This window comes from Peromyscus leucopus, chromosome 15 (genome assembly GCF_004664715.2).
Source record: "Peromyscus leucopus breed LL Stock chromosome 15, UCI_PerLeu_2.1, whole genome shotgun sequence".
Taxonomy (NCBI): Eukaryota; Metazoa; Chordata; class Mammalia; order Rodentia; family Cricetidae; genus Peromyscus; species Peromyscus leucopus.
Genome location: NC_051076.1, coordinates 52,663,924 through 52,804,800, shown reverse-complemented (window position 1 = coordinate 52,804,800; position 140,877 = coordinate 52,663,924). Strand labels below are relative to the sequence as shown.

The 140,877-nt window shown below is 51.8% G+C and overlaps 4 protein-coding genes across 8 annotated transcripts; 1 reads left to right on the top strand and 3 right to left on the bottom strand.

Moving 5' to 3' along the window:
• The first annotated feature begins 3,657 nt into the window (after positions 1–3,657).
• On the top strand, positions 3,658–48,492 carry Kif21b (kinesin family member 21B). Its single transcript, XM_028857526.2, is given in 36 exon segments — positions 3,658–4,024; positions 16,987–17,209; positions 17,522–17,704; positions 19,696–19,845; positions 20,143–20,277; positions 20,612–20,630; positions 20,633–20,781; positions 21,070–21,185; positions 21,701–21,896; positions 23,761–23,950; positions 24,688–24,751; positions 24,855–25,073; positions 25,451–25,532; positions 25,898–26,015; positions 26,808–26,999; positions 28,686–28,885; positions 31,140–31,247; positions 31,757–31,825; positions 33,095–33,327; positions 33,477–33,624; positions 33,835–34,029; positions 34,123–34,224; positions 35,611–35,776; positions 35,953–36,004; positions 36,183–36,240; positions 37,085–37,290; positions 37,370–37,447; positions 38,947–39,060; positions 40,882–40,920; positions 42,957–43,093; positions 44,009–44,189; positions 45,257–45,421; positions 45,691–45,808; positions 46,342–46,512; positions 47,033–47,232; positions 48,339–48,492. Coding segments are annotated over 36 exon segments (4,872 nt in total). The 5' UTR covers positions 3,658–3,983; the 3' UTR covers positions 48,394–48,492.
• Positions 48,493–57,760: 9,268 nt separating this feature from the next.
• Positions 57,761–94,254, bottom strand: LOC114683298 (maestro heat-like repeat-containing protein family member 7). The gene is given in 24 exon segments (XM_028857530.2): positions 57,761–58,043; positions 58,784–58,843; positions 59,539–59,641; positions 60,634–60,735; positions 61,813–61,971; positions 62,306–62,482; positions 63,038–63,178; positions 67,337–67,451; positions 67,554–67,653; positions 67,656–67,690; positions 68,111–68,283; positions 68,696–68,840; positions 74,408–74,562; positions 77,861–78,010; positions 78,646–78,734; positions 79,448–79,583; positions 80,060–80,167; positions 87,984–88,070; positions 88,782–88,911; positions 89,480–89,559; positions 89,673–89,795; positions 90,144–90,208; positions 92,873–93,070; positions 93,992–94,254. Coding segments are annotated over 23 exon segments (2,673 nt in total). The 5' UTR covers positions 92,961–93,070; positions 93,992–94,254; the 3' UTR covers positions 57,761–57,891.
• Positions 94,255–94,868: 614 nt separating this feature from the next.
• Positions 94,869–126,765, bottom strand: Inava (innate immunity activator). 5 transcript variants are annotated; one of them, XM_037211374.1, is made up of 10 exons: positions 126,528–126,765; positions 109,869–110,017; positions 109,108–109,232; positions 108,483–108,599; positions 107,602–107,824; positions 103,627–103,680; positions 102,651–102,861; positions 101,954–102,127; positions 97,978–98,662; positions 94,869–96,671 (listed from the first exon to the last, which is right to left on the bottom strand). In XM_037211374.1, exons 2-10 carry the CDS (start codon positions 109,921–109,923, stop codon positions 96,579–96,581), a joined length of 1,737 nt encoding a protein of 578 aa, XP_037067269.1. In that variant the 5' UTR covers positions 109,924–110,017; positions 126,528–126,765; the 3' UTR covers positions 94,869–96,578. The 5 variants fall into 5 exon arrangements, with proteins under 5 accessions (XP_037067269.1, XP_028713370.1, XP_037067270.1 ...); XM_028857537.2 differs by lacking the exon at positions 126,528–126,765 and adding an exon at positions 116,399–116,769; XM_037211375.1 differs by lacking the exon at positions 126,528–126,765 and adding an exon at positions 112,611–113,120 and having other exon boundaries at positions 101,954–102,124.
• Positions 126,766–135,930: 9,165 nt separating this feature from the next.
• Positions 135,931–139,187, bottom strand: Gpr25 (G protein-coupled receptor 25). The gene is given in 2 exon segments (XM_037211372.1): positions 135,931–137,375; positions 137,378–139,187. Coding segments are annotated over 2 exon segments (1,071 nt in total). The 5' UTR covers positions 137,766–139,187; the 3' UTR covers positions 135,931–136,692.
• Positions 139,188–140,877: the final 1,690 nt, after the last annotated feature.

Genomic DNA, 140,877 nt, shown 5'->3' with positions numbered 1-140,877 from the left:
GGGCGGCGGCGGCGCACGCCTTTAGTCCCAGGACTCTGAGGCAGAGGCAGACAGATCTCTAGGTTCGAAGCCAGCCTGGTCTACAGGACAACCAGGGCTACACAGAGAAATCCCATCTCAAAAACCAGAGAGAGAGAGAAAACCACGTACAATGAGGTATGCCTGGAGTGCTTGGGAGGCTGAGGCTAGCATTGATCACAAGTTTCAATGCTAGCCTGTGCTTCATGGAAAGATTCTGCTTTAAAAAAAAAAAAAGAAAAGAAATAGAAACATGTCTGAGGTTACAGCGAACATTAATTAAATCCTAATTATTATTTGGAGCCAAAAATAGAGTTTGTTTTAAGACTGATGGGTGTTTGAAACCACGGCTCTCTGCCTTCCTTGCTATTTATAACAGACTCTGGTTTCCTCCGTGGCTTCGTCTGTCTCCTCCTAAACACAGGAAGTGAGAGGCACAGTCCATGTCTGCACTCAGATCTCCTGAGTCTGCAGCTCCGCGGACCTTTTCTGGGGTCTCGAGCTTCCTGCCGGTGGGAAGACCGGGCCCTGCCTCTGGCTGGACAGTGGAGGTTATAGCTGGCCATCTGCTGAGGACACTGTTGGAGGACAGGCTAAGGCCTCTGCTCCCCCAGAACCACACACAGCTGCTGGGAAAGGCTTGGGACTAGAACTCCAGGTTCTGAGCTTATCACTTTACACCAGGGCTTATTTAGACTTTGCAATGCTATTGCCTAGTGCTACCCCGGAAGGGGGTGGGGGAGGAAGAAGACTCAAGTTCAGACCCCCTTGGGAACATTCCTGGTACCTATGGGTATCACTTCGGTGTCTTTATTTTTTCCCACAGCATTGCTGTTAAAAAGTGGAATGTGTCTAAGAGAGCTCTAGGCCAGATGGCTGCCCTAAGTCACTGCTGGAGTATTTTAACTACAGTTGCGTGGGAGCTTCCTGACTTGGAGGGGGCTTCCCACACCTCCCCTAGGTTCCCATCTGCCCAGACGCCCACAGCTCCTGTCAGGAGAAATGATGGAGGACCCAAGATGCCTGGGGGAAGGGACGCAGCTCAGAATAGGAGTCAGGGCTTATACTCTAGTCCAGTTAGGGATTGGGGCCAACTCTCTCTCTCTCTCTCTCTCTCTCTCTCTCTCTCTGTGTGTGTGTGTGTGTGTGTGTGTGTGTGTGTGTGTGTGTGTGCGCGCGCGCACACGTGTGAAGCATTGAGAACTGCATACAGTAGCTGATGCTGAGAGACGTCAGCATTTAGGAAGGAGAGAAGGAAAGAAGAGCAGCTGGGAAGAGGTAGGAGGTGGGAACACCGCAAAGCAATGGTTGCTGAGGCTGGATAGAGCTCAAAAAGGGCAGAGATTTGTCTTAGGCTTCCTCTGACCTAATCTAAATCTCTCCAAACTGCAAAGCATAAGCCTCTTTCTCACCTGGGATCCCCACATGACCTCAGCGCAGTTAGTCCCTCCCCTCTGGACAGCAGAGCCTAGGAGTCCAGGGTCTGGACCTCTGCCACCCAGCTGTTCCTGGATGGCCCAGGAAGGAACTGCTGAAGTGGGCGGGGAAACTGGAACCCTGGAACCGGAATGTCTAGGAGGCCTGCATCTGCAGCCCATGCACCGCCTTGCTCACCCTAGCTGGACAGTCTGGACGTCAGAGGATGCAGAGGGGACAGCTCTGGTGGCATTTCCCAGCAGTGGAACTATGAGTCAGAAGGGTCACCTACTGTTGGAAGTCCGAGAAGACTTATGGCAAACAGGAAACCACAACTAAGTACCAAAGGAGTCCAGAGATGGATGGGAGAGAGAGCATTTTGGTGAAAACACACGGTTATCATCCAGGAGGGCTAAGCCTGTAGCTTGTGGTACCCTCAGGGAAAGCTGGGCCAGTCCAGCTCCCTTCCCCACGGGCATTCCCTTAGAGGTGATAGGAAGCCTAGAGCCACATGTGTGAGTTCAAATCCTCTGCTACTTATGAGACTCTATTTCCTCACTTGCAAAATTGAAAAAGAACACTAGACCCTAGCCCATAAGGTTAGGAGGATGAAGAAGAAGATGAACATAAAGCCCGTGTAGATGGTTCATAAGCACCACTCACCTCCCTACATCCTGTTTCAGGTGGAAGACAGGGAGGGTCTCAATCCCTCAACACCCTGCTTGCCTCTTGCTCTAAAAGATGTGATTCACTGGCTTTGGTTTTCAGATGCTAATATTAACATGTAGGGTCTCACCAGGACCCCTCACACACATCACCACCACTACCACCACTCTGGGGCATGGCTCTCTTCCTGTTTGCTATGAGGATACAAACAGTGTTCTGATATATAACTTTGAAATGTCCCCTTAAAATTATTCCAAACAGGGATCTGGGCTCCTGGGCAGATTGTGGGGGGTAGGGAGGTGGCAGAAGGTGGGGGGGGAGATGATGGCACCGATAACTGGATCCTTGAGACCCTAACCCACACACTTGCCAAAATCTCTGACGTGGTTTCATCATCTGAGGCTGATGCAAGAAGCTTGGGAGTTAGGTTCCCCTGCCTCCCCTCCCCCAGAGGTCTCCATCCACATCTTGAGCTGCAGCTGGGTCCTCCTCTTGGGCCTTTTCCAGAGGAGGGAGCTGGGCGAAGCCAGTGAAGGAAGGGCAGCTGGTGAGGGGCCCTGTGAATGGCCCTAATGTTGGGAGTTGGGGGGCAGGGAGGAGTAGGGCTCAGAGGGAGGGGAGGGGAACTGGAAAGGGAACTGTGACTTCACAGCCCTGGTGTCCTCTCTCAAGGCCCTGTGTTGATGTCTCCAGGGCTGCCCCCTGTCCTTTCTATAAAGCTGTGATGGTAAGCTGCTGGCCGGCTTCCTCTCCCGCCCACTCGGGCCGTCCAGCCTCTCCCAGGTATCTGGAGTGAAATGCCCCTTTGTTCCTACCACCTCCCAGGCAGCTCTGGCCTCCCACATTGACCCTCTGCCCCCATCGTCACAAAGCAGAGTGTGAAGCAGGCCCAGTGGGTCATCTGTGGGTCATAAAGGTCAATGGGACCCTCGTCCAGCAGGGAGAGTCTGAGCAGGCCAGCAATCAAAGCAAAAGATGGGCTTTAAGACGTTGCAGGATGGAGGTGGGGAAATTTACTTAGACGTTAACGGAGAATCCCCTTCAATAAAGGTTAGAGAATTTACAGGAATAAAATGCAGAAGGGACGCTTTCCTGGCTCTTTCAAATCGCGAATTGCTAATCGCTGTGGGATGCTCTGAGGTGCTGCACACTGCCCAGAGGCCAGGGTTCTTACCCATGCCTAGCCACAGATTCGCTGTATGACCTTGGGCTGTTCCTCTTTGAGTCCCGTTCCCCATTTAGCAAAGGAAGGTCCCGCTGAAGCCGAGGTACCATGACTTCAAGGGCCGAGGTTCCCGAATGGTCAAGTTCCCAGCGATGAGTCCATCATGCCACTCCGGCTTTCACGCCGCCCCCCCCCCCCCAGTCCTCCAACCCTCCCAGCTCCTCCCAGCAACCCGATGGACGCGAGCCAAGAGGTCCCTTTAAAGGCTCAAGTCCCGCCTCTGCTGCTCGTTGGGGCTTTCTATTGGTGGCTCCGGGGAGGGGCGGAGCCCCGTGCGGCTCTGAGGGGCTGGGGGTGGGTCCCGGGGCGGCTCGGCCCCCGCCCCCTTTGTTCGCGCTGCGGCGGGAGGTGGCGGCCAGGGTGGGAGGTGTGTGCGCGCGTGTGCCGCGCCGTAGGGAGCTGCGGGTCTCACCGCCCGCTGTCAGCTAGCTCAGCGCAGCGGCGCGATGGCTGGAGGAGACGCGCGGGACCAGCCCCGAGGGGCCGGCCGCGGGTGAGCCCCTCGCCGCCTCCTGCGAGCATGTCACCTCCAGCCTGCGAGGTCGCTTTCGCTAGCAGTGTCCGAGCCTCCGCCTCCTGCAGCCGCAGACGCTGCCTGGAGCTGTGGCCCCCGGACCCCCGCCCCTGATCCGCGCCCAGACCCTAGTGCCAGAGGACCATGGCTGGCCAGGGCGACTGCTGCGTCAAAGTGGCCGTCAGGTGAGCGCCGATGGCGGAGAAGGGGCGTGCGAGGAAGGGGCTCGGGCTTTGTCTCGCGTGGACTCGGGGCGGGGGGCGCGGGCACCGCTCGAGCTGGAGCCCGCAGTCCAGGAGGAGGGGCCGACGCGCGCTGGCCCGGCTGCCGCAGGGGAGCGGCGGCCCTGCGGACTGATGGAAGGTGGCTTTGTTTGGGTGGTAATTTCTGGCCCCTCTTGGGAGCCCATAATGATCAGAAAATCGAATAAACAAGGAAATCCGGTATTTCACACCCAGCCCTGGCCCAGGCCGGAGCGTCTGTGTGTTTCCTCTTCGCCTCCCCATGAGGCTGCTGTCTCATTCTGGGGTATAGGAGGGAATCCCCCCTCCCCCCACATCTACCCCAGTTAGCTAGTTCTATGCTCTGGATTCAGCTCACCATCCTGGGAGCGGGTACTACAGACAAAGATCGGTTGTGGGACCCATGAAAGGGTTGGAATGGTGCCTCGGCCTTCCACGGGGTGCCAATGGCGTTTGGAGAGAACCCTGCTGGTCCTGCCCCAAAAGGAGATGGAGCTGGCGGAGGAAGGGAAAGGTGTATCTGAGGGACTAACCCCCGAAGGGGTGAAAAGGGGTGGCACGACCCAAATGCTACATTCACAGGCAAATAGGTGAAACTGAGCAAGGGGGAGATCCCCTAGATTTATCTGGAGTCCCAATATCTGTAGGTATGAAAAGTGATTTGGCAGACATTAGGAGGGAAGAGGACATGGCTGGGTGGGTTCTGTTGCAAGGGGCACACAGGTGCAGGGCCAGGAAATGCTACAAAGTTGAACATCTGTGTTCTTTGTGCTGGGTGGAGATGCTCTTTGCCAGCTCGCTTGCTCGCTTGGTTGGGTTCGGGGTCTTCTCTTTGAGGACATACTGGGAGAGAGTACCAGTGTAGGAGCTGGTCACCAACTCGGGCATGGACAGAAGCGTACGTTCCAGCCCTGTAGAATGGGGGAGGGGAGTAGTCAAAGTCTAGGGTGGGTCTCTGAGACCGATCTCCAGATCCCCTGGGTCAGAGATGACCCAGATTCCAGGGATCCTGGGAAGTTGCTTCTAGGCAAAATCAGAGAAAGTGATGGAATAGGTTCCCTCTTCCTGCCTCAGAGCAGATGCCCACCTCTGCAACCCGAGAGAAGGCACTGTGATAGTATATAGCTTACGTGCTGGGGGGGGGGTCGAGGTTGAGGGCCCCCAGCCCAGCAGCTCCTGCAGCACTTAGAACATCACTTGTACACACTCTCCGTGGCACTGAACAGCCTGAGACAAAGAGGAGCCCTGCAGGTGCCTGGTGGGCTGGTGGGGCGGAGCCGAGCCGGGCTGCCACTGAGGCTGACATTGCAGGGGGAACCCTTGGAGGTCGAGGGAAGCGCATGGTGGGGGTGCGAGTGAGCCGGGTAAATACGGCATCAACAACAGATGGGGAGAGGTGAGCTACCGACCATAAAAAGAAAACGGAGCCCTAACCCCCAACCAGTGTGAACCAGGACTGACAGGGCAGGAGGTGGGGTACCCTCTCCATGGGGGCTTCCCTTTAGACTCCATTTTGCAGGAGAGAGCCAAACAAAGGCCTTCCCCCTTGGTTCAGATGCCCCGGCCTGGGCCTGGCATGGTAAAATATGGGGTTCCCATTTCAAGAGCCTAGGGGCATGGGCACCTATGTAGAGAGTCAGGGAAAAGCTAGGGTTCCCTTCCCAGGACCACCATCAGGAGGGTTCTGGGACCCTGACCACAGAGAAGGAATGGTGCCTGCCCTCTGCACCCAGGTCGTTGGGATACCCTTCCCTGGAGTGACCTGTGTTGATGAAGTTGTGGGGAAACTGAGCATCTGAAGAGCCAGCCTTTCCAGGGGCTCCAGGAAGGTGAGAACTCCGCCCACTCATCCCCTCTGGCTCTTGATCAGCCAGCTCGGCACACGCCAGACCTCAATGGGCAGCAGGCCGTGCAAGGCAGACAATGCCTGGACAGAACCCAGGTTCTAATCAGGGAGCTGAGGGTGGGACTGGGCTGGAAAAGGGAGCAGATGGTGCCAGTGATGTGCTTTCGGGGGAGTTCCCCTTGGTTGAGGATCTCTTTTTACGTCCCACCTCCAGAAATCACTTGTGCCACTGAAGGGCGTGGGGACTACAGTCCAGTGGCACATTTAGGAGGAGGAGCAAGGATTAGGGGTTGCCTAGACCTACCCACCGCCATAAGTTTCCTAGCTGCTGGCAAATCCAGCTGTCTTTCTGACATCCTGGAAGTCTGTTCTCATCTCTGACTGAAGTGCTTTCTGATTTTCCACAAGACTCACTGAGAGTGAACCCTGGGATCTGGCCCTGTGGACAGGGAGAGATCCGGGATACAGGGCTGATCAGGGATGCGTGTGGGAAAAGAGGCCCTGGACTGTTAGAAAGGGAACCCTGGGGATGAAGCTGCCTATGTACAAAGTACTGCTTGGAGATCTGAACTCCTAGAGTCAGAAAGAGGGGAGCTTTCAGGATGTGGGGGAGAGGGCCAGAGGTGAGCAGGCCCCCAGATCCTCACACTGTGGTCTCTCCTGCTGGCTGGAATCAGACCCATGGGGCCCTGAATCCAGGCCAGTCAATCTCACACTAGAGATTCCCAATCAGCCCCTCCGCCTGCCCGCCCGCCTGTGATCCTTTTAGCCATTAATCCCTGTACTGTAAAGGCTTGACTGGCCTTTACCTGGGGTAGGGGAGAAGGGTGAGCAGGAAAGCCAGAGAGGGAAGAGGCAGGGCTGTAAGCACCATGCTGCAGAAACAGAGGCCTGACAGATGGGGGCGGTGGTGGTGGGGGGAGGCGGGCAACCAAGAAATGGGAGTTGGCAAAGTTAAAAATTGGAGGACGCCAAGCCACATGGTGAGTTCATTTAAGACCCTTTCAAGCCCCCAGCTCTGGGCCACACCACGAGGAGAGTCCCTGGTGTTGCTTAGCCCCCCTCCCTTATCTTTGCCTGCCTTGGCTCAACTTCCTTCCTTCAGTGTGCTGGGGAGGGGGAGGTGCCTTGGCTCGCCCCACCACTGGCCCTAGAGACTACCCCGGGAGCCAGGGGACAGTGCTAGGCTCCACCCCTTCCCTCTTCTTCCTGGGCTAGCTCACTGCTGCAGCGACTTCCCAAGAATTCGGTTTCTCTGAAATCTTGGTCAATGGCTGCCTCCATTTTTTTTAAATCAAGACTTGGTCCAAGAGTCAAGGAGAGTCCAAGACAGAAGGAACTGTGGGGTCATTACGTGGGGTGCCAGGGTCCCAAAGCTAAGCAGTGCCTGCCATTCAATGCCAGCTGTGCCCCCATGCTGTCTGATTTATAGATCTGGGGACCTGGGCCCTCTATGGGCTGTGTGGAGACCTGAGGACCTTGGTAGTGGCCTCCTGGTGCAGAAACAGGGCTTCTGTCTTCACCAGGAAGTGGAGTGTAGCAACCCCAGGCCCCGGAAGTCGGCCCCTCCACCACCCAGCCAGCCTGCTTGATTGGATCTTAGCATTTGAAAACATCCGACCAGAGGTTGGGCGTGACTGGGGCCGGGGAACCCACAGAGGTTCCACAAACCTGACACCCTTACCCTTACAGCTCTGGGGACCCAGGGCAGGGCTGAGCCTGCGTCACTGTCCGTGGGGTGGGTCACACAGACCCTTCCCTTCTTGTCTTCCTGGACCTCCTGGGCCTCGTTTTACCCATTGGAGAATGGGAACACTTGGCTGATTCTGGTCTGCTCCTTGTGCAGAAAAGTGCTCAGGGTGAGGAGGGGAGTGTCGTGTCCTTGCAGGGGACAAAATACAGGAAGACTCCTAGGGCACTGAAGATGAGTAATATGTTTAAACAAAAATCCCTAAGTTAAGCGTCCTTAAGAGCTGTCTCTCAAGTTTAAGCAATATTACTTAGTAAAAATGAATTCATTTGCAACTATTCTTTTTTGTTTTTGTTTTTTTTGTTTTTGTTTTTGTTTTTTGTTTTTTTTTTTAGCAGAAGTATGCTGTAGTGGACAGGAGGCTGTGACAAGCCCCATAATTGCTTAAATGTTTGCTGGGTGCTGGGCACCATGCCTGTGCTATCCTTCTCAGCTGACCAAAGAGTCGGGGCTCCTGTTGGGAGCACACACAGGGATGGGAAAGGCTGGATCTGAACTCAGGGCCCTCTCCTTTGGCAAGCGCGTGCTCACCAGACATCCCTCATCTGCCCCACTCACGTCTCAGTCCAGCTGCTAATGGGCTCAGTGTTGTGAGATCTCCGTGTTTCAGTTTCTTCACGGCCCTGCCTTGTTGTGGTGAAAGGGGATGTGGGAAATACACACGGTGTCGAGCAGATGTGCGGCCAGGGTGAAGCTTGCCAAATTTGCCTTCGCGGTTGCTGGGCATAGTTGCCTGTCACCACTATGGCCTGAGCTCCCAAATCCCTGCTGGTTTTTGTTTGTTTGTTTGTTTCCAGAAGCTTCTGTTCTCCTATTCTCAGGTCCCCGAGGTCTCTTGTCTGAGCTCCACCTTGTCACTCTCCGGGGTGTGGAATTTCTAACAGTGGTTCTTGATCTTCCTACGGCTGCGACCCTTTAATACATGTTTTTCATGCTGTGGTGACCCCCCCCCAGCCATAAAATCATTTTCATCACTGTCATTTTGCTACTTTTATGAATCGTAATATAATATATACCTGTGTTTCCTGATGGTCTCGTTTGGGGGCCGTGACCTGCAGGTTGAGAACCACTGTGGGATCGACCCCCCCCCAGTCCCCAGGCATTGAGGAAAGCAGTGTCACCTGCCCCTCCACCTAGGAGCAGCAGAAGCTAACCCTGCCAGTCCGCTGCCTCAGCTGAGAAGATTGGCCAGGGGCACGCTGAGGGACCGTGAAACCACTGGGGCAGGTGGTGGCCTGTGGGCGGCGCTGTCCTGGTCCCTGGCGGGCTCTCCTATGACCTCCAGCTTCTCCAGGGTATGGAGAGGAGGGCATTCCATGATCCCTGTCCCCAGATGCCTGGCTGTTCACCTTGGTAGCGTGGCAGTAGAGCAAGCTGCCCGATTTCAGTGAGGCGCACCCTCTCCGAGAGCCAGCTGCCTACAATGCTTGTCCTAGGGAACGGTAGGTAACAGGGGCCAGCGAGGTGGGGGTGGGGGGAGGCTCGCAGCCCTCTATCCCAGCCAGCCAGCCAGCCAGCTGCCTGTTGCTCGGCATTCCTCAGCTGGGGAGTGTCCCCTGGGCCCAGCCCCTGCCGAGCTGCCCCCCACCAGATGCAGATGCCGGCACACACAGCTCTGGGATCTGGCCTAAGTCCGATGCTGCGGTGCCTCCAGTCTCTTGGGAGGTCATGGAAAACCCCTACCAGATGCCCAAAGAGGGGGGTGGGTGGGACAGAGAAAGCGCAGCTGAGTGGCACTTCCCTGAGCTGGCTGGCCGTTTTTGCACAGGCTCCAAAGGCTGAGGAGTCCGACCCAGACCCGTCTCAGAGAGCGCCTGGTGCTGCTCACAGCCTGGCAGCTTGGCTGGCCAATCACAGGCTGGGGTACCTCCCCCAGACAGGGGCTAGCCTTCTCCCGGCCTCCTGCCCTCTGGCTTCTTGAGCGCCCCGCCTGCTTTCAGTTCTTCTGGGGTGTGCCCCTGAGGCTGAGGTCATGGACAACAAGGCTCTCCCCAGGTGCCTCAGAGCAGGTGCCCAACCCTGTTTGTCCGAGTGTGACTCAGAGCTCAGTGGCCAGGACTCTAGGATAGACTGAAAGGGTAAAGTTGAGATTATCCCCCTCGGAGGGGAGGGGGTTGGAGCCGGAGACACCCCAGGACCTCCTAAGGATTTTGTGGAGTGTCATGCCCCCTCCCCATGATCTCAGAGGCTAAAGTCAGACAGAGAGTGTTGACTGACCCTTTTCTCCAGGTCTGCCAGGGCCTCATAAACCCATGCCCTTTGACCCCACAATACAAAGCCTTCTTGTTTGGGGGTGCAGAGCCAGCCCAGTCTGTTCCCTGAGGGCTGCCACAGGAGGGCTGGGCTCCAGTTGAGAATGAAAAGCCAGGGAAGGTTCCAGTAGGCAAACAGTGATATCTTCTGGGGATCATAGGGTCCTGGTGGCTCCTCTCCTAGCAGAGCTGGGTTTTCTCTCACTCTCCTGAAGAGTCAGCACCCTGAATTAGATCTTGCCACCCTGACGGAGAGAAGACTGGCCCCGGTCGGAAGATGCCCTTGTCTAGGCTAAGTCAGCTAAAAGCCCCTGGGCGCCTGAAAGCCAGACTCCCCTGAGAGAGCAAGGATTTTGCTTCTAGCAAGCAGTCTTCCCCAGAGCTGGCAGGTTGCCAGGCTGCCTAGGAGGGTGTGTGTGTGTGTGTGTGTGTGTGTGTGTGTGTGTGTGTGTGTGTGTGTGTTGGGAGGGGGGGCGTGCTACAGAGGGCAAAGGAGGCCTGCTTTCTACAATTGGCCCGGCTCAGCCTCCTGAGCTATACAGCGTGGTGAAAATGCTTTCCCTGCAGGCAGCTGCTGGTGAGATCAGCAGGGATTCTAAAGGGATCATTTTCCTCCAGCCCGACCCCTCTGGCCCTGTCTAGGGTGACCTGGTGACTGCAGCAGGACTGGGCACAGACAAGGCTGCTTTGAATTCCCTCTGCCATCATTACAAACCGTGGGACTCTGGGCTTGTGAAATGTCACCTTGGGAGCTTCAGTAGAATGGGGCGTGTGTGCCCTGCTTCCCAGTGTGGTCACGACACATTACCCGTGCTGCTGTGCGTAAGTGCACCGGCACCCAGCTTCTTGGTAGGTGTTCGGGACTGTCCTCAGAGGAGGCTCGGGAGAAGGAGAAAGCCGGAAGGACAGCAAGCCTGCTACCCCCAAGGAATGACTTCAGACTCCCTCAGGCTTGCCTTTCCAGGCTTTAACAATCTTTACAGGCAGGAAGTTCTTTTTGCTAGCTTATCTAAATCCCTCGGCTGTAGCTCAGTTCCCCTTTGATCTTGCCCAGTGGCTGGTGAGGAGGAGCTAGCTGGTCCCTGGCAGGTCCGAAGTGACTGCATGAAGGGCAGACTGGAGACCACGAGGCTCCTCTGTCCCTTCCCTCTCCTTTCCCTTGCATCCATGAGCCAAACACACACCATGGAGAGCAGGCAGCTGGGCCACCCCTCTGCCCTGCCACCTGTGGTTGGAGCTGGTGGGCATGAGGAGGGAGCCAGTGGGTCTGAGCTGCCTTTGGTTTCTGTCAAGGCTGCACAGCCAGAGACAGGGTGATAGACTCCTTTATAGTCCCTCTGGAGCTTTCCCACCAGCCCCCAAGGGCTCCTTTATCAAGATTCTAGAAAGGGCTCGTTATAACAAAACAGATGTGCTTTTTTAGCCCCATGAAACCCCTTCAGAAGGATCTATCATGTTGATTATTTTGGCTATCTGAGGGGTAACTCTAGTCTGGGTCTCTGGTTCTGAAAGCCATGGGGGTAGGTCTGAGGAGACAGTGTCTCTCAGTCCCAAAGTTCCTCAGGTACAGATCTTACACACGTGAGTGTTTGTGTGCAAGCTAATTTGCCCAAGCTCTGTGGAAAAGACGACCTGGTTCCTTATTAGCCTTGAGCTAGCGGACAGGCTAGAGACAGAATAGCCCATGGTAAACTGGATGGCATACTGTGATGGCCTACCATGTGCCAAGTGACTGGTGGCATCGAGTTGTCTTGCCCCTAAGTGGTGGTAGTCCTTAACTGAAGTTTAGGACTTGGTAAAATGGGTAATTCCAGCTAATGTCCCAACAAAGAAAGGGCACCATGGATTAGACTCGCCATCTTTATTTAATTTTATTTTATGTGCGTTGGCATGAGGGTGTCAGGTCCCCTGGAACTGGAGTTACAGGCAGGTGTGAGCTGCCGTGTGGGGTGCTGGGAATGGAACCCGGGTCCTCTGGAAAAGCAGCCAGTGCTCTTAACCTCTGAGCCATCTCTCCAGCCCTCAACATCATCTTGAAGAAGCTTCAGAGGACCAGGGAGATGGCTCAGCATATAAAAGTGCTTGCTGCCAAGCCTGATAACATAAGTTCAATCCCCAGGACCCATGTAATGGAATAAAGACTCCAGTGGCCATCCTTTGGCCTTCACATGTGTGCCCTGCCATGCACACATACATACATGCACACACACATACAAACATAAATGCTAATTTTTTTTTTAAATTTAAAGCTTCTGAACCTGGAACAGCTCTTGGTTATTTTAATGTCACTGCCTGTTACTTCTCCTTGGTACAAAGTCTTTTTACGTGCAGAAAGCTGCACCCTTGCATGCCTTGGCTGAATTTTGGGAGAGGTAGGTTAGGAACTCTGAGTGATACCTAGCCAGTAGCTGAGTGGGTGGGACTAATCTCACCCCCAAGAAAGCACAGCCAACCTCTAGGAACCCAAGGTCACCACTGGGCGGAGCTTCTAGGAGGGGTGATTGGCTATTGGCTGGCTTTGTATGATGTCACTAGAGGCTTTACCGTGAGGCTCCTAAACTTTGGGGTTGGGTGGACGTCCCAGGCACGTGCCCGGATGCACCCAGTTATTACCCTTTGCAGAGAGTGTGCTTTGCCCTTGGCAGCCTCTCAGCGTCCCCCAGCCTGCCCCCTCGCTGTGTCCCTCTGCCCTTCGCTTCCGCCCTGTCCTGCTCCCGGAGAGCCAAGGAACCGCTGAGCTCAGCTCTTCCCGCGGCCCTGGGCTCCGGCTCGCCGCCTTTGTCCCCCGCCTTTAAGTCTCTCTGCTGCGGCTCAGCGCTGCGGGGGTGGGGACGGCCGCCCACATCACGCCAGCCACTGCTCGTTTGTGAGCAGAGGAAGCGCAGCGACCTCAGCCACGGTGCCAGATCCTGCCTCTGAAAAGCCTTGGCTGGGCCGCTCGGCCTGCCGTTTGCCAAATGGCGAATAGGCCGGCTCTGTTCTGGGAGATTCGGGGCGGGGGCGCTTTCGAAGAGGGCCTCACGGTCCTCCCTCCCTGCAGGACGAAGAAGAAAATGGATAAAGGGATGGTCTGCAGTGAGATTCACACGTCCCTGGACAGAAATGTCACAGGATCTTTAGGTTGAGAGCCTTTATTGATAATAATAGGCAACTAACTGGCCTGCAGGCCATAGTATGCCAATTTAATTGTTTTAAATGTTGCATTTTCCACTCCCAGATTTTCTGTTTTAGAATATATTCTAATCATACAGTGATGGGTTTCAATATGCCTTTCCCATGCATTCCGTCTCATGTACTTTGATCTTACATCCATCTCCCTCTTATTCCCTAATGTTTCCTCCTGATTTCCACTGGTCTCCTCCCTTTTCTCCTCACGTTTTATTTTTAAATTCAGATACTACATAGGAGAGAAAACGTGATTAAGGTTTCCTGGGCCCACCTTAGCAAGAGGATCCATTCCCTGCAAATAACGTAATTTCATTCTGCATAATGGCCAACTAGTATTTCAGTGTGTGTATGTAGATTTTCTTTGGCCGTTGATCTACTGATGAGCACCTAGGCTGATTCCATAACTTGGTCATTCTGAAAAAAAATCTGTAGTAAACATGGGTGTGTAGGCATGGCGTTCTCCTGCATTCGATTCCTTCTGGAATATACCTAGGTGTGGTATATCCGGATCATCAGATAGTCTGTCTTAATCAATTTCTCTGTTCTGTGCTTAAGATGCATGCCCCACTTGGCTCTGCCTAGTCTTGGCCTGGTGGGTAGCTCCCAGGGAACCATGGTTGGAAGAACCTGGCAACTGACCCCTGACCCCTCCTTCCATGCCACTAGGAAGAATACAGCTTTGAGGGGTTGCCATCTGTACCCCTCCCCCCCCAACCATAAAGAGCAATTTCTCCTTTCTTTAGGTCACGGCCACTTTGAGGGCAACCCCCAGAAGTGACATCATCCAGGGTGGGACCCGTGGACGAGGCTGTTGGAGGGAAGGGTGATGCAATTCTTCAAAAGCTAAAACTGAGAGATCTGTGTGAGCCAAGGGCAGGCCAAGGCTTAGGCCATGAGAGGAAGGAGGCAGGACAAAGTCTCCATCCGGTCTCTGGCGGGTTGGACTGAGGGTTCAAAATCTCCGCCAGGCACCAGAGATGAGCTCAGCTGTCACATGTACCCTAGAGGGCGGGACAGCCCAGTTCCCTGGTTGGCGCTGCCTGAATGGACATGTGGTGCTCAATCCAGCTCTAACAGTGGCAGGAGGGAGGAAGTTAGCAATGTGGGGGTGGAGTATTTGGGGAGAGGAAGCCTCAAGGGGCAGGAGGACGCCTGTGGTCTCAGCCCGAGCAGAGGCTGAACGCTAGCCTTCTTCTTGTTTTACTACCTGAGTGGCTGAGCCGTGGTTCCTGCCAGGAAGTGGGGATTGAACCATGGACGTAGAGTGATAGTGGGTACTGGCTGGCCCACGACCCGCACCTGGGGAGGCATCTGTGAGAGCTTCGTTCTTTGCTCCCACAGCGGCTCATTATGCACGAGACTGTCACACTCTCCCTCTTCCAGACCATTTGTCCTGAAAATTAGTGACTCGCCCAAGGTCTATGTCCAGTCTCCCATTTTTCCCCCTGGGTGAACCGCCTCACCAATGGCATCCTGGTGTTTTGAATAGTAGCAAGAGGCTAGACGGCTCTCTGATGCAGAACTCCTCATATCAGGATGTTTGGACTGAAAAGAGAATCCCAGGAGGACCCCACAACTCTTGGCACCTAAAGCCCAGGCTGACCTATGTGTGCTCTCCCAGACGGCTCTCCTTCACTCTCTTCTTTACCCCCCCCCATGCTCAGGGGGCCAGCTACTGAAGACCTTGGGAGGCCTCTGACGGCAGACCCGCTCCCTCTGTCTCCAGGGATGTTGATTCAATCTTCTCCAATCGCCGGCATTGCCATCTGCCTGCAGTAATTAAATGGTATTTGAACTGGATCCAGAAATCCCATCACAGACTGCCACGTGGTAGGGAGGGCGTCTTCAGGAGCTCATACTTGTCTACACAGTCGGAGGGTCCTCCCCAGGCCGCTGCAGTATATCGTCAGTTCACCAAAGAGCACCCACGTGCTCGGGAGGAAGCGCCCAGTCTTCGGGCAGAGCCAAAGCTCCGATTTCTGTGCTATGCCATGCCTCACCCTCTGCAGCTGCCCGTGCTCTCCCGGGGTGTCTGAGGCTTCCCTCCACTCTCCGAACCCCCACAGCAGGGCTGTGGAAGGGCTAGTCCATCCAGCCTGCCTCCTCCTCACTGGCTCCTCACTGTCTGTGACTCTGAATGACACCATCCGGGGTTCCTTATCTGTCGGTAGGGCGCTAGTGATGACCTCCTGGGGTGGTTGTGAGGTTCAGATGTCTCAGTTCCCAGGCAGTGCCTGGGCTGCAGTGAGCTCTGTGTGTGTCAGCTCCAGGGGGTAGGGCAGAGGTTGAAGTCATGGTAGGAGTCTGCTGGCCCTGATGTCTGGGGGTGTGGGGGTGGTTGTGGGGAGAGAGGTTTCTGGTCTGGAGGTCCGGAGTGAACATATGAGAATCAATTTTGCCCTTTCCTGTCAGGAACTGGTTCAGGGGAGCAGGTGAGGGTCTGAGGAGCTCCCATCTTGCTGTGGCTCTTAACAGCGATGGAAGGGTCGGGACTTGTTCGGGCTTCCATTGCTTTCTGGAGAGAGCCGCTCAGGGAAGTGACTTTATACCTCAAAGAAAAGAAGGTTTTCCGAAGAAAGCCAGACTCCCACATACGGGGAGAGACTTGCCTGAGTCCCCCCACCCCACACACCTATGACCCCCACGCCCTCCATCCCCCCACACACACACACACCTGCCCCGCCCCGGTCCACTCATCCACAGCAGAGGGCAGCGGCCTTGGGAGCTCCTCACCCATTTGATAGCTCTGGGTGGGTCTCTGGAGGTCGAGGTAACTGGGACAGGGACAAGATACCGGGCTCTGCAGCGAGGCGCCTCTGGGCCTTGAGTGGGTGCTGTCCCGGCCCAGCCGGCCCCTTTCGTTCCTTTCTCCTCTTGGTAAATGTTGGCTTAGGGAGGTGGGGGCCTGACAAGCAGTTCATTGTAAGTGCACAGTGGATGGACCCGCTGGTGCGAGCCCATGGCAGCAGAGCCGACCCCCACCCTTGCATCAGGACATCTGAAGGATGCTTTCTGCCCATCCTCACAGGCGCATGCTTACTGACTCAGGCTTAGTTACCATGGGGACCTCATCATGGTGATGCAGCTTAGAAGCTCCCTACTCAGTACTGATGCCACCTCTCCCTCTAATGGGGATCCCTCCTCCGAGTCAGGATCTGGGATGTGGGCCCACCCGGCAGCTGGCTCAGGGTCTCTTCTCATTGCCTTGACAGGGTACCTTTCACTTGACCTAGGCTGCCTCTGGTTGTGTTTGGTTTGGCCCCTCAACTCCTGGAAAGAACCAGAACTTGTGCCTGGGAGCGCCGCCCCTAGGCCCTGGCACCTCGGGAGGTGGCTGCTGCCCTGAAGACCCTTGTAGTCTCCACAGGTCTCATCAGAGATGATGCTGACCTTCTCCCAAACTGACTCTGTCACAGAGGAATGTGGTCCAGAATTATGCAGAGCCACCTGGCCTGTCCCTAAGCTTTGTCTGTCCAGAATGAGCTAGCTGTCATCTCCTTACAAGAGGGATCCTGACTTCCAGGCCTCTGGGGGGTGGGGGGAGTGCCTTTACCCAGGTTTGGTCCCTTCACAACCTTGGGTCAGCACTGAGACAGTCTCAGCCTCATCTGTACAACCAAGCAAACAGATCCCTTGCAGGTTCACAGGGAAGGACACGTGAATTCGCTTATATAGAACATACTTAACAGAGATTCCGGGTACCAAGTGTTCAATCAATGTTAGCAGCCACTGGTTTGGGTGATGCTCGTGTGCATTACTGAAGTTTTTTCCTTAGGGCTTTCTGCCTGACTTCCTTTCCTGGCTAGTGGGGTAAACAGAACCATGGCTGGTAATGGGAGAGGAGGACCTGTCGTCACCTACACCCAGTTACTCTTTCCACCCTGCACAGGATCAGGCCTCAGCTGTCGAAGGAGAAGATTGAAGGCTGTCACATCTGTACCTCCGTCACCCCTGGGGAGCCCCAGGTCCTGCTGGGGAAGGACAAGGCCTTCACCTATGACTTTGTCTTTGACCTGGACACCTGGCAGGAGCAGATCTATTCGACCTGTGTGAGCAAGCTCATCGAAGGCTGCTTTGAGGGCTACAATGCCACAGTGCTGGCCTATGGACAGGTAAGCCACCCCTGCCGCACACAGTGGCTCTTCCAGGCTCAGTCTCCCCCACCCAAGGGGGGAGATAGGCCCACCAGACAGCAGTCAGCCGAGGCCCAGCTGTGCAGTTTTGTCTGGCATCTGAGTTATGACTGCATGGCTGGCTAGCTGAGGCAGGCTTTGATCAGAGAATTTTGTAGGGTATGGCTCTGGGTTCGAAAAGGGGCCACTTGGCTGGAGGTAATGGGTAAGAGGATTTGGCCCAAGCCAAGGCTTGCTGGTTCCCCACGGGGCCCGGCATTCACCATCTGCATCCTCTCTTTGCCATTGCAGACAGGGGCTGGGAAGACTTACACTATGGGCACCGGCTTTGACACAGTGACATCGGAAGAGGAGCAGGGCATCATCCCAAGGGCCATTGCACACCTCTTCAGGGGCATCGATGAACGCAAGCGGCGGGCACAGGAGAAGGGCGTGACCGGGCCTGAGTTCAAAGTCAGCGCCCAATTCCTGGAGGTACTATGGCCTTGGAGGGTGGTGGGGAAGGAGATACGTCGGAACCTAAGGCTGTGGAAGCTGGAGCCTCCAACTGCAGAGAAATGAACCTAGGGAGCCCTGAGCTGCCATGGATGAGTTCCCTGCTGCTGGGAGTGTCTACCTAAGGCCTAGAGAAACACTTGGGGGTAGCTGAAGTGTTTCCTGCTTCAGAAGGGGCCTAAGATCTCCTCAGACCCTGGCTGATTCTGACCCTGCCCTAGGGCAGGTCATGTTACCACTCTGAACTACTTCTGCAAAGTGGGTTTGACCTCTTTCCTTGGGGTTAATGCTTCCTGCAGGGAAGCCTGTACCTGGCACATGGTGGGAACCCTGGCTCTGGCACTGTGTTCTGGCCCCACCAGGCCCTCCCTCTGCCTCCAAGCACCTACCTGTATCTTTTGGACTGAGATGCATCCTGGCCTCTCAGTACAGAAGCATCTCCAGCAGGGGCTTTGCTTCGTTCTGGTCCTCCAGCTTTGGAGCCTGAACTGTGCAGCCACAAGCTTTGGGGAATATGTGAGGGGATCTCTGGGCTCGTTCACATTTGGGTTGTCCCATAACTAGGTGCTATATCTTGGAGATGGCCTTCTTGGAGGGAAAAAGGTCCAGGAAGGTGATCCACCTTGGTATTTCTCACAGGAACCTGACCAGGCTCCTCTGAAATGTGTGGTTGGGTGGTTCTGATTCTCAGCATCTAGTTTCCGATACCAACGAGCCCTGCTCTGGCGCGTTTAGTGGGTTCGGAACCACCCTGGTCCCTAACCTCCCAACCCTGAGGCTTTAACCGAACCTTGTTTGCCCGCAGCAGGATGGACAGGGCTGAGGCTTGTCCCTGTATACTGCCCCAGTGTCCCTTTCCTGTGCACCCATGGTTGCTGCTTTCCCCGTAAGGGACCTGTATTTTAGTCCTCTGGGTTACATCTGTGTATATATGCACATATGTGTGTCCGTGTGTGGCTGCCCGAGTGTTTGTGAGTATGCGTGTGTGTACACGAGTGTTTGTATACCTGTGTGTGAATGTGTGCGTGCATGTTTGTTTACACGAGTGTGTGTCTCTCGCTGTCTATCACTGGGCTTTTCTCCATTTCCTTCCCTTTGCCGCTCTGTGGCTGTGGAGAACTTCAAAGAGCATGCTAGTCAATTCAGGCCACAGGGCTGATCATTAAGGGGTTAACTGAGTCAGTGTGTCTACTACCCCAGTGTGCAGACACCATGGCACTCCACCATCTCTTCCTTCTGTTTCCTCTTCCCCTTCCTGTGGGGTATTTTTACCCTTTAAAGCCATCAAAGCCTCGGATGTCCCCTCTCTGGCTCCACTGGACTCTACTGGGTAATGCCCTTCTCCCCCTGCGCCCCCCACCCCCGCCCGCCCGGCCTTTGCCATCACAGCTCCAATCCCAGGAACCCCCTCAGCAGACATCTCAAATGGGCTGGCCGCAGTGCCCATTATTTCTCCCTCTGCTCCTGAGCACTGGGCAAGGCGCACAGTCATTCTTCCTCTATGCAGAGATGTCCTAGCTCCCTCGGGGACCACAGTGCTCAGGGCACCGGCTCCCTGGACTCTCGGAGCTCTGCCTTCCTTCATCTGGAGTCACAGCCTCGTGCCGTCTCTGCCAGGCTGGCGATGTGATGAGATGCTCCCAGTTCAGGCTGATGTCTTCCCCATCACTTACCCTAGGACCTGCATCCCTTTGTCCTTGTCCCCAGCCCGCCTCGGGGAGCTGAGAGCTGCTGGATTCTGTTCCTCAGGGAGTAGAGCAGCATGCAGAGCCTCGGGATGGCACTGTCTAGGAAGACCAGGGTTCAGCAAGTTCAAGGATAGCACTGTCTAGGAAGACCAGGGTTCAGCAAGTTCAACTCCAGAGCTTGTTTCCACTTTAGCAAATCGAAATGGACTATAAATACAAGAAAGGCCTTGGCTCTGGGCCATGTACCATAGGAACCTGGCCATAGTTTCCTTTCCATCACAGCTCTACAACGAAGAGATCCTTGACCTGTTCGATAGCACCCGAGACCCGGATGCCCGCCACCGCAGGTCCAACATCAAGATCCATGAGGATGCCAACGGTGGCATCTACACCACAGGTGTCACTTCTCGTCTCATCAACTCCCAGGAGGAGGTGAGCACCCTTACACATGGGCATCTTTAAAGCCCAGAGCCCTCTGGATGGTGGTGGTGCACGCCTTTAATCCCAGCACTCGGAAGGCAGAGTCGGGTGGATCTCTGTGAGTTTGAGGCCAGCCTGGTCTACAGAGCAAGATCCAGGACAGGCACCAAAGCTACACAGAGAAACCCTATCTCAAAAAACAAAAAACAAAACAAAACAAAACAAACAAACAAACAAAAAACCAGAACATAAAGACGAGAGCCCTGCAGCACGTGGGTCCTGATTCCCTCTCTTTGCGTCTGTCCCCAGCTGATCCAGTGCCTGAAGCAGGGCGCCCTGTCACGCACCACAGCCAGCACCCAGATGAATGTTCAGAGCTCCCGATCCCACGCCATCTTCACCATCCACCTGTGCCAGATGCGCGTGTGTGCCCAGCCTGACCTGGTGAGATGCTCTTGGGGGCCCAGGAGCTACATGCCCTAGGGGTATCCCAGGGCCTGGATGAACAAACTTGGGACGTAGCTAGAACTCCAGAGATGGGACTTGCCTGTACCACTCCATTTTTTCAGCCTCTTCCTCTCCGCATGTCTAGGCAATGGGATAATGCTCATTGATAGTGCGCAAATACAGTGTTTGCTTCCAGATGCTCTGTACACGTGAGAGGCTGGCACCGTGCCGTCCGCCCTCGCTCCTATGGATGGTGGTGCTGTGGGGTGGAGGGCTAGCCGAGGAACAGGAGGTAGGGCCTGGGTGAGCCGGATGTCACATTCTGCTGCAGGTGAATGAGACGGTGACGGGCTTCCGGACGGAGCAGCCCCCACCGGCACTGAGTATGAGACACTCACTGCTAAGTTCCACTTTGTGGACTTGGCCGGCTCTGAGCGGCTCAAGAGGACAGGAGCCACAGGCGAACGGGCCAAGGAGGGCATCTCCATCAACTGTGGTCTGGTGGGTACCCGGAGAGTCACCGGCCCCAGCAGCCAGATGGGACAGGCTCGAGCAGGCCTGTACTTCGGTGGCTGCTCTTTGAGCTTCTTCTAGCTGCTGGCTGGGGCACCTGTAGTCACTCCTGTTGGGTGGGTCTTCCTTTCTTCACCCTCAGGCCTGTTTATCACATCAGTCTCTAAACCCACCCGGGAGCCTGAGTGCTGCTGGGGCCAGAGGGTACAGACGGCGTTGGATTGTGTTCCCTGCCCTCTTTGCGTGACTTTTGACCTCAGGCACTTTCTCCCACAGCTGGCCTTGGGCAATGTGATCAGCGCCTTAGGCGACCAGAGCAAGAAGGTAGTACACGTGCCCTACAGGGACTCCAAGCTTACTCGGCTGCTCCAAGACTCTCTGGGGGGCAACAGGTATCTGACGACCAATGTCCAGGAAGGGCAGGGAAGTTCCTGGATAGAGATGACTGATGTGGGTTCAGGGCCTGACTCTCAGGACCTAGGGGGTCTTCTCAGCCCAGGCTGCAGACTCGGAGGCTGCAGGAACCTTGAGGGGATCAGTGACTTGTGGCTAGGTAGACTCGTCTTCATTACTTCTCAGCAGTGAGAGACAGTCCTCAAGGAAGCCATATAGCCCAATGAGACAAGCAATGGGAACTGCCAGGCGTGCAGAGAGGCCATGCCATATTTACTTCACCAAGCAGATGATTCTACAAGTAGGCATCCATCACCCCTTGATAACTGCTTTCAAGGATTGTCCTCTCTTGCTGTGGAAGATCTTGGACAAGTGGTCCAGGGTCCCACATCCCAGGTTCCAGGCCCTTTAAATTGGGGGGGAGGATCAGGGTGAAACGGAACCTCTGCTCTGGAGCAGTGCTCCTGGGTCTGGCTTTGTCCTTTGTCCTCACCCAGCCTGGTTGCACTCTTAGCCAGACCATCATGATCGCCTGCGTGAGCCCCTCAGATCGGGACTTCATGGAGACGCTGAACACTCTCAAATATGCCAACCGGGCTCGCAACATCAAGAACAAGGTGGTGGTGAACCAGGACAAGACCAGCCAGCAGATTAGCGCGCTGCGAGCCGAGATTGCGCGCCTGCAGATGGAATTGATGGAGTACAAAGCGGTAAGCACTCCCAGGCTCCCCCACATCCTCTCCTAGAAGGAGCTGGTGCTTGCTCTACACCCTGCCCTGTAGCATCCCCAAACCAGGTCCTGAGTGGGCCTCCCACCTTCCCATCACCCATCCATCCTCATGTCTGCTAGATATCACTGTGCATCAGATGTGGTTCCCAGTACTGGGTTTTATGGCGTATCCATTTCAGACTGAGCCATCTAAGCTTAGAATACAAAGTCTAAGAATTTGAGCACCCTGGTTTTGTAGCATGGGTGTTTGGCTCAGGGAAGGTGTTTCCCAGGTGCTTGTATGCCCGCTGAGTGTATCGTGTTGGAATAGACGAGACCATTCCACTATAGTGCAGTTATTGACAGTGGGGGGCACAGGAGTGTGCTGAGGGGCAGAGGAGTCAGCCTGCTTGCTCGGGTGGTCAGGAAGGGCTTTATGGAAGGGGCCTTTCATGTAGATTTTGAAAAACGAATGAAGTATCAGCAGGAGGCCAGCAGGCTTTCTGGGCAGAGAGTAAGCCATATAAAATACAACAGGAAAGAGAAAAACAGGTGCTCTGAGCGGCATGTCTAATTCTATAGATCCAAGGCTGACGTCACCCGCTGGTGGCCCGTAGCCTGAATCTGGCACACAGATGGGTGGGCTTAGACTCGGTTTCAGAAGAATGCAACTTGTTTGACAACTTTTCTGGAAGTCAAGCAGGGAGTCTCAACTTGTGTGGAAGAATTTGTCTCTACCAACAACTGGCGCTGAGTTGGCCGGAGTGAGTGGCGGTGTTTATTATATGAAGAAATTTCTTAATTCAAACACAAACAAGCTGCACATGGACAATCATAGCCTGTCTGTAAGCTGTTAGTCACTGGCCTCCTTTGCAACTCGGGACACGGACAGAATCAAGGCAATGAAGTGATTTCAAGTTCTGCACTGCTAAAATTTTACCCTTATAGTAGTCCCTTGACTAAGCAAGGACTGTAGTAACATTCCTGGGCAAAAAATAGAGGGGGCTTTGGAAGGGTGAAATTCATTAGTTTACAACATTAACTTTTTATTTACACAACAGACAGCTCTGTGAGCCCAGTGTCCTGGTGACCGTGTGCTGATTTTAGCTTTAAGGTAGACAGTTAAACAAGAGAGAGCAGAGAGCGGCTGCCTCTCCGCTCCAGTCCCCACTGCTCCCTATTGTCTTCCACCCAGACTGACTCCCCCCTGTATGCCAGTTGCCTGGCCCAGGTAGGGTTTTGTCACTCGGATTAGCATTCATCGTGGAGAATGAAAGTGAGTGATAGGAAGGTAAGTCAAGAATTTGGACTTTTTTTTTTTTTTTTTTTGCTGTCAGGGAGCAAACTGTGTTTTAGTTTCTTTGAGACAGGATCTCTCTGTGTAGCCCTGGCTGTTCTGGAACTTGCTCTGTAGAACAGGCTGGCATTGAACTCATAGATCCACGCTTGCCTCTGCCTCCCGAGTACTGGGATCAAAGGTGTGTACCATCACATCCAGGCTTTTTGACTTTTTTTTTTGGGGGGGGGGATCTAATTATGTAGTCCAGGTTGGGACTCACATTGCCCAGTCTGGTCTTGAGTTTGTGACACTCATGCCTCAGACTTCTAGGCAGTGAGATTAGAAGCAGTGAGCTCCATATCCAGTGCTGTATAAGCAAGTACTGTAAGCTGTTGAGCCTTGAGAGACAGGAGCTAGGTCAGGAAACCTGGAGAAAAGGAGAAACCAGAAGTACCACCCTGCCCTGGAGAAGGCTAAAGGCAGGTGGAAGGGATTGCCACTGTACCCCTCCCATGAGAGAGGACTGCCACTGTACCCCTCCCATGAGATGTAGCACCTGATGGCTCCCTGCCTGTCTCTGTCCCAGGGCAAGCGGGTGATTGGGGAGGACGGCACAGAGGGCTACAGTGACCTGTTCCGGGAGAATGCCATGCTGCAGAAAGAGAACGGTGCTCTGCGGCTTCGGGTGAAGGCCATGCAGGAGGCCATTGATGCCATCAACAACCGCGTCACACAGCTCATGAGCCAGGAGGCCAACCTGCTTCTGGCCAAGGCTGGTAAGTCGGGGTCCGGCAGTCTATCCGGAACAACACATGCCTCCTTCCACTCCTACTCCTTGGTGTCAAGCAGGCTGTGATGGCCAGCCAATGCACAGATTAGTTCATTTATGCATTCCCCAACAGTTTAGCATGACACACACATGGCTTTCTTGTTAAACATGTAAGAGCCACATAGTATACTAAGCAAAAGATAAGAATTCCCACAGCAGACTCTCCACCCACATCTTCTCTGCCTTCGGAAGGATCCTTCCTGAGCAGCCAAGTGCGTGTTTTCCCACATTTTCTCGGTACATTTGTTTTGAGTATAAATGCGTTTGAATATATCATTTGTACGTGTGTGAATAATATGCATGGCATTTTCTGTATATGAGGTCATCCTTTCTATTTTATGACTTCCTTTTTTTTCCATTTAGCATCATGTCTTATAAAGCTCCATATTCAAAGGCACTTAATTTTTAAATGACTGCACGATGTTCCATATGTGATGTTGAATAATTTATTGAACAGCCACTGTTGATGGATGTTTAGATTGTTTTCGATTTCATGCCATTATCCAACAGTGCTTTGATAACAACTATGATCATGTTCGAGTGTTTCCTTCACGTAGATTCCCTTATGGGAAAGCCCGTGTGAGCTACCATGTTGGAAGCACAAGTAAGGCTTAGAGCCATGGCCCCAGTCCTTGCTGTTGTCAACTATTTTCATTATTGTGCCTGTTTGTCCGCTCCGTTCAGGCGATGGCAACGAAGCCATTGGTACTCTGATCCAGAACTACATCCGGGAGATTGAGGAGCTGCGGTGAGTACGCCCCGTCCAGTGTGAGCAGGGCTGCATGGATGGCTTTGGCCAGGCCAGTTTTATGTGGCTCATCTGGTCCCACCCGCACACTCTGCCCACACAGAACCAAGCTCCTGGAGAGTGAGGCCATGAATGAGTCCCTCCGCCGAAGCCTCTCGCGGGCTTCCACTCGAAATCCCTACTCCCTGGGAGCATCTCCAGCAGGCCCAGCCTTCGGGGGCAGCCCGGCCAGCTCCATGGAAGATGCTTCTGAAGTGATCCGAAGGGCCAAGCAAGACCTGGAGCGGCTGAAGAAGAAAGAGGTCAGGCAGCGGAGGAAGAGGTAAGTGGAATGTCACTACCTCCCCTGCAGCCAGTACATCGGAAGGTGGGCAACCCCCCACACCGTCCAGGAGGACTGCTCCCCACCCCACATATAGGGAGGACCACCCCTCCGCAGGCTCACCCCATTCCTAGGGGCATCACCAGTAATGTTGGGAATTTCTCAAGCACTAACTCAGTTGGAGCAAAGCTACCTCTCCAGCCTTCTCTTGGGTGTTTTTTCCACAGGGTTAAATTGCACGAGATAGAGCAGGGTTGGGGGCGGGGGGGGGGGAGACTGGAAAAATAGATCTGGTTCTCTACAAAGCAGGAACTCAGTCCTACCGCCATCCTGTGGTGTCAGTCTCTAATCTGGCTTCATTTTCATTCTGTAAGCAGCCCAGAAAAAGAAGCCTTCAAGAAGAGGGCAAAACTCCATCAGGAGAACAGTGAGGAGACGGATGAGAATGAGGCTGAGGAGGTGAGGACTCCCCCGGCCTTCCTCATCATGTCCCTGTTGGGGTAGAGATTCCATCACTGTCGTGTGGGGCGGGGGGCAGAGATTTGCCTTTAGTTGATCCTTGAGTTTCTTGATAACGCTGACTTGTTGCCATGGTGATCTCCATCCCCGGGGCTTTTGCTTCATCCAAAATGGATGAAGCTAGACTGAGCATCCTCCACAAAGGCCTTGCCCAGGCTACTAGGAGGGGATGGTCTTCTCAGAGGAGGGCGTGGCTGGCCCCCACCCCTGCTGATACCCCCTGGAGTCTTGTGTGTGGCCCCGGCTCTGCCTCGGGGCTCCCATCTCCCGAGGCAGGTGCAGCCCTAATGGTACCTTGTGCCTAGGAGGAGGAAGAGAGAGACGAGAGTGCCTGTGAGGAGGAGGAAGGACGTGAGGATGAGGATGAAGACTCGGGCAGCGAAGAGAGCCTGGTAGACTCAGACTCGGACCCTGAAGAAAAGGGTACGTGGACCGGGGCTGAGGAGATGAGTTGCTTGTGGCCGGTCCCCACGGTGGGACTACTGTCGATCAGAACTTGGCTCCCAGGAGAAAATTCAGATGGATCCGGGTGGGGTCGGGCCTGCTGGCGCGCTCAGAGACAGCTTGTCTAGACAGGGCTGGGACTCCTGCCTGTGAAGCCCACTAAAACAATAGTAATGGCAAGGGATGGGAAGTGCTCGGCTCTCCTCACATGCCCATCACTGTGCTTTGTTTGACTCCTCCCAAGGCTTGATGGATCCAGTGCTCACCACTACTGCCTTGTGCAAAAGTATTAGGCTTCGCTGAGTTTCCACTGAGCATGCTCAGAGAGGTCCCTGACCCACTTCGGTGGATTCAGAAAGGGGCTACCTTTCTGAATGAGTGACTTTGGCTGATGCCAAGACCCTCTCCTTCATGTGGAGACTTCTGTCCTTCAGGTCAGGTCTGTCCTGTTGTCATCTCTCACCTACAGCCCTACAAGGTGCTCTGGGTCATTTTACCCTCCTCCACCCAAGCAGGGTCCCATGTCATCGGTCAGGGTGGCATAGGCCTAGGGGTCCATCAGGGTAGGAATGGTGTTAGACTCCGGTCCAAGCTCCTGAGACCGGCTGTGCATTCCGGAAGCTGCTCGTTGAATGTATTGCAATGAGTACAAGGTGGCAGCAGGCTGCTTACCTTTCTGGTCCCTGATTGGCCACTGCTGACAAAGGATGTCCCCTGGCCCCGGGGGCCCCTGGCATGGGGCTGAGTCTCGCTCTGTCCGGGCCCCTGCAGAAGTCAACTTCCAGGCCGACCTGGCGGACCTGACTTGCGAGATTGAGATCAAGCAGAAGCTGATCGACGAGCTGGAGAACAGCCAGCGGCGGCTGCAGACCCTCAAGCACCAGTACGAGGAGAAGCTGATCCTGCTGCAGAACAAGATCCGAGACACGCAGCTGGAGCGCGACCGCGTGCTGCAGAACCTCAGTGAGGACAGCGCCGTGTTCCTCTTTCCCGATCCCCTGCTCTGTCAAAAGACACCCAGCATCGATCTGCTAACACCTGGCCTTCTGCACAAGGGACCCCTGACCAACGTGCTGTGACCTCTGCCCATAGTTAAAGTGCTCTAACCCAGTTTCTCTGCTACTTTTGTTTTGCTTTCAAATTACATTTGTGTGTGTGTGTGTGTGTGTGTGTGTGTGTGTGTGTGTTTATGTGTGTGCGTGTGAGCATGCACACGCATGTGATGTGGCACACATGTAGAAGTCAGAGGACAACTTGCCCTGTCCTTCCACCATCTGGGTCCCAGGGATTGAACTCTGGCCATCGGGTTTGGCAAGCAAGTGCCTTTCTCTCCTGAGCCATTTTGAGACCGAGTCTTGCCATGTCGCCCAGGCTGACCTCAAACTTATGGCAATCTTTCTGCCTCAGCCTCCCTAGTAGTAGAACCATAGAGAGGTGCCATCATGCCTAGCTCTTTTTTTTCTCCCATCTTATATATTAGAAATCATAATCCTCTATCTCCCTAGGCATGCGACTAAGATACCTCCCAACCTCCCCCCACCCCGCTGTGTCCAGTTTATAAGACTTCTCAAATCACGCCCCCCTTGTACTGCCTTGAAACCTCCTCATCCGGTCATTCACTTCCTTGTCCACGTACTCAGCAAATGTTAGGTGAATGTGTTTCATGGAGCAGGCGTTAGTCCAGGGGCTAGAGTTGTTGTAGTGTGTAAAATCCCCCTCACGGAGTGTACACTCGAGCAGCTTTGCTAGCAGGCTGGCCTAATGAAGTCGGCTTTTTGTTTGTTTGTTAATATGGAAGGGGGGGGGTGAGGCGCTTAAGGATGGGGCAGGCTGGGCCGTGGAAGACTACATGGAGAAGGTAACCTTGGAGTCAGGCCGCACAGAGCAGAACTAGCACTGGGAAGAACATTCCAGACCGGGGGAACAGAAGCTCTTAAGACCCCCAAGGCAGCCATGCGCCTGGTGGAATGGCGGTCTAGACTAGTCGGAGAATAGGTCGTGTCTGTTGTTAAGATGTTTCCTTAGAGACTTAGAGAATGGAGAGGGTAGGGAGTTTTGAGGGAGAGGTGATACGAGACTCCAAAGCATTTCCAAACCATCGTTTTTTTTGCTGTTGTACGGGAGGAGGAAAGTGGAAGCGAGACCACTTAGGAGGCAGACTGGACAGGTGGTAAGATGTGGTCAGGTTCAAGTATTTCAAAGGTTGAGCTGAAGACTTGGCTGTGTGGACAGGAGGCGTGGTGGATGCGGGGGCCGTGACTCAGGATCCGAGCCTCTGGGCAGGAGGCAGCGAGGTTTTCTGAGATGGGATGAAGTCGGGTTGGGGACGTCTCTTGGCCGTGGTGGGAGCGTCTGGTGAGGAGGTAGCTTTTCCTTCCCCTGCAGTTCCATTAGACCAGCTCTTCTTGCTAACCTTCCGCTTCCTGCTGGCACCGCCTCTCCAGGGACCGAGATCTCAGTCACTACTGGACACTAGAATGTCAGCGTAGGAAAGGGCCCCGGGGCAGCTGCTGAACCCACATTGTTCAAATGAAGGAGTCGCTCAGGGAGAGGCCAGCTGTAGAACCCAGGGCCTCTCTCCCCGTTGAGGCCACACTTAGTGGGAGCGGGGGAGCCTGTCGCTCTGACACTGCTTTTCGCTGCTCTCAGGCACCATGGAGTGCTACACGGAGGAGAAGGCCAACAAGATAAAGGCGGATTACGAGAAGAGGCTGCGCGAGATGAACCGGGACCTGCAGAAGCTACAGGCCGCTCAGAAAGAGCATGCCAGGCTCCTCAAGAACCAGTCCCGCTACGAAAGGGAGCTGAAGAAGCTGCAAGCGGAGGTCGCCGAGATGAAGAAGGCCAAGGTAGGCAGAGGACAGGAGGAGTCAGGCCTAGGGGGCCTGTGCGGTGCCTTAGGATCCGCATCCCACGTTAAATATGATCACTGCTGTCAAGGGTGGATCTTCCACCGAACACGGCATCGCCCGATTCGATCCTGCTCCGATCAGGCGCACTTCCACCTGTAACCTCATCCAGTACTGGGCTCATTGCAGGTGCCTTGCTCAGTGCTGTCGCTGTGTTGGGAAGCTGGACTAACGGTTGCACTATTAGTATATTAGTATATATATATATATTAGTATATTAGCACTATAGCTGTATTAATAGTTCCTGCCTGCACAAGGAAGCCTTAAGGCCTCATTTGGAATAAGCCTCTCATCATAGTAATAATCGGCACCATGGCCAGCTCTTGCTGCTTAGGCATCTTGCATGCTCAGTCACATTCCATCCTTAGGAAAGGAGGACAGCATTTCCATTTGTGTTCACGGAAGTGGATTCCCGCCACCAGGATGTGGTGCTGGCATGCAAATTCTGCCCTGGGTGTTCCAAACTGGTGTTGTGTTCTTGGTGGCTCTGGGCTCCCCTCTCTACCTGGCCGTAAACCCACACGGCACAGTCTGTAGGGTCTGCTCTTTTGATGTCACTGGCTCAGGTCTTGAACTTCTGGTATCTGGGGCTCGCAGATCCTTGCTCTGTGTATATCCTCCATCGCCCTTGGACCTTCCCGCCCTGGCCTTTAGCTTCTGGTGTCTCCCAGCTCTCCACAGCTAAGCTCTGGGGCTAGATCCCTACCAAAGCTTGGCAAAGGTGGTAGCCCCAGTAAACTGAGTCCTTTGGGGACTCATGGACAGGAGCCATTATGTCTTGACGGCTGGCTGACTGATGCTGACCAGTGCATACAGGAAGGACAAAGTTCATCGATTTTAGAGGAAATGGATCTGTACCTGGGCGGGCTCTGTCCCCCAGGCAGGTCTAGGGCCTCCATCCACTGATGAAGAAATCCCTCCATGCCTTGCTGTGATCAAACCCTCATGGCCCCAAAGAGCCCATTCTCACTCCCAGCACCTCCACCCTGTAGGCCGGATGCCATTGATGATAGAAGGACGTGGGATTCAAACACCCAGGGTCCTCTGAGCCCCTGGGCCCTTTGGTAATGCAGAGAGGGCCCAGTGAGCTTTATCCCCAGGCTGTCTGTAGTCCACTGTGGCCTGGGTCTTCTGCAGGTACTGCTGAGGCAACTTTAACATGCCTTTGACAGGCTTGTATTTGTTTGTGCCCCCTCCAGCGCCTCCCCCCCCCCCCGATTTCTTACTGGTGCCTCTTCAGGGTAGTCCCAACCTCTCCTAGCCAGCTCCCATCTTGAGTGGAAATGACCCTAGAAAACCTCACAAGGGAACACTCTCCTAGGGTCCTGAAACTTGGAAAAAACGGCCAAATGCCAAGACGTGGTACAAAGACAGAGGCATCAGCACATGCGTGTTCTTCATTTTCAGACCTCTGAGGCCCTTCATCCAGGACCTAGCCCTGCCCACCTGACTACGCTCTTGTGATTAGGCTCTTGTTACATGTGGAGAAGAAGAGCCTGGGGGTTATCTCAGGGGTGCCCCAGCAGGGCCCTGGTTCTTCCCTCGAGGGGTAGGAAAGAGGAGCAGCCGAGGACTGCAAGCCGAGCCTGTGCCTGCAGATCTTGGCTGAGAGAGGGCCCACAGCTTCAGGGTCTCCTGCAGGAGACCTGCAGAGCAATGCTGTCTCAGCATGGAGGCCCATGTCTGCACTGCCCTGCGCCAAGCATGCGCTCACCTCCCTGCGGTGAGGAATGCAGACACACCTGCAGGTTACCTGGAGGAGCCTGGATCTGGGAAGCGAGATGACCCAGGCTCCAGGTCTAGCCAGCTCTTCCTGGCTCTGTGACTGTTAGTCACTTTGTCTCGAAGGCTCATCTCTTTCCTTTCTCACCCGAGAGCCGTAAGGATGGGGCCTGCCATGGAGCAAGCTCTCCTATGTGGCTGTCACTATGAGACTGGCCCTGAGGATGGTGGCTTTTAGTGGGGCCTGGGATAGACTTTAAATGGTAAGGCCACTTCTTCAACAGCTTGTCAAGGTATCTGAGCCCCTCAGGATGAGTGGGAAGGAAATCTTCTGTGTCAGACCCCCCAAGTCAGTGATGCCTAGAGGGCTCCCTCCCTGACCCGTGTCCTCCCAACCAGCTATGACTGAAACCCCACGGGTCACTCTTGCCTGGCCCTGCCTCACCTCCACCGTCTGTCTCTGCCATCCCAGGTGGCCCTCATGAAACAGATGCGCGAGGAGCAGCAGCGGCGACGACTGGTGGAGACCAAGAGGAACCGGGAGATTGCTCAGCTCAAGAAAGAGCAGCGGAGGCAAGAGGTAAGAGCTCCCCGGAGCTTTCAGCCTCCTTCCCTTCCAAGGACCCCCCCCCAACCCAGTTCCCACTGTTCCAAGTGACAACAGCGCAATACAGCCCATCAGAAAGGCAGAGCCACTGCTGGCTTCTGCCCCAACCCCTGCCTGCCCAAGAACATAACCTGAGTCCAGAGAAGGGCGTGAATTTCCCAAGGTCACCAGCAAAATCAGACACGTGGAGCTTCAGGTCCAGAAGAGGTAGCCCAGGCAGACTGGGCCTCTAGTCCAGGTTCATGTTCATGGTAGGCGATAAAGCCTAGAGAATTGTCCCTATGGGCAGAAATTCCTCATGGCCACCCCAGACAGAAGGGTGCAACTCTGAGTATCATTCTATCTACATTTTGCCAGTGAGGGAATCCCCACACAAGAAAGTCTTGAGCTTTTGGCTCCAGAGCGCCCAGCCTGTCTCCAGCCCCGTCTGGACAGCAAGAGGGCTCTTGGTGGCTGAGTGTGGCCCAACCCTTTTCTTCCAGTTTCAGATACGGGCCCTGGAGTCTCAGAAGCGTCAGCAGGAAATAGTCCTGAGGAGGAAAACCCAGGAGGTGAGTGCTCTCGTCAGCCCAGCAGGATGTACAGGGTTGGCTCTGGCTCCCAAGTGTTGCTCTCCTCTGAAGCCATACGGGGCCGTGTGTGTGTGTGTGTGTGTGTGTGTGTGTGTGTGTGTGTGTGTGTGTGTGTGTGCGCGCGCATGTGTGTGTGTGTGTGTGTGTGCATGTGTGTGTGTGTGTGTGCGCGCATGTGTGTGTGTGTGTGTGCGCATGTGTGTGTGTGTGTGTGTATGTGTGTGTGTGTATGTGTGTGTGTGTGTGTATGTGTGTGTGGTGTGAGTGTGTGTGTGTGTGTGCGCATGTGTGTGTGTGTGTGTGTGCGCATGTGTGTGTGTGTGTGTGCATGTGCGTGTGGTGTGTGTGTGTGGTGTGTGTGGTGGGGGAGACACAGGACAGACACACCCTTGCTACTTGTGGCCTGGATCTCCTTTCATTCCGTGAGCACAGCCTTGCCAAACTGTAGTAGCCTGTGAGAAACGACTTCTCAACCAGCGAGCCGAGCCTAGAAGGCGGAATACACACATCCCATCCCCAGTGCCTGGCTGGTCATTTTAAAAAGAGGAAAAAAGCTGGGTGGAGGTGGCACATGCTTTTAATCCCAGTGCTCAGAAGGCAGAGACAGGCAGATCTCTGTGTGGGTTCGAGGCCAGCCCGGATGCAACGTGAGTTCCAGAACAGCCAGAGCTGCTACATAGAGAAACCCTATCTCAAAAGCAAAAAACAAAACAACAATAAAAAAAAGAGAGAGAAAAAAGGGGCTAGAGAGATGGCCCAGTCAGTAAATTACCCACCACATAAGCATGAGGACCTGTGTTTTAATCCCCAGCACCCACATTAAAAACTGGGCATGGTGGAGACAGATGGATCTCAGAGCTTGCTGGCCAGCCACTATAGCTAATTGGAGAGCTCTGGGTTCATTGACAGACAGTGTTCATCTCAAAACACAAGGGGGAGAGTAATAGAGCAAGACACCCAGTGTCCACCTCTGGCCTCCACATGCTTGGGAACACATGTACATGCACACCCGGATATGCACACGCACACACACCTTTGAGAGCGTGAGAGTGAGAAAATCAGACAGACAGACAGACAAGCATGTCTTGTGTTTTATTTTACATCACAGACTTCTTATCCTTTACAGTCCCAAGCACTCAGGCGTGCACAAAGCTGTCTTTGTTCTCCCCAGCACCTCAAGCCAGGCTTTCCTGAAGCTCCAGTCTTCTTGCTCACTGGGTCCCCTCTTCTTGTCCTCACTGTGCCCAGGTTTCTGCACTGAGGCGCTTGGCGAAGCCCATGTCTGAGCGAGTGGCCGGACGTGTAGGATCGAAGCCCCCCAATTTGGATTCTGGGGCTGAGGTGTCTGCCAGTACGACCTCGTCTGAGGCTGAATCGGGAGCCCGCTCTGTCTCCAGCATAGTGCGACAGTGGAACCGAAAGATCAACCACTTCCTGGGGGACCACCCTGCAGCCACTGTCAATGGCACCCGCCCAGCCAGGTGAGGGGTGTGAGCGGTGCCTGTCGGCAGGAGATCCAGCAAGTGCTCTGGTGCCTGGGCCGTCGGCTTCGGCCTCTGTGGGGGAAGCTCAGGAGAGCCTCCAAGGTCCAGAGCAGTCAGCCAAGGCCCCTTTGCCTCTGCTCTCCCAGGAGAAAGTTCCAGAAGAAGGGGGCCAGCCAAAGCTTCAGTAAGGCCGCTAGACTCAAGTGGCAGTCCCTGGAGCGGAGGATCATCGACATTGTCATGCAGAGGATGACCATTGTCAACCTGGAGGCTGACATGGAGCGCCTCATAAAGGTGGGACCTCCCTCCTCATCTCTCCCACCCCACTTTCCTACTTCCCTGGCTCTTTGCTCTTTCCCCTGTCTCCCACTCTGCTCCTCATGCCTGTTCTGACCTCCGGATGATCCCAGGCAGGTGGGTGGCTTGGTGTAGGGCTGTGGCAGGGCTTGCCTAGGTGTGAGATGCTTTCTCCATCACTGTCCTCCCCCAAATCCGCCCCCCCAGAAAAGGGAGGAGCTCTTCCTCCTGCAGGAGGCGCTTCGGCGGAAGCGGGAGCGTCTGCAGGCTGAGAGCCCCGAGGAGGAGAAGGGACTCCAGGAACTGGCTGAGGAGATCGAAGTGTTGGCCGCCAATATTGACTACATCAATGACAGCATCACTGACTGCCAGGCCACCATCGTGCAGCTGGAGGAGACCAAGGTACCCACGGGACCCAGCTGGGTGGGGCGGTCGCCGTGAGTGGGCTTGGCAGCCCTGTGTGACGGGGTGTCTGCTTTTTTTGGTCTCCCAAAGGAGGAGCTGGACTCGACAGATACGTCAGTGGTCATTAGCTCCTGCTCTCTAGCTGAAGCCCGCCTACTGCTAGACAACTTCCTCAAGGCGTCCATTGACAAGGTGAGCTGGCAGCTCCCCTGCAGCTGGGCGGGCATCACATGCCCTGGTGGTGAAGCCCACGGGTTTGGCTCCTTCCCACCTGCGTCATTCACAGGCTGGGACAAGCTACCGAACCTGCAAGCTCGGGTTCTGCGGCTATAAAACCGGGGCCTTGACAATACAGAGCTTGTAGCTGGTTGTACAGAGCCCTGCTCCGAGGGGCCTTGGCACACTACACGGCTTCAGTTAAAGGTGGCCAGGCCCATCCACAGCAGGACTGGGCTCGGGTCTGTTGGAGGCAGAGGGAGAAGTGTGTGTACCTTAGGGATTGGGGAGCAGGGAACAAAAATTACATTTCACCCCCCACCCCCGTCACCCCTGCCTACCAGGGCGCCAGGAGTCATTGGGCTCCTCTCCTTCATCCTTGGCCAGAGAATGTGTTTCTTCCTCTGTCCTAGGGACGAGTCTTGGGGACAGACACCAGCTAGTGTGCATAGAGTTAACTGGAAAGAGGTTGGGAGGCCATCTTGCCCAACTCTCAGGCAGACCCCCAGCGGCTCCTCGGTGATGCTTTGCATCTTAGGGGACTGTGTTCGTGTGCTGGGGCTGCCGTGACGAAATGTCGCAGCCTGGGGCTGGTGCAGCAGGGAAATCCTAAGTCCAGGATCCCAGTGTCAGCTGGGTGGTTTTTCCGAAGCCTCACTCCATCCATGGCCATATTCTTTCTTCCCATGTCTTCACGTGATCTTTCCTCTGTGTGGCTTGTCATGATCTATTATTGTAAGGACACCAGTCATACGGTATTAGGGGCCACCCCTATGGCCTCATATTATCCCGTTTCCCACTCCCTAGGACCTGTCTCTAAGTACAGTCACATTTTAAGGTAGCAGGGGTTGGGACTTCTATGTTGAAAGTCCACCCATGACAGAGTATATGCTAGAGTGAACTTCACTACTCTGTGTGTGTGTGTGTGTGTGTGTATGTGTGTCTATGTGTGTGTGTGTCTATGTCTCTGTGTGTGTGTCTATGTCTGTGTCTGTGTTGTGAGTCTGTGTGTGTGTCTGTGTGTCTATGTCTCTGTGTGTGTCTGTGTGTCTGTGTGTGTCTATGTCTGTGTCTGTGTTGTGAGTCTGTGTGTATGTCTGTGTGTCTACATCTGTATATGTCTGTGTGTGTGTGTCTATGTCTCTGTGTGTGTCTGTGTGTGTTGTGTGTGTGTGTGTCTATGTCTGTGTCTGTGTTGTGAGTCTGTGTGTCTATGTCTCTGTGTGTGTCTGTGTGTGTCTATGTCTCTGTGTGTCTGTGTGTCTGTGTGTCTGTGTGTCTGTCTGTGTGTAGGTGCCTAGCAGCTACAGCATCAAGCACAGGCCAGGAAGAGTGAGCCCAGGCCTTGTTCTTTGCCCCCAGGGACTCCAGGTAGCCCAGAAGGAAGCCCAGATCCGGCTGCTGGAAGGACGGCTGAGACAAGCAGACATGACAGGCACTTCCCAGAACCACCTTCTCCTAGATGCTTTGCGTGAGAAGGCCGAGGCACACCCTGAGCTGCAGGCCCTCCTCTATAATGTGCAGCAGGGTATGCTTTGGTGTGGGGAAGGCTTTCCGGCTCCCCAAACTCCCCCTGCCTCAGAATTCCCTCAGAAGCCTTGTGATCCTAGTGGGTGAGATGCTGGAGGAGGGTTGTGTCCCTTTCCCACATACTCCGACAGGGTCTCTCAGCCACCTTCTCCCTTCCTTCCCCCACTCCCTCAGAGAACGGCTATGTGAGCACAGACGAGGAAGTCTCCGAGTTCTCTGAGGGAAGGTGAGTTTTCAAGCAGGAAGTCAGTATGCACCTGGGGATGGAGGAGGGGTTGCCGCAGGGCCCCAGGACTAAGCTGGGTTTTCAGGCTCTTGGGGACCCATATTTCTAAGTCCTAGAAAGACTTAGAGAGTTACTGTATAACTATCACAGTCCTAAACTTTCCTGCTTTCTCCGTCAGCTTTTCCCAGTCATTCACCATGAAAGGCTCCACCAGCCATGATGACTTCAAGTTCAAGGTAAGCCCTGCTGGGAATCAGGCTGTAGGTTTAGTAGGGCCAGCCTCTCCCAGCCTGATCCCTATGAGTAGGTCCATGTCTCCAGCCCCAATTCAGTTTTGTCTACAGAAGAAATGGAGATGCCAAGAAGGATCTCCTGGCACTGGGGGTGGGGGTGGGTGGGAGACTAACCTAGAATTTGCTATGTAAACCAGGCAGCCCATTCTCTTCAAGACGGGAGAAATGCCCAGAGTCCCTAAGAGCCTATTTCTACTCTACCTAGTGACATCACTGTATCCAGAGACCCTGCGTTACAGAACACCTCCCCCCTCGCCCAAGACTCTAGGTCAAAGCTGACTCTAAGAGCCCTAGTTCTTTTTCCTGGGATGATTTGTTCAACCGCATTGAAGTCCACAGTAGGAAAGTTTTCTCAACAGTGAGGGATTAGTGACGAACCAGCCCTGAAGACTTATTAAGTCAGATGTGGGAAGACTGTGAGCCATGAGTTCTGCCTAGTCCTGGAGCGATCTGATTAGATCAGTCTGGATGGACGCTCTGTGGTCTGCATGGTAAAGGGCTTCTTTCATCGGCAACTCCCTCAGGCCAGGCAGATCATTTCCCTCAGGATTTACCCATGTCTTCCATACTGGAGCTTGGACCCACACTGAGCTAGCTGCTCTGCGCTCGCTCTCTCTCTCTCTCTCTCTCTCTCTCTCTCTCTCTCTCTCTCTCTCTCTCTCTGAGTTAGAATCTCAGCCTCCCATGTACCTGGGATAGCAGGTTCGTGCCATCAGGCTCAGTTCTTTCTTTACCTCTGTGGTCCATCAGTTGGACAAGTTGCTCCCGCTCATCCTTCCTTTCCTAGGGTGAGCCTAAGCTATCTGCCCAAATGAAGGCTGTGTCTGCGGAATGCCTGGGACCCCCATTGGACAGCTCCACCAAGAACATCACCAAGTCCCTGGCCTCCCTCGTTGAGATCAAAGAGGATGGAGTGGGCTTCTCCATCCGGGACCCCTATTACCGGGACAAGGTCTCCCGGACCGTCAGCCTGCCCACCCGGGGCAGCACTTTGTAAGGAGGGGGATCCGGGTACGTGGGTCAAGGTGGGCAGAAAGTTAGCTCTCAGAGTCACTGGACCCTTCTTCTCTAGCCCTCGGCAGTCTCGTGGTGGCACAGACACATCCCCTCTGACCCGAAGAAAGTCTTATGACCGGGGGCAGCCAATCAGGTGAGAGCATGTTCTAGAATCTTTCGTCACTGTAGTCCTTGGGTGCATGCCTGGCTCTGAGATTCTTCTCTGGATTATCATACACACTTGCTAACACAGCCCTTTATGGCCTCATGGTCTTATACTTACTCTGAAGAGGTGGGGTGGGCTTCACAGCTAAATAGTGAGGTGTCTGTGCTCAGAGTGATCATTGCAGCCTGTGAGAGGCAGGAGAAAAACTTGCTCCAGACTCCAGCCTTCCCTCTTCACCAAAGCAGATGTCCACAGCGCCGGCTTGCAGGTGGTCTTGGTGGAGCGGAGTTGGAAGGACGTCTGTGTACTTGTAGCCTAACAGACTTCATCTGTGGACTCAGAGAACACCCTGAATTGTGGTCTGTGGATCAAGCTGAACTCAAGATGCCGATCCAAAGGGAGGGGAATGTCAAGACAACCTTCCTAAGAGGGGAATGAGCAGGCCATCAAAGTCATAGACTTTCCCTTGAAGACACTGTCAGATCTCATGGTTCACAGTTCAGCTCCTTGAAGTTGTTCTGAACACCGAATCAGAGACTCAGAGCTGGAACTGCTCTTAGGGTAGATGGAGGGCGAGGCTCCTACGAGGAGCTGATCACGTTTTCAATGATATCTGCATCACCTTGTTTAAATAAAGACACTGTATACCATTGACTGACAGTATTGAGCTCAACCAGGGCACTGTAACTCAGGCCCCAATGAAGCTTGTCTAATCTTTCTCAGCTTTCTAATGCTTGGCTATATCAGAGAGGACTGTTGCTGTACGCTCTTGGACTGTTTCAGAAATGGGCATGGTAGCCGACACTTGTAATCTTAGCACCCAGAAAGTAGAGGCAGAGGCCAGTTAAAGCCTCTGAGATTCTTCTCTGGATTATCATACATACTTGCAAAGGCAAGACCACCCTGGTCTATATAGTTTGTTCCAGGCCAGACAGGGCTACATAGTGAGATCATGTGTCAAAACAAACAAATAAAAACCCTCACTAAGAAACACAAAAATGAAATAATAAATAAAGGCAGTAACTAGAGCATCAACAGGACACTTGCTTCCAGGATCAGAGTGGAGACAGCCTCAGCTAGAAGCACACACACATTTGAGTTTGATGTAAGTCTGAGAATCACACAGAAAATGACCAGGAGCACTGATTGTGTTATTACAAACAAATTTCAAAGAGTAGGCGAAACTCATGAGAACAGCATCTAGGGGCTGGAGAGATGATGGCGCAGTGGTTAAGAGCACTGGCTGTTCTTCCAGAGGACCTGGGTTCAACTCCAAGCTCCCACAGGGGCTCACAACCACCAGTCACTCCGGGTCTAGAGTGTTTGATGCCTTCTTCTGGCCTTGCCCTGTACACTGATATAAATGCAGGTGGAGCACCCACGCACATGAAATAAATATTTAAAAACCTCATCATTGGAAGCCTCACACTGGGTGGACTTGTGGATAGGGTGTGGTCACGGATGATGACTCTGTTCTCATTTCCCAGATCCACAGACATGGGATTCACGCCTCCATCATCACCTCCCACTCGGCCCCGCAATGACCGCAACGTCTTCTCTCGTCTCACCAGCAATCAGAGCCAGGGGTCAGCACTGGACAAGTAAGAGCAGGCCTGAGGAGAGCCAGGAGGGCGTCGAGGCTGGGAGGGAGCCTGTGGGGGCGGGTCAACTGGGTAGACTCCAGCCGGTCTGTTCCAGTTCCTCTGAGCCCTGAGGCTCTTGATACTCTTCATCTTTTCTGTACTGACTGAGGAAAGGTCTCTCCTTTCCCCCAAGCATGCTGGGGTGCCAGGAAAGGAAAAGGTGGACGTCACCTCACTAGAATGGGACAGTCAGGAGTGGTGGCCGCGGGGGCAAGCACACCAGAGGGTATTCTAGAGCACCCCTTTCATCCGCGTCTGCTGTCTTTACTGCTCTTAAGCTCCAACTACTGTTCTGCCTGATTGCAAAAGCTTTACCCAAGGCCCCAGGAATCCTTGAGCATTGCCGAGTGGACAGAGACCTCTGAGTCATCTCCACGTGGCAGGCTCAGCTCCCTGTGTTCACAGCTCCTGATGTGATGCTGTAGTTGCTATGGGGTCAGTCTCTTCACAGTCGTCCCTGTATTCAGAAGGTGCTCAGCCTTGCTTCCCAGCCTGCTGTATGTGCATGATTCCATGCGAACTGTCAATCAGCCCAAGAATTGTCTGTCTTCCCTGATTTGCATAAGAATGGTCCAAAGCAGAGCCCAGGGGCTTTTGCCTGGAAAGCGGTCCAGAATCTGGGACCGCTGTCTCTAGCTAACCGTGACAATGGGACTTTGCTTGGGGAGGACCTCATCGTTCCTGGCTTCATTTTGGTGTTCCCCAAGCCCACTGTGACCATCTTCAGTTCTATAGTTACCCAAAGGGCTCCTTTCTTTCCCCCTGAAAGCTTTCCTGCCATGAGGAGCAAGGATGCTATGACCTTCAAGGGAGCCCTAGGTTATAGACCACTTGTCCTTTGTTCATGATATATGCTCTGCCCACCTTCTCATAGAAACATCCCTTTCTGGCTCAAAACGCTGCTCCCTAGATGCTAAAACCGTGAGGGGCAGACCCAGCAGGTCAGCATCCTGGGTACTGTTCTTCCCGAAGCTTAGGTCATCTCAGTTCCTACTAAAGAAGCTGTAGAAGGTCTGCCCCCCCCATCCTGATACACCTCTCCCCAGTGTCTACAATTGACTTGTTATTATTTATTTACTTATTTCGTTTTAGAAACGGGGTCTTGACATGTATCTAGACTAGTCTCAAACCCTTAGCCTTCTGCTTTATTCTCCTAAGTGCCAGGATTACAGGCATGCGCCCATACATCCATCTTAAACTTGTCCTCCCCCCACCTCCCACCAATTGGGGTCGGACTCTGCCCATCCTGGCCTGGTCTACAGGCTCGGGTCCTACCCAGTGGTCCATTCTTGGGATCCCCATGCAGCACAGCGTTAACTTTCTAGACATGGTCTCAGGAAAGGAAAGAGCAGTGAGGCCTTCCTGTGTCCTTGGACAGGCTCGCGCATTGCCGGGCTGGTACAGCCGGCCCCAGCTTACGCAGTGGGTCAACCAGAGAGCTTGGAACTAGCAAAGAGAGCCCGGGAACCATCTCCCCAAGAGTGGGCTGGCCTCCCACACCTCCTGTGGCCCTCTCCTCACCCCCACCCTGCTAGCTGAGAGACCCCCTGGTGGCCCCGCTGCTGGGGGACTCTCCCAGCTCCCAGGCCGGTCTGTCCCCACCCCAACCCCACCGCTCTCCTCGAAGGCCCTCTTCCGCTGCCTCTCTCTGCCTTCCCTGAAGAGAATAACCGCCCTCTGACCCCCCCCCCCCCCCCGTGCTGCTGCTGTTGCCGCCTCCACTGTCCCGTGTGTGTTTTCCTCTCTCCCCTAATCCAGCTAATTTTCTGCCCTTCCCAGGTCTGATGACAGCGACTCCTCTTTGTCCGAGGTCCTGAGGTACACACCGAATGTCTCTCGTGTTTGGTTCCCCTTCTCGCTCGCTCGCTCTCTCTCTTCTTTTTCTCTTGGCCTCACGCTACACCAGTCCCTCCTGCCTGGTACCCCTGTCCTCCGCATGCAGCCTCTCCTCTCCTAGCCCCTGCCCCTCCACATCCATGGCCCTCCTGAGACTTCTTCTCGCCCCGTGGTTCCCTCCTCTCATGGTGACCCCATGGCCTGAGACTATGCCATGCCTGGCTCGAGCTAAGGGCTTGTGATGGGGGAGGGGGCAGTCGCTTCTGGCTAGCCTTGTTCTCTTCTCCCCTCCTGCCCTGGGCAAGGTGGGGAGGGACGTGCAAGCCTGGGTTGGACTGGAGTTGGAACAGGGCTTCGCTGAGCAAGAGGTACCCTGGGGGACCTTGTCAGCCCGCTAGTCTTTCCTCGAGTGCCGTTGGCTAGGGGGGCTGTTTGCGGTTCTTGTAACTTAGCTCGTGTTGGTGGGGTGAGTCTTGCAACGTTCCGCTCCGAGGGGTACCAAGGGAGGCAGAGCACCGCTTGTGTCTCTTAGCACACGGCTGTCTGTTCCCCTTCACAAGCCCACAGGACAGCCAGAGGCTGCTCCCTCCAGCCTACTGAGCACAGATCCCCGCAGCAAGGGGGAAGAGCTCCCTCTAGCTCTCCAGGCATGCTCTCTGCTTACCATAGTCTGCCATACCGTGGTTAGTTAGCACCACTGGTTTATCCTCGGCAGTGAGGCCTTGCCAATAGATGTTACCAGTAATACGCCAGTCTCTTTAGAGCCCCGACCCCTTTTGATACATTGTCATGGCGATCCTAACTCAGCCCGAAGCCGCATCACAAGCTGGGAGCAAAAGCAGGGAGCTATTTATGCATGGGCTTATCTGGCATGTGGGCATGAATGACTTGGGTCCTGGTGTTGCTCCTGGCCAAGGCAACTCTGCAGGACCATGCACGAGTGCTACAAGAGGATGTCAATCATCTCAGTAAACCCCGCCCACCCCCACCCCCCCAGCCATTGTGCCACTGTGTGGGACAGCATTCTCTTTGGAAGAGCTAGAATGTGGTTTTTGATGTAGCCTAGCTGGGTCTCATCCCTGAAGACCTTCCCGAGAAAGGAAAAAAACCATCCTCAGAACCCCAAGAGGTAGACATAGCAAAACCCTTACGCTACTTGGCTCGGCCTTATTCCTGCTCCCGGAACATTGTGCGGAACAAGTAGGTGCCGTTCCAGGTCCAGGCAGGTCCAGGCAGGCTCGCTCCAGAGAGGCCCATGAATCCCAGCCCCCGGCTGGCCTGCAGTCCCCTGCCTGATCCGTGCCTGTGGAGTTTTTTTGTTGGCTGGTTTGCTTGTGTTTGACAGGTTTTTCTATGTGTGCCAGGCTGGCCTTGAGCTCCTTGTATAGACCAGTCTGGCCTCAAATTTACAGCAATCCTCCTGCTTGAGCCTCCCAAATGCTGGGATGACAGGTCTGTGCCCAGCCCTGATTTATCCCTTTGCAAATGACAGACACAGGCCTGACCATGCTGGTCCAACTCAAGGCGCTGTGTAGGTGTCTGTCTGCCCCCCTGCTGGAAGGTGCCAGCCCTAGAACACTGACTGGCAAATGACGTGTGGGGAGGGTGACAGCCTGGACACCCTTCCTCTCTCCTGCCTTCTCCCCATTTTTTTTTTCCGAAGAAGCATGGAGACTGCTGGGAGCCGCAGAGGCCAGTGCTAGCACTTAGGCCTCTGCCCTGCCCCACCAGGGCCGGCTGCATGCCTGTCTCTGTCTCCAGGTTAGGCAGCCTCCCCATCCCGTTCCCTCCAGCATGCCTGGCATGGGCTTCTCCGGCAGGGCTGAGGATGGGAAGCGCAGCTCTTTCTGGCTCCCAGACACCGTGGTGGAGTTTTGCTAGCAGTCCGGGAATCTCTGGTTATTCATCATCGTCCCCTCTCAGCCCAGACCCCCTCTCTCCCGTGTGCCTCAGTCAGCCTGGCCATGGTCGGTCTCCTTGGCTGACTGGCACATCCTCTCTCCCTCTCTCCCGGGAAGGGGCATCATCACCCCCATTGGCGGCGCCAAGGGAGCGCGGACGGCCCCTCTGCAGTGTGTCTCCATGGCCGAGGGCCACACCAAGCCTATCCTCTGTCTGGATGCCACCGATGAGTTGCTCTTCACGGGGTCCAAAGGTGCGTGGAGACTTGAGGGGCCAGTGGGGTTAGGTTCTCCCACCCACTCCACGTTGCTTTTCCAGAGTGGGCTGTGAAGGCAACAGCATACAGAACCCCCCTCCCCCACCCCGAACCCCGCCCCCCCAATAGTTGAGGCTATGTGGAGAACTTGCTTACCACTCCTGCCTTTAGCCTCCACTCAAGGCTCTCAGTCAACACACTCCTGGCTGAGCCTTCCCTCCCCCATGATCCTGCGGGCTCTGCCACGACCTGCCTCCTCCAGACCACCTTTAGACATTTTGGGAAGCTTCTCTGAAGCCCTACAGCTCTGCTCTTTAATACCAACACTTCCTCCCCACGTCATCTCTGCTCCTGCGTCCGTCAGTTCCTCTGTGAGGTCTCAGCAGCAGGAGTTCACAGTCCGACTACTAATCACCACAAAAAAGTGGAAGACCTGACTAGAAGAAAGAACGAATCTGTAGCATGCATGCATAATAGGGACCTGTGTGTGCACATATGAACACATGTATGCATATATATGACACATATATGACACACACGCGTTTATACATACAGGAGAGGGGACGGATGTCAACTGAGGTGTGACGGACTGGTTCCAAGTTTTCCCATGTTTGCTTGCTACTTGATCATTTAATAAGCAGTGGATCTGTAGGAATTTTCTTTCAGCCAAGGACACCTCAGCAATGATCAGAGAACTCATTATTTAAAGTTCTCAGCCCCTTCTCCGTCTCCTGAGGTTTTTTGTTTGTTTTTTGTTTTTTAATGAGACTGCACATGCATGCATGCTTCTCCCTCAGACTGGAGGTTCTGAAATGTCTCTCTCCACTAAGTGTGACCTCCCCTCTCCCCTGGGGGAGCTCCCTGGCTCCTGACATCAGCTCCTCTTCATAGCCTTTTCCCTGTCTCTGGCAGACCGTAGCTGCAAGATGTGGAACCTGGTAACAGGGCAGGAGATCGCAGCTCTCAAGGGCCACCCCAACAACGTGGTTTCTATCAAATACTGCAGCCACTCCGGGCTGGTGTTCTCTGTGTCCAGCTCCTACATCAAAGTGTGGGACATCCGGGACTCGGCCAAGTGCATCAGGACCCTCACGTAAGTGTTGTGCTCCCGGCCTGCTTTATCAGACTGCATTTGAGAAAAGTGCTTCCCCACTTAGGTGCCCACACACAGTACAGCCCGATTAGGTGAGCAACGGAGGTCCTTACTGGCCCATAGGGTTGCTTTGACTCCAGGGGGACAAAGTGTGGTTTGGGGGAGATGATCTCTGAACAGCAGGTTGGTGAGCCTTTGGCTTGCCTAGCTTTGTCTCAATCCTCCAAGATCTACCATTGGAGATGGACTACATACATATAGCCCTAGGAATCCAAAACACCAGCAGCCTCCAAAACCAGGCCAGCCACCTGCCTCACAGATGAGCCACCCACCATGGTCCTGAGCAAGGGACGCAAACTCTCCAGAAGTCAAGTTCTGTTCTTATGTGTGCATTATAAGCCACAAATTGTTTAGTTTGATACTGGAAAAGCAAACACAGGATATTTAGGGCCATGAACTTACTAATCTGCATGATGCAGTAGTCCACAGTCACACATTTGAACCTATAGGATGCAGACCACCTAAAATGAGCCCCACTGTATGCGATGAGCTTGAGTGATGTGTCTGTTACAGGTTCGCCTGTTGTAGCAAAGGCTGTGGGGTGGGGTGTTGGCAATGGGGGAAGCTATGCGTGTTGGGAAGGAAAGAGGTATATGGGGAAATTGCCTTCTGCTTGGTTTTGCTGTGAACCTAAAGCTATTTTTTTATGAAGTCTGGGGGAGGGGTAGTACACGTAATGAATATTATCACCTCTTTCAACGGATGGGGAAACTAAGGCTCAGAGAAGTCAAACGATTTCTACATGGACCAGGTTCAGAGCCTGCCCCTTGCCTCTTACTCGGTCTATTCAAACCTGCCCGTGCACCCCAGCAGGTCATAGAGACATGCTGGGTAGAGTGTAGCTCTCCCTTCGGTCCGGCTTCTAGGGGAAGCTGTCCTGCCCGCATAGGGAAGGCATCCTGGAAGAGGTGGCTTTTCCAAGCCGGTCTGAGTGAAGTTTACTCATTTCCGAGCCTGGGTGGATAGACTTTTCTGACCTCTGGCTTTGCTCTTTTCTCTCTGAGTAGATCCTCGGGCCAGGTGATCTCAGGAGACGCTTGTATAGCCACATCCACGCGTGCCATCACCAGTGCCCAGGGCGAGCATCAGATTAACCAGATGGCCCTCAGCCCCTCAGGCACCATGCTGTACGTGGCCTCAGGCAATGCTGTCCGCATCTGGGAGCTTAACAGGTCAGTGAGACGTCAGGAGAAGAGGCCCCGGGAAGGTCCGCAGGCCTCAGCATGGTGTGCCCACCCCAGGGTGGGCAGGACCTCTGCTCTGCCTCCAGTCCCCCACACTGTGAGCTTTCCCGTGCCTCTGAAAACCTTGGTCCTTGATCTTGCTTTGAAGGGGAGAAAGGCTGCCCTGTCTACTCCAGGTCAGATTCCCTCCAACCCCCTGCTCTGTCCTTGGCTCCCCTCTCGCCAACTGTCCCGGGTTGGGTCTCTCCCCACGGTAGGTTCCAGCCCATCGGCAAACTGACCGGCCACATCGGCCCAGTGATGTGCCTGACAGTCACTCAGACTTCGAACCAGCATGACCTCGTGGTGACCGGCTCCAAGGACCACTATGTGAAGGTACGTGTGACTCCCTTGACGCTCACTGGGGTCTGACCGGAACCAGCTCTGCTCCGAGGCCTGAAAGATACCGTTCTCGCTATTTCCTCCTACCCCACCTTTACCCTCTGTTACCCGGGGAACACATACAAATAAAACAAGGAGACTTCTGGGAATTGCTGCTGGAGAGGGCACCTCAGAGAAGACGGGAAGATGTGTGTCGACAGGGAAGGGCCTTTTAATTTAATTAATTTAATTCCGTAAATGAAAAGTTAACAGCCTAAATGGGTGAGGATTTCAGGTAGAGCCTCCGAATGGGGTGTGATGCAACAGTTAAAATGATAAACAGGGGGGAGACCCGAAATACACGAACCCCACTCACTTGGTTTGCTCTCTGTGGATATCGTTGGACACTTTGCGTGGCCAGAAAGTGGGAAGAAGTGCTCAAAGGGAGATGGAAGTGGGAGGGACTATGGCAGTGTTCTCCCACCAGTGCTCAAGGCCTGCCCCCCCAAAACGCCCCCTCTCTGGGCTCTGCCCCTCTTCCTCTGCAGATGTTCCAGCTGGGCGACTGTGTGATGGGCACCATTGGCCCAACCCACAACTTTGAGCCCCCTCACTACGATGGTATCGAATGCCTGGCCATCCAAGGAGACATACTGTTCAGTGGTTCCAGGGACAATGGCATTAAGAAGTGGGACCTGGAACAGCAGGAACTCATTCAGGTTCGGGGAGGGGAGAGGAGGGGCGGAATGGTCCAGGGTGAGGCCCCAGGCAGACCTTAGCAGGCAGACCTTAGCAGAGCCCCTCTGAGACCTCCTGCTGTCTCCGAGACCGTCTCCCGGGCTGTCCTCACCCTCCTCTCCCTGCAGCCTGGGGTGATTCCACTGGGGCCCTCTGTACGCTGCTCTCCATGAAGCCCTCGCTGCCCTTTTGAGTGTGAAGTACCCCTTGTGGAGTACTTGACTTTAGCCTAGCTCTTCTGGAGGCTGAAGACTTCAGGAGTTTGAATGTGGGAACTGGGCGGAAGGACCCATCTGGGCTTTTGAGCCCCCTGGCACAGCATGGCACAGTGTAGCTCAGCCTGGCGCCTGGGAATGACGGGGTCTGCCTGCGTGGTAGCTGTGGGCACCAGGAGCCAGGTAGCATCCCTTCCACCACTAGCCGGAGGGATGTGTGTGCTCCTGGGGCCTTGGGGCAGGCCTCTCCCTTCTCTACACCTCATCAGCCCCGACCCTCCCGCAGCAAATCCCCAATGCTCACAAGGACTGGGTGTGTGCCCTGGCCTTCGTTCCTGGCCGACCCATGCTGCTGAGCGCCTGCCGGGCAGGCTTCATCAAGGTCTGGAATGTGGACAACTTCACCCCCATTGGTGAGATCAAGGGCCATGACAGCCCCATCAATGCCATCTGTACCAACAGCAAGCACATCTTCACGGCCTCCAGGTGGGTGCTGGGCGGCAGGAGAGCCTCTCTGCTCCCCTCCCTCTTCCTAGAGTCAGGAGGTTGGCCGCTGGCCCGGGGCTGGGCCGCTGTCCACACAGATCCGATTCACAGAGCAGAACCCGGCAGAGGCCTCCTCTCTGTACCCCCGTTCGTCTTCACTGAGCACTGAGCACCCAAATGTCCTGGGTGCTGCACTAGGCAGGGGAGCAGGGAGCCCCTGGGCCCCGGGCCAAGACTTGTCCTCCCAGCGACCCCAGTCACCCTCTGACCCGTGCAGGAGCTAAGGCCTGCCCCTCCGGAACCTCCGCTCCTCCAGCTGCGGCTCCAGCCCCCTGTGCAGGCAGTGCCAGGCCTTCAGTCCCAGGGGGCACTACTCAGCTGGGTTTCTTCTTTTCTCTCCTTGTTCCCACCACCACGTCCCCTCTCTCCCCTCCCATCTCTTCCTACCTCTCCTCTCTGCCTCTCTACCTACCCCCCTCCCCTCCATAGTGACTGCCGGGTAAAGCTGTGGAATTACGTCCCTGGACTCACCCCCTGCCTTCCTCGCCGAGTCCTGGCCATAAAGGGCCGCGCCACCACCATGCCCTGACCCCTCCTCCCCGGCCCTCCCCTTTCCTCTCTCATTCTTCCCCCTCTTGCCTTTTCCTGTCTTTCTCCACCTCGATCTGAGCTGCTTCTTCACGGTATGAGATTGTTTTTCTCTTGACCTTCTTATTCTCCCGTCGTGCCCTGCCTGGCCCAACAGTTCGCCCCACCAACCTGTCTTGCAAGCATGAGCAATGAATGGTACAGAACCCTAGGTAGCGAGAGCCGGGGGGTGGGGGGCACTGAGGCCTGGACAAGACAAAACACTGAGAAAGCCCAGGACACCAGCCCTGCAGGGTCCCGGAGACCATGGCCTGGGCCCTCCCTTTGCTCGGTAGCTCGGTAGCGCTTCCTGGTAGTTCAGTCCCCGCCGCTCCCGAGTCGTGTGTGCCTTAGCCCAGCCGTAGGTGGGTGACTTAGGTGGGTGACTGGGTGGGACTCTGCCCAGCCTTTATGTCTGGGGCCAGCCATCTGGGCTCCCATCGACAGCTGAGCATCCATCCTCCCTCTGTCCTCCCCAGCGACCTGACGGTGAAGTTCTGGAGCATGCGGCGGCTACCAGCAGCCCACCCTTGACGTTAGGACTGAGGGTGGCCAGGTCCTCAGACCCAGCGGCCTGCACAGCGTGGAAAGGAAGCTGTGGCCTGCCCTGCCCAGCCCAGCCAGGTGCACCGAGGACAGAGGGTGTGGCCCCTCTCTTGCTCTGCTTCCCCTCACCATCCCCTCTGTCCCTCCCCTGCCTCCTGAGAAAGGAGAGGCCGGGGAGGGAATAAGCTGTGAAGCCAAAGGGTAGGACCCACCACACACACACACACACACACTTCCTTGCCCTCCCCCCAACTGGCCACATCCTGCTGAGAAAGTCCTCCGGCCCTTCCTGTGAGCCCTCAGCCCAGGGTGACACTGTGAGGGAGGAGCAGTCCTAGCCCCCCCCCCAATCCCCGTCCCCCCATCCATCCTCCAGTGAGCTAGCCTCTTCCATGTCTCCTAGCCCCACCTCTGGAGCCACTGCACCTGCCTCTGAGCCCACCAAGGTAGTTCTCAGGTAACCATGGAAACCAGACGTAAGCAGCCGAGTCCTGCAGCTGACCCCTAAGCCCTCTGGCCGCCAATAACCAACCCCCGTGGGGCCCAATCATTCCTTGGGGTCCCCTTCTGCTGAGACCTCAGTGGAGCTGCTTAAACAATTCTTCTGGAGGGTGGGGGGAAGGTCAGCAATACTACAGTTATTTAATTTATTGTTTTTTTATTTTTATTTTTTATGTTTTGCTGTTGCCTCCTGGAAACTGACTTGAAGTTTCTTCTCATCTTCTTCCCTCTGTTTTTGAGGGGGGGGGGTCTTCTCTTTGGCGCTCCAGCCCCCTTTCCGTCCACCCCCCTGCCTCCGCTTGGTGTGCAGAGGAGGGAAAGGCTCCCCTTTGCAGCTCTGGCCCTGCCCCAGCTCTGCCCCACACCCCGGCTCCGCCCCACACCCCGGCTCCGCCCCCACTGCCCCGGCTCCGCCCCCACACCCCGGCTCACCCTCTAGTATAGTTCAAGTCTCTAGGCCGCCTGATGCCATAGTGCCTTCCTCCATCCTGAGGCCTGGCATCATGCTGGGCAGCCTTATGCCAGCCATGCCCACAGCCCACATGTGTCTTCTTCTTATGGACCTCGTGCCCACAGACCCTGAGGGTCAGAGAGTCCACCCAAGACCAACAGGCCAAGACCAGGGAACCCATGCTCCCTAGAGTCCTGTGTGGTCCAACGGGGTCCTGTCCACTAGGTAGCGGGTTGGGTAAGAAAGACCAACCTAACCCCTCCCCAGCTAATTATGTTTCCGTCCCAAGGGGACAGGGAGCCTCCTCAGCTTCTTTTCTTTAGTTGTTCTAGAAACAGATTTCCAAGCCTTAAAACCAGCTTGGGCCAAAGGCCCTCCTTTTTGATTGGCAAGAGGAGGTTCACACTCTTTCCCTTGCTTCTCCCACGGGGCTGTGGACTCAGCTGCAGGGATGAGTTGGAATCAGTGTCTGGCGCCCCCTATCGGAACAACTCTGAATTTGTAAGATTAGACCTCGAGAGGGGTCAACTCCATCCCTCAGCCCTGGCTTCCCCTGCCCTTCAGCTGCTCCACACTCACTTCACTGGTCATGTGCTTCCCAGTCTCATTCCGGAAGCCGTGAACCCCAGCTCCATTCAGAGGACACGGTGACTTTGTGGACTTTGGAGAGGTAGCGTAGCGCCTCTGCACTCAGCTCTTCTCCCTCGGTGGCCCGGGACACTGGTGCCTGTCCATGTGGCCCTGGGATGGGAGGGTCCCCTCCCTGCTGAGGACAGACCCTCTCTGAGTCATCCCAGAGCTGTGTCTGAGGCTGAAACCAAGACGATCGTCCCGCTTATCGGTGGCCCCTGCCGGACACGGTGTTCAGCCTGGGTAAGTGGATATTCACAATGATGCATCTGACAGCTAGAACCTGGACAGTCTCTCTGCCATGACCAGAAATCCTCCTTCCTCTGCTCATCCCGGGAGCGCTAAGACACGGCCTTAGCGCTCAGAAGTGACCACGTCTTCTCCTCCACCCCTCTCCACCTGAATGGAAAGCCTGGACCTTCCATCCTGTAAGAAAACCCAGAACCTATCTGCATGACTGTTTACAAACTACAGAAACACATGAGACTTATCCTGACCCCATGGTCTGGGCTGCCCCAGCCTGGGTGCCTGTACTGTAGATCTGCAAGGCCAGTTCCTGTACAAAGCGTGTGGTCTTACAGCCCCGTGAGAGGTGCTCATCGTCACTGCCCCTTCAGCCACTGCTGATGGGTCACTACCTCATGGCGGGGATGCTATGCTGTCCCAGCGAGTGTCATTGACTAAACTTGAAATCCTCTGGAGCTCTGAGCACACCATCGTCCCCAAGGCATTCTGCGCGGTGTCCTGGGAATGGTGGAGTCCCTGCCCACTCTTCCAGGGGTGTCCAAGGTACAGGGTCAGGGGCAGACCCCTAGCTCCCCTCACTGCACAAGCGTCCTACGCGTTGGAAGCACAGACTGGTTGTGACTGAGCACAATGGCAGGTCTCTGGGGAGACGGAATGGGCAAGCTTGGGCCCAGGAGGCTTTTCCCAAATGGGCCGAGTCTTAAGTCAGACTAGGGATGTCCATGCGTGTGGCCGACTCACCCGTGTACGTCTGGGACTTGTCATATCCTTGTGCCCCATCCTAAGACTTGAGGCCCAGGCCACATCTGTATGCTAGGGGGCCCTCCCTAGACCCCCAGACCCCAGGCCTTTAAAAACCTGCACATAGCTGTACCCCACCATACTGAGCCTGAAGAGCCTGGACCCAGGCTCCCAATGCCCGAACTAACAACCTCCACATCCATGCTTCCGAAGCTCATCAGCTTCCACCTGGATGGAACTTGTCTACCGTCCTCACTCTCTTAGGCCTTCTCGGCACAATCCCGGGCCAGGACCCGTTCCAGTATTAACCGGTTCAGTGTTTGCTCTTGTTGAAGAGACCTGAGTCTGCAGCAGCCAGATCCTGGAAGGCTGTGCCTGGAGCAGCCTTTAGAGACTGCCAAGGAGAGCGAGAAGGCAAAGAACAAGGGGCCGACCCAGCCCAGCCCTTGATGTGGTCGGAGCACCCCCACCGGCTACTTGGAAAGGGACAGCCATGAATCTGGGAGTAGCCGCCCACCCTTGCGCCAGCTGCAGACTTGGAACTGTCTGAGGCTGTGTGGCCTGGGCAGAGGGTAGTTTAAAGCACAAACCCATGTGGGAGGCCACCGCCTCGCTGGGGCGTTCTCCCGCTACCCCTGGGGGTAGTAGCATGAGCAGGAAGCTGCTGTGAAATCGGGGCATCACCCTCTCTCTATCCAGCCCTCTCCCAGTTCCTGGAGGCTTCCCCTGGAGTCTGGGCTGGGTGCAGCCACACACCCTTGGCGGATCCTGCTTTGTTTGTGTGGGCAGGACCTGCCCTGCAGGAGCAGTGAAGTCCTTCCCAAACCTGGGGCATCTGTCCCTTTGTCCTTTCCAACAAGAAACTGCTGTCTGTCGGCTTCCTTGGCCAAGTGAGCGCAGTGGCCGGTGACCCCGCTGAGCCTCCCTGAGCCCAGCCAGCCCCTCCTGCCTCCCAAGTCTTCACTGCTCCTTATGTGCAAGAACTGAGTGTGCCGGGGAACTTGTCTCTGGCATCTTTGTTCTGTCTCCTGTGCCCGCCCCCTTCATCTCCAGCTCCCAGTTGACCTTGGCTTCCTCCCCTCCACCTTCAATCCCAAGGCTTTGTCAGAAAGTGGGAAGTTGGTGCTGCTGAAAATCAGAGAAGACCACTGATGTCTTGCCGCCCTGCCCTGTCCTGCCCTGCCCCCAGCTCTTAAAGCCGTTGTCCCTGCCCAGGCTGGGGGTGGGGGGGTCCCTTTTGGCCCCTGCGCTCTCCCGTCACATGGTAGCACAAGGTGTGTATATGTTTTGTACCTCTGCGGATGACTGTACATAGTGTATGAAAGTTATTTAAGCCTCATGCTGTACATTTCTGTTCTGGGATTGGATGTGTGTGCTCTAAGGATTTGTCATAAATAAAACCCGAATGATCATTGTCTGCAGAGGTGTGGCTAGAGGGCTGTGGACCTGTGGCTGGCGGTGCTTTCTTGGGGGTGGGAAGCTGTTTAGGGGCGGGCCTATGAGACTGGCCTTGGTGACTGGGCTCCACGAGAGAACAATGCTCCATGGTGAGTTTACGGTTCCGTGGTGTGCGGTACCTTCTCCTCCCCACTCTCCACGTAGCCTACAGGTACAGTCGTTCCAGAGCAGGCACTAGCATTGACTAAGCACACAGTACCGTCAGGGCTAGATCGTACCTATCCCCTGGTAACAGGTGATGGCCTCATTGTGAAATGAGGACAGTCACGACATGGGAGTGAGTGGCTGTCGTCAGGACAGGGCTGGGATTCGATCAGCCTGCGCTGTCAAAGCGCCCACCTCGCTTCACTCACATGATGCGTGCCTTCTCTAGGATTTGGGGCTCCCTGTGTGTGCTGCATACAGAGAGAAGGCAGAAATGTCGATGTATCGAGAAACTCGTACACCAAACCAGCTCTGCCGTGGTTGTGATGTTATTACTAGGTCAGTGCTTTTCAGTCTCTGGCAAGCTGTGTTCTCCACCACCCTTTTTCATGTTTTAGGGCTGGGAATGGAACCCAAAGCCCCATGCATGCCGAGCACATGGCCTACCACTGATTTACCCTTCCAGCCCAACTGCATTCTATTTTGCTATCTCTGTCTCTGCGCACTCTGTCTATTAAGGAGTCTGGACCACACCTTAACGCCATCTGAGGTTAGAAGGCTCTAGGCCTTCTTCTATACAGCCAGGAAGCCAGGAGCATCTTTTGTTGCTTTGGTTCCCAAATGGAAAACCAAGTGGCTTCTGAACCCACACAAGTCCCTGCTGCTTATACCGACCCGACCCAACGAGCCAGAGTTCAGGGTGTGTGGGGAGGAATATTCCCAAAGTGGCCTCGGCTCCACCAGCAGGAGAGTGAATGGGAGGGACCCTTAGTCACAAAGGGAGGCACAGTGGGCGGTCCTGCCCTATGCCCCCAGCCTCTTAGGCAGGCACAGAGGATCCTCCTCTGCCTTGGAGGGTGGGGTGCCTTCCTGAAGATCATTGATTTTGGCCGGCCAACTGAGCCCCACCCCATGCCGGTCTCCTGCCCCACCCCTGCCCCCCAAAGCTCATGTTTTACCTGAGACCTTCCTCTTCTGCTACTCCACAGACAGATGCAGCCCACTGTGAACTGTGGGAAGGGACAACTGAGTGTGGCCGACTGCCACTGGCTGAGCATGTAGATGAACCCTGGAGGGAGGGAGGGAGGGAGGGAGGGAGGGAGGGAGGAAGAGAGCAAGCGAGGGGGCCTTGGCAGCTTCCTCCTTGGGCTGACTTCCCTCTTCATCCCCCAGGGGGTTGACAGCAACAGTTTTTCCAAATTCAGGTCAGCCTGTGGGGACATCAGTACCCTTGGCCATGCACCCAGAATGAAGAGATTCTTAAATATGGGGGACTAGAAAGGTGGCTCAGTTGTAGCATGAATCTTAAAGGTTCTTACTAATAAAATCAAACCTGAGCCAGGTATTGGGGTGAACACTGGAAGATCAGAGAGAACAGAACAAGTCACAGCTACCTCACCTTGCCAATTCCTCAGCTGGTCCTGTTTCCTCAGACTGGAAGCTTCTGTGTCCTCATCCCAACTGCTGCTAGAAGCCTGAAAGCTTAACCAGCCAAATGCTTCTAGTTCCTGGTCCTCACGCCTTAGATATCTTTCTGCCTTCTACCGTCACTCCCTAGGATTAAAGGCTTGCTTCCTGGGATTAAAGGCGTGAGTCACCATGCCTGACTGTTTCCAATGTGGCCTTGAACTCACAGAGATCCCAGATGGATTTCTGCCTCTGGAATGCTAGGATTAAAGGTGTGTGCTATCACTGACTAACTAGTGGCTTTTCTGTTCTCTGACCCCAGATAAGTTTATTAAGGTACACGATATTTTGGGGAACACAATACCACCACACTCAGTGGTCCAGAACACTGGCTGTTCTTTCTAAAAGTTTACTTAAAGCTGAGTGGTGGTGGCAGCTCAGGCCTTTACTCCCAGCACTTGGGAGGCAGAGGCAGGTGGATCCCTGAGTTTGAGGCCAGCCAGGCCTACAGAGTGAGTTCTAGGACCACCAGGGCTACATAGAGAAACCCTGTCTCAAAGAAAAAAGATGTTTTTAATTTTAAGTGTGTGTGTGTGTGTGTGTGTGTGTGTGTGTGTGTACATGTACATGTCTGTCTTACACATGTGTATGCAGGTACCCATGCCTAGGTGCATGCACACAGAGGTCAGAAGTTGATACCGAATATCTTCTTCAATCTCAGTCCGCTTTGCTTAGTTATTTATCTGTATTTTATTTGTTTTTTTTTTTTCTTGAGATGGGGCTCTCACTGTGTAGTCCTGGCTGACCCAGAACTCACTATTTAGACCAGGCTGGGCTCGAACTCACAGAGCTGTGCCTGCCTCTGCCTCCAGAGTGCCACCACGCCTGGCCTCCACCTTATTTTTGAGATAGGTGAATCTATCTTACTGAATCGAGAGCCTTCTGATTCGGTCTGGCCAGCCAGCCTCGGGGATCCTCCGGTCTCTGCCTCTGTAGAGCTTGGGTTCCAGGTGTGCACCCCCACACTCTGCTCTCTTCTGTGGGTTCTGGGATGAAGGACTCAGATCACTAGCTTGTGCTGCAGACATTAGTGACTAAGTCCCTCAGGAGAATTTGATGCCATTCATTGTCTAAGCCGGGTGGTGCCCCAGAAGACGTCTTTTTCCCCAAACTCCTCATTTTATATACAAAGGGAACTGAGGCCCGGAAAGGCCAATAGAATCAGCTGAGGCCATAGTGGGACAGAAAAGGCCCCAGAACCCACTCTTTTATACCTGTATCTTGGTTTGACCAAAGTGAGTGTAGCAATGTGGGGGACACCCAGTCTTGGAGGAGGTTTTATCCCCCAACCCTGTAACTGGTTGTTTTGTTTGATTTTATTTTTAATATAAGATTTATTTATCCTTGCTTATAGAGGCACATTTGTCCTTTGGGGGCAAGGAAAGCACTGTAAGGTGTTAGGGAGTCTTGGATATTTCCATTTATTCCCATGTATAAAGTGGTTAGCCCAGAAAGCTTCCTAGTGGTAACAGGTGGCGGCTGATGATGAGCCAGAAAATGTGAGAAAAGCCTCCTGGCTGCTGCAGAAATTAGCAGGACCTTTAAGGCCGTCTTTGGCCTTGTTGGCAAGCAGGTGAACTTACAAGAAAATGCAAGAAGGATGTGGGCCGAGGGAGGACCAGCAAGGAGGAGCCACGGCAGGTTCCTGAGGGCTTGTGTGCAGGAGACAGCTGGGAACCTCAAGGCATGGGCCCGAGAAGCCAGGTCCTGCTTCATAGTGGACAGGGCTCCAGCCTAGTTCAAGCGAGCTTGCCCATTGAAGGAGCTTGCATTTGTCCTAGGAAACTAGATTGTTGTCCTGTAAGCTTTTCCCAGTGACTGAAGGTCAAGGTAATAGGAAACAGGATGGTGAGAAGACTGGGGCTCTAAGAGCCACTGATGACCCTGTATAGACCCAGAACACCCCAAGAACTCACTGTCAGGCAGGCGTCTGTAAGACTGAATCCAACAGGGCCATGAGAAAGAGCAAGCACTGATCTAATCCCTTTAGCATGTCAGGGGAAGGATACTTCTGGGCTGTGGTTTGGGTGGTGCCCAGGGGCAGTCATAATACTGCTTTTATAGAGTGGTTCTACCTACAGAGTTAACCACACTCTCTGGGAGCTCACACACGCACACACAGAAAAAAAAAAAAAAATCAACCACTTTCCTGCTTCAACTAGCCAGGGAGAACACTGTTATTTATCAGCAAGAACGCTGCCCAGCCACCAGGAGAGTTCAAAAGCAGCCTGGACTATGTAGCAAGGCAGTATCTCAAATAAAATAAAGACTGACTACGGCAACACACACCCATAATCCCAGCATTCAGGAGGCAGAGGCAGGAGAATATGAGCTTGAGGCCAGCCAGCCTGGGCACATGGCAAGACCCTGTATAAAACCAAACCCAACAACTGCTGGGACAAATGAATTCTAGATACTTCACATGTCTAACACCCAGGCTGTAATTCAAGTTAGTTCAAAGAAAACTGCTTACTGTGACTAACAGGGACTATGGGGGTCCAGCCCCTTGACAGTCCTCTCCCAGGGGCCGGGAAGAATCTACACTTAGCTGATAATCTAATCTTTGATGATATGAAATGAATCTACGTACATGAAACTCTTAGTCCATACACTTTATTCTTCTGAGTCAGTTCTCTCTCTACACAACTTCTATTCTGCTCTCGTGCCTAGCTCCTTTCTACCCCGATTCCTCTCTACATTTATCTGCGGTCCCCTCTAAGTTCTATCTTAATTCTCTCATCTTAGTTCTGCCCCATATAGGTCCTCATTCATCTAGTTCTTTCCCATCTTAGCTCCATCTCCTTCTTCCTCATCTTGTTCTTCCCCATCTGGCTCTTCCTCATCTTCCATCTCGTTCCTCTTGTCCTCTCTTCTAGTCCTTCAATCTAGTTCTTCCCCATCTCAGTTCCTTTCTCTCCAGTTCTTACCCATCTAGTTTTTCCATTCTCTTTTCTCTTCTCTGTCTAGCCCCTCTCTGAAAATAAAACTGACCTTTTATCCCTTTGACCCTTATTTCTCCAAGCTATCTCTGCTCCTGCCGTTTCTGGCAAGTGTGCTCGGTCGCTAGGCAACTTGGCTAGGCAACTTCCATCACAGCTAGATGTACCTGTAAGTTGGAACCCTTCAGTTCTGAGTTAATTGTTAAGGATGGATATAAAACTAGAGATAAGACGTGGAAAGGGAGAAAGTTAAGCTTAATTAGCACATCTACCAGGCCTTCTCAAACAGATAGTCTGAATGCTTAAGTCTGTTCTTAGAGAATCTGTGAGATATCTCAAGCAAGAAACTTTCATCCATCCAGGGATGGTCCTGGCTGGATGCTGCCAATGACAATAATTGTAGGGAGGCTTGAAATCAGGGATCCTGGCTGCATTACTGCACAGAAGGTTATCTAAATATTCCTTAGTAGAGGGGAAATGGTGCCCAAAGAATGATGGAAAAGCTACAATAGCACATGAGAAGTTCATAGCAGGAAACGGCTAATGATCAAAAGCCAAATATCACCAAGACTCCCTGAGCCCTTCTTCCAGGTATAGCTTTGTCATAGTCAGCTGAAATCCTACTTCAGATTATTGCAGCTTGCAGCGTGTGACCTTAGATCATGTGGCTGAACGGGAGTGGGCACGCGGCAGCAGAGCCAGAGAAGCCAGCCTGACCCAGATGATTTCTGCATACACGGCAGCTCATGACCACAAATGGACATCCAGCTCCACAAAATTGCATTCTTTCCCCTTTTATTAGCAGAGTTCTACAGGGAGACGCCACTTCTAGTGCAGGACTCGGGAGGTAGCCTGCTGCCACAAGTGGGGTTGGGGGCAAGCCTTCATCTCAGACCCTCGCACGCCGACTCAGCCGTCCTTCCTTCGGAACCTCCTCATGCAGAGGCAGGAGGAAGGGGTCTTAGCCGGCGTCGCCGTCTCCTTGGCTTCTAGGATGTGGAAAGTCTGTAGAGTGAGGCAGCTGACTATGGGGTCAGGGTCTTTCTGCATGCACCTGAAGGCTGTAACAGGTAACACAGGAGATGGTACGGTGAACAGAAGGAAGGGGCCAGGAAGGCAGCAGGACCCCGTCATTGCTTGGAGGAAGAAGGAAAACTGGCAACTTTTACAACAGAAGCAAAGATTTCTTCTACAAGTCCACACTGCTCGTTACCACCAAGACCCCGAAATTGCTCCTGGCTCAGGGAGATGCAAGACAGGCTGCTCTTTTGGTCCTCCTACTTGCCCCCGCTACCTCTGCCCTCCTCCTCTGGTCTATAGGAAGTGCTCTGCCCCCCCCCCCCAGGAGAACTGCAGCCCAGGACAGAGCCACACCCAGGGCTCACTGTGTCATGAATGCAGCGTGGAAGGACCGGAGAGAGAAGGGCACCGTGTGCGGGGACATGTCTCAGGGACAGTGAGGACACAAAGGTGCCCACACTACCACATAAGCAGTGATGAAGCTCCTGAGGGGAGCGGCTGGGGACACTGGGGTACTCCAGGGAGGAAGGTCGCTCTTTCCTAGGGAGAGTTGAAGGGACCAGCCTGGCAGACAGGCAGCCTCAACAGCAGTGAGGGTGACTGGGTGTGGGGATCAGAGGAGCTCTGACCAGTACCCCAGACCCTCGTGACTTGGAGATGGAGCTTTTGTCCTCGTGGATGATGATCTTTAGGAACCCTCCTGCCTTCATTTCCAAGCCACCCCTCTGAGGCCAATACCCGTAAAAAGGTGCGAGCCGTGGGCGGTGGGGTGGCCACTCACCTATATATTCCTCCTCGGTTTCCTCTCTCTCGGCCCTGTTGAGGATGCGGATGATCTGACCTACAGGGGCACACAGGCACTCAGTGGCCTCACAAGGGTCCAGTGGGCCCTAACTGTGAGTTCCCCCGGTAAAACCCATCATCCCGTCTCTTTGTCTGTCTCCCCACCCTTGGTGACCAGCTTAGAGCTGGACTTGCTCCATGAAACCAAACCGCTTCTCCAATTCTGCGAAGGAAGGACTCTAAGGAACCTGGCCAGGTGGAAATGCAGATAAACTCGGCTGCTGCAAAGATGCTGGCTGGTCCGTGGGGTGAGAGGAGGTGGTGTCTACCTAGCTAGGGACCACACACAGGTCTGATGCTCCACCCTTTGGGGGCTAGGCTGCCCTGGTTTCTTAGGAGTTGGCCGTTCTACTATAGACAGGTCATCCTTACCCCTCCGGGGACTCCCTGTAGTAGAAGGGAGCAGAGAGGGGTCCTTACCGGGGACTATCATGACCATGGGTCCTTTAATTAGAGCCTCGCATGCCCACGCCTCAATCTGAAGAACCCAACTTCAAGGAGACGATGGCTCCAAGAAGATAGAGGGTCGAGGGGGGCGCACACCCCTTTAATCCCAGCCCTTGGGAGGCAGAGGCAGGCGGATCTCTGTGAGTTCGAGGCCAGCCTGGTCTACAGAGCGAGATCCAGGACAGGCTCACAAAGCTACACAAGAAACCCTGTCTGGGAAAAAAAGAAGACAGAGGGTTAACATACCTGCAAACCACACAGCCACCTGGCGGATGGGGCCCTGCGGACTCTTGAAGAGAGCCACACTCTGCTTCAAAAACCAGACTGCCCTGCTCCTTTCCTGCTGCAACTGGAAGAAGCAGCATTAGATGGTACAACTAAAGTGACTCACGGCCAAGTGTCTTGCCTCTCAGACAGTCTAAATAGGAGGGCCAATGGAAATTGTCCCAACTGGAAAAAACACAAAACAACAACAACAACAACAACAAAAACCTTCAGAACCTCCCGGAAAGTCACCTCTTGCATCCCAGCTTCTGGAACCTCACTTCTTCCACAGAAGCCTTCCCAGACTGACCAAGCCACGGGAATGACAATGTATACAAAGCCCTTGACCTAGTGAGTCTTCAGTGCTACTGGTGTCTGGGTTTCCTTGTCCCCCATAGTCTCAGGCATTTGAATATGGGGTCCGCAATGGGGGGGGGCACTGTTGGGAGGAGGTTTAGGAGGTGTGGTCTTGTGGGAAGTGTGTCACTGGAGGCGGGCTTTGAGAGTTTAAAGACTTGTGCCATTTTGACTTTGCCCTCCCTGCTTGCCGTTCATGATGTGAGCCCTGGGATTCCTGCTCCTACTCCCATCCCGTCTCTTCACCGTCACGGACTCTTAACTCTCTGGAACTGAAAGCCCAAATAAACTCTTCGTGGTGTTTAATCACAGCAGTAGAAAAGGAACTAATACGCTAAGCATTAACCCTCTTCCATTCCTCCCCATGAAGATGACCAGGAAGCCCTTCTTCAAGCCGGAGCTGGGCTGAGTGCCCTGCCTTTGTATTAGAAAGCTCATTCCTCTTCCTTACCCTTCCCCCAAAGACTCCTAAATTACCAGTTCATGTGCCTAGCTCTCCAGGGTGGACAGGAAGCCTTGAGAAGGCAGGAAGCACCACTAGGTAGCCAACACAAGGAAGACAGACTGTTGAATGAGATATATATATATATTGTTGCTGAAAACCCCAGCTGCAGGGAGGAAACTGACTGAGATGGCTTGTGTGGGGTTTTTTTTTGGGGTGGGGGGTGGGGGGCTGACTCCCTTGCACAGGGAAGAATGATGAGTCAGCTGCTGGCTTACCAGGGTGCCGAGGATGGTGAATACATCTTTCTTGGCAAAGACCACTTTGAGTTTGAACCAGCCCATGATGGTAGCTAATTTGTAGAGGGTTCGCCTACAGACCTGAGGAGATAGGAGGCTCATCATGATGGATCATGGGAATGAGGTTGGACAATGATACAGAGGGATCCAGGGGGAGAGAGGCCACAGCCCATTTGGCCTTGGTAGATTGAATTGCGGGATCCAAGCTTGGGAGAAATGTAGAGCCTGTCCAGACATCCGGCTCTACTGATGCCCTCTTTTTCCCGTGATGAAGTGCGAGGGACAGTTCTAAGGGTTTTTCCAGTTGCTGTGGTAGTAACGCTGAGTCCCACCACAGTGTGACTCTCTACAGCACAGCCTTCGGCATCATGGATTTCCAACCCCAAAGCAGTCCCTCTGAAAACAAATGTCGGGCTTTTGCTATGTAGCCCAGGCTAGCTTCAAACTGGCATGTTAGACTCTTGAGTACTGAGTTCACAGAAGTATACCACCTCATCCAGGTTCCTCAGTCTTGGTACCCTACCTGGGTGCTCCCTGCTTGGTCACATCACTGACATTGTGACCAAGGTTGGCTTGGTCATATCACTGAGTTCATCCAGGGACCCATCCCTTTCTGTCATGTGCTCAGCAGCATCCTTGGATGTATCTAAGATGTCTCCTGTTACAAACCAAGTCAACAGTTTCCAAGTGTCTAGCTGCAGTACGAGCTTCAGGTTTACATGCTCAGAGCTTGGCCTCTCAGTCCAGGCCTCTCTGTTGTGTCCACCATACAACCCACAACTGGAACTCTTCCGTCCTAGGAGCCCCACCTCCCCTCGTTGGTAAGGTAAGGGCAGAAAACAGTCTGGAGAAGCCCACAAGGGCCAAAGCAAGGCAGCAGAGTGAGGAACCGGTACCACCCCGAGACTTCCTGCATCCGAGTTCGCATGCCCACCAACTTCTACTGGAGTTGGTAGCTAGCTAGATCAAACCGGAGCTGGAGGAGAGTCAGCCCAACAGCCAGTCACCTCTACTCATGGAACCTCTCCAACGCCCAGAGTCCGGTGGGCCCCCTCAGGGTTACACAATCCTGCCACAGCCCTGTCCGAGGGCTTACCATGCTCTGCCATCAACTTCCAGTGATAACTGAATGCCAGGCTTCAGGGTCCGGCTTCTCACCTCCACCACTCCGGCGTTTACATCCTTCAGGTGTGACACGAGGAGGACTATGAAGTTGAGAATCTGGTGCCTCATGGGGAAGACAAGGTTCATCCTCGAGATCTTAGTTAGGATGCTTCCGTAGATCTCAAAGACTATCAGGCGCAGCTGCTCTGACTCCTGGGAAAGAAGATACACCCACTCTCAGGAAGACGGTGCACTTGCGCTGGTCACCCAGGTCAGAAAGACTCTCAGCTCTGCTCCCACCAACCACGTTCTTGTGCACACCCCCCATCTACTTTGTTCAGAACACAGCTCTCCTGCACTGTGCTCAGATGCCCTCCCTGGACCATCACAAAACAAGAGCGCAGATGCAGTCGGTCTCCTAAGAACTTTAGGGAGTCAAGGAAACTGGGGTCAAGGAAAGGGCTTTTGAAGATTGCTCTGTCCTTCTCCACTGTGTCACAGCTACCTAGGGTAAGAGAGCAAGCTCTCTATCCCTTGGGGGCTTTACCTCCTCAAAGAAGTGTGCCAAAGTGAAGGTCAGCTCGACGATGAAGGAGGAGGAGTGATACCAGGTGAGGTCCTTGAGGATGCGCTGTAGCGTCAGGAAGGTCTCCATCACCACCTCACTGCTGGAGGAGTAGCAGCAGCTCAGCACGTAGGGCTGCAGGATGTGGAAGTGCTTCATCTACAGAGTGATAGCCACTCAAAACCAGAGCCAAGAAACTGTCCCCCGCCCCCAGCATTGCCCGCCAATCCCACCCCTCACATAGACCAGTGGGCACAAGCTCTCACAATTTGCACTCTGGAAGGAGGAGTGGTCCCAACATTGGATGGTGGTCAAACTGGGTTATCAAAAGGGTACCTGGCCAGGAACCTTCTGCCCTCCGTGGGCAGAGGTGAGAAGACAGAGATTTTCCATCTCCTGCACCATACATTCCCCTCCTCCTTGTTTCCCTCACTCCTGATGATCCTGATCTCCAGAGACCTGGATGGTACATCTGGGATCCTGGGGTTGGCTGGGATACAGGATAACTTCCTGCAGGACCTTTCCTGGACAAGAGGAAGCCTGAATGGTTCAATAACTTCCTTCAGGACCTCTCCTGGATTCTGTGCTTGGACAACCAGTCTCAAGAGGACCCCTACTCTAATTCCAAGAGTGTGTCACAACTGGACACACTAGCTCTCCAGGTCCACCTATTCCTTCTCTGAGTGACATGTCCTTGGCCCCACCCATTTTCACCGTGTTTTTGTGCTTTGTGAAGGTTTCTGAGATCTGCAGGAATAGATGCTCCGTGGCTGGCTCCTCACACTTGAAACAATCTGCCAGAACCTTGGTGGAGGCTTCATCCACAGCACCTGCCACATCTGGACAGTGGAACAGCTGACAAGAGGAAACCAAGAAGGACAGGAAGGTAGGCAAGGGATCTAGATTCTGTCTTGTTAGTAAAATAACGTTCTCAGAGCCTTGGTCGAAGCTTAAAGGACAAATTCACACCCTATCACCCATCCATGGTGCAAGTCTTCCCAGGCATCTTTGAGATGGGATGACGGGAGATAGCAATGAGAAACTTGTTCAGCCATCACAGATCCTAGGGTGGGAGCCTTTAAAGACACGATCATGGGGTAAGGAGAGTGGGAGAAGGGATGAGAGGGGGAATCTGTGGTTGCATGAAAAATTAATTAAAAATATTTTAAAAGACCGGGCGTGGTGGCACAGGCCTTTAATCCCAGCACTTGGGAGGCAGAGGCAGGCGGGTCTCTGTGAGTTTGAGGCCAGCCTGGGCTATACAGAGTGAGTTCCAGGATAGGCGCCAATGCTACACAGAGAAACTCTGTCTCAAAAAAACAAAAATATAAATAAATAAATAAATGAATGAATAAATAAATAAATACATGACCATGAACTGCCTGGAGAATATTCCAGGGAAAGAACAACATGCCGCAAGTTGAAAGTAGCTACAAAGCATCATGAATGCAAGTTTACAAAGAAGGCAGAACTTGACTGAGCTAGACTTGAAGATAAAGAGAGCTTCATGAATCCTAAGTCTTTAGATTAGAAGTCAAACAATTCAATAGGATAATGGGCAAAATAGATGGAAAGGATTCCCAGAGGACAGAGGAGTGTGTGTGCTGTGTGTGTATATGTCTCTGTGTGTGCATGTGTGTCTCTGTGTATTCCTGTGTCTATGTGTGCATGTGTGTGTGCATATGTCTGTTTGTGTGTATCTGTCTGTCTGTCCTCAAGGCAAAGATGTCTTCCTGTTCTTGTCAGGCCATCAAGGCAGATCTATCATTATTTACTCACTAGCTGAGCAAATATCTTAAATTCTCTGAGCCCAAGTTTTATCCTCTACGAATTAAAGTGCCTGGGCTCAGTTTCTTAAATACTCTGATTTAAATTGCACAGCCCTGTCTGTTTTAAATCCCTCTGCCTGTGACTGCCTGTGGATGGAGGGAACAGTGAGCCAGGAGGCTTTGTTTTATTTCATGTGCATTAGTGTTTTGCCTGCATGTGAGTCTATGTGAGGGTATCAGACCCCCTGGAACTGGAGTTACAGACCATTGTGGTTGCTGGGAATTGAACCCAGGTCCTCTGGAAGAGCAGCCCATGCTCTTAACCTCTGAGCCACCTCTCCAGCCCTGAACAAGGAGTTTTAAGGGACTGCAAAATGTTCCTGAGTATTCACAGCCATGGTCTCTCACCTACAGATCTGGCCCACTTTCTAGCTGGTACCTGAACCCCGTTGGTTCCCCACGTTCAGACTGTCGGAGTTCCCCTCCAGTTGCTGAAAATGGGCTTCACCCATCTCGGTACCCAAATGCCCTACGCCACACATGCTAACTCCACAGCAGCCTGAAGCTCCGGTGAGGGTGGTGACTGATCAAGTGCTTATGTGGGTGTCTACTCTGTTCAGCGGGCCATCAGCATTTGAGAAAACTTCTAGAATGTTCCTCAATACCAGCTGTGCCTAGATCACAGCCATAATGGGAGCTTAGAGCAAACTAATTCCTGCATCCCATCCCAGGGTGGTTCTGAAGAAGTAGGCACCCAGCAGCAGAAAAATGTGGTGTGAGGCTTAGCATCTCCCAGACCAGTGGCTCTCAGCCTTCCTGATGCTGCAATCCTTAAATATAGTTCCTCATGTTGTGGTGACCCCCCCCCCAACCATAAAATTATTTATGTCGCTACTTCATAACTGTAATTTGCTACTGTTATAAATCATAAAGTAAATATCTGATATTTGACCCCTTTGGGGGTTTGCGACCCACAGGTTGAGAACTGCTGCCCTAGAGGCTTCTAGTATGCAGCAGGGGTTCAAAACTGCTGCTATAGAAAAGTGGCCCTCTGGCTTGTAGGCTAGTCTCCTGTGCTGTTCCTCAAAGCCCAAAGACTACCTGCCCCACAACAGCCAGCAAAGGGCTTTTAGAAAATGAAGGCTCCTGGGCTTAGCCTAGGTCAACTGACCCCAAGCCTCTGGGGTAAGGACCCAGGACTCTGTCTTTGGAACAGCATCCTCAGTGTGGTGATTACACCAAGGCCTGAGAGCCACTGCATAAACACACCCCCAGCTAGTCAGGCCTCGGCATCCTCCAAGAGAATCCTTAGCATGCTTAGCAAGTGCCTACTAGCTTCTCAGAATGAAGATCACTGTGTATGTCCCAGTGTTATTGCTATTGTACTATCTTCTGTTGGCATTCAAAAGTAACCCACTTCTTTCTTTCTTTTTTTTTTTTTCTAATTAGGTAGGTTTGGATTAGTGAGATGGATGAATGGATAAAGGCGTTTGCTGTCAAGCCTGAGACCTGAGCCCAATCCCCACGTTGTGGGATGTCTTCCTGTATACTGTGAATATGTGCCGCTCCTGTTGGATAATAAATGAAGCTGTTTTGGCCTATGGCAATAAAGCTTACAGCCAGGTGGGAAATCCAAGCAGAGAGACAGAGAGAAGGGCGGAAGAGGAGAGGATGCCGGCCCACTGCCGAAGGAGCAAGACGCCTGCAGACCGGTAACGCCATGGCCACATGGCAACATATAGATTAATAGAAATGAGTTAAGTTATAAGAGCTAGCTAGCAAGACGCCTGAGCCATAGACCATATAGTTTGTAAGTAATGTAAGCCTCTGTGTATTTACTTAGGACCAAGAGGCTGTGGGGTGTGGGTGGGAGAGATTTGTCCTGACCACAGGGCTGGGCAGGACCAGAGAAACTTCCAGCTACATCCCTGGGACCCACCTGGGGGAAGGACAGAACTGACTCATGCACACTGTTTTCTGATCTCCACATGTGTGTGGTTGCATACACACACACACACACACACACACACACACACATGCACACGTGCGCGCGCGCGTGCGCACATGCACACACACACACGCACACACACACGCACACACAAATGTAATAGCTTTCAAAATCAGGTAGCTTGCATTTTCAAAGAAGCTAATTTAAGACTATGGTAAGGCAGACCTCAAAAACCTACCCGAACCCTGCTGGTGGAAGCATAAAATGACACAACTTTACTGGAAAACACTTGGGCATCAGTATCAAAACTCACAGAAGCCACTTACACGTCTGGAATTCATATTTCCACTTTTTATGGTCCATATTTAAGGCAATAATCTATAGTGTTATTTTGCACAGCGGTGTTTGTTGGCAGGGTTGTTTACACTTGTGTCAAATTAGAAACGGAATACTCTCTCCATCATGGAACACATTTGTGTGAAACACGCGTCATCATTAGAGTTTTATGAAAAACGTACAATGAAGGCAGAGGAGACAAGCGACGGGGGAAGAGGCTGGGCATGGTGGAGCACACCTTTAATCCTAGCGCAGAAGCAAATGCATCTCTGTGAGTTCGAGGCTAGCCTGATCTACACGGAAAGTTCCAGGCCGGCCCGGGGCTACATAGTGAGACTCTGTCTCCAAAAGGGGGTGGGGTGGGAGAATCCAGAGATAGTGGAGGAGATGAATAAGAACAAAATCACAATGTTGCATAGGCATGAAAATGTCACAGTGAAACTCATTTCCTGTATACTGACTAAAAAGTTAACTTAAAAAAATGCAATGAAAAGAACAGCACATAGAATATCAGAGAATAAGTTAACCTTACACACACACACACACACACACACACACACACACTTCTTCATACAGACAAAGGCATGAAAGTAGTCCTCTTTAGCACTGTAAAAATTAATGGTTTTATAAATTTATATATATTTATTAATTTTCGACACATTTTCCCCTGTCTGATGACTGAATTATGGAGGTGTCTAATCAAAGCTGAAGTAACTGTAGGACAGAAAAGTAGTGCTCCACAAGGTCAGAGCAGAGTCAAAGCCTTGAGATTGGAGGATAAAGGCTTATGACTCATGGAAACCTAACGAGGAATTCTTACCCATGTTCCCCAGCCTGTTCCGTGGACAGGGGTAAACCAGGCCACTTCTCTTCCCCAGGAGCCTTCTAGAGGAGTCCCCTGGCTACACTTGCTTCCCAGGAAGCTGTCCCCATTGCCCTCTGGCCCCCTACCCTACTCACCTCCGTCAGGAACACCAGGGCTGTGAAGTGATTGACACAGGCTGGGTCCTCGAGGGTCCTGATGAGGAAGCGGAAGACAGGGCGATTGTGCCAACAGTTCTTGATAACCAGGGACCTGCGATAACAATAGGGTGCTCGAAATAAGAACCTATTCTGAGCCATAGGAGAGGACCAAAGACGTAGGAGGTCCCCCACCCGGGGACTGGAGGCAGCTTACCTGGCCAGCATAGTGACTCCATAATAGTGCCTTTCAGGATTGACAAGCAGTTCCCAGCCCCTAAGTGTCTGAATATAAGACATGTGATCTAGGTACCCGAGCTTCGCAGTAAGGTCTTCAAGGCCTTCACAGAAGAACTGAAGACAGAGCCAGAGGCAGGGAGTCAATTCCAGCCACGCCCCTGACCTCCTACCCCCACGTGGGAGTCCCACCCATCCTATGAGTTATGAACCTGGCCAGGGAATGGCTACAGACCAAGTGCATCTCGCAACTGAAGCAAACAAGGGCTTGTGGGGGTCTCCCAGGTGGCACGGGAAGCCTGCAGAGGCTGGGGAAATGGAATCTGGGTCCGTGGTCCGGCAGTCTTGTTTTGATTTTATTCTAGTGCAGAAACCGCATCCACCTGGGCAACCACCTAAAAGAGTCTTTTCAAGAACGTCTAGGGAGATTTCTTGAGTCTACGCGCAGAGGATACGGAAGGGCCAAGTTATCGAGGGTGCCGAGCTGCTGGTATGCAGATCATAGTCCCTAGCACACTGGCCCAGGGCCCAAGGTACCTCACAAGGTTCACACATTCGGTTTCATGCGGCTTGTCCTGGCCCACAGTGCTCCGGTTAGTCACCAGGAAAGAGATTTGGAAAAGCAGGGCCACGAACAGGGAGGCGAAGACGGTTTGCACCTCCGAGCGCTGGCTTGGCACCAGCAGCAGCTCATGGATGGCCCTGGTGACCTGGAGTGAGGAGAGCAGGAGGTCATCATCTTTACTGCCACCCATAGTTCCTATCACCCAGGGAGGCCTGACCAGTGCCGTCCCTGATGTGGCCGGCGAGTGAAGATGGAATGTAATTACACCAGGCTGCTTCTAGAATGCCTTTATGTGCTCTTGTAACTGTGGGTCCTGCTTTAGCCTCTCAGCATCCTTGAGCAGGCCTGGGGGGGGGGGCGGTGTCTCACCTGCCTGCACCCCCATACTCAAAACTAGAATCTGATTTTTCTGTTCAAGGCAAGTCAATTGGTTGGAAACCCTCCTTCTAACCCATCCTGGAGACTCTGCTACTGGTCCCTAGAGCCCAAGCTAGCCCAGCAGAAACCCCAGTGTGGTTCCTTCCCAGCTCCCAGCCCCTCCACCTGCCCCTCCATACAATCGATGTTGAGAGCTCTGTTTCATGGCCGGTCTCCTGGTCCTTGGGTGTCTGGGGGGAAATCAGCCTCTGCAGTAGATACTCCATGATTACTTGGTAGCTTTTTGGAAAGGAAGCCAGGATTTCCCAGGATCTGTGTGTCCCCCTGTAGAGACAGAAACCACCAGCAGTTCCAGGCAACCCATTTCCAGCTGTTCTCCAGTGCTTTCCAGAAGGGCTCTCAGCTCCTTAGCCCAGGCCTAGCTCTCTGCTTTCATCCTATCCAGGCACTTCTCTCTTCATTGTTTTTACTATTTCATCACCTCCAGACTCCCCTGCTCTATGTTTCATTGTATATAGACAAATAGGAAAATGTTCACTTAGCCTATGGGCCTGAAAACATCTAAGACCAAAGCTTGTGGAGTGCCCTTGAGAGCATCATGTCGAGTCCTCACTGTGTGGCCTTATCTAAGTTCTCCTTTCTGTCGCCAACACTGAAGCTCAGTGTCTTCACTGGGTTGCAGCTCAGTTGATTTCATGCTTGCTTAGTACACGTGATCCTAGGTTCAGTCAGTCCCAATCACTACTAATTCGGTGTGGTTGTTCATGTACCACTTGGGAAGTGGAGGCGGGAAGATCAGGAGTTTATAGTCATCCTTAACCAAATAGGTAGTTTGAGGCCAAGACCCCCCATCATCACCAAAGAAGAAGGAGGAGAAGGAGGAGGAGGAAGAAGAAAGGAGGGAAGGAAGGAAGGAGAGAAGGAAGGAAGGAAGGAAGGAAGGAAGGAAGGAAGGAAGGAAGGAAGGAAGGAAGGAAGGAAGGAAGGAAGGAAAAGAAATCTTCCAGACCCCTCCTGGAATGCCCAATACAATCATGTCACTTTGAGGCCAGGGCTGATGGCTTCCCTTCACAGCACCTATTCAGCCTCACACTGTCCTCTGTAGAGATGCACAGATGTGTTTTTCTTTTTTTAACATAGCATATCTTTCCACATCTGGATCTAACAAAACCACATGTAAAACAAAAGTAAATGTGTGAAAAATATTTTCTACAAATAATAAAGTGGGTTTTTTTTTTGTTTTTTTTTTGTTTTTTTTGCTTTGCTATTGTTGTTGTTTGGTTTTTTGAGACTGGGTTTCTCTGTGTAACAGCCCTGGGCTGCCCTAGAACTCACTCTGTAGACCAGGCTGGCCTCAAACTCACAAAGCTCCAGCTGCCTCTGCCTCCCAAGTGCTGGGATTAAAGGCGTGCACCACCACTGCCTGACAATAAAGTTTTAATCAACTCTTATTTAATATCCTCCAGAAGTCATCTGGGACGTTTTGAAAACGTCAGAAAATCCAGGAGTCATAGCACATGCCTTGAAACCCAGCACTCAAGAGGCAGAGTCAGGTGGATCTCTGTGAGTTCAAGACCAACCTGGACTACATACTAAGTTCTGGGACAGCCAGAGTAGACCCTGTCTCAAACAAACAAAAAAAAAAATGGAAAGAAACAAAGAAACAAAGAGCAACAAGTAAATGAAAGAAAGTCGATAAGAGGCAAAGAAAGACTTTGGGGCTGGTGGGATTGCTCAGCTGGTAAAGGTGCTTGCCCCCAAACCTGACAAGCTGATTTCTATCCCCAGGACCCACAATGTGAAAGGAGAAAACCAACCCTGCAATCCGACAAGTTGTCCTCTGGACTACACACACACACACACACACACACACACACACACACCACACATACACTCACGTACTCACTTACACCATACACACTACATAGCACACACATGCACATATACACTCACCCCCACACACATACACACACCAAACAATAATAATAATAATAGATGTTTCAAGAAGAGAAGTCCACTGCTGGCAACATGGCACAAGATGCGCTCTAGGGACAAAGGCAAAGTGACGAATGGCCAGTCACCGAGGATGGCAGTTAGACTGACCGCTACTTCCTACCGGCACCAGTGGGTAGCGGAAGACGAGAGGTCAGGCCTTCCAAGGTTGGACAGCAAGAAACCGTCAGCCTACAGGTTTCACAGAAAGTCTCTTGTCTTTAAGGAAGACTTCCTGAATGAACACAAGGGTGGGTGATGGACAGATTCTTACTAGAGGGTAACTAAAGGACAGACTTCCAGGGAGAAGAAAACCTGTCTCACAAGGAAAGCATGGGGTGCAGAGAAGAGAAGGCACCTCTCCCGCCCAAACCCAATACATCTAAACAGTGTCAGCGTAAGAATGTTGCAAGGGCACCAGAGTCACAGCAAACACTGATGACAAATGGCTATCAGCAAAAGAATGGATAGTGTGGGACAATCGCATAATGAAATTCCACAAACAACCTGAGCAGCCCGATACCCAGCTCCAACAAACTGCATGAAACCTAGCAACACAATATTAAGAATTTAACCGATTAAATAAATATAAATATATTCACATGTAGAGGATTTACTAACACATTTGTAACCAGTCTTGTATAATAATTTTGCATGTAGTAGAAAACAAATTTTAATTTTAAATATCCATCCAACATACAACAAAATTGATTCAACCATATCTTATTAATCCATAGGCATTAAAAATCTAAATCTAAAAAGGAGATTTTTAAGATCATGTTCCCTAATCATTATTTAAAGAGAAGTAATTGATCAAAATATCTAACACTTGGAGACTAAATTGTTAAAAGATCTGTACTGGTATGTCATTGGATATTTGGTGAAATTTAAAGTTGATTCTTGTCTTGGGTTTTTTTTTGTAATTAGCATTATAAAGTAGAAACTTCCTCACCATGATAAGAACATTTATTAGAAATTAATAATAAGCAATTTCAGTTTCTGTTGTCCACCACGAGTGAGCAGGCCCACATTAGCCTTGCTCTCCCACTGGTTAGAGCTACAAACACTGGAAAACACTTGTTCACCCCTTTACAGTGACTGACAGATACACAGACGGAGATCAGTGAGGAAACAGAAGCCTTGAACAATGCTATCAACTATCTCGATCTAATTTACAAAACCTGAACTGGATTAGCCCCTGAAAGATGAATAAGAACAGGCAGATTGGAAACTGAAGCCAAGATTCAGAAAACTAATCCATTGAGTAAGCAGTCCAGATTTTGTTTTTTCTCTTTTATCTCCCAACTTTGACCTACACACGACCCCAGAGCAAAACTGTGCACTGGACACAGGCAACAGAACCGATGGGTGAAATCCCGTCTCCCCGGAGCAGTGGGAAAACGGGACCCTGTGAGACAGACAGTGTGAGTGGGTTCTTCTTTGTTCTCTCCACACCCTGTCTGGTGACTCTGGCAGAGCTGCAGAGCGGAAGCCGTCCAGCCGGAACACGAAGATATGGGACTTGGTGGGTCGGGTAAGGAAGACATCTCTGCTGCTGTCGAGAGCTTGTCTTGTTATTTTAGCTTGTGTCTGCAGTGCTGGGATCAACCGCCAGGGCCTTGTACAAACCTTGTAAGGCCACCGCCGCCGGACCACAGCCTGGTACCTCCCTGTGGTTGTTTTCTGGCTTTTTTTTTTGTCCGCTTTATCACCCTGACAACTGTGTTATGTATCAACGCAGACAGCTTAAAGGACCTTCGAAGGGATCCTTCAGAGGCAACAAGCGAAGGACTCCCCCAGCTCTGTGTGCGAGCCAACACAAACCCCACCATCTCCCTAAGGGAGACTCATGTGCACAAACTCACATACAGACATGTACATATACATATAACTAAAATTAAAAATACAGTGTGGGAGGGAGGTTAAAAGACAACTTGCGGTGCTAAAGAGATGACTCAGCAGTTAAAAACACTGGTTGCTCTTCCAGAATACCTGGATTCGATCCCCAGTACCCACATGGCAGCTCACAACCATCTGAATTCCAGTTCCAGGGAATCCAACACCTTCTTCTGGCCTTTGCTGGTACCGAGCATGTACATGGTGCCCAGACACGCATACAGACAAAACATCCATACTCCCAAAATTTAATTAAATTAAAAAAAAAAAAAAAAAAAGACAACTTGTGGGAATCTGTTTTTCCTTATACCATGTGGGTCCCAGGGTTTGAACATGGGTCATCAGCCTTAGTGGCAGTAACTAGACCTGCTAAGTCATCCACATATTATGTGGTTGTAGAGACAGGACACTCTAGAAAAGGAAAAATGATGGGGATAGAACACAGACCAGCGGCTGCCAGCAGCTGAGGGTACAGGAAGGGGCTGACCCTAGAAAGGCAGCCCAGGGAATTGGGGGTGGGGGATGGTCATGGACATGCCTTCATGGTTGTGGTGATTATTATTGTGACCAAACCTTTATATAGAATTCATATAACTATATGTTAAAAAGGTGAATTTGCTACATGTATATTAACTTTGCTTGCTTGTTTGTTTTTTGAGACAGGGTTTCTCTGTATAGCCCTGGCTGTCCTAGATCTCGCTCTGTAGACCAGACTGGCCTCAAACTCACAGAGATCCACCTTCCTCTGCCTCCCAAGTGCTGGGATTAAAGGCTTGTGCCACCTGCTTTAACTTTTTATTTAAAAAAGAAAATTATAGCATAGTATAGCCTTACAATGTAAGATCAAGAAGCCATTAAAATTTTACTTATTAAAGGGATATAACTTAGGAAATTCTGTAACAAAACATTAAATGAAAAAAACACAAATTGGTAAATATAGTATGGACATAATTATACATATATTGTCTATAATAAATACATATATATAACATATATTCTATACCATATAATACACATATGTTATATAACATAGCATACATATATTAATATAATGTTTTTTAAGGCCGGGCGGTGGTGGCGCACGCCTTTAATCCCAGCACTTGGGAGGCAGAGCCAGGCGGATCTCGGTGAGTTCGAGGCCAGCCTGGGCTACCAAGTGAGTCCCAGGAAAGGCGCAAAGCTACACAGAGAAACCCTGTCTCGAAAAACCAAAAAATATATATATATATATAATATATAATAATATATATATATATATATAATGTTTTTTAAAAACTGCTTTCAGAAGGTAGACAAATCATAAATTATACCCAAGTGATAATAGAAGGTGCTATTGGCTGAAACTTAACACATTTTTTTTTTTTGCTTTGCCTTTTCTTTTTGTTTTTTGTTTTGTTTTTCAAGACAGAGTTTCTCTGTGTGTAGTTTTGGTGCCTGTCCTGGATCTCACCCTGTAGTCCAGGCTGGCCTTGAACTCACAGAGATCTGCCTGCCTCTGCCTCCCGAGTGCTGGGATTAAAGGTGTGCACCACCATCACCACCACCCGACTGCTTTGCCTTTTCTAAATCTTACAAGCTTCCAAGATTTTCTGCAGTAAGGCAGACAGCTCTTAGAGTCACTTTGCTCCAAATAAATGAGAAAATATGCAATATTAAATACATTTTAAGAACAAGCTGGGGGCTGGGGAGATGCATTTGGAGCTCCAGCATCCATGTAAGTGGCGTGTAGCAGCATATGTCCATAACCCCAGCACTGGGGAGGCAGAGAGCCAGGTCCCTGGAGCTGAACTGGTGCACTCCAAGTTCAGGGAGAAACTTCGTCTCCAGAAAACAAGATGAAATATGGCTAAGGAAGACACCTGACATCATCTCTAGCCTCCACACACGTGTGCATAAATCTGCACACATGTGTAAACACGCTTGAACATGAACATGCACACACTAATATGCTAATAAAAGGACAACTAGTGGCTTGTAAATTGGTAGCTGATGGAATGGGCAACCTTAGTGACCGGTCCTCTATCTTGAACAGTGTCAGGATAACCTCATCTGTGTGAGACTGGACCAGCAATTGGAAGACCTTCTTTATGACATCCTGGGCGACTTCCTCGGTCACGCTGTCTACGTAGTAGTAAATTAACTGGATGATTTCTGGCACCTGAAAGAACAGGGAGGGAAGGTTGGTTTTTTTGTTTTTGTTTTTTTTTTTTTACAGCAACACCAGCTGAGCTGGAGTCACAGGTCATCATTTAAAGTGTGGGGGCTACAGACACATCCCTGTCCGGCTGCACTCTGCCCGGACCAGCAGCTCCCAGAGGACTGTGGACCTGTGGCCTCCAGACCTTCAGAGGGGCAGAGAGAAAGCAGCTATGGAGGTCTGGAGCACACGGCATGAAGAATGAAGGAAGGATGACTCTGGAAATGGAAGGCAGGGGCACGTGACTGTTGCCTCAAAAGACCACCGTGGAAGGAAGGAGCGGCTAGTTCTTCGGTGTGTATGGAGCCGAGGCTGCTGCATGGTGAATAGTATGAGAGTCACCATACCACTTGGATTTGAATGTCACTTTCAAAGTTACCTTTGTGACTTAGAGGATGACTTTCATCTTTCTCTGAGTTCTGTGTCCTCACTTAGAAAACAAGAGGGATCATTTTATCTCCCTCGGCATCTGAGTTAGCACATCTGCCTTGGCTAGAACAGTGCTTCTCAACCTGTGGGTTGAGACCCCTTTGGCAGCTGAGTGACCCTTTCACGGCGGTCACATAGCCGATATCCTGCATAATGGGGTATTTACATCACTATATGCAACAGGAGCAAAATTACAGTTAGAAAGTAGCAACAAAAATAATTTCATGGTCAGGTAGCGGTGGCGCACGCCTTTAATCCCAGCACTCGGGAGGTAGAGGCAGGCGGATGGATCTCTGTGAGTTCAAGGCCAGCCTGGTCTACAGAGCAAGATCCAGGACAGGCACCAAAACTACAGGAAGAAACCCTGTCTCAGAAAAAAATAGATAATTTCATGGTTGTGGATCCACACAACTGTATTAAAGGGCCGCAGCATTAGGAAGGTTGAGAACCACTGGGCTATCTGTCAAGCGAGAAGTCCAGAAACTTCCCTCTCCATGGCTTATGGCTTCTTTGAGCCTTTCCTCGTTACTTTATGTTAACTGAGTGTGTGTGTGTGTGTGTGTGTGTGTGTGTGTGTGTGTGTGTGTGGTGTAGTGACTGTGAAGTCTAAAAGCAAAGAACCCCCTGGAGCTGGGATTACATGTATGAGCTGCCCCACACAGATACTGGGAACTGAACTTGGGTCCTCTGGAAAAGCAAGCAGCACATGTCCTTAACCACTGAGCCGTCTGTCCAGTCTGATCTTAATTCTTTTTAAGCAAGCAGGTAAACAGTGTACAAATAAAAAGCTATGTTTAAAGAAAAAACAAAAACCTGTCTAGGTTGAAGTTTGGGTATAACATGGCGTAGTCTCATCACTGGCTCATGCCATGAACCACAGATGCCATACCTGGGTATAATGGGAGAAAAAAGGCAAGAGATAGAGAGCTGTTTCTTTGCAGGATGCGGAGAATTGAACACAAGCCAGGGGCGAATTACATTTTAAGGACAGTTTATACTACGGGGTGACAAGTGTCTTTCCTCTCTCTCTCCCTTGCATCGCCCTAAGGTACAGCATTCACATTTGATTATACAAAGACCATGCTGCTTACAGTGGAGTCCGGCTGCCCCAAGGTTCACTAGAGTAGACTCTGAACACCAGGCTGAGCGGTTGGCCCCAGAGGCGTGCTTGGAGGCATGTGATGTGATGGCCCTGCAGGCCAGAGAGCCACAAAGGGTTTGGACCCAGGAAAGCTGACAGGAGATGTGTCAAGCAAGAGAGAGGGTGGATCAAACCGGTCCTTTAAAATGATTTGATAACCAGAACAGCTAAAGCCAGACTGTCCTGTCCTAGTTATATTAAGAACAGAGGACCAGGCGCTCGGGAGGCAGAGCCAGGTGGATCTCTGTGAGTTCAAGGCCAGCCTGGTCTACAGAGTGAGATCCAGGATAGGCACCAAAACTACACGGAGAAACCCTATCTCAAAAAACAAACAAACAAAAAAAGTAAAAAGCTGAATGGCCAATAGTTAGAATAGCTAGGCAGGAGAGGGATGGGCGGGGCTGGTGGGCAGAGAGAATAAGTAGGAGGAGGAATCAAGGCTTGAGGAAGGAGAAGAAGAGGGGAGAGAACGCTGGAGAAGATGAGGGAGACACGCAGGGCCAGCCAGGCAGTCAGCAGGCAGCAGATACAGAGTAGGACATGCGGAAAGAAAGGTAAGACGTCCCAAGGCAAAACACAGACGAAGAGAAATGTAGATGAGGTTCAAGTTGTAAGAGCGAGTGGGACAAGCCTAAGCTAAGGCCGAGCTTTCATAAGGAATCAGAAGTCTCCGCCATGTCATGATTTGGGGGCTGGTTGATGGCCCCAAAGACAAAGCTCGTTACAATGCATATTCCTTAAAAATAATTCTTCCAAGTTCCGTCTTCCTGGGGAGAGTGATCTGTGGGACACCATTCGGTGCTGACTGGTGCCAGTGAGCTACAGTTTTGTTAGCCTCCAGATGGCAAGAGGAGACAGCCAGGCTGTTCGGTGGGCTAGGTGTGTTCTCAGCTTCCAGAATTTTCATTTTTATTAGTATACGGCACAGTCAGTAAAGGAATACCTGCCTACATCGACGTCGTTAGTGTATGAGTCGGAAATGCCCTCACAGGTTCATGCTTTGAACACTTGCTTCTCAGCTGAGAGCACTATTTTGGGAGGCTGGGGAACCTTTAAGGTGACCTAGCTAGTGAAAACATGTCACTAGGGGCAGGCCTCTGAAGGCAGCAGCCCGGCCCCTGCCTCCAGCACCTTGCCCTGCTTCCTGGTCCACTGCCATGGGGACAGCCTTCTCCACACCCCCCTGCTGCCATGCACAGAGATCCTCTGTCATCTCCTCCTTGTCATGGTAGACTGCGCGCCATCTGGAACTGTGAACCAAAGCAAACCTTCCCTTCCTAAAGTTGTTTCTGTCCGGCATTGGGTTGGTTTCTAATATCTATACCTGTGTCACCTTTGATCTTGACCATGCATCTTTCTACCTACGTGAAGGAGAAGCTATACACATAACCATATATGATGTCTGGACGTGGGAGGAGTGACCACAGTCTATGAGCCCATAGTACACTTCCACCCTACCCAATTCTTTCCTTCTAATAGATACGGGAGCCTGGTCATCACTACTTCATACTTTCCCACAAAAATACCTTTTGCACTGTTGCAAACACAGCTCACCAGATAGGTTTTTCTCTTCAGGGTTAAGGGACTTGGGATTCCTTAAGCTCAAGTTGATTAGGAAATAGAGCAAGACCCCCACCCCCCCCAAACAGAACAGAAAGACACTGAAGCAGTGTGTCCTCCAATGCCTACCTTGGCAACTTCTGTAAGAGGGTACTTCAGAATCATATTTAACATCTCAGAGGCTGCAATGACATTATTCATGTCGCCGCTGTTCATGGCCTCCATGGCCACCATGATCACATCGGCTCTCTCTACAGGGGTCAGGTATTTCCTGAAGAACTGAAAGAAGAGTGGGGCTCTCCATTCCGGCATCCTATTTGAAGGCTGCCCCCTCCCCAAGCACCTGGCATCTGCAGAGACCCATCAGACAGGGTCCCTCCCGTTAGGAGGCAGCCTGGGAAGCATCTCTGTGACTTGAGGGGACTCCAAAGTTTTTAAATGTTTTTCTGGCTGCACATAGAAAATGTATGGCAGAAAGATGGCTGAAATGGAGCCTTTAGTAAGATGTTGGATTGACCAGGCAAGAGGTGATGGGGGACTCAGAACAATGATGTGGGGCTGCGGGGGGTGGGCAGGTTGAAGAACTAGGTACTCAGGAGGTAGAGCAGTCAGGTGTGCTGTGGCAGCGGATGTGGCCAGGGAGAGAAAGGGAGGAATAAATCCTGGCTCTCTTGCTGGGTTGACTGAGCTTGAAGACATCAGCACTTCTTTCGAAAACCCCCTTGGTGACCTCACACTTCACACAGCTCAAGTGTGTAGCTTACACCTTCAGTCAACCGTCCCTGAGAACTTGGACTTTGTAAACACTCCTGTTTGTTGGGATTGTTATTTCTAGAATCTACTACCCAGCTTCTTCTCTCCCCCAGCCCCCCTCCCACTCCGAGCATCCCATGCGCAGGGGGCATCTGGGTTACCAGTGTGAGATTCTGCATGTTGGCCATCCAGTTTCCGCGGAAATGCTTCTGTAAATCCTTCAGGATGGTCGCTGTCTTCGGTCTGACACCTTCAATCCAAACACAGCAAGTGAGGGGCTAGGCCTTATCAGGGGAAAAGGAGCCCAGGTTCCCACCCCTCCTCCAGGCCTCTGAGAGCAACAGAGACAAATGGACTAAACAGCCAAAGAATAGGGGGCGCTCCCTAGCATTCAAGTGAGAGGTGAAGGGAGGATGTGGCTCGGAACTCAAGCTGGCCCCTGTTCCTGTACCAGGATAAGATGTGGACTCGAGACGTTCCTGCGTGCTAAGTAGAGGTGCACCCCACTGAATCACAAGAAGCCAGGACCTCTGAAACTGCCTTTGGGGGAGTTTACAAATGCCCTTGGTACCTCTGTGATCATGATTGTCTGAAACAGAAGGGCTTGGTCAAAAGCCCCACATTGGTTCCCCAAGAAAAGATGTTTACTTCCCTAGTGCTATGAATATGGTTGGGGTGGGACATCTAGAAAATATTGAGGACCCAAGTGGACCCCCATAAGTGGCTGTAAGCTTAGCTGCCCCCTCACAAGGACGTCATTGAAAAGGACATAGCGATCAGAGATGGCATTGGCATTTATCCAAGTCGAGTGTCTAGATCACCTGGTCTCCCTGCATCATGGCATGGCATGCCCATTCTCAGATGCCCCTGCCAGAGGGGAGTATGTCTGAAGCAAGGCAGGTATATCCACCGACTCAGTGGGTCCCGCCGTGAGTGGCCACCCAAGGGCAGCAGTTCACTTACTTCTCTGAAGCACAAGGATGGTGAACAAGTAATACAATGCCTCCAATGCTCCCACGCTGATCTCCTGGCTGGGATTCATGCAGAAGATGCTGAAGGTTCCAATCAGCCTTCCGATTATGGAGAATGATACCATGTGCTGACAGGAAGCAGAAATGGTTACCTCTCCTCATCCCTAGGGAGCTTCTCCCCCCAAGACCCCCCACCCCAAAATTTTTCCTTCCTTCCACATTCCTCTATCATTGCCTCTATGTGTCAAATCCTCTCCTACCCCACACTGTCCTGGCCAAGGGAAGCATCCCTAGCCAACAGCAAGGAAAGGAACAGCTAAAGCCCCAAAACATGTTACCCAGTGGGCACTGGGTCTCCATCAGCTGTCTAGGCCAAGGACCCCAACCAGGCTTGTTGGGGCTTATTAGGTCCAGGACGAACCAAAGAGGAAATCAAGCTGCCTCTTGATCCTCAGGGACAGAAATAAATACTGATGCCGAAAAGTGGGATGTACTCTGACTACCTGCCCTCTAATTGCCCCTGCAGAACCCAGGCTCAACCAGTGCCCCTGCACAGAGAAGTCAAGCCTGCTGGGTCTGCCTTGCGGCAGCCACAGATACTCACCGACAGTTCCGAGAAATTGCAGATAAACCTCAGCAATCGGGAAATCGTGCTCAAGGCTCGGATCTGCTCTTGCACTTTGTCTGACAGCATTAACCAAGGTAAGATGATCTGTAGATGGGACAGACAGACACATCAGTGTGGCTGTGGGGCAGCGCGGCTCTGGGACGGTGCACCCCTTTTCTGGCTTGTCCTGTGTCTACAGTTGACTGACAAAAAACTACCGACAAATAGGAGGAAGCGAGAGCCATCACCAGAGGAGCCCTGCGACTCGTGAACTTGGTAAGGCAAGTTCCCATTCACTCCCTCGGATCTGTCTGAGTGTCTTTGCATGGGAGATGGTTCCAGAGAGAGCAAGGCACACCTTCAAGGGCAAGGAGGAGCAGGAGGAAATGGAAGACACATTACCCCCACCTGCTAGGCCAGGCTCAGGGGTGAAGTGTTCTCTGAAGGGTGAATTCAGAGCCCATGGTTGCTCGGTAATAGTGTGCTTCCAGTAAGGAGTCTGTGGATGAAAACTCACTTCCTCCTCCCGCAGTCCTGTGAGACGGTGTGTTTATAGCTATTTTAGGTCAAGGTCCCAGCAGTGGGAAGAGCCTTTGTCCTGCTTGGTACTTACTCACTTTTGGAAAGCGGGTCTGGGGGTCAGAGTTGAGGAACAGAACCTTTCTCCCTATCATGGACATTTGTGTTTTAAAGGAGGGGGGAGGCAGGTGGCCTGGGTGGTGGTGGTGCATGCCTTTAACCCCAGCACACACTTCCTATGTGTAATCTGGAGGCAGAGGCAGGTGGATCTCTGAGTTGGAGGCCAGCCTGGTCTACAGAGTGATTTCAGAACAGCCAGGGCTACACAGAGAAACCCTGTCTCAAAAAGACAAAAATAGGTAAGTTAGTTAAATTAAAAAATAAAAATAAATAAAAGGGAAAAATCAAGGGGTGTAAAGAAAAGAAACAAACAACAAAAAAAAGATGAGCTGGGACTGTGGCTCAGTGATATAGCATTTGCCTGAGGACCTGGGTTCAATCCCTAGCATTAGGGAGAATGGGGGAGGGGCAGAGGGGAGAGAGAGAGAACCACCCATACCTGGCATCCAATACAAACTCAGACTTGTCATAGATGTATACTTAAGATCTATAATTAGGCTGGACTGGGTAGCTCACAGCCATGACCCTGGCCTTAAGGAGACAGAGGTACAAGGACTGCTGTGAATATAAGGCAAGCCTGAGCTACGAAATCTAGCCAACAGGAAGGAAGCATCCAGGGCAGTGCCAGCTTTATTTCCTCGTGTCCAATGACTCAAGTATGTAGTGTTTTTAACAATAGGGTCTTACCATCAACTTCTGCTGGGTAACCCGGGCAACAAAAGTAGCCTGTATTGTTTGAAGGGTCTGTGGAAGTACCCTTGACCAACATCTTGAAGGAAGGTAGCTCACACCTGGCACTGGGTTTTTGTTTGATAGCCTATGGTGTCTGGTAGAGGTACTATCCCTTTGTATAGGGGAACTCCATTTAAACACACACACATACTCTCTCTCTCTACACACACACACACACACACACATATATATGGTTTTTATGTAGCTTTCCCCCCAAAAGATCTTTAGTGTTAGTCTACTGTTCAAAGTCAAATTAAAATAAACAATGACACATTATGCTACCATAATTTTATATAATTTTTTTCTAAATGAAGTGACAAATATAATCCAAATTTTATTGCATATAAAATAATCCATTTTCTGGCCATCCTAACAAAAGCAACCTACAGATTCAATGAAATTCCCATTAAAATTCCAACACAACTCTTTTTTTGTTGTTGTTTCTTTGTTTATTATGTATACAGTATTCTGTCTGCATGTATTCCTGCCCGCCAGAAGAGGGCACCAGATCTCATTACAGATGGTTGTGAGCCACCATGTGGTTGCTGGGAATTGAACTCAGGACCTGTGGAAGAGCAGCCAGTGCTCTTAACCTTTGAGCCATCTCTTCAGCCCCTCCAACACACTTCTTTACAGACTTTGAAAAGTCAGTTCACGACTTTATACAGAAAAACAAAAAAGAACAGGCTAAAACAATCCTGAACAATAAAGGAACTGCTGGAGGTATTCATCCCTAAGTTCAAGTTGTACTACACAGAGCTATGGTAATAAAGACTGCATGGTATTGGCATGAGAAGAGGCATGTTGATCAATGAAATCATATTGATCAAATAAAATCCAGACATAAATCCATACACCTATGGACATATAATTTTTGATAAAGAACCCAGAAATACACACTGGCAAAAAAGACGGCATCTTCAACAAAAGGTACTGGTCAAACTTGATGTCTGATGTAGAAGAATGCGAACAGGTCCTTATTTATCATCCTGCACAAAACTCAAGTCCAAGTGACTCAAAGACCTCAGCATAAAACCAGATACACTGAACCTGATAGAATAGAAAGTGGCAATAGCCTTGAACGCATTAGCATAGGAGGCAACTTCCTGACTAGAATATCAATATTGCAGACACTAAGATCAACAATTAATAAATGGGACCTCATGAGACTGAAAATTTTAGTAAGGCAAAGGGCATGGTCCATCAGACAAAGCAGCAGCCTACAGAATGGGAAAAGATTTTTTCCAACTGCACATCTAACAGAGGACTAATATCCAAAATATGTAAAGAACTCAAGAAACTATATATCAAAAAAACTAAATAATCCAATTAAAAATGGGGTACAGATCTAGCCGGGTGGTGGTGACGCACACCTTTAATCCCAGCACTCGGGAAGCAGAGGCAGGCAGATCTCTTTGGAGGCCAGCCTGGTCTCCAAAGCGAGTTCCAGGAAAGGCACAAATCTACACAGAGAAATCCTGTCTCAAAAAACAAAAAAAAGGGGGGGGGGGGTAACAGATCTAAACAAAGAATTCACAGTAGAGGAATTTCAAGTGGCTGAGAAACATTTAAAGAAATGTTCAACATCCTTAGCCATCAGGGAAATGCAAATCAAAACTACTTTGAGATTCCATCTTACACCTATCAGAATGGCTAAGATCAGTAACATAAATGACAGCTCATGCTGGTAAGGATGTGGAGCAAGGGGAACACTCCTCTCCTGCTGGTGGGAGTGCAAACTTATATAACTACTATGGAAATCAATATGGTGGCTCCTCAGAAAATTGGGAATCGATCTACCTAAGACCCTGGGAGCTATACTACTTTTGGGCATATACCCAAAGGATGCTCCATCCTACCACAAGGACACTTGCTCAGCCATGTTCATTGCAGCTCTATTTATAATAGCCAGAAACTGGGAACAACCTAAGTGTCTCTCAACATAAGAATGGATAAAGAAAATGTGGTATATTTACACAATGGAGTATTATTACTCAGTTGACATTAAGAAATTTGAAGGCAAATGGATGGACATAGAAAAAATCATCCTGAGTGAGGTAACCCAAACCCAGAAAGACAAATATTGTATGTATTCACTTATAAGTGCATATTAGCCATTAAGTAAATGATAATCAAGCTACAATCCATAGATCCAAAGAGGTTAGATAAACAGGAGGAGTTGTGGGGGTCAATCTCATGGATCTCCCTGGGAAAGAAGAAATAGGTTTTATGGGTGGACTGGGGGTGGGTGAGGACAGGAGTGGGAGGAATCAGGTGGGAGGGATATGGGGTGGAGGGAGAGAGTGCAGGGAGAAGCAGCTGGAATTGGGAGCATTGGGGATGGTGGTGTGGAAACGTACTGTAATCTGTGAGGCAATAAAACCCTGACAAAGACAGAAGTTGGTACCAGGAAGTTGGGTATTGCTGTGATAGGTCTGACCATGGTTTTATTCGGAGGACTGTGGACTTTGGGACTTTGAATTAGAGAAGCAGTTGACCTCTTTAAGTGGGGCTTAAAGGGCCACAGTAGTAGGAGCTTGGAAGACAGTGGTGCTGATGGTGATTTGAACTGTGGGGGCCTGGCTCAAGAGGCTTCAGAGGAGAAGAATGTTAGTGTGTGAACTAGAGACCAGTCTTGTGGTGTTTTGGTGAAGAAAGAAGCTGCTTTCTGCCTTTGTCCAAAGAATCTGACCAAGGCTTAATTGAAGAGTTTTGGACTAATTGGGTTTGCAGAGGAGATTTCAAAACAGTTTAGTGTGGACTGTGTTGTATGGTTATTAGTGGCCACACTTAATGCAGATCTATAATGACAAGGAGCAGGCTAAGCAAGGAAAGTTACAAAATGTACCATTTCAGGAAAGGAAGGGGCACCAGGAAGTGGAATGGAGCTAAATCCTGTGTTCAAGGAGATAAAGGGATTAAAGAAAAGGTTGATATTAAACAGAATCAAGGGAGTGGTGACCTCAGGGCAAGCCCCTGCCCAGCTAAGCTTCCAATTTGTGAGAAGGCATTAAAGGAAAGCTTAGGTCCAAGCATGGTGGTACACCCTTTAATCCTAGCATTCAAGAGACTGAGCCAGGAAGATTTTAGAGTCCAAGGCCATCCTGGTCTACAAAGCAAGCTGCAGGACAGCCAAGCTTAGGCAGTCAAGGAAACCATCACAACCAGAAAGCTGGTGAAAATGTAACTGAATAAGGGGGGCATGTTCCAGCCCCAGCAAGGAACAGACCTTGACAGCTTAGGCTAGGTGGTTCTGGCTTTAGAGTCAAGGATAGAAGAAAGGGGTTGTGGAATCTCCCTCTGGGACTAAGGAAAGTTGCTGAGGCCAGGCATGTGTTAGGGGTGTCCCTGCATAGAGGCCTAGAGAGGCCATTGTGTGGAGCTGTGAATGTGAGGCCTGGATTGGCTTGGAGACTCCAAGATGTTGGAGATGCCAGAGCCATGGGATACCTGCCTAGGAGGGCTGCTAACAGGGAGTAGAACCAGCCCAAGAGATGGAAGTGTGTTGCAGTCAACACAACTGGAAGGAGTTGGAGATCTGAAGGACACTCTGACATTAGACATGGAGATGCAGAGTTTGGAGTTTGCCCATGTGGTTTTTGGTCTTGCTGTGGTCTGGTATTTCTTCACTATGCTCCTTTCCCTGCATTTTGGAATGGATAATGTATATCCTGTGCCATTATATGTTGGAAGTATGTGATCTGCTTTTTCATTTTGATTTTATGAGAGATTATAGTTAAGAGATTGCATGAGTCCCAAAAGAGATTTTGAACTTTTAAACAAGTTCAAGACTGTTATAGACTATGGGTACTTTGGAATTTGCTTTGTTACAACTACAAGTCTATGGGGTCCAGGGAGTGGAAAGTGATGGTTTGAATAGGTATGGCCCCCATAGACTCATGTGTTTGAATGCTTGGTCCACAGGGAGTGGCACTATTAGGAGGTGTGGCCTTGTTGGAAGAAGCGTGTCACTGTGGGGAATGGGCTTTGAGGTCTCAGAAGCTCAAGCCTATCTGGTGGCTTACACTCTCCTTCTATTGCCTACGGATCAAGATGTAGAACTCTCGGCTCCTTCTCTAGGACCATGTCTGCTTGCATGCTGCCATGTTCCCACCATGATGATAATGGACTCACCCAATGAAACTGTAAGCCAGCCCCAATGAAATGTGTTCCTTTTTAAGAGCTGTCATGGTCACGTGTCTCTTCGCAGCAATAGAAACCCTAACTAAGACAGTGAGTCCTACCAGGACTCTTAGTAATAGTTTCAACTGGCCGTCTCTTGTAGTCAGGCAAGGCTTCCAGTGGTGGGTCTGGGTTGCATTCAATGAGTTGCTGGCCAAGGGGGTCCCATGGAGATCCCCCAAACAACCCAGGCTGATGCTAAGACAAAGGGTTGCTCTCCACAAACTGATGGTGGGGTTCCATGGCTAAGGACAACATCTACACAACTAATTGAACATAAAGAAGGCAAGCTGGTGCCTACATGGAGCCTTCACCCTACATTCTAGTCTCTTTGGTGTGAGAAGGTACTCTGCAGCCTACTGAAAGGGAAACATGGACACTAACGCAGCCACAAAACCTTTGACCTACAATCCATCCTGCTATAAAATATGCTAGGACAGTGGTAGCACAGAACTTATGGGAGTAGCTGACCTACGTCTGATTTGACCTAAGGTCCACTCCATGAGAAGGAACCCATATAGACACTGCTAGAGTAACCAAGAACCAGAGACTGAATAACCCAGAGACCTGATAAAACCAAACATTACTGGTCAAAAAAAGATACTAATAAAATGACTCCCAATGATATTCTGCTATACTCATAGACCAGTGCCTTATTCAGTCATCATCAGAGAGGCTTCCCCGGGCAGCTGATGGGAACAGATACAGAGACCCACAGCCAGACGTTATACAGAGAAAGAGTCTAAATTGGGGGTCTCCATCAAATCCTTCCTCTCAGAGCTCAGGGGAATCCCAAGGAAGAGGAGGTGGAAACATTCTAAGAGTCAGAGGGGCTGGAGGACCCCAGGAGAACATGGCCATTTGAGTCAACTAAGCAGGGCTCATATGAGCTCCCAGAGACTGGAGCAGCAAGCACAGGGCCTGCACAGGTCTGCACCAGGCCCCCTATGTATATATTATAGCTATTAGCTTAGTGCTTTTATGGGCCTCCTGACGACGAGAAAGTAGGTCTCTGACTCTTTTCCTACTCTTTTCTTCCTGCTGGGCTGCCATGTCCAACTTAGATATGAAAGTTTTTACTTCACCTTATTATATTTTATTTTGTCATGTTTAGTTATTGTCTCTTAGAAACCTGTTCTTCTCTAACGAGAGACAGAAAGGGAGTGGATCTGGAGGGGAGGGCAGGTGGGGAAGAGTTGAGAGGGGTGGAGGAGGGGAAACTATAATCAGGGTGTATTATATGAGAAAAGAATCTATTTTTAATTATGAGAAATAGAGAAAAATGCAGACAGTTATTTTGAAAAAAAACCATAAAAATAAAACAACCCATTTTATAATGAAAGGTTGAAAACGTTTGCATGGTGCTGTTTTATTTTCTTGTGCTACATTCAGTTAAGACAAAGTCTCCCTATTTAGCCCAGGCTGGCCTCCAACTCACTGCAAGCTTCCTGCCTCTGCATTTCATTGCTGAACGTGTATAGACATATACACTATGCCTGGCACCATTTTTCTTTGGAGAACAAGAAGCCTAGTAATGAAAGCTGAGGGCTTCACCAAGACAGGGACTAGAGCTCAGTGCACCCCTCCCCCCAGGAGCCCCAAGAATAACAGGGGTTTGCCATTGTTCTCACAAGGAGGGGTCTATAAAGCACAAATGCCTCTCCACAAACACACCAGCAACAGTGCATTCCAAAGCACTGCGTCACTCTCCCAAATACAAATAAGGGCCTCCTCTGGATGGAGCCCTCATCAGGACCATCTTATGAGATACTCGGACACTCTTATCTCCTTATTTGTAATCCTATAGAATTTTAGGCAAAAGAGCCTAGCCCAGTCAGTAAACATTATCTTCAAGGGACTCCTGGCTGTTTTCCTAATTCAAACTCGCTCCCTGGAAGTGAAAATTTGTCAAAACTAAGACTATTTTAAGTCAACTAAAGAAAGACAAAAGTGCTTAGCAATGCTTTGAGTCTCCTAGAGGTACTACTCATCAAAGAGGAGAAGGGCAGCCTGAGGCGGGACACTCGTCTCTGCCACAGAGCAATGCCATCAAGGCGAAGTACACTAAGAAGATTCAAGTGTAACCTGGACATACGTGCCATAAATATGATCACTGCTAATGCCCCAGCATGCCCAAGTTCCAGACAGCAAAGGCTCCTCCGCCTGATGACTGTGGTCCACAAATGTCATCCTCAGAGTGTCTTGGGGGAGACTCAGGTCTGCATCCTCCAGTGAAGCTTATGCATGCTGGGGCTTGAGGACCTTTGAACTAGAGGAGCACCTGGACTGTGGTCATCATCCGTCCTGCCTTACCCAGCACAGACTACAAGAAAAAGAGTGCAGGGTCCTGGTTTCCACAGCCACCTACCTCCACAAATTTCTGCAGTATAATCATGTTGGGGCTCCTTTCCTCCATCACAAGAGCTTGCAGCATGTCATCCAAGGCCTGGTTTGTCTGAGAATCGAGGAGACATGGGGTGTACAATCGGGTAACTGCCACATGGGCTCGCTTAGCTTCCTGACAACACTCCCTCCCTCTCTTCTGTGGGACGAAGGGGCAGAGAGCCAGCGTGGTTCCTGCATCTGCTCACACAGCAGCTACACTCTGGTTTTCCTTTGTGTCGAACTTTCTCAGCCTTACTAAAAGTGGGAGCAGGCCCATCTCCAATTGTAGCCAATAGTGAAATACAGGCTGTAGGCATTTCTTGCCAACTAAGACAGCCCGTTGGGATTCTGGGCCTCGGAGAGTCATTCTACCAGCTTATGGAGACCTCTGTGTTTCGTTTTTTACAATTCTGGGAACCAAACCCAAGACCTAAGCAAATGCTTTACCTCTGAGCTATATCCCAAGTCCAAATTTTAAAAACCAAATATCATTGGGAAAATTTGGCAGTCCCTTTGCCAATAATTCTATATAATCTATGGGGTTTTTTGCTAGACTAAGACTAAGGGTGGCGTGTGGACTTCAGAGAGAAGGGATGTGGGCAATGACCATCCCTTGGGAAGCCCAGAATGATAGCAAACAGAATGGAGGCCATGGGGCCGTGGTCTCCGAGGGAGGGGTCGGAGCAGGAGGAAGGCTGAGAAGCTGGGCAAACAGGAGGTGGTCGCCAAGACAAAGTCATCCCCATAGAGATCTTCAGCAGGAGGTAATAAGGGCGGTTACCTGGAGGTAAAGACTAGCACTCTCCCTCCGGTCGAGACTGGGCATGATGAGGGGCAGAGAGAAGATGCTGGTGATGCTAACGTTGACCAGGTCCAGTTTCTGGCATAGGTGGAAAGGTGGCCTCACCTGGCTTGGAGGAGAAGGGAAGGACAAGGGACTTAGGGGGTCCCGTGTGAGGCTGGGGCGTGTTTTCAGAACACTCTGGGGGGACACTGCTCTGCTGTTCTCTGAGGTACAGAAAATTCTACCACTTTACAATGATTCTTTGTCAGGGCAAGGGAACATTTAAGGAGGCTTCTTTGGGGCTGGAGAGATGGCTCAGTGGTTAAGAACACTGACTGCTCTTCCAAAGGACCCGGGTTCAATTCCCAGCACCCACATGGCAGCTCACAACTGCCTCTAACTCCAGTTCCAGGGAACCCGACACTTATGGCAAAACATCCATGCACATAATATAAAAAATAAATAAATTTTTAAGAAAAAGGAAGCTTCTTACACTAGATGTCCTAATAGATTTCCAAAAGGTCCCCCTGGTCCCAGGATGCAGGTAAATGAAGTAGCAACCATAGACTTTGCCACTTTTAGCCTCCAGTCAAGTTCCCAAACTTTGCCTGTCTTCCCAACCCAAGTGTTCTCAGGACCAGAATCCGCCCCCACCCCGGGGGGCGGGTCTGGGATAGGGTCCATGGGGAAGGAACCTCAGGGCCACGATGCAGAGCATGGCTTGCTGACGCACATTACTATCCAAGATCTCTGTGGGTTCTTCCATGATGAATGTCTAGAAGGACCAGAAAAAAATGAGAATTTACCTCGGAGAGGGATACCAGCCTCGGGTTTAGGACTGTCCCCTTTAACCCAGAGCAACCAACTAAGAGTTACATTCTTTCTCACCTGAATTTTCTTGGCCAGAAGGGTTTTAGGGTAGTAGTTATTCATGTTGCCATTTGCCTGATCACGCACAACATTGCTTAAAATTTCCACAGCATTCAGGAAGTTCAGCTTGTCTAACTGGGACTAGGGCAGAAAATAAAACCAGTCTCGGGGCAGAACCTGAGACCTGCACCCCACATTCTGCCCAGTCTCAATGAGACCCAAGTATAAATTACGTCCCAGTGCTAGACATCACTGGTCCTTCCAGCCTTTGGAGCCTTCTTGGACAGTAGGGCGGAGTCTACAAGGAGGTCCTTTAGAGAGGAAGAGTACTGTCACCCTGCCTAGTGGCCTGGCCTCCAAATTTTCCCCAGATTAAGAGCCACTAATGAACTGACATTGGGTTGGCTTCAGGAGTAGGGTTAGGGAAAGATGGACCTTCAGATTTTCCCACTCTGCTCCTTAGTCCTCAGTCCCAAAGGATTTCCTTACCATCTCGCCTGGCTCCATAAAATTCACAATTAGCTGATAGGCCTCTCTTTCTGATTGGCACAATTCTGAAAGGGGGTGTCATGGAAGGATGTTAGCTGATTTTGTTGGGTGGGCTGGGAAGGGACAACCATTCTTCCCCTCCCCCTCCCCTGAGAAGACTAGAAAACCACCATAAACAGCATAGCGCCTCTCATGTGAACTTCCAAAGTCAACATGGAAAGCATTCGGGTGTGGACCTGAGAGACTTTCTGCATCAGATGTGGCCACTGATTCGAGAATAACTGGGAAGGGAGATGCCTAAATTTAAGTCACTCTCAGTGTCTCACAGATTTCTGGGACTGTTCCACGCTGCCTTTGAAATTTCTGATTGTGAATGGACGTTGAGTCTCAAGTCAGCCTTGGGAGCCTTGCTTGTCAACTAGAGGGAGATGTGTATAGCCTTAAGGGCCTGGGGCAATGAGTGAAGGCAGAGTTCAGGAGGGAGGCTGGGGAAAGAGTCCAGAAGGGATGAGGCGAAAGAATTAAGGCTATGGCAGTGTGTGGCCCCAAAGCAGCATAGATAATGAGCCTGAGTTCAGGCCTCTGCTGTCCTTACACACCACCCTACAGACACCAGATCCCAGGCAGGCAGGGCTTGAAGCCAGACAGCCTTTCCATGCACTAGCCCTGTGGCCTTCAGCAAACGGAGCTCTCAATTCAGTTTCCTCAGCTGCGCAATGGGTAAGATGCACCTTCATGCTGTGGGGGTTCAATGAACTAATAAAGGCAGAAGGGTCTGCGGTAAATTACCCCCACCCCACCCCACCCAGCCCAATGCAGTAGTGCACACCAGTGATCCTAGCATTTGGAAGGTAGAGACGGGAGGACCAGGAGTCCAAGGCCAGCCTGGACTGCGTAAGAAGATTCTGTCTTAAAAAACAAACAACTTCAGAAGGACCAGTTGAGAGACTGAAACAATGGCCCAGAGAGATAGATGGTAGCATCCAATGAGGTGGTAGTGGTAAGTTGTCACATCTGGAATCTGTTTTGATCATCAGTAGAAACAGATGTATGAGACAGCTAGAAAGAAGTGGAAGTTGTTTAGTTAGGAGTGTGACTCAGTGGTAGAGCACTTGCTCAGCATGCTGAAGGCCCTGGGTTTGATCCCCAGTACAACTAGTAAACCTAAATTCATCAGGTGGGCTGGACAGGTGGCTCAGTGGTTAAGAGCCCTGGCTGCTCTTCCAGAGGTCCTGAGTTCAATTCCCAGCAACCACATGGTGGCTCACAGGGGTATGTGCAGATAGAACAGTACATAATAAATAAATATTTTAAAAATTAATTAGGCATAGTGGCATACTCCTGTGATCCAAGCACTTGGAGACAGAGGTAGGAGGATCTTGGATCTGAGGGCACCCTGGGCTACATAAGTTGAGTTCTGACCCTGCCTGGGCTGCGGAGTGAAATCATGTCTTAAAAAGTGAAAGGAGATACAAAAGCCAACAAAACCAAAACAAATAGGTGTGGCGGCACACACTTGCACTTCTAACACTCCAGAGGCCGAGGCAGAAGATCCAGTGCAATTGTGATGCCAGCTTGACCTACAAAATCAAGTCAAACGGTGCCATGGAGCCACATCGCAAGACTCTGCCTTCAGGAAAAACAACAACAAAACCTAAAAACAAGCAACAGATTACATTGTTGGCCTGAGGAACTGGAAGGATTGAGTTGCCATTTGTTGACCTGAGGAAATCTGAAGGTGGAAGTAAAGACAGGGCTCCATTGGAGCATGGAACATATTGGCTTTGAGATGTCTACCGGGCATCAAAGTGCAGATATCAATAGGCTTTTGGAGAGGGCACTGGGATGCATCCCTGCAATCCCAGCTAATCAGGAGGTTGAGGCAGGTGAATCACAAGCTTGAGTAATGCAGCAAGACTCTGTCTAGAAGAGAAGGAGAAGGGGGAAAGGGAAAAGGGAAGGGGAAAAAAGACACCCCCACCACCACCCACCAGAATAACAGCAGGTGAAGGTGCTTGTCACCAAGGCTGACAGCCTGAACTGGGTCTTCTAGACCCACATGGTGGAGAGAACCTACGAACCTACTTCCTGTCCTTTGACCTCTACACATATGCCATAGCATTCATGCACACTGTACATGTACATGCACATACACACTAAAGAAATAAAGGACACTTAGATTTAAAAAGACTGGGGGTGTAAGAACTTGGAATTCGCCGGGCAGTGGTGGCACACGTCTTTAATCCCAGCACTCGGGAGGTAGAGCCAGGCGAATCTCTGTGAGTTCAAGGCCAGCCTGGTCTACAGAGCGAGATCCAGGACAGGCACCAAAGCTACACAGAGAAACCCTGTCTCAAGAAAAAAAAAAAAAAGAACTTGGAATTTGGATACTGCTGGTCTGAACATCAGGTGTCTGTTAGGAGGTTGTTGGCCTGTAAGTGGTAAGGAAAGACCATCTCTGGCTCCCCTGAACATCTTAGTTGTCTCTAGGTGAGCTATGGCCAAGATCTGAGACAATGTCAGTGTTCAGCTGAACTCCAGGCCTCTTAGGAAGGCAAGCCTGCAAAAAGGACAGGCCGGTAGAGACTAGAGCTACAGAAGGGATAGCCAGAAGGAAGCAGACATGTGCCCTTTGAGTGGCATCTCCAACAAGGGCCAGGCACTTATCCTCACTTCCGAACTGCGGCAGTAAGAGGAGAGAGACCCCGGGCCTGGAGAAAAGTGCTCACCTGATAGGCTTGGTTTCAAGAAGAGATCGTAAATTGATGGTTGAAATGTTAATCTGCTCAGACTTTTCTTCCCAAGTTGTGGATCCATCTGCACACCCAGGACAGGATCCTTGTGGTGAGGCTAGCGGTCAGGCCTGCTAAGAGTTGGGTCTTCCTAGGGATTCAGGGTTAGTATAGGGGGAGGCTGCAGGAGACAGCCTGACCATTCAAGAAAAAAAAGGGATGGGGTTGGAGATGTAGTTCAAAAGCAGAGCACCTCAGCCTTAGCAAACAGTGAGCCTCTAAATTTATCCACAACGTGGGGGCGGGGTGCAAAAACAGAACGATGCAGGAGAACTGGCCCCACGGTGCCCTTTGTCAGTATCCCATTTTATCTGCTCCCTCAAGGGGAGGGGACCAACCCCCTGAAAGACCCTATGTCCTCATGGCTCACGCAGGCATCCTCCATCTAAAGATCTCCCCTGCAGTGATCTCAGACTCCAGCTGGCTCCCAGGGATGTTTCCATCCACGGCGCTGGGTGTCTTAAGGTCAAATCCTGAAGCTGCCCTGAGCAGGGGTTTCATTCTCATTCCCTGGGGGTCTGTCCTCTGGTAGGGGAGGTAAGCGCTCCACACGCCTGCCCTCCCAGACACGGCCCAGCAGAACTAGCCTGTGAGCAGAAAGGGACGGCTGCCCAACCGGCTCCTCACCCTGGTACACTTCATGGCTGGCTGCTTGAAACTTCTCTATTCCTGCCCCCCCTTTTTCTTTTGCCCCTCCCCACTTCAATCTGCCTGGCCTCCTGGACAGATGATCACGGCAGAATCCTCTGACATTGGGTCAAGTTTTTTCCTGGAGTTGATGGTGGGGGTGGGGGGGCTGGAGAGATGGCCCAACAGTTAAGAGTGTTGCCTGCTCTTCTGGAGAACCCAGGTTCCATTACCAGGGCCTTCCTGGTAGCTCAGAGTAACTCCAGTTCTGGGGAATCAGATGCCCTCTTCCCGCTGACGTGGGTACTGCACACACAAAGTTCACATACAGACAAAACACCCATACATATTTAAAAAAAAAAAATCTAAAAATATATTTCCTTGGCCTAACAGATAACGAGTGGCTAAGATAGAAAATCAAATACTTACCTGACACGTATGAAAGAAACTCTGGGCCCCATCCCCAACACAGCAAAATAAAGTTCAAACTCACCACAAAATAAGTTAAATCCAAAATCAAGTCCCTATTGCCCACAGCTAATAATTAAATTGATGTTCAGGTCTCAGGTAAGGATGCCCCCAACTTCTCTCTCGAGGCTCTGGAACTACCTTCCCTCCCTGCCCGACCCCTAGCATGGAGTGACCCCCCAGGCCTAATGAAACCAGGTCCTTGAAGGTCAGATCCCCACAGTCCCTTGGGCTGAGCACCCAGGGCAGGGCCGCTGCATAGCCATCTGCCTGACCCTTTGTGACCTACCTCTTCCTTAACTGTGGAGAGGGGCAGGCAAAACAGAGACCCCTTTACCTGACACATGCTACCTCAGACTCAGGCCACAAGCTTCTCCAGTCCTAGGGGCCACTGGGCTCCCAGATCCTGAGCACCCCCTACTGGGCAGCAGTGAAAGCTGCAGCCTCCCATCCCCCCACCCACACCCACACCATGGTAGAGGGAGGCGCTGTGGACAGCCCCTCCTTACCCAAGGAAAGCCTGTTTTTCCAGTCGCAAGGAACATCTTCTCACCAGCCTCTAACGACTGCTTGGCTCGGGCCATTTGAAATCAGAGGTGAGGCTGTCCCCAAAGTCCGATCGCTCTGGAGGAAGTGACTTCCAAAGCGCAGCTCTCGGACCCCGGAGACCTCAAGGAGCAGGGGAGGATTCCCTTTGGTCAGAGAAGCAGCTTGGGGCCCCCTCGGCCACCCCACCTGCTCCCTAGGGACATGGCCAGAGTTGGAATGGTCAGGCAAACCCCTCAGGGAGCCGGGCACAGCCTTTGTTCAGAAAAACTCAACACAAACACACAAAATCCTTCATCCTCAGTTGGGCCGATCAGACTTTATTGAAGTATGTGGCACAGTGTTGCACAGTTTCCGCCCGTCAGCTGCGGGCGCCGCCAAGGTGCAAACACACGAAACAGCTGTTAGGTGAGACCAATAAGTTAATGTGAAGGATGCTCAGGTGTGGGAAGGGACCAGCGCTCAAAGGTCCCCAGCTCTGTGACTAGGATCTAAGGCACTTAGGGATCCAGAGCACACACTGGGAGGGGGGGTGGGGTGGGAGGGTACAGGGGTGGGGCATCTCTATACTAGGGAAGGGGCTCAGAAGCCAGACAAACCAAAGCAGGGCATTCAAACACAATGTGGAGAGTGGAGCTGGGACACCAGAGGATGTAGTAAGAACACAGTGACAGAAACGCCCTGTGCATCCCCCTCAAGCCCCCTCTAGCCTCCTGATTCCTAACACTGGCCCTCCCCCAACCCCAGTGCAATGGGGCCACGCTGTTTTCTCTCCAGCAGGAGAAACAGACCACTGGAGTGGGGATCAGTGTTTTTCCAGTCCAGGGAAGAACTGGAGGCGTGCTCCAGGGAAGACGGCCACACACAATCACATCGCTAACCTTCCTAGTTGCTCCTAGGCAAGATGCCGACCTGGGCATCTGACCAGGCAGCAAAGGAGGCCTAAGGATCAGAAAGTTAAGCGTGCGGGCGGTCTAAGCGCAGGCAGCTTCCTGGCTTGCCTGGTCTCAGAACCTGGGACAATTCGTTCATGTCATCTAAGACAATCCAACACCCCATCAGGAGTCATCAGTGGGCTTCTCCAGGTGTGAACAAACAGGGATTTTTCTCAGAGCAGAAGCTGGCTGGGGAGAAAAATGGAAGGGGCAATAACTGCCTCCTTACACCTCTAACACCACAGAAGTGACATATATATATATAATTTTCCAAGGTGCTGGTGTCTAAGACTAGGAAGATTTTAGAGGGCATAGTTGGCCGCCAGCCCAGTCTCACAATGTCCAGAAGTGGCTGTGAAGGATGAGGTGTTTCCCACCAACCAGCCCCCTAGCCCAGGCCCCTGACTGGAGAGTCTCGTGTTAGCCCCAAACTCCAGGTTCAGTGGTCTGGGAGCTTGAGGGTATGGAGACAGAACCGGGGTGAGGGCTGCTAACCGAGACCCGCGGAGTCAGGAAAATGGCAGGAAGACAAGGCTCCACCAGGACATACTGCCCTTTCCTGCCTTTGAGCGGTGTGCATCATAGAGCACATAAAGGGGAGAGGAGAGTCCTGCCCAGCGTATGGTACCCAGAGATCTCGGAAACAAGGGAGGAAGAGTCCTTGTTGCGTGTGTACCACCTTCTGCCTCCAGCAGGTAAGAACCAGCAGCTACCTCAGAAAGAAGGCACAGAGCATCTGGGGAATCCCACGGGGCCCTCTACGACACTTTTCCCGCATAAGAAGACAAATGCTGTCAACTAGCCCAGCGAGACCTCAAGTCCAAAAGGCCAGACTCTGGGGAATGAAGTATAATCATATTATCGGAACCTTGAAGACAAATCACAGATATAAATCCTCACGTCAGGGCTTCTGGAAAACACTCGTGTAAAAAAAGAAAGGTCTCAGCTCTGAGTCATCGGCCCGCGATGAGGGTAGGAGAGCCGAAAGAAGCCTTTAAGGGTGAGGGTCCCAACCCCAGCTCCAATATAAAAGTCTTTCCCGGTCGTGGCCAAGGCTTGCCGAGTAGTTACACTTGGCTGATGATCTCTCCGTTCTCGGGCACGAAGACTTGCATGGGAGCCCCGTCTGGCGACCTCCGGAGGACACACACTGGGGGCACCTGTCACAGGCAGGAGGAAAGGAGAGGCGGATGAGCAAACCGGGTGGGAATGTCAGCTCTGTGAGCTCACTCATACCACTGCTTTTGCTTAAAAGGCATAGGCCGTCCATTGTGAAGCCCCGGGGGTCGGCTCCCGCCCTCCCCAGGAACGACGCTCCCAGGTACCCCCCACCCCCACCCCCTCATCTGTTTACCACTCCAGGTTCTCTGGGGTGTGACGGGCACCCTGACCTTCTCCCCCACCTTTCCTGGACTCATGTCTCATCACCGTCCCTGTCTGACAGGTTGGGATGGGCTAAGCCTAGACCAAAGACAGGTCCAAGCTCGCAGGAAGGGAAAAGCATGTCAGCTGGAAGGGTGTGCAGCCTGGGACCGGGCCAGGGTGCTGCCCAGCCAGGGACTGCAGCTGCAAACCGCCCAAAGGACCTGGGGGGAGGGGGGGGTGATGCAGCTGGGCTGCTCGGAATCTGGGGTCTCAAAGAAGCAGCCTGTTGGTAACTTCCAGAGCGTGTCCCCTGCATAGCCTCTGAATCACGGGAGGAGAATAAAGGAATGATTCATGCCTGCTCTGCTCGCTCCCAGGACGAAGAAACAGGGCTTCCAGAAACCAAGGCTGCACCCCTACCCGAAGTCAGAGTGATCTTAATCCTGCATACTACCACCACAACCTACCCTCTGGGAGCCTGGGTGACAACATTATCACTTAATCATTTTGGCCTCTCACCCACCCTGAGAGGGGTTACTTACTATGCCTACCCTTTAGAGGGGGGGTAGGACCGGAAACCTACGAGTTCAGCACCCCACGGGAGCAGAGAACTTACAAGAAGCCGGCCTGGGCTTAGATCCCGGTCGTCCAGCTGTTAACTATGAGACCATCTGTTTCTCAGCCTGGCTGCACTGAGTTGCTTTCTGCAAACCCATTTTCCAGATTCTCCCTTTGCCCTGGATTCTCCCTTTGCCCTGGGCCCTCGAGTCAGGAAATTCCAGGGGTTAATTAGGGCTGCATGTTTGGTTATGAGGAAGTGTATCTGTTTTGTGGATCATCTGTGAAGCCGTTAGGGGAAAAAAAAAAAATCTCCCCAGCTATCTATGAGGATGATCTCTACCAGGGCACACTGGGAATGTGCTCCTTCACTAGTAGACACTAGACAGAGCAGCCACAAGAGCGAGCCATGCATGCCCAGGGAAGTCAGCCGTGCCTTCTAAAGCCAAGAGGAAATACTTTTGGGGGGCCTAATTTTCCTAACTGGGGATCACTCGGCCGGAAGTCTGCTGCTCCACTGTCTTCCCCCAGGGGAAGCTGTACCTGTGTCCGGGGTCCCGAGGCCCGCCCGAAGCTCTCCCTCCCGGGAGGCAGGCTCCTGACGCGGAAAGCCCCTTGGCGGTCGAGCGAGTGGGGGCGGCTGCTCCGGAGACGTGCCCGCTCGTGCCACCACCTGAGCTCCTCGGAGACGGCGGCCTTGCTGAGTCCCCTGCCCGCAGGGCTGTCCTTCAGCGAGGGCGTGCGCACGATGCGGCTGTGCGAGGGCACCAGGCGCTGGTAGCGCAGGGGAGCACCCTCCTCGTCGTAGGCGGCACTCAGCGCGGCGCGACACAGCTCCCACTCGCCCGGTGGCAGGTGGCCCTCGGCCACCATCACATAGCGCCCCGTGGGGAAGTATCCCGCGGGCAGCAGCAGTTTCGGGTAGTGAGTGGCCAGCTCTCGGCCGCAGGCCGGGCCCCAGGCCCCACGATGGCGAGGTGGCTCAGGGGGACAGAGGGGCCGCAGAAAGGAGATGTCTGGGCTGCTGCTGCCGGGTGAGGTGGGGTGGGAGATGCTGGAGACGTCAGAGCCGCTGTCTTCGGAGCAAGAGTGGCAGGCAGGGTGTGGCAGCGGGGGTTTGCTGGGCGGGAAGCACGAGTCTGGCACGGTCACCGTGTAGTGAGTGGGGCGGCGGCGGGGAAAGGCACTCCGACCTCGGCCTTCCACACCCGTTCGGAAGGAGTCCACCCTGAAGAGGAAAGCAGGAAAGCGTTGAGCTGGAGAGGAGCCACGTTGGAGTGATGAGTAATGACCTTGGAGGCCAGGGCAATGAGCATGTGCTAGGTCTTACTCTGGTCAGACCTCCTCAGTCTTGTCCTAATGTGCAGAGGATAATACATTCCCTCCCTACATGCTGTATTGCTATACTGTGCCTGCTTCATTCACACATAAGTAATTCCTTCTAGCATTTTCCACATCGGGATAAACTGATTCCACAAGCGCTGGCAAAATCCAGGTCACAAGTCCCTTGTACAAAATAGGTAAGTATTACACACAATACATCCTGTGGCCTTTAAATTATCTCTGGAGTGCTTACAATTCCCAATACAGTGTAAATGCTGTGTAACTAGTTCACATATTGTACTATTTAGGAATAGTGACAAGAATCTGATGGACAGCCAGGTGGCGGTGGTGGTGGTGGTGGCGGCATCGGCACATGCCTTTAATCCCAGCACTCAGGAGGCAGAGTCAGGCGGATCTCTGTGAGTTCGAGGCCAGTCTGGTCTGCAAAGCGAGTTCCAGGACAGGGTCCAAAGCTACACAGAGAAACCCTGTCTCAAAAAACAAAAAAATAAAACAAAACAAAACAACAAAACAACAAAATAAAAAACAAAAATAAATAAATAAAAAAAAAAGAATTTGATGGACAGGTAACGTGGCTCAGAGGTAAGGACACTTGCTTAGCATGCATGACATCCTACGTTCAATTCCCCAACCCTGCAAAATGAATTTGTACATGTTCGGTACATATGTGATTTTTATAGTATTTTGCTTTCTCAGTTGACTCAGTCCACAGTTAGGAAGGGCCAACATTCTGCGACATCCATGTCACACTGCTCAGCCAGCTAGGGCAGGCTATGTTCAGTAGCATTTCATTCCAACTCTGGTTAGACATTGTCATGCACCTAATGTAAATGTGAAAAGCTTTCATGTGTTCCAAAGGGCGGGTGCATGCAGTGCAGGATCCCTCGGGGGCTAAAAATCGAGCCCCTGCCCTGCTTACATACCAGGCATGGGGCTGGGTTGCCTTTTAAAACTTTTGCACAAAGACATTGTTTATAAAATGACCTTGGTGGTAGGTACAATATAAAATAAGTTTTACTTCACAGCTGTTGCGTCCGTCCAGTGCTACCTGATACGCAAACTGAGGAGGCTTTGGTGGCACCAAGTAGGCATGGCTAACGCCACCTTTCATTCCTCACTGACTGAAACTATTACCGGGTAGCGGGAGCTGGGAAGAAACACACAGTTGATTTTCATTATCCATGGGTTTCAGATTTGCCAGACAGATCACCTAATTGCTAAAATTGATCTGCTAATTCCAAAGCCAATATACACAGCATTTTCGCAATGGCCAAGCTTGTCAACTTGACAGGATCTAGAATCATCTACAGGACAAACCTCAATATGTCTGCGAGGGAGTGTCCACACTGGGTTAGTTGAAGTGAGAAGATCCACCCTAAACATGGGTGGGACCCCTCCTTGAGCTGGAGTCCTGGGCTGAAGTAAAGGACTGAGAGTTGTTGAGCGGTGGTGGCGCACGCCTTTAATCCCAGCACTCGGGAGGCAGAGGCAGGCAGATCTCTGAGTTCGAAGCCAGCCTGGTCTACAGAGTGAGTTCCAGGAAAACAAACAAAAGGACCGGGAGTGAGCTGGGCATCAGCATTCCTCTCTCTCTGCTTCCTGACCGAAGATGCAGGGGGACAGCCACCTCACCCTCCTGCCACCACGCCTTCCCTACACAGTGGACAGCATCTCAAAAGGAAGCTTCCTTCACTGAGTTGTTTTTGCCGAGTGTTTTGTCCCAGCATCGAAGGAGAAAAGGAACTCGCGCATACTCATGGTCACTTGATACACCAAAGAATTTAGATTGCTTTACGTGCACATCTCCAGCAGAGGCCGAACAAAAATCAAGTGCTGAGTGTGCTGTGGTGGGACAGAGGTACAGCACCAAGGAGGCTGAGGCAGGGGGATGGTGAATTCCAGGCCAGTCTAGACTACATAGGGAAACCTTATCTACAAACAAACAAACAACAACAATAACAAAACACAGCTGAGGGCATGTAGAAAGCGTCTCCATCACTCACGCGGCCCTCAGTTCCTCCCCCAGCTCTGCCCCACAAAGAAATAGAACTAAATAGGAGTCCGCGTGCCGCCGCCATCATATTTCATCCTTTAGACGTCCTGAGGTATCACTTAGTGTACCTGGGAGGGGGTGACTTGATCATTTTTTTTTTTTGTTTGTTTGCTTGCTTGCTTGTTTTGAGAAAGGGTCTCTCAATGTAGCCCTGGCTGTCCTGGATCTCGCTCTGTAGACCAGGCTGGCCTCGAACTCACAGAGATGCACCTGCCTCTGCCTCTGCCTCCCAAGGGCTGGGAGGCACCACACCTGGCTACTTGATATTTAAAGTGGCCCCCACAAGTGATGCTGAAGTGACCCCTGCAGTTTCTAAGCGCAAGAGTGCTGTGAAGTGTCTTGTAGAGAAAGTAAGACTGCCAGACCAGCTTCATTCAGACTAAGTTACATGCGTTAGTTAATGAAGTTCTGTGAGTTCAGTGTTAATGAAGCCACAGATATATTAAGTGTCCTTAAACAGAAACTCATGTTTAATAAGGATATATACACTACTCAGTTAATAAGCAACACTGTCACCAAAGCTTGTATTTCCCTATAGGACTGTGGTTCTCAACCTCCCTAATGCTGTGACGGTTAATACGGTTCCTCGTGTTTTGGCGGGGCCCCCCCAACCACAAAATTACCTTTGCTGCTACTTTGTAACTGTAATTTTGCTCCTGTTACGAACTGTAATGTAAATAGTCGGGGTTTTCGGTGGTCTTAGGCGACCCCTGTGAAAGGGTCATCTGACCCCCCAAAGGGGTTGAGACCCACTGCTATAGGAAATTGTGTGTTTACAGCAATGTTGTAGAACACAACTACCATGAATAACGAGAACCAACTGTACATCAGCTGGAAGAGGGAACTGCACATTGTCCACGACCAACAATAAACCAACGATCTTCAGTGCAAGTCAAACAGGGCAAGGTTGGACGCCCCAGGTCAAGGAATGCTTCCTTCGTGAGCGAAATGCTTTGAGCTCTGTGGAAGAGCAGCCTCTACCTCTTCGGAGAGGCACCCGGGGAGGGATGTAAAGGAACAGCCCAGGCTCTGGCCATGTGTCACCCAGGGGGTCTCAGCGGTACCTGTGTAGCTTGGGAGAGGAATGGGCTATCCTCTGCACCTCTAGGGCAGCCTTCTCACCTCAGAGACTGCGACTGGCCCCTCCGGCCCTGCATCTCAGGGGTAGCTGGGGCACTGGTGCGGCCCTGCCGCTGGCCAGGAACACTTCGGACGGGGACCACATGGCAGGAGGCAGGATCCAGCAGCCACAGGCTGGAGGTGCTAGGCTGCTCCTGAGGGGTGGTGGCCGGGCTGCTGCGAAGGGATTGGTGGTAGGTCAGCGACAGCAATGTCTTTGTTTAGAGGTGCGGTTCTCAGCCTTCCCAATGCTGGGACCCTTTAATACAGTTCCTCATGTGGTGGGGATCCCCCAGCCAAAAATTACTTCGTTACTACTTTATAACTATAATTTTGCTACTGTTGCGAATTGTAACATAAATAACTGTGTTTTCTGATGGTCTCGGGTGACCCCTGCGAAAGGGTTGGTTCTCCACCCAAGGGGGTCGGGACCCACAGGTTGAGAATGACTAATTTAAAGGCTCACGAGGCAGAGGGCCCCAAAGGGAGTGGTACAAGGTGTCAGCACTCCCAAGAGCTACCAGTTCTCACACCTCTGGCATCACACAGCTAAGGAGAGTGACCACCTGCACACGTACCGATGTCCCGTGTCCGTCCCACACCCACACACCACCCCCCCCGATCTACCTTCCCAGTCTGGGCCACCCTGGCACTTTCCACCTGTTCAGGATCTCCCCGACCCCCTTCCTCCCCAGCTGACCTGGACTCGCTACTGAGCTCTGAAGACTTCCTGGGCTTCTCATAGGGGTGGTCCAGGCTGGTCTCCTTCCACGGACTGTTTTGGATCGGGGCCCGTTCCAGGCCGCCCGACTCGGGTCCTGTTGGCTCCAGGCCCTCAAGGCTCTGGGGTGGGAGCGGCCTCGAAGGTGGTGCCGGGGACTCTGGGGCAGGTTTCGGCGCTTTGGACTCTTCTGCAGGGGTAGGAAAGGCAGAGGCTGGGGAAAACCGGCTCAGCCAGAACCTCCACAGCCTGTGCCTTGCTCTGGCTCCTCAGTGCCCTGACCTACTGCTCCAGGCCATAGCCCCAATCCCAGATAAGAAGAGCTGTTTTATTTTTCTTTAGGACTCCCTCCCTTCCGCCAGGCCCCGCTTTAATTTTACACCTGCCTCTTTCCTGATTCTCTCTACTCCACTTCCTAACATTTCTAGACAGCCCTCACGGTGCCTGTCTGCAGCGAGCTAGTTTTCTGGTTTCTGCTGCACCTAGGTGCCCCATTTCCTTATTGGCCTGGGCACACCCTGGGCACACCCACATTGCCTTCTCAGTCCACTCTGACCCTCAATACTCTTTGTCTTTTTAAACAAGGTCCTTACTCCACAGACGTGTACTTCCTCTCCAGCTCTACCTTCTTCTCAACCACGGCAATGATTTTGAGTAGACCACTAACTGGCTCTAACTGGCTCCGAAATACAGCCTCTGAGTGAAGCAGAGACACCCGGGGTTAACGGGCCATCTTTCCCTTCCTCATCAAAAGAATCCATTGACAGAGGTGCTCAGCACATCCCCCACCCTCAAACGGGGCACGTGGCCACCGGACACACAGAAACTGACATCAGTCTGAGACAGACCCTTAGCTGGTACCCCAGCCTTCATCAGCACCCTAAACTCTGCAATCCTCGCTAGCGAACTGCAGATCCCCACGGTCTGGACTGCGTCCCCAGACTTCCCAGCTCACCTTCCTCCAGGAGGAGCCCATCCGACAGGGAGCTATCATCAGAGGCGCTGAGCTCTGCAACAGAGAGGGAAGAGAAGTGAGAGATAAGCCCGGAGTCCAGCAGCCCAATGCCTCTGCCAGGAGAGCCGCTGAACTGCCCCAGGAAATACCCGCCATGCACGAAAGCACGTGTTCAGAACTTGTTATTTAGAGGTAAAAAGGATTCACAAACTAGGGTCCGGGAGGCAGGAAAGGTGAGGTTAATCCTGCTCTATCCTGAACCACGCCACCCTGAGTAAGCCATTTCAAGGCTCTGGACCACAGACTTCCCATCAGCCAACAAGAGCAGGACTTCCTGGGGATAAAGGGAAAGATGGAAAGCCCTTTGAGAAGGCTCTTAGGATGAAGAGCGTTCTGCCAGGGTGTCTGTAATCTTCAGACATCACCAGGGCAGCTCATCTCCAGGGTCTGACACAGAAGAATTCCTGTAGTACCCACAAGAGCAGCGGGGGTGGGAGGGGATGTGGGGACCATGAGGCCAACTGAGGGCAGGGTCTGGCCAGCCGGCCCTCAGGAGAGGCGTCTGCTGGTGCTGGTGCAAGTCGCCTGAGGGAGATGGAGCATGGCAGTTCCGTGTGAAACAACAGCAGTTGACACTCAGGAAATTGGGAGGAGCCTTATTTTTCTGATGTAATGCTCTGGGGTTTAAGGCTAACTCCGAGTGGCCCAGACGGAAGCCAGAAAGCATTTTCAACTATTTGAAAATGAAGATGAGAAAACATTAATCATGGCTAATGTTGCTACTGTACCAATACTTCCTGAACATGTTGCACACACTCATTCATGTAAAACCCACACATAACAAACAGCTAAGGTAGATACTATCATCCCCATGTAACAGAGGAAACTGAGTCTTAGCCCAGCAAGGAGTTTGGGTCAATCCACCAAAAAGGTGGCTGCTGCTGAAAAATTCACACCCGGCCAGTCTGGCTAGAGCCTCGTTCCCCCGATTAGCTCTCCCGTCAGCCAGCACAGGTTATTACCAGAAAGTTCGAAGAAGAGCAAACTGTCTCAACCATCTTGAAATCTCTCTCTCTTTTTTTTTTAAGAACAAACAGTGTTAAATTTTATATTTCAATAATGTTGTTGTCCGTTTATCTAATTGACATTAATAAATATCAACTTCATCTGACATTTTGAGGGTTTTGCCTTTGGATAACATGAAATAGGCATTGTTCATCAAAGTTACCTAGTTATATTATCATCGTACACCTCACTAAAGCATAATGTCCACATTCTGTCAGATGATTTTTTCCTAAAGTTCTATTTCATAACGTGAACGTGATAATAGCCTTAACTTCGGAATCCAATCCCACGATTTAATTATGAACAACCAAAATCTTTCATTAAGAAAGGCTGGTCAACTTCGGCCCACAGACCAAATCCAGTCCACGGGCCGACTTCACCAGTGAAGTCGTATTGAGACACAACTACCAATCCGTGATGTCATCCCCCTGCTTCAGCATTGACATGGCAGAGTTGGCTGTGGTAAGGGACTGTATAACCTACAGAGTCTAAAATATTTGCTCTCTCAGATCTTTATGGAGAGAATTGCCAATCTATGATCTGTAACTAAAACCAAACATCAGCTTTACCTATAGCAATTCTTACTGTCTGTGGCTTTGCGGCTAGGCTGCTGAGAAGCCAGCCGAAGCTCTGCATAGCCAACAGCTAACCTTTGCATTGGGTCCAGGGAAAAGAAGCCCTCTTACTGAATGCTGGTTCTCTGTTTCGGGTCTTCGACAAAAATTTTAAGAACAAAGTATTTTATTTTTTTGAGAAATGTCAAGTTGAAGAAGTTACCCAAGAGTTACTCTCGCAGCCCACCAGGTCTATGTGGGTTCACCTTGTAGGCGTTGGTTAGGATGCAAAGGTCTGGGAAGACACCGGGTCCCCATCGCCTCTAATCCTCACATAAACAACACTATCAGTTTGGTGCGTCAGAAGGTGAAATGCTATGAGGAAAGTCTCCAGACATGCTGGCTTTGCAGGGTGGAGGCTGGGAGGACCGGCTGCCACACACCAGTGGCTCCTGAGATGCTCCTGTCTGTCTCCACCCTGTCCTGGTTCACCCTTGTCCTGCTCTCTGTCTACCACAATTCTCCCCCGGCAGTCCTGGCAGAATACCCCAGGCAGAGATGTCAATATGAGACCATACTTACAAAGTTACACTGCCCGACAAACCAAACCACACAACATGAGGCTACATTAATTTTTTTTTTTTTTTTCGAGACAGGGTTTCTCCATTTAGTTTTGGTGCCTGTCCTGGATCTCATTCTGTAGACCAGGCTGGCCTTGAATTCACAGAGATCCACCTGCCTCTGCCTCCCGAGTGCTGGGATTAAAGGTGTGTGTCACCACTAATTCAAATTAAAAATTCAGTTCCTCCGTCACCCAGGGCACAGATCAAATGCTCAGTAGCTACATGCAGTAGATGGACAGCACAGCATTTCCATCATCATTGAGTTCCTATTAGGCAGTGTTGCTCAAGACTGACACCGTCAATCAACAAACACATACTGAGCACCCCATTGCGTTAGGAGTTCAGGGGGTGATTCTCAGACTCACTCATTCTCAAAATTAGCTCAACACCTGACCGCTCCTTGCCACCTGCAGAGAACTGACTAATTACCCTCACCTGGCTAATTACTTTCTCAAATTGAATAACCCTTGTGTGCAAAGAGGGTGGGTGGGTGGGGTTTCGTTTTGATTTTTTTTTTTTTTTTTTGGAGTTTGTTTGCTTATTTTTCCTTTTTGAATTGAAAACACCCTCTAGCCACAAACTAATTATTAATCTCTCTCTACTTCCTCCTTTCCAGGCGAGGACAGTGACAGAGGAGCCACAGAACAGGAATGACCAGTCCAGAACGACCTCCTCTTGCGCTCCCAAACCAGGGCACCAGAACCCAGAACCTCAGGCCCGTGTGGAGGGCAGGGTCCGTGCTGGAGCCGAACAAATCGCTTGCCATGCCAGCCGGTTCCTACACACACCTCCATCTTCTCTGGGCCAAAGGCCCTGAGAACCTCGACTTCTCCCTCCTACACAGGGGTAAGCCAGAGCCACAGGCAGGTCCTGGCCTGCTTCCCCACTTCCAACAAGGAGTGTCACCAGTCTCGATGGCAGCAGTCACGACAGTCCCTCCGCCCCAAACCCCACTCTGAGCAGAGGCTCCTGGCAATAGCAGTGCCTATGGGCAAAAGAGCTTCCGAACAGTACATGCCGGAGAGGGACCAGAGGGGTTGAGACCAATTGGGACAGGACACATCTCATCATTGATGGCTCAGTACAGAGGTGGCCCTTGGGGATCACTATGCCTCAGTCAGCAGCTATCACCTCCATACCCAGGGCCTGCGGGAAATGGGGAGCAGAAAGAGAATGCCTTTTTTCTTAGAGCCTTGGGGAGTGAGAATGATATTGGGGCCAGAGCAACTGGAAGCAGAGTAGGGTCTGGCCACTAGGCCCTGGGTCAGTCTAATGCTCTTCCGGCTTTCTTGATCAGCCATGGCATGGAAGAACACATCATTCTTTGCCCTCTACTCCAGGTTCCCAAGGATGACCTAGGCATGGAGCATGGGGACCAGGAAGGACATGGTCCATGGGGACCAGCTACAGGGAAGTGCATCACTGCAAAACCTTTGGTTTACTGCACTTTAACCTGAAGATAATATTCCAGAATGTATAAACCCTTGGGTTATGATCAAGCAGAGAAATGCCTTCTGCCTAGAAAGTCCTGTAAAACTGGGTTCCGATGCAGGAGATGCAGAAGAGAGTGGGATGGAGAAGGTCTCCCAAGGTAAAGATGCCTTGATGGAGTCTGTGTGGACCCAGGAAGGAGTACCCGGATGGCGCTAATGCGAAACATTAACACAGGCAATAGCCAGAAGCATAACGCAAGACGGAGCACAGGGCTGCTGCACTGTGTGAAGCGGGCTCACCTCTGCCCAGGGAGGGCACAGTGGTGGGCGGGGGCTCGCTGTTCCGCCGCCGATCACCCAGGCAGCGCTCAAGCTCCCTCAGCTTCTTCTCCTCTTGGAGCGCAGCGTGCTTCCGCTGCCTGCGAGCCTGCCGGCTGAGGTTCTCCTCTGCGCACAACCTGCGAGCCGCCTCGGTGATCTGAAGCTGCAGAGCCAACTGGCGCTCCAGGCTGCTCAGGGGGTCCTGAGGAAGAGGGGTTGGGAGTAAGGGCCGAGAAGCCCTTGGCGCGTTTGGGGAAAAGAACACTCCGTGCAGCCCTGACCCGGTGCCGAGCAGACAGCGGTGTCCAGGGACATAGAGCAAAGGGGGCGGCGCGGGGGCGGCGCGGCGGCGGGAGGGGCTCAAAGCCAACTCGTCGTTATGAAAAGTTAGCGCAAGAGTCCCACCCCAGCTACCTGCTATGCAGGGCTGGGCGAGGATTGAAGTGAGACACTTTCCTTCCTGACCCCAAAGAACCAAGCACGTCAACCCTTGGGAATCTCGCCAAGGGGCAGGTCACCTAGAGCCAGAGCCACCCCACCTCCTTCCAGCTAGGATGAGAAAGGACAGCCCTTGTGCTACCCCAACCTCCCCGGCCGCTGCTTCTTTGTGGTGGTTATTGGTATTCTTAATCCTCTGCCCGCTAGGGCCAAGCCCAGCGTCTCCCCTTGAGCTCCCAGCTCTCCAGCTGCTGAGGTGGCATGCTTACTCAGAGCCAGCTGGCCTAGCCATGAGGAGAAGTCCCGGATGACCACGGCCAGCACCCACACCGGATGAGAGAGGTGGCCGGGGCACTGGGCGGCTTCAGGAGTCAGCCTTTGGGGAGGAGGCACAGCGGCCGTCACCTCTGACACAGCCTCACCTCTCTGTGCAGAGCTCGCTCATCCAGCTTGTACGCTGCTCCAATCCTGCGCCGGACCTTGGGGGCCTTCTCGCCTGGCTTAAGGGGATACTCTGCGGGCAAAGTGCCCGTCAGCTCCTGCGGGGGAAACAGAGTCAAGTCAGGCCCCTCTCCGCTTGCTCAACCCTTGTTCAACCATTTAAACTTGCCGTCCAGTTCCACATGGCACGGACCTGGCATTCCAGAGACCTTTGAAATCTCTTGCCTACCTCACCTGCAGCATGCCACAGCCGTCTTCTCATTCCCATTCTGGAAGCGCACTCTGCTCGCTCCCTCTGGCCACTCCCTCCTGAGGGCTACCCTGACCCAAGGCACAGTTACCAAATGTGCTTCCATCTCCTTGGCCCCTCGGCAGCACCTCATCTCTTCCTTTCCTGTACTGGAAACCTCTGCCAGTTCTAATTCCCCTCTACCCAGTGTCCAGGTCGAACCCACATGAGGGAGAGTCCAGGCCCAGACCTCAGTCTGATTTCCAATCCCCTCAAAAATGTGGCCTTCCCCTTGGCCTCAATACCCTAAAACATAGCTCCCGGGCTCCTCAGATGAACCCTAAGTCTGTGGCGGGAGGGGCCCCCAGGGGCCTTACCGCCTCCCTCAGGCAGAGTCTGCGCAGTTCCTCCAAGCAGGCCTCCAGCCTCGCTTCCAGGGCCCTCTGCTGCTTGCGTACCGCGTTGGTCAACTCCTTCATTGGGGAAACAGGGCTGTCGGGGCCTGCAGGAAGACGAGGGACACTTGCTCAGGAACCCCGAAGCAAGGCGGAATCCCTAGGGCACTGTTGACCACCTCTGGGAGTGCACACACCCCTGCCGTCTCATGCTTGCCCACAAATTACAGGCTAGCTGCTGTGGTCTGTGTCCCAACCACAGAACATCATGTCTCCTGGCTGCCCAGAGGTTGGTTAGCCTTACAGGGAGAGCCGTCCCACCAGGTGACCTGTATCGAGGAGGGGCTCATGGTCAGAACGGTGTCTTCCCCGCTCCTTTCCTGCCCTCTATCAAAGCCAGGCCAGACTAGACCCACGGGCTCAGGCTTAGCAGAGAGACAGGGACATTAACACCAGCTAGACAAGAGTTTTCAATTTCTTGGTAATCGCCGGAGCTAAAGTTGGACACGGCGGATCCCTGCTCCAGACAGGACAGAAACTCCTGGCTAGTGCCTTCCAGCAAGGAAAACTGCAGTTCCTAGAGGTGCCAGACCTTCCTGTCCCCCCAGTTCCCCAGCAGAAGCCTCTCTCCCCACCCTCTCCTCCCACGGCCCTTTGGGAGTTTTTAGCGTGTAACTAGCCCAGGGCCTAGGGACTCAGGCTGGAGTCAGGGACCGGGCACGGGAATTTCCGAGATCACTCACCAGACTGCAGGATGATGCCGCTGTCGGTGTCACTGACCTCATCCTTACTCTCCATGATGAATTTCTGGGGGGAGGGGGCACAGAGGAAGAAGGGGCTCGGCCGGTTCCAGCCTGGGCCAGGATGTGGAGGGTACCTGGAGTTTCCCCAGCTTTTAAGAGAAAATAACAACAAAAACACTCTGTGAAGCCTCCTGTGGTTCAATGCTTGGGGGGGGGGGGGGAGTGGAAGTGAGGATCATGTTTCTGGAATGATCTGGGGTGAGAGGTTTCCTAGGGTGGGGGCATTCTGAGGGTACAGCCTAGCTCCCCCCGACTAGGTCTCCTCCGAAGAAAGTCCTCTAGGTCCAAAGGGGTTAACTGAACTGGTGTCTGTACAGGAACCAGAAAAAGAACAGAGAGGAGACGAAAAGCGGGAAGATGGGACAGGGTGGCAAAGGACGGAGATGACAAGGTGTCTTCATGAGGTATAGCCATCCTCACCTAGAGAGCATGGGAGGTAGGAGGTATGGCCAACTGTCCCACCGGCTAAAGGCACTGCAAGACATGGCTGGACAGTGAGCACAAAGCCAAGGCCGGTCTGGGACCCAAGGACCAGGGCACCATGCTGTCTGGACCTGGTCATTCACCTGTAGGTCGAGGAAGCAACTCCATGCCAGAGAGTTGTCCCCAAATCCCAAGCCATCAGAATACCCAGAAGCCTTCCCAGGGAGGAGCTGCTAACCTGCAGACTCTATACCCCACAGCTAGGAGGGAAGGGTCTATTGGATTGCTGGGAGCCGACTACAGGTTACCAAGGATGGAAAGAAAACCACCGGCTTCTCTGCCTCCCTATGACCGGATGGCACTTGGGTGGTGTAGGTACAGCCCAGCACACCACTCACCTGTGACCACCTCTTATCGCTTTCCCAAGCCCACACCCTCGGTGGGATCCCAGCTGGCCAAGGCTGGCAGCTGTTGGCTAGAGCAGGGGGGAAGGAGGGACGGGTGGAGCCCAGGCGGAGGTCTGGAAGGAGAGGCCAGCCACCACCTCCTCACTGAGTCAGCCCCATTGAGCAAGAGTCCAAAAGTCCTTCAGAGTTCCTGTCTGGAACGTATCCTTCTGCCTCCACAGAGCACAAGGGCTGCAGGGGGGGGGGGGGGGGGGGGGGGGCTTCGTCCCGGCGGGACAGACAACAGAGTAGAATGGTGGTCCCGGGAAGAACCGACTGCTAAGCAAAGCGGAGAGGAGCGGGTTACGGTCAGCCCTGCTCCCGGTGTCTGTTGACAGCCCGAAAGAGCAGGTGAGGAAGGAGAGCTTTAACAGACTGTGTAAACAGCACACAGCTTATCAATGCACCATGGGCAGCAACGGGTAAAACCAAGGCCCTGAAACCGACATGGACTTTGCACTCTGGAATTTCAATCTTCTGAGCAAGTCTGAAGAATGGAGGCAAGAATACAAGAAGTAAAAGTTGGCGTGGTACCTTCCAAACACACTAAAGGACTGGCCATGCAACCCCTGGTACTTCCAGGAAGCTAGGGGTGATTGTTAATTCATGCTGTGCTGTTTGTCTCAGATCCTTACTCTTTCTAGCCCAGAGAAGCAGGCAGCTGGGCCTTCCTCCCACCTCGGGCCAAGCTCCTACCCTCCCCAGAAGAGGGCAAGCTCATCTTCAACTAGGAAGCAGGACCAAGACTCTAGCAGGGATGGCAGCTGCCACCTGGAGTCCTTTTGCTTTGGACGGGGTGGGGGGGGTGGTAAATGGGAAGGGAAGCCATCAATTAGTCACACTTGCTAATTAATTATTAACCACTAAGACGTTGCCTTGAAAGGCTGAAATAACTCCAGCCCTGCCTCTCAGGGGGACTTGGGCTGTTGCAGACAGGGGGGTTCGTCTGGAGACTAAGGGATGGCTTAGCATGTCTTCTCCCCCAGCTTCTCTCTCAAGGCTCTGGTATTCTCTGTGCACCCAAGAGGATGCAGGGTCAGCTCTGGGCTCACTTGCTGCTCCGGGGGCAAAGTGCACCCGCCCAGAGACTTGGGTTCAGCGCTCAGTTGTGCAGCTTCCTGGGACAGTGAGGAGGGTCTCCGGCCTCCTAAACCCTGCTTTTCCTCACAAAGATCACAAAAATCAGACAGGCCTAAGGCCCTTCCCAGCCCCTAGGTCTGAATTAAGACCTTCTGGGCAATACCAGGCTGAGAATAACACCCATGCAGACACATAGCACAGCTCCCCAATGTGAGGAAACTTCCCCAGAATTCACAGGGGCAGCCCAGGCCCCACCCAGGAGAGCTCCGGCCTAGGGTGGAAGGTCTTGCTTTAGATAAAGGTAGTTCAGGTCACAGCCCCAACCCCAACTCAGGAGTCTCTGCCTCACTGACCCTCCCAGCCAGCCCAGAAGCAGCCCACCGCCTCAAAGCCACCACCAGACAGAGCCAGAGGGAGAGAGGCAGGCTTAGAAGGAGGGAGAGAAACTCCAGCATATTTTCTCTGGGGGGGGGGTCACTGGGGATCCTCCCCATCACAAGTATGCCCCTAAAGCCAGGTCCTCTCTATCCCAGTTCATCTCTATTGAAAATTTAGACCTGCTCACAGGGTCCCCATTTCCAAATCCACTAGCACCCCCTATTACTCCTGAGCCCAGATATAGCCTTAGGTGTGGGGAATGATAGCCATGTCTGTCCAGGGCTCCCTCCATTTCCTGGTCTGCCTACAGCTCAAATCCACAGACTGGCCTCCCCGCCGCCCCTGCCCCTCTCACCTGCTCCAGAGCTCAGTCCAGATCAGGGAAGACTCCTGTTCTCAGATCAGGGGTTTGAGGTGCCTCTCATACCACCCCGGGGTCTCTCAGGTCACAAGCAGGCCCTGGTGCTCTTGCTTCCAGCAAGTTCTCCACACGCCAGCCACCGCCGATGGCCTGGCTCTCGCTCTCATCGGTCCCGCCTGCCTGCTGTCTCTCCCAGGCTGCCAGGCCAGGGGAACCAGGTTACTTGTTACAACTTGAGTCAGAGGGGAGGAGCAGGTGAGCAAGTCCTTCCCTGAACTAATCCGGCTGCTGGCAGTCGCCGGCAGGCAGCTCCTAGGCCTCTGCACTTCCGGGCCGAGGGGAGCAGGGAAAAGGGGGCTCCCCATGAAAGAGAACCAGCAGGCAGCAGAGTCAGATTTCCATAGTCACATGGAACCCTAATACAGCGTGCTGAGCTGTGAAGTACTTCCGTGCCCTTCTGTCCTGAATGGTTCTTCCAGCCTCCCTTGTACCCCACTTTCTCTTTCTAGAAATTAAGGAATGTTAAGCCCCACCCCACCCCCACCCCCCAAAAAAAAACAGAGTAAAAAATCCACTGTCCGCAGGGAGCATCATCAGAAAATCTACAGACACACAGGGTCACTGCTTTCCCTACACACAGGTGGAGGTCACGGCCTCAGTTTTCCCAGATTAGGATTTAAAAGCCTCAGGCAGCCTTGAGGGTTGTGGCAGACACCTGTAGCAACCTGCTGTCCCAACTACTAGTGATCCGAGACAGGAGGATTGTATGAACCCATAGACTGAAGACCAGCCTGGGCAACAGAGCAAGATGCTATATTTAAAAAAAAAAAAAAAAAAAAAAAAAAAAAAAAAAAAAAAAAAAAAAAAAGGAGGAGGAAGAGGAGGAGGAGGAGGAGGAAAAGACAGCTGTGAGTATATGTAACTCATTGGTAGAGCACAAGCCAGAGGTCCTAGGTTTAAAACCCAGCACCTAAAAAAGAAACAAAACCAAATGGACAACAAAAACAGGCCAGGATTGCTTTTGCAGAGACCCTGGGGTGCTAGGGGCGAGGACCAAGCTGTCTTCTTCTTATCCCAGCAACATCAAGAGCATTCCACCCCATTTGGAACTGACACCCATCCGCAGCAATGCTCTGTGGGGCACTGGCCCGTACAGTCTGGTCACCCCTTATTTCATAGGAGAGCCACAGTAACCTCCACTCTCCAAACGCAGGGAAACAGTCACGAACATGAAACTTGTTCCCTGCAAAAAAAAAATCGGCTTCCAGGCCTCTCGGTCCACTGGCCCTCAAGCAAACTTGCTTAGAGCTGAGGCTGACGGTAGCCTCTTCCCGGAGGCCAGAGATACACGGCAGACTGGCCTGCGTCTCTCAAGCCTTTGTCCCATCACCTCCATCCTCCATCTCTGGGACCTAGGATCCAGTACTCGGTACACACCTGAGTTGCTTCCTTCTCCCAGTCCCTAAGACACCCTGTCCTCACTCTCCCTAAATGCCAGAGAAGCATCTCCGGAGCAGAGCCGTGTCACAGTCTGCCTTCACCACAACCCCGTTCCTTCTATACACAACCCCCCTCCCATACCTCCACATTCCTGGACACACCCTCTCTCCAAACAATGTTAGCCCCGGAGTCCTACAGGCTGACCACCTCCTCTCTCCCCAAGCGGAGGCCAAGGGGCCCTCACAGGGGACAGACCCTCCCCACTGTGGGAGCATGCTCCCTGAACCTCCCAAAGAACCCACAACCCTTCCCCACCCCACCCCCCCAGTCCTCCACAATACTGCAGTCCCTTCCCATCCCCCCACAGGTTTACACACTCTTCCAGGGACTGTGAGGGGTTGACTCTGGGCTTGGGCTGCCTTGGCCCATCCCCCAGCTCCAACTGGGGACGCGGTGGTGGAGTCTCTAGATTTAACTCAGCTCAGTTTTTTTTTTTTTAATGTATAAAATAGACCGATTATGAAGCCCAATTATGCTGAAGTACAGTTCTGAAACCACAAAAACGTCACAGCATGCATACTTCATTATTAACATTAAAGAAGACCCAGCAACGGGTCATTTCAAACAACGGATGAATGAAACTCTTTACATATCAACTTCAGTGCGGTAGGAAACCGACTTCACGGGAAAGCCACGGATACTGATGCCGCCTCCGCAGCCTGAGGTGTACGGTTTGGACCCAATTAAGAACTATGGCCTCAGGTAACGCCACCTGAATTCAAGGACAGAAATCGAAATCGGGTTAAGGCCTGTACACACCAGGACATAAATTCCTTAAGCTGTCTTCCAGGAAAAGCCTCCAGGCCCTCACTAACGATTCTTGCTGCTAGAAACCAGCTTTTCAAGAATGGACTTGAGCAGAAGAAGCCAGGGCAGTGATATCACAAACTCAAACGCTCTCAAGCAGAACATAAGTCTCCCCCTTCCGCCCCCCCCCCAAAAAAAAGAAATATGCAACTTGCAAAGAGGCAAGCTGGGTAGCTTCCTCACTCTTCAGTACCCACTGATGCGAGAGAGAGGAAGAGCGTCACTTATCACTCCCAGCCTCCTTGCAGGTCAGCTGTGCAACAGAGCTTGTTCGAAGCTTTTGCTTTTTCTGCAGAAACCCGGTGCTCTAGTAGACTTCGATTGAAGATGAGTAGCAGGCCCCTGACCAGTCATGGACCTGCAGACCAACCTGCTTGCATTGATCCTTCATTTTTAAATACTCCAATTCCCCAACCCAACAAAAAAAGCTAAGGTTTGGAATGCAGCTGACACACCGACTGTCCTCCTGCCAAGGAGGGGGTCGGGAGGGGGCCACACCAAGAGATAGGTGGGCACTTCGGAGGTAGCTTGGAACTTGGAACTCAGTGCCCAACTCTAGGAACCAGGAAGCTGACACTTCTGATCCCCAGTCCCAGAGCACTGGCGACAAGAAAGACCATCATCGACAGGCGAGGGAGTGGGGTTTCCTAGCGTGGCACTGGAATCCTATCTCGGTGGAAGACAGCCCTTCCCGGGGAAAACCTCCTCGTCAAAATCTTTCGTGTCCAAACTCTTCCACAGACCTGTAACCAACCATACGCCACTCCCCGCCGCTGGCCCGAAGTTCCTTCTTTAGATTTCTGTGATAGGCTAGGAGTCCAAAGTTTTTTAAAACCACGTCCTTCATCCTTACCATCACCACATCCCCAACAGCCCCCCCAGCAAAGTACAGGCACCAGCATTCCCACAACTTTACTCAATGAATTAACAAATCAATGGCCAGCCGCGGGAGCTCGCAGCCGGGAAAGGACGGGAAATTGTCAGGGACTCTGGGCAAGAGGGATGGAAGACCATCCCCCGTTACTGTTTTTCTTTCTCCATTCTTCTCTCTGGCTACTGGGAAAGGTGTTCACCCAAGCTAAACCAGGTAGGGGAACTCGGGCTAGCCGGGGATGCACCCTGCAATCAAACCTCTAGGCTCTCAGTAAAAAGCCCCTTTGTCCTGCCCCCCCCCGCCCCTCCCCCACCGCGCCCTCCCCTTCCAGGCAGGCCTGGGACTTGGGCTCCTTTTGTTTGCCTGCTTTCTGGCTTCCCGGAACCTGGCCAGGAGAGCCACCGGCCTGGGGAGAGGGTCGAGGGAGAAAGGTTGAGCCGTTGGAAACGGCTTTCGTGTAGGAATTCGGGAATTCTCGACCTCTTGGTAAAATGACCCCCGTGCCCCTGAAAGACCCCCTCTGCTGAGGATGAAGACCGAGGTTCAGGGGCTCGATCTCCCCCAGTTCTCCCGCGTCCCGCTCACTAAGTTTCCGCCTTACCTGTCCCACCGAGCTCGGGCGCCCCGCGCCTGCCCCCGCGCCCCCCGCGCCCTCCGCGCAGCTTCAGGACCTGTTGGTCCCGCCCATCTTCCCTCTCCCCAAGGCTCCCCCGGGCCTCCCCTCCCCGGAGGTATTTCATTTAACTTCGGCATTTGCAGCATCCCAAATGTTAAAGATCCCAAGACATCTGTCCCCTGGGGCATACCAAAGGCCCAGCGGAGAGAGGGGAAGATGCTAGAAGGGATTTGAGATTCTGATCCAAGAGACGGGGCGGGGCGTCACGTTGGGATGGGACAGTGCCAGCCCGGCTGTGCGTCCTGCGGGAGCAACCGCGCGAGGGGCGACGCTGCCCCCTATCTCCCGCAGTCGGGCGGCCGCGCGGCGGGACACCCCCGGCTAGGCCGGTTTCCGAAATCCGGGCGGGACGAGGCTCGACTAGAGGTCTTAGGGCCGCCTTTCATCCCCTCGCTCTGGCCCGGCTGGGGGCAGCTTTCATTCCGGAGACCCTGGCGTGGAAGAATGAAAGAAGACAGCATGCCCCTCCCCCTCCTCGCCGATTCCTTCTCGCGGTCCGGACGGCCGCGCGATCGAACTGGGGTGTCGCCTCCCCTCTTGCGGCCCCAGCCGAGTCCCTTTAGGAGTGGCGGGCAGAGCGCGCCGGCTGCGGGGAGAGGCAAGGCACACACTACTGGGCAGCGCCTCCTGCTGCTAGCTGCGAGCCCGCGAAACCATTCATTCATTCACTGAGACTTGCGCTTTCCTCTTTTCTTTGGTTCTGTTTACATTTGTGCAGCCCTTTGCCAGCGCCAAGCCTGGTGGTTCTAAGTTCAGACCCCATCACTAGAGGGTAGCTCAGTCTCGATCAAGCAAGTATAATTTTGAAGGCCAAGGAGAGTGGAGGCCGACCCAGGCCGAGGGTCCCCAAAGCCTGGTCAGAGGAGTGTGCTGTCGAAGGGGACCTTGACAGGCAGGATGTACAAGATATATTGGGCAAAGGAACACAGCAGGTCCTAGGAACTGTAGGGCATTTAGGATAGGGGATGGGGAAGAGGGATGAGGATGTGACCCGTCCTGGGGCAGAGCAGTTCCATGTGGTTGTCTAGAAAGCTCACCCAAACTCTAGTAGACTATCTGTAGTCAAATCTATGTTCTCTTGGAACCGGTGCTTTTTCCTAATGAGCATATGAGCTAAGTTGACTGAAGAAACTAAAGAGTAACTTCAAGTCCGGATACTCCAGAGACAGAACTAGGAAGGGATGGGGGTGGGGAAGTCATGAGAATGTGAACTCTAACAAGTGCAGAACCCACAGGGCATGACTTATGGAAGCCCACACAAACCCATTGAATGAGTCCCACCTACCCATGGGGGAAATCTGCTTTACTCACAGTCCACCGATTAAAATATCAATCTCATCAAAGGAGAAAAAAAAACCCACCTCATCACAACATTGACAATAATGCTTAACCACTTATCTAGTGTTCTACAGACTAGCTAAGATGATAAAAATTAATCTTCACTTTCCTTAAGGCCACTGATCTAGGCAATAATGTGAACAAGGCAACATCATAATCAGTTGACTTTGGGGAAGCTTGTGGAGAGAGAGCCTGGCGATAAGGAAATCTGGGAAGGCAGTGACATTTCTCTGAAACATTCAGTTCTGCAGGGAAGTAGGAAGGTAAACAAGTCAAAATAGCTTCAGGAAGTCCCTGAAACTGACTAGATTCACTAGCCCCCTCCCTGCCAGAGTAAGCAATAAACGCTGAGAGTTCCTCTCAGATTGAAGGAAGCTGAGCTGCAAGGAGAATTCTCAGACAAGCAAAGCTGCAAAGAAGACTCTGAGACCCACCCAGTAGCCTGAAAGATTCAGAAACCAGCCAAGCTGGAAGAGGTTTAGACCAACTGAGGCACCTGGAAAGGATACTCTCCACTCTGTTGACCTGCCTGCAGGCTGTTCAGAGTGTGCCAGGTTTCCTGCTTTTGTGAGCTGTCACCCAGGCTGGGGTGGGCTTTGGGGGATGCAGATGCCTTTGAGACATTTCTGTCTCTGTAAGTAATCCCTCGTCCATATTCCTGCGAGTGACTTCAGCAAAGCTCACTGGTTCACCAAGTTGATGGATGTTGGTGGTACCCTTACTTTGGTCTGTCATGGGTTCCCTATCTGGGATAAGTAGGGATGTGTTTCATCGTCCCAGGAAAAGTTCGTCACACAGCTCCTCTGTGAGGGGCTAGGGTCTAAGCTCAGGTTGTGGCCATGAGGATGGGGGTGGGTAAGTGAAGAGCTATGCAAGGGTGGACCCAGCCTGAGTTGGTAACTGATTTCAGAGAGCATTGAGGAGGAGGGAGAACTAGGAATTCCCAGCTTCCTGTCTTGAGAGCTTTAGAATATTAATGATACCATCCTGTCTATCGAGCCGTCTGACCGGAGCTTGAAAGTCCAGAAAAGTTGGAGGAAAAGGTTTGGGAACCCTTAGAAAGATGGTCTGAGAAAAATGTATAAGACAGGAAAAGACCCAAGAGCAACATTGGAAACTAGTAGAGCTGGACAGAGGATGCCTTGGAGGTACCATTCTTTGTGATTGTTAATATTGATTGCCCGCTTGACAAGCTCTAGACTCACCTAAGAGACAAACTTCTGGGCATGGCTGCCAGGGGTTTCTAGACTGGGTTAACTGAGGTGGAAAGCTATGTATGCCCTACACCTAGATGGGTCCCAATAAAAAAAGAGAGAGCTAGCTGAGCACCAGCATTCCATGCTTTCTGCTTCCTGGGTGTGGATGTGATGTGACCAACCCCTCACATTCCTGCTGCCCTAGGATAAGAGACTGTTACCTTCACACACTCAGCCGAAATAAATGCCTCCTTCTTGCTTTCTTTTGTCAGGTTTGTTGTCCCAAGAGCTAGAAAAATAACAAATACAGAAAATTGGGACCAAGAAGTGGCGGCCATTGCTGCAACCAGCCTGACCATGTGACTTGTAGGCTTTTGGAACCGGTTTTGGGGAGGAATATGGAAGAGCTTGCAGCTGTGAACTCCAGAAGAAGGAGAATGCTGTAAATAGAGTTTGATGGGCCGTTCTGATGAGAGTTTAGAAGGCCAGAATGCTGGAAGAACTGAGCTATGTGAGCCCAACTCTTCGGTTTCATAGAGGAGCAAGGATTCTATCGGGAACAAGGCTCCAGGCCATTGGAGTTACATTCTGGCAAAGAATCTGGCTTCATTCTGCCCATGCCTTGAGAACTTGAATGAGGCGGAATTGAGAAGCAACAAGCTAATTTGTTTGATGGGAGACTTGTCAAGACAAGCTCATGCATCCAGGCTGTCTGTGGCCTGCTCCTATTCAGGCTGCTCCCTGCTCTTGTGCAGATCTACAGTGAAGAAGAGCATAAAGAAGAAAAATGTGAAGTTTGCAAGGAGACTTGTGTACACGGTTAAAGTTATAAACAAGGAGCGTGAGAAAACCGCAGTAATTGCTAAAGAGATCAGCACCTTAAAACATATCTACCAAGTGGGGTGCTGTGCGCCTTCAGTCTCAGCACACCCTAAACAGAGGCAGGAGGATCTCTGTGAGTCCCTGGCCAGCCAGGGCTGCGAAATGAGACCGTGTGTCAAAAAGTAAACAACAAAGTAACTTCCTGCACCATGTTGGGACAATAGAAAAGGTTCTCTAAGGGGAAGACCCCACCCACTGAAGGCTCTAACTTGTGAAAATGCACGAAAAGGAGAAAGCCTGACCTGAGAAGGCAACAGAAGGGCTTTCTTTCTCAAAACAGTTGGCCTAGGAAGGTGTCACACACAAAGGTTATGTTATTTTATTTTATTTTTAAAAGGGGTGCAGGCTGCTTCTCGAGCTGACAGCAGAACTTGGCAGCTTTATAAAATACTGAATTAACAGGCAGGAAAGATGCAAGAATGATGGAGAGGTTTCATGCACCAAGGCCCCTAAAAACCAGACAGGCCAGGCAGTGTGTGGAAGGGTCAGAGGCCCCGCAAGGAGGTCTGGAGACGCCATGGCGCATCACTGTAAAGGCGAACCCTAAGTTGCTTGCAGTGGAGCCCTAGGGTGCTGGAGATGCCAAAACCACAGGACATCTACAAGAAGAGCCAGCCCAAGACGGAGGCTGTGTGTTTTATAGCCAGAAGAAATGCAGAGGCGGGGCTACCCAAGATTCTATCAGGAGCCTCAGGTGCCAGCCAGACACGTCACTACAGGATCTGGTGGTTCCCCTGCGGGGGTCTGGTCTTTCGTTGGTCCTATCATTCCTTCCTGTGCCCCCATTCCTCCTGGCTGAATATTTATTCCATACAGTTGTGGACTGGAAGTATATGATTTATTTTAATGGAACTCAAGAGAGTGCCTTGAATCTCAGCAAAGACGTGGACTTTTAAACTGTGTTGGAATTGCTAAAGACTATGGGGACTTTTGAAGTTAGACTAAATACACCTTTCACTATGCTATGGCCCTGAGCCTATGGGGACAGAGAGTAGAATGTTATGGCTTTAAAATGATATGTTTGTGTTAACAAGGGATAGATTTTTCTATAGTTAATATTGTCAACTTGACAGGGTCTAGAATCAGCTGTTAGAAAAACCTTTGGGGATGTCTGTAAGGAAGTTTCTAGATTAGGAAGACATACCCTAAATGTAGGTGGCAGTATTCCATGAGCTGGGGTCTTAGGCTGACTTTAAAACGAGAAAACTGAGCAGCTGCATTTCTGGGGTTGCCCAGTGTTCTTTCACACTCCTGCCGCCGTATCTGCCCGCCATGGTGGACTGTACCCTCAAAGTGTGAGCCACCAAACTCTTCCTTAAGTCGCTAGTGCCAAGTGTTTCCTCACAGTAACAAGAAAAGTAACTAATATACAACTACTCACAGACTAGGGTGGTGTCTGGAACACAGATCTAGGACCCCGGCACCACCACATACTCAATGACACCTTTTCTCGGGATGAGAAGTACACTCTTCCTCAAGGTTCCAGCTTTGGGCTCACTTAGAAAATGCCAGCAACCCAGCAACCGGGCGGGCGGTGGTGGCGCACGCCTTTAATCCCAGCACTTGGGAGGCAGAGCCAGGTGGATCTCTGAGAGTTCGAGGCCAGCCTGGTCTACAGAGCGAGATCCAGGACAGGCACCAAAACTACACAGAGAAACCCTGTCTCGGAAAACCAAAAAAAAAAAAAAAAAAAAAAAAAAAAAAAAGAAAAAGAAAAGAAAAGAAAGAAAGAAAAAAGAAAAGAAAATGCCAGCTGCCCAGATGAGCAGAGGAAGAGATGGGAGTCTTGGAGGTCAGGAAAGTGATGAGATAGTCTGAGAATGGGAAGGGACATGCTGCTGTGTGTCCTGGGCACATCACGACACATCCTTGGGAAGTGGTAGGGATGGGAGCTGGAACCTTGGGCCCCAGATCTCCTGCCTTGATAGATTCTGATGCCTCACGTGTCTAGGAAGCAGGATCCTTCCGTCTCCAAGAGATCTCAATAGCCTACAGCAAAGAAGATGAGGGTCCCTCACATACCAGCACTCCCTAAGCCTTTAGATTCTACTTAAGAATGTGAATTTTTCCCCCTGCCTAGGTCAAATTCGAAACAATTAGTACGTGCTGTAGTTGGCAGAATGTTCCTGCCAAAGTTCGTGTGTTGCAAAGCTAACATCCCAATTCATAAAATGATGGCTTTGCAGTTGGAGTCTTGGGTAGCAATCAGGATCATCAGATCAGGATTAGGGTCATGGAGGCGGGGCCCTAGGTGTGGTAATTACTGGCTTTGGGGGCTGAAGAGCCCCTCGATACCCTGCCTGTTCTAACTCACATGCCCTTAGTGTGCCGTGGCAAACGAAGAGAGCCCTTGCCAGACAGCAGCACCATGCTCTTGGACTCCCAGCCTCCAGAAATAACTCTGGTTTTTAAGGTGGTTTTTGTTGTTGATTTTGTTTTATACATAGTCTCATGATATCGCCCTGGCTGGCATAGAATTTACAGATATCTGCCTGCCTCTGCCTCCCAAGGGATTAAAGTTGTTGTGTATCCCCACACCTGGCAGAACTCAGGTTTTTTTTGTTTTTGTTTTGTTTTGTTTTGTTTTTTAAATAATTACCCAGTCTCAGATATTAGGCTTAGCAGCCAAAAATGGTCTAAGATGGTTATGTTAGTGACTCTTCTCAATACTGGGACAAAAATACCTGGCCGATGCAACTTACGGAAAGAAGGGTCTATTTGGGCTCAGTCTACGGCAACACGGTCTCCTGTGGTGGAGAAGGTATGGAGGTAGGACCAAGCCAGCTCCTCACATCGCATCCACAGCGACGAAGCAGGCACTAGCTGGTCCTCAGCTAGCTTTTCCCACTCTTCTGTGGTCAGGAACCCCATGTCATAGGATGGTGCCGTCCTTACTTAGGGTAAGACTTCCACCCCAGTTAACCTAATATAGGAGTCTGTGAGGGCAAGAGGTTTGTTTCCATGGTGATTCTTAACCTGATCAGCTCGACAGTCAAGATTACCCATCACAGTGGTCTCCCTTGCAAGCCCAAGTGTGTTGTGTTACTGTTATTTGCAGACGAGGAAACCAAGGCCCGGAAGCATTCAACTAAGATGATTTAGGATGTGAAGACAGAGCCTCTGAGGCCACAGTTCTGCACTTGTTGAAAGACTTAGATGTCAAAGGGACTGAATGGTTAAGGAATAAAATACGTCAAGTGTAAGAATTCTGGTCCTCAAACAGCATAGTGTTTTGTTTATGGTCCTGCAACTCATTCTTAGCTTTAGTTTGAATTGGGGGAAGGGAGTCGAGATGAGCCCAAAAGAGGATGGGGGCCCAGTAGGACAAACTAGAAAATGCAGGTTGTCTTAAAGGGGGCAGTCACCACAAATGTTACCACAAGAAAATGCATGCATTTTAAAATAAAATCTGGAAATATAATTTGTGTATGTGCGAAAAATTGGCTGGACATATTTAATCATTTTACTAAAAAGTCAAGCACTTTCTGGGTGGCGGCGGCGGCGGCGGCGGCGGCGGCGGCGGCGCATGCCTTTAATCCCAGCACTTTGGAGGGGGAGGCAGGTGGATCTCTGAGTTCAAGGCCAGCCTGGTCTACAGAGCGAGTTCCAGGACACAGAGAAATCCTGTCTCAAAAAACCAAACAAACAAAAAACCTCAAGCAGTTAAAGTGTATATCCCTTAGACTATGTGGCTGTTTGTCTCACAGCAGAAGCCTCGGGAGCCTAGAACCCAGAGCCTGAGCATGCGCAAAAGCCAGGCCTGAAGAAGCAGGAGGTCCTGCAACAGAACCCCAGCCCTGATGAGCTGGAGGTGGATGGAAGCTGTAGATTGGGAAAGTCAGCTAAGCTCCGTTCATTTTCTCTTCTTTCCGCGTTGGCTGGAGAGGCAAAGGCCCTCTTCCAGCAGATGGGCTTTCTAGAAGATCAGAAACTGACTTCTTGCCCGCGGGTTAAAAGCAGGTAAAGCAAATTCTCACAATCCTCTGAAAGCTGCCTAGAAGGAAGCTGGGCATGTTGTCTGTACCCCAGCAGCCACCTTCAGAGGGAGGGGCCCCCAGGCCCTTCCTGTCCTTTTAGAAGCTACTCTGCCGGGTCCTTCCAACCTCAGGTCCGGCAGAGGAGAGAAATTACCCCACATAGTCTCTTCCTGCGCTCTGAGAACCAGGTGGGGGAAAGAGAGGCCATGGTTAGCCCCCCAGACACTGTCCTATCAATGTCTTGGCAAGCAGCTCTCTGGAAACCCCAGAATGACTGGGCCAAGGCCTGCTTCCTCTCCTGACCGCATCCTGCAAGCTGGGGCAGATGCCCGCAGGCACCGCCTGGAGGCTACTGCAACAATGGCTAGAACTCGTGATGTCCAGGCTGGGCTCGGGGAGGGCAGGGAGTTCCATGAACTGCGCGGGACTGGTCAAGGGGGCCAAGTCAGGGGCTTCCCTTGGCTGCCACGGGGAGGAGAACTGAAAATGGGCCCAGGACACCGAGTCTGAAGAGCGCTGAGGACAGCCCAGGCCATGCCCTGGAGTCATACCCCAGACTTGCATGAGGCAGGTCATTCCCCCAGGACACACCAGCACCCTCTGGCCATCAGTTCTGGTCTAGTTTCTAGATTTTTCTGAGTCCTCTGCAGGGCTCCCACTGTCTTCTCTTTCATGTCCTTCCCCCTTTCTGTATCTGTCTTTCCTTCCTCCCCAGCCCTTCTGTCCTGTCCGTCTGAGCTTCTGTGGACTTCAGAGGCCACAGACAGGTGTCCTTGGGTAGGCAGATCTGTGTGGATCACTGATCACTGACATGCTTCCTTCTGTCCCTACTGAAGCCATTAGGGGTGGTAACTGCCACCAGTCCTGGTCACATTGATCTGGATTAGTGATCTTCTGTGTGTCTAAACCAACCCCGAGGGCAGAAGTGACGGGAGAAGACCGAGAATCTACCTCAGCCTGGGACTGTGTGCAGGCTGGTAGAGACTTGGATCACTCCTCTCAGGAGGGCAAAACCTGATCCCTCCCTTGCTGTGAACCCAAGCTCCCACCCGACTTCCATCCCCCTGAGGACCACCTGCCGCCAAGCCCTATGGCTCCCGTCGGCCTGTCATTTCTGGAGGCCTAAAGAAGATTGAAAACTTTAAGGTAAGAGTGAATCGTGGGTTGGTTATTGTTTTTGTTTTTAATTGTTGGTTTTTTTTTTGTTTGTTTGTTTTGTTTTGTTTTGTTTTTCGAGACAGGGTTTCTCTGTGTAGCTTTGTGCCTCTCCTGGAACTCACTTGGTAGCCCAGGCTGGCCTCGAACTCACAGAGATCCACCTGCCTCTGCCTCCCGAGTGCTGGGATTAAAGGCGTGCGCCACCACCGCCCGGCCTGTTGTTTTGTTTTTTAAGATAAAATTAAATACAGTGGTGGAGAGACAGATGTTACTAGACTAGATGTTACTTTGGGGCTGCTGGGGCTGCATCCAAGACAGGACACCGGGACCTCAAGGATGCTCAGCTCTAAGCCTCCCACAGCCCCCTCTGGAAAAGCCTTCCTGGTTCCTCGGGAAAGCCTTGCTTGAAGTCAACTACCATGGGGGTCTATCGACGCATCGGTCTGGTCTTGTCTATTTCCTCTATGGCAGTGGAGTGAGATAGACTTATCTCCAGGCCAGGGGACAAACCCAGGAACTTGGGTCCTGCTGGGGCTACAGTCTGATGGTGGTGGTGATGATGATGATGGTGATGATGATGATGATGGCGCAGGTGTGTTGTGTGTATGCCTGAGTGGCGGTGCTTATGTTCACCAGGGGCTGCCTCTACTGCTTTCAAGGAACCGAATATAACACGTTTAGTTTAGGCCCTGGAGGATTTTTTTTGTATGGCTCATGAATAGGGATGCTGTTCCCTCTAAAAATGTAGAGAAGACCCCGGTAGGCTGAGAGTGTGACAGCAGAGCCGGACAGGCAGAGAAAGCAGGAAAGGGCTGAGAGCGACTGGCTGCCCCCAGGTCCCGCTGGTGACTTTCCCTAGAGACCGCTCTGTGGAACTTGCTTCTCCAGTCAAAAGCATTCCGTTTGAGGATTTAGCTCTTGTCTTTGCCCCCTCAGCAGTTTGGTTCCGTGCTACTGAACTTGAGTGACTCTATTGGTCTGGTCTGCTGGGCCCAGTGTGGGAGCTCAGCCCAGACAATAATAACCTTTCTTATTTACCATCACTAAGAACAATTAAACTCAAAGTATCTGAGATGGCAGATGCCTCCTAAGGCAGTGCCTCTCAGGGCTATCGTCTTTTGGCCTTTTTGGATGGTAAGAGGCTCAGGTAGGTCATTTAGGAGACATTAACAGAAGTGTGTACTTGGGGCCGGAAGTGCAGCTCAGTAGGAGAGCACCTGCCTAGCCTGCAGAAGGCTACAAGAAATTAGGCCAGAGTTGCTCAGTTTCTTTGTAAAGTGGGTGTGTTGGGACCCTCACCCCCACCTCGTGCCTGTGACACTGAACTCTGTTTGGCATTATCCTTTGCCCCCAGGAAATATCCAATAAGTGGTAGCAATTTTTAAAGAGACGCTTTCTTACATTTTTTAGTCTAAAAAAATACCCATTGTCATCTTTGTCACTTCTAACCCTCGGGAAAACAATATTTAGATTTCTGCGTGGTTATATTTTTAAGATCCAGACCTGTTTGCCAGGGACCATCCTCCACTTCCTGTAGCTTAGGGACTAGGTGCTTCCAAAGGCCAGACTCCTCCTCCTGTGCCGAGGCTGAGCCGGAGCTGCGGCTGGGTCCATCAGAAGCAAATTAATACCTCACATCTTTGGCTGCTCTTAAGGTATCGTAAGCATGATGAGAAAGAGGAAGGAGAGTTTTCACTGGGGTCGGATGATAGCGGTGTACTTAGTGGACATGGGCCATATGTGACTTCCTCCCCCAACCCGTGCGCATCCCCAGTCCTCTGTGAGTTCACTTAGGTCAAAGCACTGTGTCTGTTTGCTCATAGCCACATGGACTGAAGAGTTCCAGTGGGAAGCTGCTGGTAGAGAGATGGGGCACAGCAGGGAGAGGTCAGTCTGGCTAATGAATTCCCCTTTACCTATCATGTACGTAGGCTTAGAAAAACAATTGTTTTTGTTTTCAAGACAAGGTTTCTCTGTGTAACAATCTTGGCTGTCCTGGAACTTGCCTTGTAGACCAGGCTGTCCTCCAACTCACAGAGATCTGCCTGTCTCTGCCTCCCAAGTGCTAGGATTAAAGGTGTGCACCACCACTGCCTGACTTAAAAAAATCTTTTTTGAGAGAGACAAGGTCTTATAGCCCAGGCTGGCCTCGAGTTTGCTGTGTAGATGAGGATGACCTTGATCCTCGGCTCTTTCTGCCTCTAACTCCGAAGTGCTTGGATTCCAGGTGTGAGCCATCCTGCCTGGTCTTTAAGGTACTGGGACTCGAATCCAGGGCTTTGTGCATATTAGACAAACACTGTGCCAGCTGAATTACATGCCTAGCGCTAGACTTAGGAATCAACATGTCCCTGTATGTTCCTGTTGATGATTTTTTTTTTTTTAAATAAGAATATTTTAGAAACTCAATATGCTAAATAAGTGTCCGGAGAAGAGGCATGGATGGGTTGGCCATCTTTGAGGTTTGGGATCCTAGAAGTCTCCTGACCTCTGACCTCTAGCAGTGCTGGGACCGAAGGCAGCAGACGTTGAAGTGGTGTGGCACTTCACTGTGGGGAAGGTCCTCTCATCTTGGGGTTCACTCTGAGTTCTGGAAGGTAATCTTTTTAAATAAAAATGTAATTTTATTGTATGTGCTTGGGTATTTATGCGTCTCGTACCTGTGGCGGCCAGAGAAGGGTGTCAGATCCCCTGGCACTAGAGTTACAGATGGTCGTGAGCTGCCATGTGGATGCTGGGAATTGAACCCAGGTCCTCTGGAAGAGCGAGAGTGCTCTTAACTGCTGAGTGGTCTCTCTAGCCCCTGGAAGGAGATTCTAAGCCCAGGGAGCGAAAGCGTCCTTGGACTACTCACAAGGCTTCTATCCCAGGGACACACTGACCAGTCACTCTCTAGAAACCCAGAAAACACACAAGTCACAGCACAGAAGTCATCATGTACGTTTTAGTTTCAGTGGGAATTTTTTTTCCCCAAGCTAAGGGCCAGCAGGCTTTCATTTCCCTCTTTTATACCACTAACTCTGCGGTGATATATTGTGTACCCTAATAAAATTTGCCTGAAGATCAGGGAACAGAACAAGCCACTAGACTAAACATAGAGGCCAGGCAGTGGTAGCACACACCTTTAATCCTAGCACTCAGGAGGCAGAGATCTGTCTGGATCTCTGTGAGTTCAAAGCCACCCTGGACTACATGAGATTGACTCAGTCTAGGAGAGAAACAGAGCCAGGCAGTGGTGGCACACACCTTTAATCCCAGTACTGGGAAGCACACACGCCTTTAATCCCAGGAAGTGATGGCTGGGTGGAGAAAGGTGTATAAGGCGTGAGGAGACAGGAACTGAAGCCTTTTTGGCTGAGGAAACCCCTTTCGGCTAGAAAGGCTAGAGGCCTTTTGGCTAGAAAGCCTCTTCAGACTGAGGAGTTGGTAAGAGGTGGTAGCCGTGGCTTGTTCCTCTGTGTCTCTGATCTTTCAGCATTTACCCCAATATCTGGCTCCGGGGTTTTTAATAAAAGACCATTTAGCAATTCATATAACATAACGCCACATTTTCTGTCTTTTTGTGAATGGGATGGAGACTCAGATGGGGTCTACGTCGCTGCAAGAGCCCCATGGTCTTGCTTACTGGAACACAGAGTTACAGAATAAGGGTTTCGTTCACTCAGAATTTGAGAGGCAGTATCCAGAACCACAGTAGCATCCAATGCCACTTAGCAAATATCCTGCTGTTTATTTTACTGCCGGTAATTAGAGCACATACAATGCTTACTATGTTCAAGATAATCCTAAACTCCTCACACACCAACACACTTAACCCTTCTCTACCCTCTCAGATAGAAACAGCACCCCAGGTTTACAGATGGGGGTTGTGACATGGAAGAGAATGGCCAAGTTAGCCAAAGTCACCAAGACTGTGGGGTGTGGAGCTTCCTCGGCTTTTATTAGTGTACTGTGCTGCTTGCCACTGTCCTTTCATGATGTCCACGGTCACTGCCGTTGAGAGTTCTGTCCTCTGGCTGATACCGTCACAAAGGGGTAGAGCCCAGGCGAGGGACAGACAGCAGGTGTCTGTCCACTTTGGACAAAAATGTTCCAAGTGAGTCCCCAGCTGGAGGGGAAAGACACTCATGCCAGGATGACGGGAAGAGCAAAATCTCCTGAGCAATTTCAACGTCTAGAAAAGGAGGGAGGGCTAGTCAGACGATGGCCGATCCACAGAAGAAAGCTTCAGAACGACAGCTCTGAGATCTGTATTGAAATACAGAAAAACCATACAGAGTGCTGTGCAAAAGGAGAGACTGGATGTCGGGGCTGGGATGGTGGCTCAGAGGTTAGGAGCACTCTCTGCTCTTGCAGAGGACCTGGGTTCAATTCTCACCCCCCACATGGTTGCTCAGGACCACCTGTAACCCTAATCCTGGGGGATCTGATGCCCTCTTCTGACCTCCTCAGATAGCAGGCACACACATGTACACAGATGGTGTACACACATGCATGGAGGCAAAACACCATACACATAAAATAATAAATCTAAAAAGAAAAAGCCTAACACCACATGAGTACGTTGACCACACTCGAGAAGGTTTGGAAAGCTGTATAGATGGAAAAGTTCTTACAATTAGAGCAGAGGGTCTTGAGTTATTTCACTTTTTTTTTTTTTTTTTTGGTTTTTCAGGACAGGGTTTCTCTGTGTAGCTTTGGAGCCTGTCCTGGAACTCACTCTGTAGCCTAGGTTGGCCTCGAGCTCACAGAGATCTACCTGCCTCTGCCTCCTGAGTGCTGGGATTAAAGGCCTGTGCCACCACCAACCAGTGAGTTATTTCACTCTTGATATCACAGCTTTATTTGTAGTAATTTCAGAGGTAGAGACTTGAGAAGATTGGGGCACCCTGTTATGTAAAGAAGAAGGCTTTGGTTAAAGGAAAGAGAGAGTAGGGGAGGGAGGGAGGGAGGAGGGAGGGAGGGGGAGGAGGGGGGAAGAAGAAGGGAGGGGAAGAGAAGGGAGGGAAGGGGGAGGAGAGCCGATTTTGATCGGTAAGCTGGCCACACTATGCTGTGCCAGCATGATCCTAGGATCTAGAATAGGAGGCCCCCAACCAGGTGTGCCCTGCGTATTTTAGACTTATTTGGGGCAGGCATGTAGAAGGGAGATGGGAATGTGCACATTATGAAGGACAGCCAGGAAAGCGATTATGAATCACCTCTGTCTATCACATCTCCCAGGGTCAAACCACAACCCTCACCCCCCCACACAAATCTCAGGCTGTCCAGAATCTCTAATGAGTAAGTTTACTTTAAGGGTAAGTGTGGGGGTACACCCCTAAAATACAAGCATGTGGGAGGCTGAGAACTCTTGAGTTGAACTATGTAAAAAGACTCAAAGAAAAGAAGAGAAAAGAAATGAATAATGTCACATCTAAGAATTTATCCAGGGATCCAGGGTTGAATTTGGGCTCCCTCTCCCCAAACAGGTTCTTACTGTAGACATATACATATGTGTGTGTGTGTGTGTGTGTGTGTGTGTGTGTGTGTGTAAATGTATATGTGTGTATATACATATATATAGAGATAAATTAGATAGAAAGAGAGAGAGACTTATTCTCGAAGTTCTGTTACTCTAGAGAACCCTGACTAAAACAAATTCTCTCCTTTAGAGCAGGTTTCAGATCTAATCAAGAGAGCATTTGGCTGCCCCATAAGCTCTCTTAACACTTCTGCACCAGGGGGCAGGCACAGCTTGTCTGGTAGGATGGCATTGTACTATGCAGGAGCAGGTGCCTAGTAAGGCCTTAGCCCTTCCCGCACTAGGAAAGCTAGCCACCCCGAGAGACTCCTGGTTGGTTCAAGATCAAGTTTGTTTATGTCCTGCAACCCAACTGTGTGGTGTCTTCAGCAACAGGGGCATACCCTCTATGGCAACAGAGTGACTGCACTAGCCTGTATTGTGGGACACCCTGACAATGAACTGTCGGAGGGTCACCCATGCCTGGCACTGGGGTTTTCCTTTAAGAACCCATGTCTCCTGGGAGCTGTGTTCTGACCCATGCTAGGTAATCCTTTGTTTCCCCTTCACTTGTTTTATTTTTAATTAGCTTACCAACTGGTGGGATTTCATAAAACTTCATACTTTTTCTTAGTTTGGATTAGCTGTTCCCCCAGCCTCCTTCCCTCCTGCCTTCCCCTCCCCCACTAGTATTCCTTCCTATCACACATTTTCACTATCCCATCTTACTATGGTTTCTTTAATATATATATATATATATATATATATATATATATATGGATTTGGTGGTTCATGCTTACTATCCCAGCCACTTCGAGGACTAATAGAGGCTCGTTTGAGTCTTTAGGGGCTTGAGACCAGCCTGGGCAACATGCTGTGAAATTCTGTTTCAGAACAAAAAGAAATAAAACAAGACCCCGCAAACCAAAACGCAAAGAAGCGCTATTTACCTTAATAATTAGTGCAGGAAAATCTAGCGCTACCCTCCCCCCCTCTTTTTTTTTTTTTTTTTTTTTTTTTTTTTTTAAGAAAAGGTCTTATTATGTAGCCCTAGCCTGGAACTCATCATGTAGACCAGGCTGGCCTGGAACTTACAGAGCTCTCTCTCTGTCTCTGCCTCCTGAGTGCTGGGGTTAAAGGTACCATGCCCAGCAGAAAATCTCAACATTTTTAAGAGAGAGAAGAGGTCAGGGAGTCGACCATGTGAGCTGGGTTCAAAAAATGGAGAAGGTGGCTCTGTGTCACAAGGGAGGGGTGACAGGGTCAGGAAAGGCAGGCGGGGGACGGCCGAGCCATTTGCTGTGGTCTTGCGCATGCTCCCTGATGTCCCCACAGTCAATGCATCATGCATGGGGATGGCAGACTCACGGCGCTCATGCGGGTGCTTTCCACAGTGTGCTCCACAGATAAAAGGGTTGTCATTATCTCTGGGTCTTGGTATCCTCCTCCTTAGCACGGACAAAACTAGCTGGTAGTGCTAAAATCAAGTGACATTTTGTAAACACATGTCTCGTCTCGGGTGGAGTAATTACAAACCTGTAACTTCTTTTTGATTTTAAAGATAATAGAGGGGAAGAGTAATTTCACACCTTTGATTTCCCTCGAAGTTACCAGCATTTCCTGGTCTGATCATGCTTTGTCCCAGTTGCTGAGTCTGGGGGTCAGGTGAAGAGTGTAAGCAGTTTCCTGCAGGCCTCTGAGCTGAGGGAGGCCAGGAACTTAGACCTGATAAAAATCTCACAAGTGAGGTGCCTTCAGTGTCCAGAGTCACCGCTGCCCTGCCCTCGGTGGGGAGAGCAGCTGACTCATATCAGACTTCACCAACACACACCCCGGCTCTGCCAGCCTTCTGAACTCCCCAGATCACTCACCAGTCTGGGCCCCAGTTCCCACACTGTGCCCTGAGAACAGACCCGTGGGGTCGAGAGGGGTGAAGAGAAAGGTCAGAATTAGTCACAAGAGGCAAATTAAGAACGACACACAGCCATATGCCAGCCTTCGTCTGGATGTGGAGTTTCCCTTTCTTCTTCTCTCTCCACCCTCCTCCCCCTTCCCCATCACTGGAGATGGAACCTAGCTTTTTACCTGCTAGGTACGGGCTCTAGTGCTGAGTTACAGCCTCAGTCAAGATGTTGACCTTTTCAATCCCTGGGTAGCCCCACAGGGTCTCTCCACAGTAACAAGATGGGGAGGGAGAGCACGGCCTGGAACATGTTAATCCTGAGGACGTGCTTTTGGGGGCACATCTGTCTGAAACACCATCACTTATAAAGTACTTTCAAGAACATCATTTCCTTTGATCTACGATACAGCAGAGCAGATATGATCAGCCCCAGCCTTCAGCTCAGAAGCCTGGGTGAGGGGCCCAGAGACAGGCAACTGGATTGTGACCATGGGGAGCCAGGCCCTGGTCTAATTTCAGCCTCTTTGTATTGGAAGCATCAGTCTATGCTAACGGCCCCTTAAAATGCTTATAAACATTTTTGCAAAAGAAATGGAGGGAAGGGGCCTTTACGATTCTCTTAATTCTAACACAACCATTGTTCACATTCATTGCATCGTCTTCTAGCCTTTCTCTGCATCCTTTAATAAAGCATAACTGTTATCATGCATAGAACGCAACATCATTTCTTCACTTTCACGTTACCTCACATGATGTAGTAGTTAAGAAACCCCTGCGACATACAGGCACTGCTCTAGGAACTGGGGACACAGCATGAAACCAAATGACAAAATTCTCTGTCATCATGGAGTGCATGTTATGATGAGAGAGCCCAATAAGCAAATAAATGAATACCTGGTATTCTATTAGTGAGCCGCAGGAGAAAAGATCTTACCTATGATGCCTAACCTGGGAGGGATAAGAAAGAAAAGAGAGTGTTGATCCACTGGACACTCTGCTGGTTAATTTCATATCAACTTGACATAAGCTGTGGTCATTTGGAAAAAAAAAAAAGAATCTTAATTGAGAAAATGCCCCTACCATATTGGCCTGCAGGCAAGCCTATGGGGCGTTTTCTTAATCAGTGGTAGATGGTTCAGGGCCCAGCCCTTAGTGGGTGGTGCTGTCCTGGGCTGGTGGTCCTGGGTTCTATAAGAAAGCAGGCTGAGCAAGCCAGGGGAAGCAAGCCAGTAAGCAGCAGCCCTCCACGGCCTCTGCATCAGCTCCAGGATCCTGCCCTGCTTGAGTTCCTGTCCTGACTTCCCTCAGCTATGGAGTGTGATGTGGAGCTGTGAGAGGAAATCAACCCTTTCTCCCCAAGTTGTTTTTGGTCATAGTGTTTTATCACAGCGATAGAACCCAAATGAGGAGACGTGTAACGTTTTCCTCCAACAAAGCCAGCGCTGACAGTTCGCGTCCTTAGAGTCAAAGTGTGAGGTGGTTATTAACATCTGAAACTTTGCCTTCTTTCTCTTGGAAACGTACTACCAACATTTCCTGATTCCTCGTTGAATGCGCTCTTAAAATTTGCATTTTAATCTATCACAGTCGTGAAAGCGCAGCATTATGTTTGGACATTGAGTTTTTTTCCTTCTAGGTTTACATCTTTAAATACTTCTCTTCTTCAACCACCTAACTCTCATTGTCTAGGATTAGTGCATAAGGAGGGGGTCGACTGGAGCTTATATGGCTAGGAGGGTGGACATTTGAGGGGTGGAGTGTGCACTGTTTGTTTGTTTGGTTTTGGTTTTTGTTTTGTTTTGTTTTGTTTTGTTTTGTTTTTTTGAGACAGGGTTTCTCTGTGTAGCTCTTGCTGTCCTGGAACTCACTCTGTAGACCAGGCTGGCCCAGAACTCACAGAGATCCGCCTGTCTCTGCTTCCCGAGTGTTGGGATTAAAGGTGTGTGCCACCACCACCCAGCTAGGTTATGCACATCTTGTTCTTGATGAAGAGGGACCTACTGCTTTCTGTCTGTCTGTCTGTCTGTCTCTCTCTCTCTCTTTTCTTTCTTGTGCATTGGTGTTTGACCTGCATGTCTGTGTGAAGGAGTCAGATCCACTGGAACTGGAGTTACAGACACTTGTGAGCTGGCATGTGGGTGCTGGGAATTGAACCTGGGTCCTCTGGAAAAGCAGCCAGTGAGCAGGCACTGAGCCATCTCTCCAGCTCCCCAGCTGCTTTCTAAAAGAAAAGCTATTATTAGCTCCTGCATCCATGCCTCGTCTCCCTCGGCAGGAAGTGGGGGCTCACTCTCCACGGAATGAGGAGCACATGAGAGCCCATTTGAGCGCTGCACCCCAAAAGAGGGAACTGTTCTCCACACTGTGCATAGTTCTGCGTTGTGGGGAAATGTCAGTTTTCAGTAAGCACTGCAGGAGGGGAGATGAAACCTTTCCGGTGGGCTTGAGAAGCCTTCTGTCTGTCTGTCTGTCTTCAGGGAGCTCAGCTGAGAAAGTGGAGAGGAACTTGGAGGGGACTCTGTCCCAGCAGCCTAGAGCAACATTTGCTCTGTAAGCTTTAGTCTAGACACACATACCTCGGGTGAGCGTCAGCACCCCTGCCTGTCCTGGAAGCCCTGGGGCCTTCACCTCAGAAAGCAAGGGCCGGAGAGGAAGGACTATGATGTAAATGAGCCCTTAGACTTGCAAGTGCCTGAAGTACACCCTGCTGGCCCAGGTGACCATAGGCTGCAGGCCTTGCTGCTCCCAGGGCGAACAGTGGGACGTGCATAGATGTTCTTTCTGACAAGAGCAGATGCAAGGTGGGGCCAAGGTGGGCTGTATTGTTAAACATACTCCAAACCAATAGTCTCAAATGCTAGAGGGAATGCAGTGGTACTAGACGAGGTTAAACAGCCAGACAGAATGCCCATCTTCAGATCTAAGCCAGCACGGAAGCTTCAGTCTGTGCGGCGACTCCACGACCCACGATCTGGCCGGGGCGTGGTTCTCAAGAAGAACCCCGTCCCAGAACCCCTTTCCCTCGCTGACCAAGATGTGTCTAGGCCAAATCCTCTCAAATAAAAACATTTCCTTTCTAAGCCTTCCACACGCCTCAAAGGATTAAACCAGAGTGTGAAATGGTTAATTCCAAACATTTGTACTGGAAGGGCTCCCAGAGCATGGGGGAAAGCCTGGACCACATTTAAAACTCAAAATTACACATCTCTTCTTTGAAATGACACCTGGCAGGCAGATGCTGTGCATCTTCCTCTTTTTTTTTTTTTTTCTTTTTCATCTTGCAACCTTCAAGATGTGAGATGCCCTTTAAAAGAATAAGTAATTCTCTGCCCTCCCGAGAGTACCACACAGGTGCAGCTGGTCCTCTTGTCCCATCCCAGCATCACACAAACCACCACCCTGAGGTGCCTCAACTTCTGAGTTGAGTTGTGTCTGACGGGGACGCACTTCTGACACCCCATTTCACTCCTGCTGTTCAAGTCAAGACGCAGCTCTAACGAGGGCTAACCAGCGGTTTATTATTATTATTATTATTGAGATGTGAACTCACAGAAGAACCCGGGGTCCCTGGCTGAGTGATGGGGAATCGGAATGCCTGCTGAAATGTCAGCTCCCAGCACTAAGAAGGAAGGTCAGAACAGCTTCCCCAGAGGGGAGAAGGGTCACCACAGCCAGGGTGGCACTCTGAAGGAACAGGTGGGAAGGACCAAGTTGGGCAGCTCAGACTGGAGGTGGTTCCCATGTCTTTGGTGAGCCTTTGAAAATGAAAATCCCAACTGGGGATGTGAAAGGATTCAGTTAATGCAGCTACAAAGATGGCCAGAGAAAGGGCTCTGGCTCCTCTCGTTCTACAGAACATTTCTGAGGTGGCATTAGTAGAGGGCTGATGTGGAGGAGAAATTTCTCGGATGGCAAAGGCTTTTGCAGGGGCAAGAACGGTCTGGGGCAAGAAGGGTCGTTGAGAGTCTGCGTTGGATGTTTGAGCTGAGCTACACCAAATGAAGCAGAGAGAGAAACCCACTTCCCTCACATCGACTGGGTAAACCAGGTGGGTGTCTACAGCCCTTCTTGCCCTGGGGAAAATTAAGGAAACTCCCCACCCTTCCCATGTCTATCAGTCTGCGAGAACAGCCAGTCTTAGCCAGCTACGAGAAAACCGATGGGCAGTCCTCCGGGGGCGCATCTTGGGAGCACGGTCGTCCTCCGTGTGGCTCCTCTCTTTGGAGCTCCGCAGCCGCTCCGCCTGCGCCGCCCGGGGGAGGTTACGAGGCCGAGGCAGAGTTCGCCTTTGGGGACCGGCCCCAGAACACCGAGCTGTCGTCCCTGGAGAGCGAGGACGCCGAGCTGATCCTTCGTACCTGGCGCCCGGCGCGCGTGCACACCCCGAACCGGGCCCGGGCGCGGAACGAGCGGTCCAGCAGGAGGTAGATGACCGGGTTCGCAGAGCTGTTGACGAAAGCCAGGCAGGTGGCGACCGCCAGACCCCAGCGCAGCGCCAGCAGCAGCGCGCAGGGCAGAGGCAGAGCCCGGAGGCGCGCCAGGTGGAAGATGGCTCGCAGGACGCCGAAGGGCAGCCAGGAACCCACGAAGACGCTCTCCACGGCGAAGATGATGCGCAGCGAATTGCTCCGGGCCCTCCCCACGCGCGGCAGGCGGCGCGACACGCGGCAGTAGCAGACCAGGGTGACAGCCAGCGGCAGCGCGAAGGTCAGCAGCAGCAGCAGCAGGCCGAGGCCCTGGAGTGCATCCGACGGCTCCTCGGCGCACTGGCTGCCCGGGCCGTCCGGGCTCGGCTGCAGCCCGCGGTAGAGCAAGGCGGGGAGCCCGGCCAGGACCGCCACCGCCCAGGCGCCGCAGCACGCGGCTCGCACACAGCGCGGGCTCCGCAGCGGCCGCGCGCCCAGCGGCCGGCCTACCGCCAGGTAGCGGTCCACGCTCATGCCGCCAGCAGCAGCGCGCCCGCGCAGCGCGTGGCCGCCAGCGCGAAGCTGCTGACTTTGCACAGGCCGTCGCCGAAGGGCCACCGGCCGCCCCGGGCCTCCGCCGCCGCCCACAGTGGCAGTGTGAGCACGAAGCCCAGGTCGGCGGCCGCAAGGTGCAGCACGAAGGTGTCCACCAGCCGCCGCGGGCCGCGCCGTCCGCTCAGCAGCCACATCACGAAGGCGTTGCCCGGCAGGCCCACGGTGAAGGCCGCCAGGTAGAGCGCAGGGATGATGGCGTGAGCGTAGGGCAGGTCCCAGGCCGGGCAAAGCTCCATTTGGTCCAGAGAGCCAGAGCCCGAATAGTCCCAGGACGTCGTGCTCCAGCTGTGACTCCAGGCCTCGGTGGACTGCATGGCCAGGGTCACTGGACCTGCGTCCTCCCTGGCGCAGTGCCGCTCTCTCTGAGCAGGAGGGGGTTTGCTTTTCACGGCCGGTGCCCAGCACCTCCCTTCCTGCCACCCCAGGCCGCGGCGAAGGGGTGAGCAGGAAGGTGGAGGGGGAGAAGAGTGTGGGCCGGGAGGGGCAGGTATCTGTGGTGGAAATGGTGGCTTCCAAGTTGGGGCTGGCCCAAAGGGGGCTTCACGACTGGTTATTGTAAGGAGATATCCTTAGGGGCTGGGAGACCTGTGGCCACTCGAAGTTGATAGCACAATATTTCTGAGTGCTTGGCCTATTTTCTTGGCCGGCGGGTATCTGATATGGGGTGCAAGGGGCAGCAGGTGTGCCCTAGAGCCCTAAACTGTTTTCGGTTCTCATCAGGAGTCGCTTTTGTTTGCTTGTGTTTAGAGGGGGAGGAGACAGACTTCTAAGGGAGGACCATGCCTCAGCTCCTGTCTCTAATTTGCTCTGCCATGTAGCACACACAAGGGGATCTGGAGGTTGAGGGAGCCTCCCACAGTTCCTGATCAAGAATTGTCCCTGAGCTCTTGGACCAATTAGCCTCCTGGGAGGAAGGATTAGATGTGCCACCTGGAGTGGCATTTCTGGTCTAGTCCAGTCCTCATGAAGCCGTGTTTAAAGCTAGAGTGGGAAGTCGTAGTTGGAGGGAGTGCCCTACTGAAAGGGTCCGGGCCCTGGGTTAACCCTCCTCCCTTGCTGGGGTAAGTCAAACAGGGTCATAACCTCTATACAAAGGATGACACAAAATGGCCCCTAACAAAACAACAGATTTGTTACTCTAAATCATGTGATAGGAGCTCCGAGACCCCCTGTGAAGCGAGGGGAAGCAGAGGGTTCATGGATAAGGGTGTGCAGGATGTCTGGGCTTGCATGGACTGCAAGAGGAGAGACAAGGGTGGGTGAGGGAAAACATGCTTTCTCCTCAAGGAGCTACACACAAATTCTTAACACATATCCCTTGATGGGCTGCGTTGGAACTGCTGCTAACAATGCCTTCCCAGGGTCACTCTGTTGTCACCAACAATGAATGACTGATGCATTGAGCAACCTGGGGTTGGAAATTCCGGGGGACTGTCAGTTTTGTCTGCTCCCATTCCATTGACAGTGACCTCTCCACATAGCGGGCATTGTTCTTTGCATTGCAAGAAATGCATCTTGACCTCAGATCCATCATTTGGGGGGTGGGTGGGAGACACAGGCCATGTGTGCGATAACCAACAAGCCATCAATCAAGCTGTAGTCCATGTTTAAAACAAAGTCCACGTAGAGCTTAGAAGCAAGGGCCATGCTGTTGGTGAGAAACAGCTGCAGAAGGGCAACACTTGAAGTCGGGTCTAGGAAGAGGATAAAGGTAAAAAAAAAGGATGGCAGAACAGAGAGGATGAGCCAGCTGGGCGGTGGTGGCGCACATCTTTAATCCCAGCACTCGGGAGGCAGAGGCAGGCCGATCTCTGTGAGTTCAAGGCCAGCCTGGGCTACAGAGTGAGTTCCAGCAAAGGCGTAAAGCTACACAAAGAAACCCTGTCTTAAAAAAAAAAAAGAAAAAAAAAAACAAAACAAAACAAGCAAGTACAGTGAGACACCTAAGAAGATACGGGCAGGCTGCGGGAGCCTAGGGGAGGAGTGTAGGTGGGTGATTGAATGGACAGCAGACGTAGCTGGCAGGGTCACCGTGCCTGATCCTGAAGGCTTTGGATGTAAGTCTGACTTGGAAAAGCCCCCGCAGGACTCCCCAGGAGGCTGCCGTATTTGTGACTGAGATAGATGATTATGATTTTATTTTGCAGGAGGCAAGGTCTCACCTCTTCAGGCAAGTGCTCTGCCCCTGAGCTACATCCCAGCTCCTGACATAGTTATTAGCAGTAGGGACAGAAAGGAGAGGATGTATGGAGATTAGTCCAGGTCTCCACACAGAAAGGATTAGAGGTAGGCCTGGGATTTCTCATCTGAGGAACACCATGGAAGATGTCTCTCTAATTAAAGGACCAGAGCACAGAAGGGCAGCTGTGTGTGTGTGTGTGTGTGTGTGCCCAGCTTGACATTGATTGGAAGTAGGCTGATGAAATGTTATGATCCAAACCAAGACACACTGAGAGCAGGAGAAGCATGGCAATCAACAGTACTGTTCTGGGCAGACTGGGCCATAGGATACCCTTGGGTTGGGTCTCCTTTGATAACTGCAGCTACCCAACAGGAAGATGGGATAGAGGAATAAATGTCTTTGCATTCTGTCCAAATCTAGTTCTCACAGAGTAAGGGTTTTAAGCTGGGGGTGGGTGGGTAGTGAGTCTGCTTTTCTGTAAAGGAAAGGGCCTGCCTCTACCCTGCAAAACCTACCCATTAAGTCAAACATGCAGAGCTCAGGGTACATATCTAGTCTGTTCCTGCCAAGAATTTTTTTTCTTGGGCTGATGAGAGGACTCGGTAGGTAAAGGAGCTTGCCACCAAGCCTGAGGAGCCGAGTTCAATCCCCTAGCTCACATAGTAAAAGGAAAGAACCTACTTCTGCAAATGGTCTTTTGATCACACATGTGCCATACACATACACATGTGCCATACACATACACGCCCACACACATACACACATGCACTTAAGAAGCTTAACAGTTTTTTAAAAAAAAAATATTTCTCATACCAGTTGCAAGCTGGGAAAAGGTACTCAAGAGGCCAGGGAGTAAGCCTGCCTAATCTCTTGGTGGGCTCCCCAGTTTCTAGGCATGAGCTTTCTCCAAAAGGCCCTCTACCCACATGGTGCTGGTGAGCTGTGCCTACCTCCTGGTTGGCCACAGGGGCTACAGCCTCCTTCCCTGGAAGACCAGTGGGATAGAGCCTAGACAGAGGCCAGGTCCAGTGCTGAAGAACGTTTCCCACTTGCATTTGGCACATCTCAAGTCTAGGGCTCAAAGAGCATGAGTGATCTTGAAAGCTAGAGATGGACTGTGAAGACACCACCTGAGAGAAGGCAGACTAGGGGGGCAGCTGCCGAGAGGGGAGGGGAGCCAGGGGGTGGGAAGTGGGGTGGGGGAGGAGAGGGGGCTGGGGGGGAGCAGAGTGGAGCCGGGTGCG

Coding starts and splice junctions, on each gene's coding strand:
- Inava (XM_028857537.2), bottom strand. CDS start 116,601: ATGCCCCAGGGGACAGATGTCTTGGGATCTTTAACATTTGGGATGCTG. Junction 110,018..116,398: donor GCCCGAGCTCGGTGGGACAG/GTAAGGCGGAAA, acceptor TTCTCTTAAAAG/CTGGGGAAACTCCAGGTACC. Junction 96,672..97,977: donor CCTCGGGACCCCGGACACAG/GTACAGCTTCCC, acceptor TGCCTGTGACAG/GTGCCCCCAGTGTGTGTCCT.